Genomic DNA, 136,035 nt, shown 5'->3' on the forward strand with positions numbered 1-136,035 from the left:
TGAGTGAATAAGTGAATAGTTAAAGTTAATTCCCAGTGAACTGTATCGAATGCCCGTGAATTGACTCGTTGTTCGTGATGACGTAAAAATTCTGTATCTTGACGACCGGGTTCGTTTGAGATGCCTAGCTTAAGTCTGACTTGTCTCATGCGGTCTTGTATGTTCTTTGGACTGTTGCACCACCATTGCAAGTACTGTGTAGGAATGCATTGCTTGGGTGTACCCTCTGTACCCTGTACAATAAAGTGTGCATATAGCATCAATGCTTACCTCCTGCATAAAAAAAATTTTAAGGCGGCGCGATTGGAACAGGTTCTCTTACAAATGTTCAAGTCATTCTCCTTTATAGCTATAGCATATTTTGTTGCCTCTGCTTGCAAGGTCATGGCTTGTGATTTGAAGCTGTTCAAGGTTAGGTTACTGTGTTGCATTTTTACAAGTTTGAAATTTAAAAACGTTGCTTTTTCTTTGAAATTGTTTCTTTTTCTACGACTTTTTAACTCGCAATGATAGTTTTAGTTTATTATAACGATCAATAATTTTTTTGCGTAGTTGGAGGCCAGTTTTGTAGATTTATAGTTTCTCCTGTTGTAATATTCAATTTATTTAGCCTGCTGCGTTTTTTATACGATCTATAGATCTAACCAGTTATAATCAGCATTATTTAATTGGCTGATTCAATTGACATTGAATCAGCTCCTGTTGAATAGGGTTGCTGGCTCTTGCATCATTACACCTTGCAGGATCGTTGTCAAAGTGTGACGCTTCACTTATGTGTCTTTAAGTAAACACTCTCCTGTGCCTGACACTGCTAACATGCTAATGCAAGAATTCAATGATTATGTGGTCATGCGCATGCAAGATCTTTTAGTATTTATGAATATGATTACGCTATCGGTATGATATTATGAGTGTTGTTTTTTTCTAGTTTCTTTTTGTCCTGCTTCTTTTATTAATTTGTTGTAATATTTTCGGTTTAAAGTTCAAATATATTGTTACAATAACAATTCCGTTATTAATTTGACAATCACTGACAAATAATTCCAGAATTAACCTCATAGAAGAGAGTTCAGGTAGTTCTCATAGTTTTATCGATCGTGTCTAGAGGATTATCGACGATTAACGCAGATTTAGCTTAAAAACCTGAGTTTCGTTCATTGCTCACCTGGTTTTATAATAGGATTACATGTAGTTAGTCATTCGGCACTCAAGCGCGCTCCGTGACTGATAAGATATCACGACACTAAACTCATGAACAGATAATAGAGATGCGCACATACCATTCAGCTTTTGTTTTCCTTCTTGTTTCCCCAATTGTCTTGGGAGCTTTCCGATTATGAAGAAACGTTCTATCAATGATGGCTACTATACTTCGTGTTGCTTCGGATCAGTATAGATTCCTTCATATAGCGCAAAATTTTTGTATTTTTTTAGGGATGGGGGTGGGGGAATTTGAATCATTTTTGAACTTTCTTGTTTGGGAGAACTCTACTCTCGTATAAAAGCTTCCGTTAAATATATCACTTCTTAAATTCAAAGTTCTTTTTCCAAAAACAAAGAACGCATTACTTCTTGATGTGCATTGATCAATTATTTTAATTTATTAATGTGTTATTTGATGTAATTGACATATCAAAATTTATTTTCCTTCAAGGCTCATACTTCGGTGAACGTCAACATTATCTAGTCATAAATTAGTTGCAAATGCCGCTATTGTCAGAACATTTACTTGGTACGTTTCAGCTTCTAGACGCGCCTGAGCCCGAGTGTGCAATCAAGTTCGTTATTTTTTTAGGATTTAGGTTAGGATCTCACTGTACTATTTGTGTGATTGTGTTATGCAAGAAAAAACGTTGTATTTGCTCACATCATTATTTTGCTCTGCGCGCTGTCACGTGAGGTTAAATGCAGACGCAGATCTCTAGCTGCTGGCTACACTTCAAGAACAAGAAAAAAAACGGCTCTTATTTTCCCTTTGAAAACTGCTGTTGAGGAATCTAGAAATTGTATTAAAGATCTTCAGGTCAGGAACACTGTAATTTGAGGACATTTATTGTTATGAAGTATTACATGAAATTATGTATAACTTCAGGCAATAATATTGATTGATGGAATGGAATTTATCCTCAGCAGAAAAGTATAAATATGTTTATTGAGCTCAATCGTCTCGTTATCCTCATTTGACGTTGATAGGTAGTTTGATGTCTGCAAGTTGTAGAGAAGTGCGAGTTAACCGGCTTCGGAAAGAATCGGTAACCCTGTAAACTATTTTTTATGGTTATTGAAGTTCAAAGTCTAACAGTGCCTCCAACAGTGATGGAAATTCCATATATCTTGCAAAAATTTTGTGTTTGTTTGAATCCGCCCTAATAGCGTATCATGTGATTCATCATGTGTGATAGTGCAGAAACAATACAGTAGAGAGAACATAGAGGCTTTTATTAACGATAAGGCTTAACGCTGTATCGAACATTAGGTACTTTTGATATCATTCCGTTTTATTTGGATGCTTCATGGTCCTAAATTTACTTGGTTCAGTAGCTGCCGAAGTATTTTCGTTCATTTTGTGTCCCCAAGCTAAATGAGAACTATTGGGTAGACCACAAAAATAGTAGAACATCTTGGTTACACTTTCTTTCTGTTAAATTTGTGTCTGATGCTGTGTGATCTTGGAACGTTCTCATTACAATCATGCAACGCAGTCATTGAAATATTGAGCGTTCAGTTTCTATATAATGCAATACAATCATCACAAATGTGTAATGTTACTCTTTGACGTAATTTTCCAGATATTTGTTGTTACCTGATTATTTTTGTATGTGTCATCAATATTTAAAGTCTGGAGTGAAAGTTGACCTTCAGTTAATAGGTCGCGTTTAGGTTCGTCGATCAAAATACTAATTAGTGTACCCGACATCGCGTCTACAGGGGCGCGTGATGATCCTACTGATAGTTTATGCAACTCACACACCTAGGATTTTCTCACAGATATGCACGGCAGTCGCTCTCGTGACGCACATGGTTATTATTTTGTAATCTCCGAACTCGTACAATTCTTTTGTACCAGTGAATAATTACTTACTTTTAAGTTACTGCACACGCGCATGTTTAAGCATGCGTTCGGTTACGGTGCGGATTACGCATGTTTACGAATGGGTTGTGAATGCCAACGAATGATGCCACATGACGTTGAATGGTCGAGTATCAGGAATACTGTTACTTGAAGTGAGATTTGGTTTGGTTTTACCGCAAGCATTGAAAATTCGGTTGTTACTTCTATAATTATTTATTTTCATTTTGAATTGGAACACGAAATGGTTCCTGAACAGTCGCTTACCGCGACATGTTTATCCCTGTTGGTCAACCAGGATCTTTCGGAAATTCTGCATTAATATTATTTATATTATTTTTTAAATTCATTTCGAATAATGTATAACTTGTAAACATTTTCTCATTTTTAATATAAACGATTTTATGTCATTCTAGCTCGTCAACAGTTATAATGAGACTTTTGAGTAGTAATTTTTTAATTCATGAGTAGTACAATTTCGCTGAGTATGATTTCTTTTTTTTTTTTGGCAAAAAAAATCTAATTATGAAGTATAGGGCAGATTTGCTTTGGCAATTATTCCTTTCCTTTGCGGCACAATTCGTTGTATTATGTAATACTTAATAGTTAATACTTATTCAACAAACATCTTTCATCGTGTATTTACTAACTATTTTGTTAATGTTAGCAAACATTGCATGGTGCGCACTGCATTGATTGTCAATTTTTAAATGTCAGTCTAAGTAATTTGACCTGGATTTTCAAGTTACACTAATCTTCAGCTTGCTGTCGATTCAGCTTATTGCCTTCTGTTCAGTACGCTTGCTTTTTGCCGATGTCCAATTGTAATGGACGCTTTGTATTCCTTCACTAACATTTGGGCGAACATTTATCTCAGTTATTTTTTTCTGTAAATGTATTGATATACATTCATTTCATTTTCATATTTATGCCATTTCTTCCATATTCTAACATCCATATGGAATTTTTTCGCGTATGCTCTTTTCCTGTTCAATTCAATAACTTGTAAGTATGGAATTGATTTGCCACCGATATTTCATCCTAATATGATGCACAATTATCGCTGCTGTCTCGACTAGTGTTTCACTTTTGTGGTTGAAATTCGTTTTCTGCGCAGAAGTTTGTCTTCAACGACACAGTTCTTGATCACAAGCCAATTGTAAAAATAGCTCTGCATAGCTACTGCCTGAGCGCAGCCTAGTGGATGGGCTTAAATCTGCAGCCGCCGTCTCCTGTCTGATATAATTTAAGTCTCTGTATTGTTGCAGTTATTGTAAGAGATGGCAATAGGACCAATGGGCCCCAACATTATGACTAGACTCTTAATAAAGCACAAGACTCTTCATAGCAATTGCAGTGGCACTCGTTAAATTGTTGTGTTTTGTATTGTTTGTTAAATTTATTGTTTAATTATCGACATTATATTGTTTAATTATCGGATTAATTATCGTTTAACTATCGACTCCGTATTTTTTAATTTATCAACGGAGACTGTGGTTCTTTTCCAGGAGTTTATGTGTACACACGATCTTTAAAAGTTGTGTTATTTTTTTTTTTTTGCTCATGACGCACAACGTGTTGCTCAAGTCCGGAATTATGACACTTGTGGGAGGTTTGTTTTGTATGGCTGGTGCGACCGGTGTTGGTCAATTCGTTGTAAGGAGCGATGCTAGATCAACAGGTTACAAAGATATTAGGCTACCTGAAAAAATTATGTTATTTTGTGTTAACGTCCTCAGTCGTAGGGTCAAGTTTCTGCTTTTGTGATTGCGTTTTCAATTTATTTGATTTATTAGAATTGACGTTTTTGGGCTATGCCGGTGCGATAGCATTACAGGTTTTGGTCTTAGCAAATATATACATTATATATGTTGAATTGAAATACGCTAAGGAATAATTTATTTTTAACATTAAAACGCGATACTGTACCATGTGATAACATTTTTTGAAGTAAGTTATGCTTGGAATGAATGTAATTAAATGAGGTTGAGAAACTTATGAATTCAGTGAGATAAAATATAAATTAAAGTTGTAGCTGAATGAATCCAATCAAAATCTCACAGATTCTTTCAACTGCCGTAACAAATTACAACGAGACTCGCATAATTTTTCAACTGCGTAACACAGAATTTTTTTTAACTGCCGTAACAAATACAATTTTAGACTCTTGGAGATTGAATGCAGGCTACCGAAATGTTGCCGTTGTATCTAGGTAATCAGTATAAATAAATCTAACAGAAGTGGTTAATGGAATGTCGGAGCTCGAAGTATAACAGAATTTTCGCTAGGTTAGCAGGTTATTAGTCCAACGTGACATCGCTTCGGTGAATTTGCCGTTCGGTTACTGAAAGACTCGAGTGGTCGGATATTTAATGTACTTTGGATACTCGTCATGTCATCTATGGCAACTAGTGTATGAGCATTGCTAATGTTAGACCACCGTTCATGCTGTTTCGAATAGTTTTTAGCGAAACAGGTGTTGTAGAGAAAGTTTGGATCTACTACTAATAATGCTCAGAAGTTGTTTGCCTAATGCCTAATGATCATTTATTCGGCCGTCAAAAATATAATGGTAACGAGACGCATAATAACCATGCCTGCACTGCTAAATAATTTTTGCTACATCTCCTGATGCAGCAAAAATTTCACTCCTGAATCCAGTTTGAGATATTCACCATGTTAATTTAAATTTGCAATATATGTTGAATATTAATTATTGTCACAATGTTGAATATTAATAATTGTCAGAGTAAGTTTATTAACAGACGCTGCTAACACGCGGTTATTTTACAGTCATGGGACACGTTCTTCCGGTCGACGACAGCGGGCGCTAGTCCCGGATCTGCGTACTCGTCGCCTCCGACGCTGGCGCCGCCACACCCCAACCACGCTCCGCTGTCCGCGCTGGCGCCCGCGCTCGCCTCCCAGGGGCCCGTGTCTGTGTCTGAGAAACTCATAGACGACCATCTCGCTGTCCAGGGCATCATACGCGCTTACCAGGTCTTTTAATACATATGCCTCACCCTATTGTTTGTGATGTTGTCGATAATTCTTAGCAATCCTTCAAAGTTGAGAGAGTAATTTACGTGCCTATGAGGCCTTTTTATAACCATGCTTTACCCTATTCTTTCTGATATCGTCAATAATTTTTCGCAATTTTTCTTTTCTCTCTACCCTATTGTTTATGGTATTATCTATACTTCATTGCATATATTCAAACTTGAGTAAGAGTTATTTACAAATTTTGACACAATTAATTAAAGTTAGTAAAATAACGATTTTTCTTGAATTTTTGAAAAGTTTTCAATTTTAGGATCCTAAAATTTATTTTGGTGCATGTGTGCATTTAGTCTAGCTTATAATTGATGAAAACATTAGCAGATTTTCTGTGTCGACTTTTTCAAGTAAATCTGAGAATCGGTGGATTTCACCTACGCACAAATGGCTTCCTGAAAATAGGTCACAATTTAGATCTCGTTGTGCGTAGCTAGTTTATAAGGTGAACCTTGATATCATGATCATAACTTGCATTTCTTTCATGCAAATTATTTGCTCTAGTTTCTGGAACTTAAAATTTTCTTTATTTGATATTGCATTTGCTTGACAGTTTTTTCATTTTGCGTTACAGTTTTTTCATTTTGCGTTACAGTTTTTTCATTTTGCGTTACAGTTTTTTTAATTACGTGTCAATATTCCTACATACCGTATTCCATGTGTTGGAAGTTCAAATGTTTACCATGACCATTTTTCACTTATATAACATTTGCGATTCTAGTTGTGTCAGAAGTGTTCCCGAAATTTCGGATCTAATTGATGTTGAGCAAATTTCCCAACTTCGATACTTGCCATTTATAGGACTCGTTATTACCTCAGTTTTATATATACCCCATCAGTTCATCCAGGTTTTATCAGTTTATCCAGGTTTTAATAATTGACTGTTAAGTTGGTACGGTATCCGAATTTAAATTGAATTATGTTTTCATTCATCCATAAAAGGACAGTCTATTTTCTTCTTTCTTCTCTTGCCTTCCTTCTCTTCCTCATCTCTTATCATCACGAGTTATCACTAACACATTACATCTCCACGAGTCTGATGTTTTTGGTTGTTGTTCTCTGAAAGAAAGAAGTCGATTTGAAGTTGTTTAAACTGTGCTGGAAACGTTAACATTTTTATTTACAGTCATTAAGTCCGCATCATATCATTAATCAATTGCATGGTTGATAGATCCAGGTCTTAAATTTGACGTTGATACAACCAATGTAACGGAACTTTGTCTTAAAAATCCGATGTTATTTTGTTTTGTTTTTCTGGCTAAGGAGCTATTTGAAAAATTTCAAATATATTTTCTTCAGCAGTGTCGATTTTCCATGGAAGAACCATGGCAAATTATTGTTTTTAATCACATAATTACATCTACGGTATTACATTGTCTACGGTATTAGATTTGTGGGATTTTCTTCAGGATATATAATTTCATTCTCGGGTCGACTATTTATCGGCTCCGCTGGACATGAGTTTGTACGGTCGCAATTTACTTCATTTTGAGGGAGATGATTTAACTGTGTTCAACTCTTAGCTGCAAGATTTTCTGATGAAAACCCTTCAATTATATTCACGTGGTTGAAAAGGACTGCATCGTCATCGTAAGAGAATAACCCCAAATACATTGCAGGGTAGTATGTGTTTACGTCTTCGATGTAGCAACACTGACCGAGTTTTTGCTGGTCTCGCCGATGTCTTTGTGGCTAGTGACCTTAGTCTTTGTGGCTAGTGCCCTTAGTGTTTGTGGCTAGTGACCATAGTGTATTTTATTTCTCTCGAGTTGTTCAAATTTTGTCAATTTTTGGTTTTATGTTTGGAATCTGCATGATTGCTTTCAGTTACGCTATTGCTTCCATTTTGATTCCCACCATACAAAAGTTTTTAATAAGAGATATTGGCTTGGATTAATTTGATTGGATTTAGAGCTTTTTTTAGTTCAATTCATGGGTTATTATTGTTTCTTTTCTGTACGCTACGTCAGTCGTCTGGTCCCTCTTTGTTTTTGGGTATCATGAACCGTGATGAATAAGAACTGTCTTGTCAACTGCTTCATTAAGACCAGAGTTCGCATAGACCTTACTCAGTCAGCTGATATTGAATAGGTACTGATATTAATTAAGCAGTTAGCTTTATTCAAATCAGTAATCAATAAATACCGTCAACTAATTCAATGGGCTCATACCCTGCTTTTTATAAGGCTTTGTTTACGATAAAGGGATTTAACGAACTCCAAGATAACTATTGATGTTGTTCTTGATTTGAACGTATCTTCTATATGCTTGGTTGAGTTATTCCATCCCGTATTTTACTGAGCAAATAATGTTGTAGCTAGTGAGGCCGAAGTAACACGCATGACATTGACTTACAGAATTGGTTAAAAAAATAATAATAATGTCGCATGCTATTTACAATAAATATAGTCTATTCGTCGTACATTTGTAAATAACTTGAAATTTGTAGAACACATTTTTGAACTCTGTGCATTTAAGCATTCATGCGTTCAACTTGAAACTGCTGCGACCTTTTTTTTTTTGTGCTCATCAGTCCATTCAAAAGTAATATCGATGAGGCTCGTACTTCCAAATGTCCAATTTACCTATATACTTCAGAATAGAATTCAACTGCTTTCATGTTAGTCTGAATTCACTCGCCTTTCAAATTTCTTCACCGAAAGTGGAGTCTTCAAAATTTCCGTGCCTGGTCTTTTTAGCGCATTTTCTCATTTATGGAAAAAATGCACTATTGTGCTCGCCATGTCCGTCCGTCCGTCCGTCTGTCTGTCTGTCTGTCCGTCCGTCTTTCCGTCCGTCCGTCCGTGACCTCTAGTTTTCGTCGACGAGAAAATGCGCTCTCTGTCACTCACTGCAGTGAGTACTGAGTTATATTTTTTCAAGCTTATTTTCTTGAACATTCTGTTTCGTTCTTTGCACTTCCTATATCTAATCAAAATTTCGCTCCATGCTTTCCTTTGAAGTTACAAAGATTTTTGTTAACAGTGAGTCCAATTTAATCATGCTTAATCGTAAGGGATAAAACGTCACTGGGCTTTCCCGAATTAATTTTAATTCCTGAGCAATCATTCGTTATACATTTAAATCCCTTGATGTGCTGAATCATTCAATATGAAATGTATCAAGCATCCTTCTGTCACGCAACCTTTGCTTATCAAATAATCGTGGGAATCAATAAAGATTTTAAATGATCATTATCATCTTACATCGTGGCGGAATAGTGTCTGAATGATAAGCTTATCAATCCATTGCTATGAAAATGCATGTCAAAATTTATCCCTATTTTTGTATCGCAATTTAATTTAACGGCATTACTATGCAAATGTTTGTTAGCAAGGTTAGCTTTTGATAAAACATGTATTATATTTATAAATATTTAGTTTCAGTTGGAAAATTGCGCTACTCAGAATTTCATTTGAAATTCGCAGGCTTAAGCTGTTTTGTAACGATTGAATTTTGATTGTTCATCTATAATATCTATTTGAATTCTTATCGTATATAATGTTTTCATAAATAATTCCGAATTCAGTAGATTCTTGTAAAGTCGAAGTAGTAACAAAGTTTTTGCGAATTTCCGTTTTGAATTGCATGATTAAATATGATTATATTAAACTCAAATCAATTTTTAACTGAAGTCATTTTTTATTGTTCGCTTAATGAAATATTTTACGCATACTAGTCACCCTGTATGCAATTTTTGGCGCAGTCGATTAGATAGGCACTCTGTTTAGTATTGTATCGTCCGTGTTGCCTTGCCTCAACCGCCACCCGAAACTACGTCCGGCATATGTTTCTTCATATTAGTACCACCAAGTTATATACTTCACTGGTCTAATAAACCAATCAAATATCGCTAGTACCCCGATGCACCTAGTCTCCGTGTATCGCCATTGGTATGTTGTGGAGTGGACTAACCAGCCGTGTTTTTTGCATGCCGTATTTGTGGTGAGGTAGGCTCGTGGTCATCTTGCAGCATCTCTGGACCCTCTGGGCATCTACAGACCGCATCCTGCTGAAAAAACAGTGGCGTCCCGTGCTGTAGTTAGGGCTCACCTCGATAAAATTGGTATGTTCATATTCGAAACCTTGAACACATACTCCCGTGAGTCTGTTTGATCTAACTTTTCCTGGAGCTTGTACTAACATACCTGTTTTTTTTTGTGTGCTTCACTTGGGAGTATCGTGGTGGACACGCTTGTGTGTAGTTTGTGTAATACGAGCACCTGGCTCGTGCCATCAGGGTTAAACACATGTTTTTCATGTATTTTCCATTTCATTAACCTTCACTGTACATGTTTTTAGTTTGCTACGTATCTTCATTTCGCTACCACTACTAATGGCACATTCTATGTGATGTTATGCTATAAATGTTGGGAACTTGGGTGGTCTGTCGTTCTCTCTCCTGAGCTTCTACTAATGTTGAAAGTTGATGTGCTGCCTCTAGAATACGTGCTCAGACCGATGCAGGAACCCGAGTGCTATTTTTTACAATTCTCATCCTCAAAACTGCTGATTTCTTAGGTTATAAATGTTTCTATTCTTTTTCCTCACTCAATACTTCATATTATCCTGAACTTTGCATCGAGAATCGCTTTCTACGCTTCTTTGTTTACGCTTTTCATGCTAGAGCTTATGTTTAAAAAAATGATTAACAGAACTTAATAAATAGCTACTTTTTGTTCCTTCAAACATTTTATTAATTGCTACTAAAGTTCAGATTTTGCTTTAGTGTTATTTTTTATCGCTTTTGGCGAAAGTTTCTGATCCTGATATTATGTACTCGTTTCGTTGCATATAATGCCACTTGAATAGATAGATAATCATCTATTCCTTAGCTGCGTTTGCAGATAATGAGTAATAAATTCGAGCGATTTTGACCGTAACTATTTACAGAAATTTTATGAATCCCGAAACGGTCCGTAACTATAAGGTATAAAGAAGCTCGCTGTCTCGGTACCGTTTTTAAATCTTGTGATGTTCATGAAGTTCATGATGAGATTTTATTTTCACAATTTAGTATGTAGATATAGCCATTTAAAAGATAAAAGTTTGATTTGTGCACGTTAAACTCCTGTGCATTGAAGATCTCTTTAGAAGTTCCTGATATTGTCCTACTTGAAAATCGATTAATTTATTATCTATTTGATGTACTTAATTTTTTTTCTTGTGTAGTTCTTGCCTTGGAGGTTAAAAGTGAAATTTACATCAGCATTTCACTGTTTTCAAGATAATAATATGCGATAGAATTTGTTGCACTTCTGTAGAATTTTCGGTTGTTCAAACGACCTTAACTTCTTTATTCTATGGCAGAAGCGCTAGTAAACATTTGGCCATTAAACTATTTCCCGAGTCAGGGTAAGAATATAAATTCGTTTTGATCAGTTTAAGAATAAAGGCTAAAACCAAAAAAGTTGCATAAAACATTTTACTGAATAAAAGTCCTAGATAAATAAAACAGAACGTCTCGGGCTATGCCCATCATCAGCTAGTAGAATACATCTGGAAATACATGGAAATCAATTTTAGTACATAAATTTAGAAAATGATAAGGAAAGAAAGGAAAAAAACAACTATTGACCTAGAATCGAAAGAGGAAAAGAGCTGGATTGGTTATTCAATTCAACTTCATTCAATTCAAATTATTCAATTCATTCAACCAATCCAGCTCTTTTCCTCTTTCGATTCTAGGTCAATAGTTGTTTTTTTTCCTTTCTTTCCTTATCATTTTCTAAATTTATTTACTAAAATTGATTTCCATGTATTTCCAGATGTATTCTACTAGCTGATGATGGGCATAGCCCGAAACGTTCTGTTTCATTTATCTAGGACTTTTATTCAGTAAAATGTTTTATGCAACTTTTTTGGTTTTAGCCTTTATTCGTTTTGATCAGCGTCGTGAATCGGCAACTTTCACTTTCCTGATTTTTATCGTGGGCTTCTTTATGGGTTTACACTTCGATAATTCCCTTGATTCTTCATTTCCACCAATCTTTCTTAGAATTATATTGTAACTCTGTATTGACGCATGATTTTTTGTTAAGGTGTCAATGGAAGTGAATTTTATTTCAATTGAGGATCCCTAATTTCGGTGCACTCTTTTCATCGAACCCCTGTCATTGTTGTGCACTTCACAATTTAGAGAAACATTCAGGTGTGTCTTTCCAATGACTTGTATCGGTGTCTGCTGTCTCACTCTACACTCTCATATTCCTCATATTCCTACTTTCTTTCTTTCTCTGTGTATTCTTCTGTCATTAAGAGAAAAAAATTGCTGTTTCTTGTCTGAAACTGTCAAGGAGAATCGCTCTGGTGTTTTCTTCTGTCATTAAGAGAAAAAAATGGCTGTCTCTTGTTTGATACTGTCAAGGAGAATCGCTCTGCGTGCAAACACTTGAAATAACCCATTTTGCATCTTCTCTCTTGAGCGCATTATTTTAACTGACATTGCGTTCTACCTCGCAGGTTTTCGCACAATTTATCTCTTTCATTCTGGGTTTAGTCAGTAATGCTATTTTATTTCGAGGGCAATTTTAGTTTGCAGCTTGCAAACATCGAGTCTAGAAGTGCATCTCTAATACAGGTACTCAATCAAATAATGGATTTTTTTAAATTTTGGTATCGATTGCATGAATATAGTTTAAGTTAATCACGCAGTCTTCATCGGATTATGCAACACCGGCCAATTACTTGGTTTATTCCGTTAAATGGACGATTTTTATCCTATACTGGCCCGATGTTCGTGATTTACACGGGTTGTGATCGTCTTCATTCTCTACGCATTTACTTGGCTTATTGCCTACTACTTCAAATGGCTTATTTCCTACTACTACTATTGCCGCGCTCATTGTTTTCATCGGTCTTAGTAATTACGAGACTGAAGTGGTGTTTTACTGATAATGGGACCACGGCAGATTCGCGGTCACAGCATAGCCACTCTAGATCCTCTGGACATCAGCAACAAGGATAAGAAGGAGCACCAGCACACTGTGGTCAGAGGATACATGAATCAATTCAGTAAGTGCCTGGTCCTATACTTTCAAAAAAAGTTAAGAGATCGTAAGTTCATCAGCCATTCATTGACGGCCTTTCAAGCAAAATCCATCAATCATAGACAAGAAAATAGAGCGTAAGTACTTACGTTCACTTAGCAAGTTTTGAAAGTATGGCCCCTGGTCTAGGGATGCGTTCTCAAAGTTCTTGCGGTTATTGAAAGTTGTGTTATGACTGCAATTTGCAGAATAACGTGTATTGAACTTACGAAGTCGTGATTATTTTTTAGCACCCTTTTCTTTAGCTTGAGAAAAGCGCTCCGCCGTGATCGCTTTGTACAACTGTAGAGAAAGCGTGAGTTAATTTTTGTAGTCCAGGCATTTCTGTTGAGTCTAAATAAAAAAAATTTGAGCTTTATTCTGTCGTTTCTACATTCAGCTTGCGGATTGTATTGATTTCTCTCATACATTCAACCACTATCTGCTTTGATAATCGTTTTTCGTTTGGAATGAATTTGCACGCAATAACCTTAACCGAAAATCATCCATTAATTTTCGTCTCTCTGTTGCTCAACGCTGAGTCTCTTCAGCAGATTAAAATTGTTATGAAGAGCTGATTTTCATCTTTCATTATCGAAGTAGTTGATTTCCAGTGTAATTCCTTGTGGATGTCATGCAGCGGAAACTGCAACGAGAGATATTATCTTCGTATCATCGTCAAATGTTTCGTGTAATCAATTAAGTCGGTACCTTGGCTTGACTTTCCAAAGTTTATTTCATACTAAAAGGTTTCATTTCACCGCCATTCTAAAAAAAAACTTTCGGCAGACTTTCATGCCATGCTGTGCCTCGCTCGTTTTTACTGCTTCTGATGAGCATTTAGTTCTTACGTTTTGCATGATTTTTTTTATTACTAGCGGGCTCTGCATGTTGTATCTTGTATGTATTTTTTCTAAAGTAGTCATCTCTTTATTAGCTGCATGACGAATTTCTTTTTAAAATTGTCCGAAATACATTTTTTTGTTGGGTTTGGAAGCTAGAAAAACTTAGTAGATTTGATTCTAAAAATTGTAGTGGTCAAATATCTTTATTGTAGATTGCTCTTTTTTTAATTAGTGTTAAATCCATTTAATCGATGACTTAATGAGAAAAGGTATAAGATGATGTGTTGATCGTTAGAAGGGTGCTAAGTATTTCAATGTTCTTGAATCCCTTCATTCAGAGATCTATTTTTGAATATTCAATCTTCATCATGAAGAATTTTAACTCAAACATATTGTTCAACTCTAATAATATCCATTGAATGGATCATTTTAATATTGTTCAACTCTAATTATGTCTCTTTAATGGATCATGTTGAAGATAATTGTTCTACTTTGAATGTGTGCTGCAAATTGTTGTTTTATCGCCCAGATGAAGGAGACATGACGCGGTCCTACAAACTGCCCATGTCGACGTACATCGGCGGCAAAGAGAAGTCCTTGCCTCTCAGTGAGATCATCTCCAGACTCGAGAACGCTTACTGCGGATCTATCGGTGAGCTCAAGCGGAACCATTCGGGTGTCGAAGAAAAAGCTCAAATTTTGTTCTTTGTTATGTCTCGTGGTTGTTTATAGTCTATTCAACTTTGTTATGTCTCGTGGCTGTTTATAGTCTATTCAACTTTGTTTTGTCTCGTGGTTGTTTATAGTCTATTCAACTTTGTTATGTCTCGTGGTTGTTTATAGGCTATTCAACTTTGTTATGTCTCGTGGTTGTTTATAGTCTANTGTTTATAGTCTATTTAAATGCGAGTTTCAATTATATTAAGGAAGATAGAAAAGACTCGAGAACGCTTACTGCGGATCTATCGGTGAGCTCAAGCCTAATACTTTGAGTGGCGAAGAAAAAGTTGAATTTTTCCCCTTATAATGTCTCGTGGTTGTTTGAAGTCTATTCAAATTCAAGTTGTATTATGGACGATTGAACTTAAATTATTAAAGTAGTTTTTTTATTCTCCGTGCACTACATCGATTTGACATTTTGGATTGTATTTATTTTGTTTCTTTTGATTTTGAATGGAATTTTTTTTTGTGATTTCCTTTTTTTTATGATCTTGCTATCGCATTGTAACATTTAACATGTTTGGCTTCTGCAATAGAAATCACCGCTCATTTACTATTGTTCCAACTTTTTTTTTACGATTTAGTTACACGCGATTCGAGAGCCCCGGCATCATGCGGATGAGTAAAGACGAGAAGCGTCTACTCCTGGCCCGCCTAACGCGCTCGCACGGCTTTGAGGCTTTCCTGGCTAAGAAATTCAGCTCTGAGAAACGCTTCGGGCTCGAGGGATGCGAAATTCTTATCCCTGCTATGAAGAAGGTATTGTGAAATTCCGATCAAATACATTATGTAGAGAATGAATCTTTCTTAGCTGATGAATTTAGGAGGAAATTTGTATGTCTGAGCTTGTTAGAGATTATCAAAGATTTTAAAAGCATTTTTTGCTCATATTTCTTTAAGATTTCGATCGTGTAACGGTCAACCCCTGAGGCTTTGTGAGACGAGAACCCTACTACGCTTTCGCATTTTTGATTTAAGCGATCACTACTGATCTGAAATCTACATCCTAAACGCTGGCGAAAATGCAAATACTGAGCTAATTCCATGGATAGGTTCAAAAGTTAACAGATTTCTTTGGATACTGAACTAATTTTCACGGATAGGTTCGAAAGTTAACAAGTTTTTGGGTGACAGGTGATCGACCGTAGCACGTCGCTGGGTGTGGAGTCGTTCGTGATGGGCATGCCACACCGCGGTCGTCTCAATGTGCTGGCGAACGTGTGCAGGAAGCCGCTGGAGCACATCTTCACGCAGTTCGCTGGACTTGAGAGCGCTGATGAGGTGCGTAGCAACATACACTGTTAGAAAAAAAGGTAAAAAACTGTCCCACTGGCGTTCTAGTGGCCGGTCGCCCCGTGAAAATAAACTGTTTCGCCGTTTTTATCAAATGTTTAATAATGGTAATAATACAATAATGTACAACAATGTTTAATGCTGAGAAGTACAATATTTTTAACTCATGTGATGACTTTGGCATTTGTGCATATACTCACCTAGCTCAGATGGACTGTGTTTGTGGATATAGTGCGTATTATGTGTTGGACTAATCACTATGCTTTAGGTTTTCCCTTCGCCTTAATCAAAATCATAGGAAACATACGTGATCTTTCAAACAGTGTTCAACTGATACTGCAAACGGCGTTCAACTGATAGTGCACGCATTTATTGTAAAAATACATACGCCGATGATTAATGAGCGATGATCGTCATCCGACCATGCGTTGAGGCTATAAATCGTCAGGATCGCTTCACGTCAGGAAAATTACTGCAATAACACTGACGAACGGCGTGGTTTATGTTTTGTAGTGACAAACGAATTTCATTTCGCAGGAATAATACAAAATTGATGATTTACTGTCTTCTCGTGTGAAAAAATACTGTTGTACACTAATTCATCAGATGTTGGGGCAATCGAGCGAATCATTTGTTCATTAAATATTCTTCGTGTTCAAGTAATATGATGGACCGTATAAGGAAGGTTAGGAGACGTAAATAATGACGTACAATTTATTGCTGTATAGGTTCTTGTGTAGTATTCTCGCGTAATATTTGATATTATACAAATAGCATCTAGAGTCTTTTGTATCGTCCTACTGACAAACGAATTACTTGAAGTGGCCAAAATTCAACCTTCTATAATAACCAAATAATTACTTTAACTGGCGAAAATTCATCATGTAATGACGAAATAATTTCTTGAATAAAGTTCTATAATAACAAATAATGAAGAGTATTCAATGTTGACAGGGTTCTGGGGACGTGAAGTACCACTTAGGCACGTACCAGGAGCGCCTCAACCGCATCACCAACAAGAACATCAGACTTGCCATCGTGGCCAACCCGTCACATCTGGAGGCCTGCGACCCCGTCGTGCAGGGCAAGACGCGCGCCGAGCAGTTCTATCACGGAGACTCCGAGGGCAATCGAGTAAGCCTACAGAACTAGCGAAATTTTCTTCCTAGCAAACTTTGTTGCTAAAGTAAGTTGCACAAACGATGTTGGTTACGAGTTGATTTGACTGCGAAATTTTCTTCTAGGCACGTTTTGTTGCAGAGGTAAGTTTGATGAAATGACGTTGAAGCGACGTTCATTACGAGTTGATTTTGGAAGGCCTCTTCCGAGCAGTTCTATCACGGAGACTCCGAGGGCAATCGAGTAAGCCTACTCATCTCGAGAATTTTTACTTTAAGACTACTTTTTTTGCCGATTTAAGTTTAAAGAAGTAAGCCTACTCCTACATATCTGGAGAATTTTCACCTTGGGGTTAAATTTTTTGCCAAGGTAAGTATGAAGAAATGACGTTGAAATGACGTTCGTTACGAGTTGATTTGTTTGGAAGCCCTCTTCGGAGCAGTTCTATCACGGAGACTCCGAGGGCAATCGAGTAAGCCTACTCCTACATATCTGGAGAATTTTTACCTTGGGGTTAAATTTTGTTGCCAAGGTAAGTATAAAGAAATGACGTTGAAACGACGTTCATTACGAGTTGATTTGTTTGGAAGCCTTCTTCCGAGCAGTTCTATTATGAAAAGTCCGAGAGCAATTGAGACTGCACGGCGACGCTGCGTTCGCCGGGCAAGGTATCGTGTACGAGACCTTCCACTTGTCTGACTTGCCGGACTACACCACCCACGGCACCGTGCACATCGTGTGCAACAACCAGATTGGCTTCACTACTGATCCTCGACACTCACGATCATCTCCATACTGCACTGGTGAGACCCTTGAATATTTGCTTAACTTTACCCTTTTATTTGCAGCGCCTTGGTATTTTCAGCATTGAGATCTTTCTAAAGCAACATTGAGACAGCTGTAACGTATTTGTCTGGTGAACTTTTATTAACTTCACTGGAGGTTTTTATTAAATTGTCATGAATCTTTAGTGCCTAATTTATGAAAGAATACGAAATTTAGTAAAAAAAAATCGTAAAGCTCCTCTATAGCGCTACAAAATATTGTCGATTAAATAGATTAGTTTTTTTACGCAAATTATGAGTTAGAATGAAAAATTCGGTTTGTCTATTGATTAAATACTTTATAATAAGAGACTGCAAAATTTTGTTCCATTGTGTGCAGAAATATGAGAATAATTTCTAAATTATGAAATAAAAAAACGTTAACAAAATTTTTAGGTAGGAGAAAGTCACAAATCATCAAATGGTTTATGAAGACCTCATAAACCGACAAGAATAATCACATCGTGTTATTAAGGGCGCTCAATTGTTGTATGCAATTAACCAATAAATAAAGCAAGAGCACTCGTGTGCAGATGTGGCCCGTGTGGTGAACGCTCCCATCTTCCACGTGAACGCCGACGACCCTGAAGCGGTGATGTATGTCTGCGACGTCGCAGCTGAATGGCGTCACCAGTTCCACAAGGTCCGTGTTTCATCTCACTAAATGCCAGCTATTCCATAAACTAGCTTGCTATCATTACAGAAGACATTGTTGAATGATCAAATTGTTAATCTACTCGATCGCATTATGTTATATTTCTAATAGATCCAATTAGATTCACAAGTATCTTGGAACATAGACATTGCTTGCTATAATGAGCAAATTAAAAGTCTGTTATATGCTACGGCCTTTCTTTATAGTCTTATTCTGATGATTAATGTAGATATTGTCTTTTGCTTATTGACAAAGTAGATTGTACGTTGTTTACATTGCACTCATGAGTGCATTTTTGCCCTACTATATTTTTTATCGTTTTTATTATAATTATCAAGCATCATGCCTAAGTAGCATGAATAACAAATATAAATATCATAAAGATGAGAAACCACACAGGACACATCGTATATGCACGAAAATCCTGCTAAATGCTTAGATAATGTGAAACTCTAAACGAATTTTTCTGTATTCATCGAATACTAGATTATCCTCTTCATTCTTTTAAGATTCAAGAAATAGGCGTTAATGTATCTAAACAATTATTGTTTTGATTTTACAGCTCAAAACATTTTCTACATAACCTTATTTAAATTGAATCACATGAATTTATGAAAGTAATTTTGTCTGAACTTACTGATATTTTATGCATGCTCGGATCCGGATCCACTTCATGTTGAAGCTCATTTTTTTCAGAGCTTGATGTCGTTAATTCTCTGTTCCTCCCTTGTGGTGCTATTTCTACATTTATTTAAAGATCAGTGTATTTCAGTAGAAAAAAAATTTTCTTTTTACCAGAACAGGAACGGATTATTGCTGCGAACTGCAGCTGACATTGGCTTACAGATCCAACAGAATTTATTCAGTAGTCCGTCATTCATAGACTTGGTTGTATAATCCATTTTATTATAAACTCAACAGGACGTGGTCATTGACTTGGTTTGCTATCGTCGCAATGGGCACAACGAGATCGACGAGCCCATGTTTACACAGCCGCTCATGTATTCAAAAATTCGCAACCTCAAGCCAGTGTTGGACAAGTACGCAAAGCAGCTCATCGACGAAGGAGTAGTCACTGATGCTGAAGTCAAGGTATTATAACTGTCCTGCGTTGGTGCAAAATAAAATGACTCGGTTGACGTCAGTAGTTTCTTTTATCATATGACTTTCTTGTATATAATTGATCATTATAATTTTTGATCCATATTTCTTCGCTGCATTGGTTTCTTTTCACAATGGTGCCAATCCATTCGTGATACTTGAAGTTTGCAAGATACTGGCGATGTTAAGCGTGATCCAATTTTTGATATGGCTGCTAAATTTTTTATGTTTTCAATGCAAATGCCGTAGATGGAGTCTCATAAAAGATATTTAGCTTTTTCGTCCAGAACTTGGATCTTCATTGGCATGTACCTCTTTGAAAAGCATGGGGTGCGGTTGAGTCTTGAATTATTTATATATTCAAATAGTTTCTGTAATGGTTTGGGCTCGCTGGAGTCACCTTGCTCATTTTATAATGTACCGAGGAAATTGTCATTTAATTGATGTTAGCAAAAATGTAATATTTTTCTATTAATCAGGACGTGAAAGACAAGTACGATCGTATCCTGGAAGAGGCTATGAACAACGCTAAGCAGGAGACGCAGGTCTACAACAAGCACTGGCTCGACTCCCCCTGGTCCGGCTTCTTCGAGGGCAAGGACCCCCTCAAGCTGCCCCCTACTGGTAATTGAAAACTCTCGCCTTTGAGTTTGCTTTGACCGTCAATTTATTTATGCCTAAGGTTTCTAGAAAATGCGATCTAGATGAATCGCAGTGAAGGTTGTTGTCGAAGAGAACAGATTATATCATATGTGTTAAATGCCTAACGATTTTGATCAATTATTTGGAAGGAGCTTCCATACGATTGTTGCGTATATTAATATCCTTTCCATGAAATCTGTCGACGCAATCAGACAAATGGATGAATATCTAATTTCCCGGTGTAAAGTTGATGTATAACTACTGTATGCAGGTTAATTTGATTATTGAAATTACAAAAAAAATTTCGACATTTAATCATGGTTAGTTTATAACATGAATTAATGCATGGTTGTCTGGAATACAATGGAACTGCTATTAAAAAGTCTACTGCTGAAAAATATCTTGACTATACTAATTTACAACATGAATTCATGCATGGTTTCCTGGAATACAATGGAACTTCTATTAGAAAGTCTGCTGCTGAAAAATATCTTGACTACTAATTTACACTTGAATGCAAATTATACGAGTAGATGTTCACAACTTACACTTCGCAGGAGTTCACGAAGACACACTGAAGCACGTGGGTAAGCGCTTCTCGCAGCCTCCTCCCAACGCCAGCGACTTCCAGATCCACCGCGGCCTGCAGCGTATCCTTAGCAGTGAGTTATCTCAACTGCTACATGCATGCCATTCTAATATGCTTCGCATATTATTTGTTTAGTTCAAAGCATTAGCTACATGCATGCCATTCTAATATGCTTCGCATATTATTTGTTAGTTCAAAGCAGTAAATTTTGCTGTTGGTTGTTGCCTTTTACTTTGAGCCACTTGGAGGGGTTGGACTATGGGAAACACCTGGCATTTTGATATCGTATTTTTGAACATGTTAGAAACTATGAAAACATGACCTATTTCTATGTTTTATTTTTGCTGCTAATTGATATTTTATCCTTGCACAGACATTTTTAGTGAATTTTTGTGTCTATAACCTAACCTATAAATGGTAAACTTCTGTGACTTTCAAAGAGGCCAAATTGTTGGTGCCCGTATGGCAGGTGCTAGTGTGATAGCAACTTTCCGAAAGCTTGATGTTTCTAAAGGTACTGTCTCAAAAGTAACCACTGCTTTTGAAAGAGAAGGAAAAACGTCCTCAGTAAAGCACAGGTCTGGCCAAAAGTCGAAGTTGTCGGAGAGAGACCGTCGGTACCTAAATCTAATTGTGAGGGACAATCGAATGACCACGGCTGTTTAAAATTGGTCTCTCGAGCAGTAGAAAAATGGGATTTTCTCTGACGAATCATCGTTTTCCTTATTTATAACCTCTGGTCAAGTTTACGTTTGGGGACGTCAAAAACGTCATTTAATCCCGATTTCCTCCTCTCAACCGTAAAACATGGCGGGAAAACTGTGATAATCTGGGGTGCTATTTCTTGGAAATCCGGCGGACCAATGATTTCTCTTCATGGAAGAATAAAACAGCCGTGACTATCTAGGAATTTTGGAGGACCTAGATCGTCCTATGGTTCAAGCATTGTTTCCGTAAGGGAACGCCATCTTTTGAGATGATAATTCCCCGATCCATGCAGCTGGAATTGTTAAAAAATGACACAAGGAAAATTTTAATGAAGTTGAGCATCTCATTTGGCCACCACAATCACCGTACCTAAATATTATCGAGCATTTTATCGAGCATTTACGGTCGATTTTAGAGATGCAAGTCAGAAGTCGATTCCCGCCGCCATCGTCTTTAAAAGAGCTGGATGGAGTTTTAACTGAAGAATAGGTTAAAATTCCTTTGCAGTCAATTATCAATTTGTGCAAATCAATATTTAGGAGAATTGAGGCTGTAATTGCCGTAAAAGGTGGACCTACACCATACTATACCGTAATATATTTTGTGGATTTCTCAGGTCAGTTTTCCTTTTATTTTGTCAAACCACTATACAAGGAATCATAGCATAGCATAGTGAAGTCGGCGCTGAAGAATAAGCCTGACGTAGCCTATCGCCGATTCTTGTACTTTTCGTGACTTGTCCATACGAGATCTAAAAACAGGTCCTTCTACCGGATCTTTTCCAAACTGTCGATAACAGATAGTTTTAACAGAAGAATGGGTTAAAATTCTTTTGGAAACTATTCACCATTTGTATGAATCAATATCTCGGAGAAGTGAAGTTGTAATTGCCGCAAAAGGAGGACCTACGCCATCCTAAAATATATTTTGTGGATTTCTCAGTTGTTTCCCTAATTGTTAGACTTAACCCATGTATATGCCTTGTGTTCGAGTTAGTTTGGGCCTTGTGTTATATATAACTGAGTCATCACCTTGTATACGCTGTTATTTCATAGTACCTTGCATGATATCTTTATTGATGCAACTCCGGGCATAACTGAAAATCTTGTGTCTAAGGTCGAATGGAAATGGTTGAAGACCGCACGGCTGACTGGGCTCTGGCGGAGGCTATGGCATTCGGATCTCTTTTGAAGCAAGGAACCCACGTGAGGTTGTCAGGCCAAGACGTAGAGAGAGGCACCTTCTCTCATCGGCATCACATCCTTCATCATCAGAAGGTACGCGATTGCCAGGATGAGAATAACGTCGCTAGCGCTTACGACCACAAATCGCCTCGTTGTTGTGGTAACAGTGCAGCACTGGATTCCGGAGGTCGTTGGAACTCCGTTGATAATCTCAGTGTGCCATTTACCAGCGACATTAATGCGTGTACGTCCAAAGATGCTTTGCATTTCATCGCTCGTTCTGATGCTGAGCACATCTTCCGGGAGGTCGCCTCTCACAAGCTCGTCACCATTGACCCTGCTGAGCCAAGTCTTGGTGGCCTCAGACGAGCGTTGAACGTTAATCACGTTGCAGGGGGTTCAGTGAAGGCCAGAAAAACGGAGGTGAACACGTATTTCACTCTTTTTTCTATTTAACTTTTTACCAAACCTCTCACCAATTGAAAAAGTTTGAGAAAAATCACTCCTATTGACTCACTGTTTTCCGAAAACCAAACACTGTAACAAATGCCTATCGTTTGCTGTTGATCACATAAACTTTTTATGTTTTTTTTTTGTCGGCTGTCATTTAATATTTTGTCGAGTGACGGTTTTCAACTCGAAATTACTACATTTGTTGAAATCGTCATGAATTTAAGCGTGTTTTTATACGCAGTTTTTGTTTAATTTTGTTATCCCACTTCTCGGCTGAGATTTTCATCTTTTTTCACTCGTACGTTTGACTGTACACCTTCACTGAATCAACTGCACTACGTGGAGTGTCTTCCGTCTCCTGATGGTGTATTTAATCTCAAAGTGTTCGTGACCTCCTATAATAAGTTTTGATACATCATTGTCGGATACTTATTTGTTAGATGGTAAACTTTGTAAATGTTTTGAAAGTTTCTCCCTTTTTCAGAAGTTATCTCCTTGTCATAATTTTTTCAAGTAAATCTTTGTTTTCCTTGAAATACTGAACTTTTGGGTTGCATCGTTCAGTATAAATATCCATATTAACGGATTTTAAAAAGGTTGCTTCAATTCTCGTTACGTAGTAGTATCAATGGTATAAATTCTCCTGCCGATAATGTTATTTTCTCCAGCTACTTTCCTTTACTTACATCGTTAAGTAGGAAACTTCTTTTTTATTGTAGTAGAGATTCATAGTGCCAAACTTACGCCATAAAAACATGCTTATATTGGATACAGAGTCATTCTGTAATCAAATGGCTGACAGGTTTACTTTCTTCCATAGGTGGACAAGTCCAAGTATAATGTCCTTGCCAACCTGTACCCCGACCAAGCGCCATACACGGTGTGCAACTCCTCGCTCTCAGAGTACGCGGTGCTCGGGTTTGAGCTCGGCTTCTCTATGACCAATCCTAACGCTTTGGTTTGCTGGGAAGCTCAGTTTGGTGACTTCAACAACACCGCTCAATGTATCATCGATCAGTTCATCTCTTCGGGACAAAGCAAATGGATCCGGCAGAGCGGTCTTGTCATGCTATTGCCTCATGGCATGGAAGGAATGGCGAGTTAATCATAGTTGTAGGCAAAATAAAAGAAAGCCTTGACTTTAAATTAGGAAAATTTATGTAAGGGAAAAATTAATACTTTCAATTTGTGTGTTAGGAAATTAAAAATAATATAATAATCATAAAAATTTGTCATTTGAAATGTTATTCTTTTTACAATGTCAGTTTTGTAATTTTCAGTAATTTTTCATATTTAGTGTCTCACAGCGTCCTGTTTTCATCTTCCTATGATTCTATCTATAAGTCATCTTTCCGCGCTTGGCAATGTCTTCCTACTAATTTTTTATCGTGTCTGAAGGGCCGCGAATACTCGTTGTACCTTATTTAATTCTTATTTGTGTTATGTGAATGAAGGATTCAGAACACCAATAGTGTATTCCTATTTAATTATATTTATTTTGTTCACGAAGGGCCCCGAACACTCGAGCGCTCGCCTTGAACGTTTCCTCCAGATGACTTCTGATGATCCTGATGTGCTGCCGGCCTTCTCGGATCTTAATATCAGACAGCTCACGGATATCAACTGGATCGTGAGTAACATTCCGTTGTGTACTTGAGTTTCCTGACCGTGATATTACGCGATCCTAATCCTAACATATAAACTACCATGAAATGGCAGGGACTCCGGACAGCAGCTTTTGAAATGCAATACACTAACTCTCCACACTTAGGCACAAAGAAGTGCGATTGACGCAATGTTTATTTATTCAATACGTTCGCGCAAATTGATTGCGATAATGCCATATTACTAAACGGAAATTCATTATATTCCTAATGTAATTTTATGTAAGTCTATTAATATTTGTAATTGATATTATCATAAAATGAACACCTTGGAATCGTTCAAAGCATCGAGTTGATGCCCACTACCCTAGTCCGAAATTTTAATTATTATTGTAATTCGTAACATATGGAAACCTTTGATACATCTCTGTATTGCAGGTTGCCAACTGCAGCACTCCTGCCAACTACTTCCACATTCTGCGCCGTCAAATTCTGTTGCCTTTCCGTAAGCAGTTCAAAGCATCGAGTTGATGCCCACTACCCTAGTTCGAAATTTTAATCATTATTGTAATTCGTAACATATGGAAACCATTGATACATCTCTGTATTGCAGGTTGCCAACTGCAGCACTCCTGCCAACTACTTCCACATTCTGCGCCGTCAAATTCTGTTGCCTTTCCGTAAGCCTCTCATCCTGATGACACCCAAGAGCCTCCTGAGGCATCCTGAAGCCAAGAGCAGCTTTGACCTCATGACTGAGGGAACAGAGTTCCTCAGGTAATCTTAACAACATTCAAATTTATTTTCGCAAGGAATATTCCCTTCCTGTTATTCTAATGTGTCTTAGAGTGCGATAACTTAACATCTTTAACCCATGAAATTGTTCATCTGTTATTTGTTTGTTCCACAATATCCAATGGAAAATAGGTCCTGTAAACCAGGTTGATTTTGCTATGTACCGGTATTCAAAAAGCTGCTTGTGAACTCATAAGAATTATTTTAAGTCTTTCTACGTGTTTTCATTTTTCTCACCTAGAAGCAAAGGTGAATTGTTGGTATTTGTGAAGTTCTTGAAATGTCTGAAGACTTAATTGTAATTTTTTTTAAGAATGCTCACGCTGTAACTTGAATTCAGTTAAATTATATGAATTTATGTGTGAGAATACTATTAATTTATATGTAGAACTATTCTGAATCCCAAGCTCGTGTTCTTGCAACTTCGAAGCACATTTTGCATACCATAATACTAATATATGTTTGGCAATGCTGTACTTCTGTAAGCAGTATTGGCATTACCAAGCAGTCGCTGCAAGAAATGATAACGAATTCCATTATATCCTTATCTTCAAGTCACAGAGAATCGGCCAAGCTTAGTATGGACCTTAATAACTTTGATGACCTAAACATAATAATTACGTGTGTATACAGTATCTTGAGCAAAGCTAAACACGAAAAGCTAAGTTCACATCCAGCTTCGTAGTGATAAACTTATGCAAGCTAGACGTATTACCATGTCAACGCTTAATAACTGTTAATATGACCTCCAGATTGATCCCCGATGAAGGCCCTGCAGCTGCAAACGCTTCGAACGTCAAGCGCCTGATTTTCTGCACGGGCAGAGTCTACTATGACCTCACGGCCGCCAGAAAAGAAGCTGGTCTCGAGGACAGCATTGCTATTGTCAGGGTCGAGCAGGTGTGAACTCGGACTAATATAAATGCAGACATCTCAGTTTAAAATCTTGCTTGCTTGTCACTCATAGCAATGTACTTTGAACTCATTCCCTTTGTGGGTGATAAGTGTTTTTTTTTACCAACGAAACCTTCCTTGTTGGTGATTACTTTCATTTAACGTCTGATGGAGTATGATTTCATTGATGCGCTGGAAAACTTGTTCACTACTCTTATGCTATACTGGTAATATCCCTCACACTCGATATTTTCTATTATGTTTTTATGTTAGACAAAAATTTATCTTTTCAATTTTCTTCTCGTATTGCAGTTGCATACACGAAATGGTTCTTCAAACGTTTGCTTCATGCTTATTTTTTTAGCATATTCTATGTTCATATTTCTGTAATCAGATGCAAAACAGTTATATTATCTACATTCACATGCATAATAGAACAACACCATTTTTATAATCAATTCGATTGTTCTCAGATCGCTTCTGAGCATATTCTATGTTCATGTTTCTGTAATCAGATGCAAAACAGTTATATTATCTACATTCACATACATAATAGAACAACACCATTTTATAATCTATTCTATTGTTCTCAGATCGCTCCGTTCCCTTATGACCTCGTGAAGGCTGAGTGCGAGAAGTACGGTGGAGCTGAGCTGCTGTGGGCGCAGGAGGAGCATAAGAACAGCGGCGCCTGGAGTTATGTGCAGCCTCGCTTCAACACGCTTCTCGCTCACTCCAGACCCGTTTCGTGAGTATCACGTCTTCTTGTGATGATGGACATACGTTATGGGATCTGGGGCCATACTTTCAAAACTCGCTAAGTGAACGTAAGTACTTACGCTCTATTTTTTCATCTATGGTTGGTGGATTTTGCTTGAAAGGCCGTCAATGATTGGCTGATGAACTTACGATCTCTTAACTTTTTGAAAGTATAGGCCCAGATGTGTAACTCAGAGGCAACGTTTTGAGAGGAAAACGGATGAGAGCAGTCTAGCCTTGATATCATTTCAGCTCACCTAAAAGTCAATTTATTTGTTCGTCGTACTTACTGGCATTTCGCGTTAGGATTTCGTGGACCTAAACGGTGAAAATATACTACAGGAACGTGTTAACGTCGAGTTCTCTAGGAGAACAATCAGCAAGACAATTATCGAGCACTTCAGTAGTTGGTGAGATGCACATACGGCTTTTTTCAATTGGAGCAATATGGTATCATAGGAAATTTAAGTAAAAAAAACTAAACGCAGTGTTCATATCTTTGGCAAAACCAAGAAATCTCTTCAATTTACCTCATGAAATTATGAGATTACTTTATAGAATGACACAAATCTTCATCCCGGGTACCATAAAATTGGCTCATGAAATCCTGAGATTAAACATAAATCCTTTTTGTAAGAAAAAACACAAATGTCTGATGGTCCTGCAATGTATTTCGATGCAACTTCGCAATTTTATGCAGAGTTCTTGGAATATCCTGAGCAAATTTGCATTACCGATTTAAGCCGTTGCCTCTATGAGTTTTGCAGCGCCGCCTCGTATCATGGAGCTGCTGCTGGGGTTGGGTTTTAGAGGTTACGATTGTAACCTTTCACGGGTCCGGGCTCTGTCTGGATATATTCTCGATATACTACAGTAAAAAATTAGATAAATCATTCACTTCATTTTCATCGTTCAGGAAATGTGTGTGTGCTTTGTTGTAATGAGGATTTATCGAGTTGTTGATGCTGAAAGTTTTGACTACCTTATAAAACTGATTTATTTTTAGACTTGATTAGGTCGTCTTGTGTTTTCCGGCTAATAGTTGCTGTCTTTTCTTTTCATGCACTCATTTGCTGTTGCTGATGGCGTTTACTCAACCTTGACGCTATCAATGAGTGACTCCTCCTTTTGGGGTGCTGACAAAATCTTTCTCTTTTCATTTTTCTTTGACTTGATCATTTGGTTTCAAACTTCCTGCACTCGCTATCTTCCTTATTGACCATCACACGATTTAAAACTTCATTTTAGCACGACATTGAAATCGCGCAAGCAAATCTTAAAACAGTTCCTCTATTTCCACAATTAGCTCGCTTAATTCTCAACCGCGGGCTGACGATAGAAAACCCGCTTCTCTCGACAAGCAGTCGTGGTATGAAACCTGGCTTGCTTACCTCTTCCCAAGTTCGAAATCAGAAACTGAGGAGGCAAACACATCTTCCTCCTTGAAACATGTCGACTTTGATGAAAGCCGTACATTGAGTTCCTCTTTGGCCCCTAATGTTGACGCTGTGGCTAAGAACGCTCAAATATCAGGAGTGATCAGGTTAGGAATGTTGCAGCACTCAAGTTGGTTATTTGTTTGATTTATTACAGTCTGTTGGTTTCTTGGTCTGTTGCCAGAACTGCAATGACGGCATGTGTGGTAGTGGAATCTGAGAAACAATCTTGAAAAATTTAGTTTTAATTTCAAGTTTATGTCCAATTATGGAAGTATTGATTATATTTTTGTTAACCTCTGGTTGTCTCTTTCTTCATAATCAATTTAGAATTTTTGAGCCTGGCATATATATACCTTTTTTTCGGAAGTGTCGAATATTAGTAAGCAAAAATTTTATTCTGTGCTGTAATTCCCTTCAGATTTGCGGAATTTTTAAGAAACTCTTCTAAACATCCTTAAAGTTTTCAAAGTGTATATATTTTGTTAAACTATAAACTTGATGGTTAACGTGAGAGATATATGTGGTATTATATTCACAACTTTTTCAGGTCTCGCTTTAACTTGTTTTTTGTGCATAATATATTCACTTAGCAACGGTGTTCTCGCATTATTATCACAGTGATTATAAAATCTCATATGCTGTATTTCCCTCCTTCAGATACGCTGGACGTCCCGTTTCTCCCTCGACTGCAACGGGCAACAAGAAGACTCATATGAGAGAAGTGAAGAACCTGCTCGCTGATGCCCTTGGTACTCGCTAACTTCTTGAAGCCACCAATGTTTCACATCGATGGTCTGGCTACAGTCATAGGACTTTTCGGTTCATACTTTTTTCCAACTATTGATGGATGTTGATGTTCCCAAATTGAAAATCAAACCGTGATATTACTCAGAACTATATCCACGTAGGATTGATGCATCTGTTCGCACGCCACGACTTCGATATAGATTTGTTTGTTCGAAATCATTTGTGATAGCTTAGGCATTCTACATACATATAGATTATCATAAAACCAACCTAGAACTAGCACGTCTCTGGCTTGCTGGTCATCTTAGTTTAGTGCTTTGGTGCATTTCATTCAGTATTGCGGCGCAAAGTTGGGGATATTATTAGATGCCAAGCATCAAATTACGATAAAAATCTTGCCATCAGACATAATTCAGGTAAGCTCATGAAAAATATGCCTATAATTATTAAGCTTGTTCTCCTTGCCTATGAAATTAGTTTAGATGGGAAGGATAGTTGCTGAAGTTGATTGATTAGAATACATGCTAAACGCGGGTACATTTTTTTTCGCGATGGTTCTTCTATTTTATTTCACCTTAATGTTTTTTAGTGAAAATTAAAGCCAAAGGGTTCTTAATTTCTTAGTAGATTCGCAAGTATTTGGTCATGATAATCATATTAATAAAATTGGAACAGTACCACTGTTATTATCATGCCTGATGAAATATTGACTGAAATATTAATAAAAATGTGTAGGTCATTTAATTTTATCTCACATAATGTGCACAAACTAATTTGCATTATTTGCTTGGGATAATAGGCTCGAACTAATTACCGTCATCGAAGAAGAACCACAGCTAGCAGCATCATAGTAATAAGCAAGATTTTTTCTGGTCGTACAGTTTTCCTGATCTTTGGTTTTAGTTCTATTAATTCGAAGAGGAGAATATTATTTAATACATGAATTGGAGCGACTCGTCGAACTACCTAATACTGTAGAAACTTACAGATGTCGTTGGCGATGATGGATATTTTTGCATCTATGATAACGGTTGTTTCATGAAACTCTGCCTAGTGGAAGATCAGTGGAGATATGACATAATATTTACGGCATTGCTTGTCAAGGATGCCAGTCTTTTCATACGAGATGCTGATGTTGAAATGTACAGTTGTTCGCCTTACCTTTTTCTGTAGATATTTCTGTGTCAAATTATTTATTGTTCCGCGTTCATGATCATTTTCTGTTGTGTTATGAGTATCTGGTACAGAATATTAATTACGAGACAGGGAAAGGTGTAGTCAGTTATTCAATTTTGCTTTGTACATGTAGATAGCTAGAAGTGATAATATTCTTTAAGTTCCTATATGTAACTAGGTATCAGTACTTCGTTCTTTATTGCGATCTGTATCAAGGCTTGCTTGCTATTTACTTCAGCATAAATATTCATAGCAAAACTTGGCATTTCAAGGTAGTACAAAATTATCCTCTTCTCTCTTGCCCGCACTATTTGGTTACGTGACGAGAAAAAATTTCATATAGTTGTCTTGGCTGCAAAAGTTTCTTAATTCGCAATTTCATGATTTAACTTGCTTCTAATCACTATGCTAGGGAAACCTTATATTTATTAGGGCCTTTCATAACCTAGTTACTTATAATTTTGCTATTTGTGGAACCATTTGCCGGATTTTCCACCATTCAATTGGCCGTTTGCTAATGTTGGCAGTGTGCACTCATTATATGAAGTGATCATAGAAATATATTCTGCTGTAAATCGTTCTATTCTCCTTTTTGCACCTGGTTAGATACATGTCCAGCGACTTGCTGCAAGTCAAGTTTCGAAAACTACCTACTGTTTTATCTCCAAGGCTAATTTTAAACAAATAAATGTTAGAATTTGTGTGTTTGAATGAAAATTGTAAATTTTAATTTCAATTTATTTACGCAGCAACTATATGACGACGGATAATTTCTGAAATGGTAACTTCTTATGCATAATAATGACGGTGGGACTCAAGCTTGTGCAGCGGGGCCGAAGCGTATAAATTGACCTATAATTGCAGAACTTTCTTCATTCGCAATTTCATGATTTAACTTGCTTCTAATCACTATGCTAGGGAAACCTTCAAAATGCTTCAAAATGAAATTCAATGCAATTTTTATGATTTCTACTTGAATTATTAACTAATTACATTGATAAGGGAAGAACATGAGAGAAAGCTATATACACACTACAATCGATAGAGGGATTGGGGTAACTGCAGCGTTGGGGACTAACAGAATTTTTATTTTATTGTCGAAGAATAAAAAAAGTCAACTGATACTGCGAGTACTACGTATATACTCAAACAACTGAAGGGCCGAAGTAAATTTGGCGCCGTAAAACGTAAAAGGTTCTACTACGCTAAAACAGACGAAAAAAAAATTTATAATTAGAAGCCTAAAACCAAAATTCAAATAGAGCAGCTAGTTGAGAGATGAAAGTAAGTACGAAAACTTCGGTCGAAATCGGCAATGCGGCCAAATCGGTAACAGACCAACATGGTCTAATAAAATCTAAAATGATTATGTTATATAATACCATGAATAAAACTCATTGTGCATGGGGAGTGAACTGCAAGAGCATAGCTGTGGCGACCGTTGCATAAACGCTGGTTTTGCATAATAAGGCGCCACATTCGATTCCAAGGTTCCTAACTTTGAGATAGTGAATATCAAATGAAAGAAAACTAAATTGTTCTGAAAAGTCTTGAATAGATGAACGTAACATATGCTCTGCTCACTAACTTTCAAAACCTATGACTTAGTTTTCGAAATCGAAACGCAACTAGCTTCCATCAGTATTCAAGATAACGCAGGATTGAATCATGCGCATGATTCTATGTACCTGCAAATTTGATGGAATTAGCAACCGATATCTGAAGTGTGGTATACGAAAAAGATATCAAGACCCTCGATATATATCATATTTATACTCTCAATATTCAAAGATACTTCCAAATTACGAGAAATATTTCTTTGTAACGCATGGGTTACAGTTTTATAGAATAGAAGCGTGACTCAAGTGTCGCCACTGAAGAAATAGGCCCATGGCCTGTTGCCGGTTCTTGTACTTTTCGTGACTTGATTCACAAGGGATGGCCTTTGGAACCCGATCTTTCCATAACTGACGATTGATTGAGATAGCTGCTGGACTTATTGCCTGGTCCGTAAATTGCTAGGCATTTTAAGACTATAGCGTCGTTGACGTTAAGCGATCCCAGCTTGCACAATTTACAAATTTCTCCTCGCTCATTTTGCAATTTGATCTTCGAATTCGGTTTAACAGGACTGGAGGCCTTCTCATTTAATTTTTTTCCTCGCTGACCAGCCATCATGAAATGCAAGAACCAAAGAAAAAACACAATTTTAAAACTGAAACAAGTTAAGTAAAAATTGTAAAGTTTCAAAGGGCTGTAAAAACTCGGTTACAGACTTGAGAATAAGCGGCTGTAAAAGGTGTCAGGGTAGAGGAGGTAGCTTGGCCACAGAAACAAGGGCTCTATTGTTCTACGCTGGCGGGGCAGTGCTGCACGTTGCCCTCGCCTGGCCTGTTTGCGTCCCTCGTTGACTCTTGATCGCGTTATTTCAGATGGAAACACTTTTACTATAGGCTTTTTTTCTATTTGCACTCTATTTTACTGACTTCACTGAAAATTCAGTCATTCACTGACACGGATCATAAAAAAATGCAAAAAGAGTTCCGAAAACGGCACAGTTAAAGTTAAAAGTTGAAAATCTGGGACCGCAAAACACGAGCGTCCGCTCTCGACCACGGCTGAAACTTGACTCTCATGTCGCTGACTCGAAGCGAGAAGAAATGTTGTCGCATGGATGTGTTACAACGCAATTTTTTTAGTTTATAGCCGTGGCCCCTGGTGTTGGTTCTTGTTTCAAATTCTAGTAATCCTTCTGGGACCTTGTATAAGCCATGAGTATACTTGTACCATGCTTCAATGAGTTCCCTACGCAGGCGTCGATAACTGAGGCTTGGAAGCTTCATAATCTTTAATCTTTCCTCATAGGACTTGCCTTTCAAGGCCGGAGTTATCCTTGTTGCGAGTCTTTGAACACTCTCGATTTAATTTTTGTCTTTTTCAAGTTTCGGTGACCACACGACGTTTCCAAACTCTAGGTTCGGGCGCACGACAGCAACAAACAACTGCTTCATCTCTTCTGCCTCTAGGAACTCGAAAGAGCGTCTGATCAATCCAAGTCGTTTATTGGCTTTATTAACTTGACCTTCAATATGCTTAGAAAATTTCAACTCATTGTCGATATTAACTCTTAAATCTTTTTCCATTGTCAACTTCGACATCATCACTCTGTCGTTGCAACCGTGTCTTATCGTACTGTAATCTTGCTGCTAATTATTCATGCCAAGGTAGATTACTTTAGATTTGTCAAAACAACTCCGTCGTGATCGGCTGAGCCGCGTAGGATTTTTTGGGTTGCGTGCTTGACTTCAACAACTCCCAACTCGACACTTCACTTCCCAACTCTTTCCGAGGATCAGCATGCCATAGCACTTGAAATTATGTGGTTAAAGCCATATAAGCCGTATATATATGGTTAATCCATAAACCTGGGCTCACTTCAAAAAATGTAGGCCAAGCATGCGATACCTTACCACAGCTCCACCTAAACCTAGCCAACGAGGACCTGATCTCGCGTCCGCCGTCGTTCGCTCCGACAAGGTACGTAGCATGGGATGTCAGAAGGTACGTACCAGTACGGGATATGAGAGTAGGTAGGGTCAATATGGTTTATATTGGTAAAGTGGTACATGAAGCAAGCCCATTCGTAGGACGATTTTGTGCTTCTTACAGGCGGCTCCAGACCAGGCTCATGGCTCTAAGGTTGAGTAGCGTACAAGCTTTTGTGTGGGAGTGAAATTTGACGCTAAGCCAGCGTACTGATTAAGCGAAAAATTTGTGGCTCAAGCTGCACCTCGATGATCGATCTTCTAACTAAAACTATCTTCACCTGGAATTTAATTCTGAAACGCGATGGAGGTAATTAGTAACGAGACGTAATCGAATCATTGCGCTGAGCTAGCCTATACCCCCTCCTCTAGTAATCATAGGGTCACTAAACTAACTAGACCCCCTCCAGCCAATTAGTTCATCGCATCCAACTTATGCAAATCGCGAAGTAGTATGTCGGGCATTTAATATTATATAGCAAGCGAAAACAGAATACGCAACTTGAAACATAATCCAATTGGGACTAAGAGGTTAAAAATATTAAATTTCTCATCAGTTGTAGGCGTCGAAAATGAGCCATGAGGACCGGTTGGGTTCATGAAAATCTTCACTGTATAATAAGTTTTTGGCTGACGTGAAAAGCATGAGGTCGAGAATTTCCCATACCTGTAAAGACAGTCGTCCAGGTGATGTTGAATCAGCGTTCGCAACTGGCTCGTAGTTGACTCAGGTAGAGTATCAAGCACAAACCCTTGCAGAAACGCACCGTCCAGGCAGAACACAGTAGCAGACATAAAATACATGTGCCTAGTACGGAGTGAGAAGAGAGTCAGCATCAGAAACTTCGTCTTGGAAACCCCAGAAGCTTTGAAGACGCCTACGTCAAACTCCACAACTGTAATCTGGGAAACTAAGCGAATTAGAGAAGACCAGCAGGTCATACGTTCTTCTTCTGAAGAAGAAATTTGCAGAAAACGGGAATGAATTGGCGGTATCGATTTCAAATCTAAGTGAATGCAGACTAATATGCCCATGGTAATATCAAATAATAAATTATAAAATTATTACTGTCTTATCTTCTTATAGGTAGAGCATAACGTAAAAATTGAAGAGATGTTCTTTGCAAGATAACTGACTACATGATCAATATATTATTAGTTTTATGTATTCATAAATTTTATATATAGCATGCAGAGTTTTTCAGCAGCATAGTGAAATGTAAACGTGGCAAAACAAAAATGACAAACCACGAATCAATGAACAATAGAACGTCTATAAATTTCAATATATGAAAACCACGAATCAATGAACAATAGAACGTCTATAAATTTCAATATATGATTTATATATTCAGCTGATACCATAGTTGTCACACGTGTATTATACAAAGAATACACGCGTGTTTCCAATAAATACGATCTCTTACATGACCACGAAGACAGAAAGGCAACAAACAAGCTTCTAAGCGCTCTTTCAAGTACATATATACACTGTTAGAAAAAACGGTGAAAAAACGGTCCCACCGGCATCATAGTGACCGGTCGCCTCGTGAAAATAAACTGTTTCGCCGTTTTTATCAGATGTTTTACGTATTTCTGGTGTTAAATTGGAATAATAACGGTAAAACGGTGTTTCTTTTCACGTGCCGACCGGCCACTGAAACGCCGGTATTACCGTTAACGGTCATTTTTCTAACAGTGTAAAGCTTTTATATTCTCCAAGTGGCCCAAGAATCCATAGTAAAGAAATAAATCCTACATCACTCAAGCGCAAATTTCAGGCACATATTTGATCCTCGCTGCTTGTGCTAAATGCCCGACTATGGACGAGATAAGACTTGATTTGTGTTTACTTTACATGACATGATTGATACAGCGTAATGATAGATATACTGTATACATATGCTTTATACTCCGGTTTTACATGGTAATATCTCATACCTACGTGTAAAATTACACAGTCTTACGGAACGTAAAATGGAATTATCAGGAAGGTGTCAAAAAGTACCCCAGTCGCGAAAAAGTAGTATAGGAAACACGATCGCGGGGCTTAAATTCTTGCATTAATAGTTTAGCTGAAAAAAATAGGATTTACAATTGAATCGTGGCAAATTTTGGCAGTTGATGATTTGGTGTTGTTGAGTTGTTAAAAAATAAAAAAAGAGTAAAAAGAAAGAATCCACGAAAGAGTAGTAGGAAACACGATTGCGGGGCTTAAATTCTTGCGTTAATAGTTTAGCTAAAAAAATTTGGATTTACAATTGAATTCTGGCAAATTTTGGCAGTTGACGATTTGGGGTTGTTGAGTTGTTTATTATTGAGACATGTGACGAATAGCCGTCGTAAATTTGATGCTCTTAACCGTCTTAAACTTCAATCTCAATACTTCTGTTGAATACGCTCGTGTGCCCGTCATTGAGACAAATAACGTTCTGACATCTCTTATAAGGTATTTATTGTTCTTGATGAAACAGGGCAGCTAGTCCGCCTTTTGCAGACAGAAAAATTAAGAGCTTATATAAATTGACAAACTTGACCAGCATATATGGCTTTTATTCACTAGCACCATTCGCTATAATAAATATCAATCTTGCCAATACTTATAATTAAATATAATCATCTTTATTATGGTGAAAAGCACTATTAAGCTACACCGAGTCAGATTCATTAAAAAATCTTCCCTAAGACCGTTTTCTCCACTTTACACTGAACTCATATCATCATCCAAGTTGAATTCTTCGTCAAAGATTTCCAGAGAACTTGCGTATGAGCCTCTGCGATGAGTGTGGGAGTCGCGCACAACCATCCACCGCCGTCTGCTCTCGAGCACTGACTCGTATGGCTCGCTTGCTTCAGGAAACAACTCCGCAACAAGCCTGAAAAAATATTACAATTCATACAGGAGGCCACGTCAAAATATTCTACAAAGTGCAACCTATGCTAAGTCGTACGAAAAAGAATAGCGCCTCAGTAGCGCCGGTGCGCTGAAGCAGGCAGGAGTTGCAACTCGAGTCAAAAACAAAGCATTTATTTTGGAGCAACTTTTTGGTTAAGTGTGGCTATCTTAAGTATTTTTGTACCTAAGAAATGAATCGTACAAATAAAGTAAATTATTGCGAGATGCGAAACATTTCATGGTTACTAAGTGGAACAAATTTGTTTGTGTCATTTATAAACAATAAATATAATTATACTTATGAATAAATATACAAGTACACAAAAAATGTGGAAGAAAGGAAAGGCATAGATTAATTCACAAGCTGATACAGGGAAGAGGAACGCCCGCGTATGTAGGCATTAAAAATTTGGGAATTTAAATAAAAAGAACTCACAGGTATACAGGCACGGAAAACTCGGCGGAACACAGGCTAGAAATTCATGGGTATTCGGAAAATGAATCACGGTTATACAGGCGACTCGTGCTCACTAGACAACAGGCGGGGCAATGCTGAAAGTAAATCCAACATATGGTTTTATTTACTGGTAAACACAACCTGCAAGCAGTCAAAACTGCTTAGTATACAGACGGGTAATAGTGGAAGTAAACCCAACAGGTAGTCGCAGGGAGACAAAACCTGCACTCGAAAACCTGACTCCCCGGTAAACAGGTAAGGCAAAACCTGCACTCAAGACCCAGACTCACTGGTATACAGGTAAGGCAAAACCTGCACACAAAACCTGCACTCAAGACCCAGACTCACTGGTATACAGGTGAGGCAAAACCTGCACTCAAGACCCAGACGCACTGGTATACAGGTAAGGAAAACCTGACTCACTGGTATACAGGTAAGGCAATACTTGCACTCAAGACCCAGACTCACTGGTATACAGGTAAGGCAATGTTGTCAAGGAAGCTCAGCTGCAGCTCGGGAATGAAAGCCTTCTCCCGGTCCATCATTACGAGCGGGTTGTTGCCCATGGCTTTTTCGAGGTCTCCTTGTGTGAAGAACTCCTTGTATATTAGCTTAGCCACGCTTCTAGACGACTGCCAATCCTGTTAAATAGAAACTTTGGTTATTACTTAATTTAAAGTATCAACAAATATCCATACACATTAACGCTGCATTCATTAAATAAAAGTGTGGACAAGATAGGTAAACGATAGATGTTCAGTTCTCTTAAGCTCGGTAATCGTTAGCAAGAAATTTCATGCATTTGTATATATCACACATAGCAATTTTTATTATTGATGTCGATCGTCTATTTGATTAATTCGCTTATTATAATCTTTCACTTTTTTCACTTTTCAATCGCTTCGATCAACTGTCTTACTCGTTACTCCTATTTTCACTAGAACATTTTCTCTTAATTTTTTGTCCAACAGAAGCAAAAACCAATTACTGAAATTTGAGCTCGACCACAAATTTCTAATCTCTTTTCATGTTTAGTTGTAATAAATGATCAAAATGTCGTCTTTCAATACTCTGAATTAAATAAAACTTGGATACTATATTCTGAATTAGGAAAGGAAGTACGACCTATCCCTAGTAGTCCTGGTTCTCGATGAGAAAAAAAAAATGTAATGGTATCAAGATGATTTTCTAGAATTACATTCCAACCAAAATGTCGGTAATTATTTACCCCTCAAAATTTTAATTGCATTGATCATTGAATGGCATCTGGTGCTATTTCAAACAATACAAAAACTAGTTATGATGATTAAATTTGATTGGCCTATGTAATACGTCCAGCAGTAGATACTGAAGAACTGATGTCATTATTTACCTTCAGGAGGAACTTCGATAGTAAGAAACTCCGAAATCCGAGTTTACACACATTGTATGTACCCGAAAAACAAATGTATCAGCTCATGTATATACAATGTTATTTTCCCTTATAATTTTTTAACTGAATAATAGTAAACACTTGATAATAACCTTGGTCTGGTCGGACAGATCGGCCGACGTCATAAGCAAGCAGATTACCATGTATTTTACCCTTATAAAGGCATAATAAGATGAGGCAATACAAAAAATAATGAGGGACCGAAAATAGTGCAAGTATTACCTTGGTTGGTTAGTAATTAAATTAAAATCTATTATGATTTATTCAACCATTGTTCGTAGCGGAAAAATAGTAGCGTCGCAAATAGTTTAAGCGACGTAGTTCATGGAGTGATGAAGATATGAAACAAAAATGATTTTTTATGAACGATTTTTAATGAAAAATATCATTTAAGGGAAAAAATAATTACAAGATTATTTAAAATAAATATAACTCGAACAAATTTGTTTAACTATAAAAATTCAGTGTCATGTAACCGAAGCTAACTAAATGAAGATTATAATCGATCGGTTTATTATTTCGTAGTGGCACGTTTATTATTATTTATTATTACATTATATTATTATTTCGTAGTGGCACGTTTATTAATATTTATTATTACATTAAATTATTATTTCGTAGTGGCAATTAATTTTACTCAGATAACTTGACTCGTATTATTCGGACTCACATAAATTACATCAAGCACATGAATACACGAGTTTCAAAAATTTTAATCTTGAATTCAGGATGCCATATTGAATGGAACTTGCAGTCATTTTTTTCACAATATTTTTTGGTAAATGTTGATAAAAGTGTTTGCCAGCAGCAATATTGCGTTATTGGAGTGATTGTGAAATAATACCGAGAAGAAAACGTCATTTTCAAAGGGGCTCGCGGTATTGGGTGCTACGCAATAAATTCTGCACACAGGCGTTTTTGTCGCAGTTCGTCTGCAGTGTTTTACTCATGATTCGCCAGCGATAAATTCTTTTTTTAACGCGACAGGAAGCAGAAATATTTTGAAGAGAGCGTCGCACAGAGCCATAAGGAGGAAAGCACGCTGAAATTGCGTTTCTTTTGCAGGACTACTTTTTATAAGAATAATGAAAGATATAGATGAAATTTTGTTGGATTCTGTGTTCGTGCAATAGTGTAAAATTGTGCGAAATTTCTTTAGATTCAGTGAGCTCCTAGACCAAAGTTACGATCTTGCTCGATGACCTTAGAGTCACTTGACCGGGCGTAGTGCATGTGCAATAGTGTAAAATTATTTTAAATAGTGTAAAATTTTGTTGGATTCTGTGCATGCGCAATGGTGTGAAATTCTGTGAAATTCTGTGAAATTTGTTCGATTCTGTGCATGCCCTGAGATTTGAGAAAATAAATCATGTATATATTATCGATTTTTCGTTGGTTAGTTTGTTGAGTTTGAAGCCTTCTGCTGTAAATAAATTTGCGCTCTACGAGTGCATATTCCCAATGCCTATCGTATCGGGATATTACCTGTGATCAGAAATGAAAAATTGGCTTTTAATTTTTCGTCTAATTTCTTTTAAATTTTTAACGTTTTAAAGCCTAAGAGCTTTAATAAAACTTTAAAAATAAACTTAAGGTAAGGTTTAACATTATAAGTGACTTATACAGAGTTCTTCATTCAATTTATTTTGCTTTAATTTGAATAATTGTGACGGAAATAATGAAAACGCGATTAGGGAGTACTGGATTCTGTTAATGGTATATTGGGTCTAATTTCCGTAGATTTTAAATTGAAGATTTTTTCAAGGAAGGACAGGGCAAGAACAGAATATTATTTCAACGGATTTGGTACGTGATCGTTAATTTTTAGACTTTTAATACTGTTTAGTGGTCATATAATAAACCAATGGTAAACATTTATTTTGGACAAACATGATCTAATTTCCCCGAGCGGGTCCGGCAATTGCTTCGTTGGTTGGGGTCACGCGCCCATATTACTGGCGCAGGAAATTACTTAGCCAACTTAGACTATAAGGTGCACAACCCTTTGATAATAAACATATAATAAAAGCTGATGTATTATTCTTCATATACAACTTCATCACTTTTTTCACTACCCACATTATTATTATAACCATTATCATTTTCACTATCAAAAAGCTTATAATTTCAAACGAACAACAGCATTAAAAAGAAAATATCAATTTCAATATCAAACTAATGATATTGTTTCGATCGTCTGCATTCACAGTTACATCTCAACATTTAAAATAAAATGCATCCTAAATATTTCATTGTTATAATCAAATCGTGCAATTCAAATCATAAATTTTTCACACAAAAGTTCACAACTTCAAAATGAGATAAAGCCTTCTATTTTGACTTGTATCCGGCGGATTAATAGAATATTATTTTAAATATATATTTTAGGATTTAAATAGATAACGTATGGTTTTTATTCATTGGCACAAACGATTATTCACCGTTGTTATAAAGATTCATGCTTTTAAATTATTTTATTTTGACAGGACACGAATCAAGGCAAAAAAGTTAGCAATAATATTTTTTACGTCTCACCAAGTATGATGTCCCTCATAAGGTCAAGACACTGCGTGTACTCTTCTTTGGAAAGATTCTCGAAGATGTTGCAGCTTTCTGTGTTGAGAATACACATTGTTTGTGCAAGGTGGTGACGCTCCATCACCGAGCCTTCGGAGGAGTAGAGTGACGCCAGCACTGAGTTGGAATCAACCTGAAATCAAGTAAATAAATTTAAGCATATAGGCTAACAAGCGATGTCACGAGCTTTCATTCACCAAAAAGATGTCTCTAGCTCATGTAGGAATAGTAGTAGTGCTAATTTCTAGTAGAAGACTAAAGAAATTAGACTAGTAGTCTAATTTCTTAGACTAGTAGTCTAATTAGACTACTTAGACTAGTAGTCTAATTAGACTACTAATTAGACTACTAGTCTAATTAATCTAAGTCTATATAATTAGACTACTAGATAAGAATAAGTCTATCTAATTAGACTACTAAATCTAGTTAGACTACTAGTCTAATCTAAGTAGTCTAATTAGACTAGTAGTCTAATTTCTGTGCACGGCACTGTATCTCTGACCTGGAAGGAGTTTGTGGTGCCCCGATGGTCGAGGTCGTGGCAGAGACATGACACCATGAGTGCAAGGGCCTCCATGTGGCTGATGACGCCGTTCTCGCAGAGCTTCAGGTTGTTGATGAGGAGGAAGGCGAAGTGGGTGACAGAAAACGCGTGCACCCAATTGTGGTAAGGGGGGTCGCGGTACCCCTTGCGAACCATCAGTACGAACCTGTACCGATAACATAAAACCGATATATATAACCTGTGCGAACCGAAATCACCTCCGAGAATATGATAATAATCTTAACCGTGTGAAAATCTACATAGGAATCATGCAACGAAGCGAGAACAGGCATTTTTGTTGAACGAAGACGACGTTATTAGAGTGAATACATACCAAATAAAAACATATAAAATATTAAATAATAAATACTGGTATAGTATCAAATTGTTATAACGGAATAATACACATCAGCATGAATAAGAGAGCAAGTGGTATAAAAAAACGTACACTACTCATTCTTGATCGAAGAAAATAAGAAAGTTCTAAGTCAAAATATCATCAGTACCTATTACTAGAATAGCACATGGATTATGGATAGTCGCCGAATTAGAAGGTTGCAAGTACCTCGATCAGTACTTGGCTGATACCTTAATGAAGCTTTATTTCCAAACAATATTTGTTCTAGAGGCTATCGAGAAATGCATTATTCTTAACAATTTATTTCACTTATGAGAAAGATTTAAATGAGTTACTATCGTACCACTGCATGATGATAATAGCTGAGAGACTAATTAAAATCGGACCAGAAAATGAGATATCGATATTTACATAACAAACAATGTGCTTATCAATGCATAAAAGCACATCAAAAGCACATTAATTCATGTTGCGCAACGATGGCGCGCTTGTGACTCTGAATTCGAGGTATTTTTAACTCATTAATTAATTAAATCAGTTATTTGGTTAATTTAATCAGCAACATCTAGAAATAATTTCTTGATAAAATGACCAGAGATGGTCATTTTATCAAGAATATTCTTGATAAAATGAGCATGTGGGATCATTAGATTTTTGACCCTGGATTTTAGGTAATATTTTTAATAATAATATTATATTTTGACCCGGGCGATGATAAACATCTACGGTTGAATGGAAATATTGCTGATAAGCATCATCATATATAAAAATTTTCTATAGTTCTACTCCGAAGAACATATTCGGAGTAGAACAATTCGGAGTAGAACAATTTTCTACTCCGAAGAACATATTCCGAGTAGAAAATCATAATTTTCACCCAAACGATAATTCGAGTTTTGCCACACAAGTTAAGTGACGTTGATGGATGGAGAAGTTATAATGGCTTTGGAGCGCTGCTAACTTCACCGGCCACAACTTCTTATTGCATTTTGGGGCGAACAAAGACATCAGTTTCTCATGGCCAAGCTGTGGCTATGGATATCACAAAATGGAAAATCTGAATTAACGACTTTAATGAGGACCGAAATTTGTGTAAACTCGAAAGAATTTGTGTAAAATTTAACACAAACTCTCAATAAATGACTTTAATGACGGCTGAAATTTGTGTAAACCCAAAAGAATTTGTGTAAAATTTAATTTGTTATGATTTATGCCGACCTCTTCGCGTATTTGGAATTTATAAGCGTCAAAAACTGCCAGCAGTTTTATTAAAGAGATTTTGGTCCTGCGTCGTGAATTAAATTTCAACTCCGAGTGATAAAACTGAAATGGGTTCACATTTCAAACTACAATAAAATAACCATATAGAGTGCTTGGATATCAGTATCTTGGAATGGTTCATGGTTACCGTAATGAAGAATATAAATGAAGGAGTTATATTTCAGAAAATCAAGACAAACAAATCAGCGTCAAGACAGGAAAACTTTTGGATATGTTTTGACCTCACGGAAGCTATGTCTTGCGCTTTGACTCGGTGGCATTGAGTACATAAAGAAACGTTACGTTGGCTGTGAAAATATCCCCTGTCAATATCCTAGAAGCTCTAAGTCGAATTTGGATAAGAAAAAGAAACCAAATTTAGTTGAGGAGCTCAAGGTCAGGTATGCTGAGAAGAAATTCTGGTTGACGATCCAAAACACGACAGCAAATTCAATGCCAGCATGTATGTTGAAACCATTCTCACAATGCATAAATGAAGGTGTACTTCGTAGATGGTGTTAACTTTTTTCCATGCATAGAATTGAAAAAGTATGGCATTAAATCTTTCGAAGTCGATTTCGTTTATCTAAATAATACAATATTTTAGAATAAAAAAATTGTCTTAGCGTTAACTCCTTGTTGAAAATAAAAAAGAGAGGAATCTTCAATTAAAATTAAAATAAAAAAACGATTTTTCAATTTATGAGAAAGAAACTTTCGCAAGCCATAATCAGGAATGATGTTACAAGAAACTAATAAGCTTTGTCTCGCAAGTCGGATTTGGCTTCAATTTTTGATGGCCTTGAGACTTGACTGGACAATTAATATTTTCCGTTCACACATTGAAACAGACGGCATTTCAATTCAGACAAATGTAATTGAATTTTCAATATACAACCTACAAGTTTAGCCAATTGTATAGAACAAGAGATTCCTTTGGACACAATTGTTATTTTGATCTAATTTGACACACGGCGATTGGCAAATGTCTTTAAAAAAGCGACGTCTGTCATTAAAAAACAAAAGCCCAGGCTATTGAACCATAATTATCACTGAAAAAAAAAATCCAACACCTGGTGACGCGAGACTGACACAACTGAAGCCTCATCATCATTCCTCTCTCGTGTGACAAGTCAGCGAGAAAATCAAGAAAAATGAGGATATTGCCGTGTCGCGGATATCAGGTTATCTTGCTACAGTAACGAAGTTAGTTCACGGCTTCGTTGCCTGCAATTTCCTATTTGCAAGAAGAAAATACTTTCTGCAATACAAGCGCCAGCACTTACGCCCGTCACGACAGCTTCATCGCAAAAATGCGCATGCAAGCGAAACATCATGAACATTTCGCCGAGACGCACAGCATGAATTTCGTTTGAGCGCGACATGCAAGGTGTCGTACGTAATGCGCTAGAATTTCGAGTACGTTTCGGAATTCGTGTTAAAAAATTTTTAGATTCAAACTTATATCAAATAACCTAATAAATAGTTTTTTCTTTAATTCAAATTATCAAGTCTCTATTTAATGCCGGAATGATTTGAGTATTCAGGTGGCTGACGTGTGCTTTATTATTATTGTCCACCAGAAGAAGAAATAATTATAATAAAGGAGATCTAACACATCGACAATTAAGGAGATTGAGGTCTCAGGACTTGACCTAGTCTTACCTGATAGAATATACACAAAAAAGTTAAGAAAAAAAAGTTAAGTGTAAGATTAGATGTTGCAGTGCTGATATAGTAAAAGTTAATACGTACTATAATTCGAGAACGGTTATACTCGTTACTTGTTTCTCTAATCCCTCTCTAAAGTTCGGAGCGTCAAGGATATTACTCTATATTCTCAGGCTATCGTCCACACAAGTGCCTCAGTGGCACAGTTTTATTTTCTGGCATCAGGAGTGTTTCCTGCATGTAAAATAAGAATTTAAAGACTTCCAAAATCTGAGAGCAAATACAAAACAGTTTCGAACTTCTTTCGTTATGAAAATTGTTTAGAGAGTAGCTAATTTTTTATCCGATCGAGTGACCCCTAGGCTAACTTTTATAGCCCCAGCGAGTCTAGGGCAAGCTTCTGCTTGCGATCAACTTAAATTTGGATATAATTTAAAATTCCAATAGGAATAACTGGAAGCTCCAGAAATAGCTTATGCTGGAAGTGAATAACCTTAACGTTAAAAAAAATTAGGTTAAAGAACGCATAGACGGATGAACGTGACAAATAACGCCCACGATTGAAAACTTTGGCTCTAGAGACCGTTTTACTGAGGTTAGGTCCAGCCAGGTCAAGTTTTTTTTATATATTTTTTGCAATTTAGAAAAAAAATTAATTAAAGTCCGGTATTAATTTTAGATAACTATAGATAAAAAATCTACGGAAATATGCTCCGATTTTTCAAGAGACCATATTTATGAGAACTGCCCCCTGCAGCGCATGCTTAACACGACTGCGGAAGGAATTGAACTCGTATCTATATTACAGAGTTCATCCACTCCAAACATGAATGCCACAGAGACTAAAAAATGGCTGATATACGACCGCAACAACACCCAGATGCGATGTAAATATAGTTTTCCACCAACTTGTTTTTCTATAAAAAATTCATTTCACTTGAACTGAGAGGTTCATTCTAAGAATTTAATCCATAATAAGTATTATGAGATTAGAGTATTTTTCCGTGTAATTTAATGTATTTTCGAACGGATAAAAAAGCAATAAATATTCGATGTAGAAATTTCTAACATGACGTCTGAGGTGAAAGGTCGATGGAATGCAAAGCCTCTTTTTAGGCATGCACGGTTTAATTTCTGACTATCAAAATTATTCGTATTATCAAGTTATTGTTCATCAGACAGCGTTGCCTCACCAACACTGTCCTTCACCAATAAAAATAACACGCAGAGATCGTCATTTCTAGTTCATTTGCAGAATTTCGGTGTAAACAATGACACAGGCCGTCGAGTCTATGCGTTGTGTGGACAGAGCGAGACACGGACCACAGACCAAGTAAACACTCCACCTTGTGGTCTGTGATGAGACCGCATCCAATATGCCGAGGCTATTTTTGACTTGTTAGCGCATTTTCTCATTTATGGAAAAAATGCACTATTGTGCTCGCCATGTCTGTCTGTCTGTCCGTCCGTCTGTCCGTCCGTCCGTCCGTGACCTCAAGTAGATGTGTATAAGAGACAGATTGTAATAACTTGAGACATGATCTGGTTTCGAGCTTGTCTCAGGTGGCAGGAAGAACGGCTGCTCAATGTCATTGAAGTCAATCCAATTAGTCCAATGTAATCCCAAAGATGAAGAAGTCTACAACCTTCTTTGTGTCTCTTATACACATCTAGATGTGTATAAGAGACAGGACTAGTTGTTTTGANCATCCAATGCCGAGGCTATTTTTGACTTGGTTTTTATTGCATGGAAACTCCGGCATGTCCGGCCAAGACAGCTGATTATATGCACTTAGTTCAGCAAAATGGCGCAAGATCATTCATAATGGAAAATTATTGTGTCATATTGTACAACAATAACATGTGAGTCACTTCCTGTGACCAAAAAAAAAAAGGCCAACGCACACTGATATCATTGTGACAAAGAAGCTTATGATGGGAAATTAAACTTTAATAACATTTTTCACTTGAAAAAGCTAGGCGAACAGCATCATCATTAATTTTAGATCGAAGCATTTTCATAGAATGTGATTACATTCTAATTCATCAGATTATATTTATGAGCTCCTATCGAACTCGTGATCAAATTAATTAAGAATACGAAAATGTGTTCACTTCTGTCGATAAGAGTAAGGGGCACATACCTGGCTAAGGTGCTGGGGGTGATGGACCAGCGCTGGGGGATGCCCAGGTGAGTCATCATCGAGATGACGGCGAGGGGGGATGAAGGCTCCGGCAATACGCGCGGGAAGAAACTGCAAACGATAATACGCTAATTATGTGTAAATTAATATATAACAATAATAGTTATAAATTATTAATACTACTATACGCTATACTAATACTATACTAATATTGATACTACTATACTACTATACTATACTAGTACTTATATTATTAGTCTGCTTATATCGCAAGTTCACAAGGAATTTAAAAGCAAAGAAAACGCCAAGAAAAATTCCAAGAAAATTCGACATACTATACTAATACTATAAATTATTAATACTTTCAAGCTAAACTGTTCACATCATAACGCAGCCATTAACGTAATATTTATTTTGAGATGACGAGATGACAAAATAAATCAAATTTGCATGCTGTCTTGAAGCAAACTTATGAGAAAAATGTAAGGCTTCTATTGATCCTAAAGTTTGTAAAACAAACCAGGATAAAGCAATCATACATTTTTGAGGAATATCTGAAAATACTGTTCTGAAAATAATAATCTGAAAGCTAAAAATTAGAAACTTTATCCCAGTGTAAACTTTATCACAGAAGTGCAATTTGATTTTTGTTAAAATGCCACAAATGAAGAAAATCGAATAAAATTTATAAGAAAGCTCAATGCAGATCAAGGTGTTAAAAAAATTTGGTGAACTGGCGTGATCGGTTGATAAAATGCTTAAATTACACCTATTCGAAATCAATAGATTAATAGCTAAGGTTCAAAGTGTCTGACCTCCTACCTGCAAACAGTAGCAACCCACTTCTAACAATGATTGCAGTAGCAATCAACATCACTATTGTACTGTACTGCCGCAATCAACGGCCTCTGGAATCATGGCGGACTCAATGACATCGGCCAAAATTGATCGTGGCTTTAGACAAAGAAGTCGTCAAGCCTCTATTATGTTGACATTATGGGCACAATAGGCGAATAATTGCAGGAGATGGTGAATAGGCGAATAATTGCTGGTTTAGCATAGGTGTTGTTTGTTCTAGCATAGACGTCGTCAGTCTTGGCATATGTCCTTTGTTTTAGCATAGACGTCATCTGTTTTTATTCTTCTCTCGTGTCTTTTTTAGCCACTTGTAACGTGCCCTCGAAGTTCGATCCGAACGAGACGCCACGACAATCTCTTCGTGGAATAATAATAATAATAATGGCGTTGAAATGCCCTTGTATAAACCCGCCCTCGTCCCATATATGAATTAAACCTGACAGCCCTTACAACCCCTCAGTCAGAGAGGGGAAATACAATCATTTCCAGAGAACACATAGTTTTAGAAGACTTTTCGACAGGCCTAGATCTTAAATAAGTCGATTAGATATAACTGCAACCAATATTATCTGGGGATAGAGAATCAATCATGTTTTAAACGTATTTTAGAGACCAGTCTAGAAAAATGGGATTCATGAAGATCATAATTTTAATAAAAACGCCTCTCTTGCCTCTAATTGGAAGGTAATTATTAAGGAGTAAAATAATCAAAAAAAATTTTCGCATATGAATATTTGAAATATTTCGCAAAAATTTCCAGTATATTTCCATAATCAAGAAAATATTATCTATCGCTCAAGAAACTTTCAATGCACATTTCCTCCGAAAATACGACCCAAGTTTACCTCCGCCATCATCTAGTTACCTGTAGTTCATTAGGCGCTTTTACCGAGCCTACTGAGCCTATGATTGCCTTAAGCCCAAAAGTGCACAACTGGAACTTTTTGTAAAGAACGGAGCAAAATTTCCAAAAGTCTCTAAAGTTAGATAGCTTCTAGTTCCGCGAGACCGACCTAGTTGGACGAGAGTTTAAAAATTTCAAGTAAAATTGCGAGCCCCGGCGCATCTGAAAATGCATTGGAACCGGATACAGAACATCAGTTTTATATGCAAATCTAAATTGGCAGCTCGGGGACAGCAACGGTCGTTTCTTCCACGTTTGGGCAAAATAACAGATGTCAAAACGTGAATAATAGCTTTTGAATGTATTATTTTTAGGATGAATATATATCCTGACACTAGTTGTCGGAAAAAGTAATGTTTTAAATTCGAAGTAATTAAATGAAAATTTACTGCACTCGGTCGAAGAATATGCATTATGATTGGCTTCAAATCGGTATTTGCATAGGACAATGACCGAGCCGAGTAATTTACGTCAGGGCATGAAAGTTTTTATAGCCTCAGATGTTCTAGAAATAATTTATAACCCTCTCGTTGAAAAAAAAAACAGAAAATAATATGTTCTTCATATCAAGCTATTATTTCCAGAGTCTCGTCAAAATATAAAATGGGCTTCAGAACTTCCTTGAAGATGAGACAGCCTTTAATATTGACCGAGTATACAAATATTTCAAGAATTGAGCTGTAGACGATCGAGACTAATTTCCGTTTGGTAAACGTTGAAGGAAAAATCAGAAAAACGAAAATGACGTAGCGGATATTATAGTAAAAAATATTATTTCCCCCTGAACTAATTAGTTGACTTGGAAAAGTAGGCGTAATGAGGGCTTGTAACGCAATATAAGAGAGACGCGGGTATATCAAGAGCTTACACGGGCAGACTAATTTATATAGAGAAGGAAATGAAAGTATACTAGGTAAAAAAGGAAAACTACAAGTGATCAGTAAGCATGCATGCATAATGAAAATTTTTAAATGAAATGAGCGAGTTTCAAAATCATTTTCACATACATAAGAAAAGCTCAAATTCAAGTGTACTCTTTTGCGTAAAAAACAAGCATTCATGAAGAAATAAGCTTCAATTAACACGTTGACAACGATTGCTTCATCTTGTACTATTATTTCATTTTTTTGTACTTTTTTTTAAACCTGCAGGGTTGCCAGACGGTCATTTTTTCCGGACAAATTCCATGATTTAGTTTTTTTCGATTGCGTTGGCCGGCTAAAATTTATGATAGTGGTACTTCCTAAATAAATTTAAAATAGTGCTAAAATGAAATAAATGGAATTTTTATAGCAGAACCAAGGACTTGAGCAGAACCTACTAATAAACTAGTAGTATATTTTGAGTTATCGGCCTTTTTTGGCCTTTTTTATTCTCGGATTTGGCCAATTTTAGGCAACCTGGATTATGTACCACTACGTCCTGGAGAAATACATTTCGTGGTACGCATATGTACCACTTTGTAGTCAACGTGTTAAGCGAATGGTATACCAGCAAATTGCTCTTGATGAATATCAAATGAATTACCTGAATGAGAAGAAGTCGGGGTGCAGTTGGGCAGGTTCAGGAACAGCCGTGCGCGTCAACTTGTCTACTTCTTCTTTGGTCACCTGAGGACGAGAAATGAAAACAATCAGTAGATGATTATATTTTCTTCTTATATCAATTTTATTAAGTACTTATATTATCAGTCTGCATATATCGCAAGTTCACAAGGAATTTAAAAGCAAAGAAAACGCCAAGCAAATTCACCATATCGATATTGAAAGCGTTTCAGAGTCGAACATTTTTAGATTGTAGAACTGATGGAGCTGGAATCCGAAACGTTTTCTATAATGATACAGTTTTATTAAAGATTAGTTTATCAGGATGTTTTTACTCTGGTAACTTTCTATTCCCTATTGACTTATCCCATCATCGTTATATGTTATTGTTCTATTGATTGTAATACCATCTATGTCGCCTGTGAAGCTTTTTAGCTTATATATGGGTCATTCACAAGGAAGCATTTTCTGTTTTTTTTTCTCAAAATTTTTAGATATTCTCTTGTTATGAATTTTTGTGTGCTCCTGTGTGAAGAAAGAATAAATAATATTTTGCGTCATAAACGTAATTTCCCCCTTGACTCATGTTTTAAGTTTCGACGAAAAATCCGGTTGATTAACGTTCATAAATAGAAAAAAATATTTAAATAAAACAAATACAAAATAATTAATTATCATTATGTCTAATACAAATGTTACAATTGCACAGAAAAAGAATTGTCGCCAACACTCCCCGTTCTTTCAATAATCCAGCAGCGAACGGTGCTTTGAAAAATTCATCTACAATCGGTAATTATTCTCACCAAGGTTTACTGAACACAAAAAGATCGTCCTTGGAATGACCAACAACAAGGCTGCGTATGTAAATTATATGAAGGCCATGACAATAAATAGCGATGCAGATACCAACTCTGTATGAAAATAAATAGCGATGCAGATACCAACGCTATACATCGGTAAGGATACCCATAGAGTCAGAAGCTGTTGACGCGAAACGAGTGAAGAAATTCTGATCGTATTGCACTTTTGAAAGTCTGAATAATTTCGTTTTTAATATCCGAATAATATTTGACATATATTCGCTAATTGGGACCGTTTCATTCATTCATTTAGTGATCATGCGAAAGCGAAGCAATTAATTAATTATTAAAATAAATATTAAATTATTAAAATATTTATTAATTAAAATAAAAACATTAAACAATTAATGTTCAAAAATAGGTGGATAGTAATTGAAATTATCTTGCGCTTACTATTCTAATTAATAACTAATAACCTTAATTGGAGCGACCAATGCATGTGTTTGGTCCTAACATAGGAGGATTCAAATAGAATCATTCGCTTCACATGTGGCACCGTAGGTCTAGAAATTTTATTTTCTAGGCCCCAATCACTCACGCCAAAACATGGACGAATTTTTGAAAGGCTGAGGTGAAAAATATTGCTGGCCTCTCCCGAAATAGCAGCTTAATGACCCATAGAAGAGCATTAGAAATTCGGCGACACTTTTACCGACGTCGAAGTCCCAAAATAATCTTCTAAAGAGAATGCCCAACAGGCATACAAGTTTAAAAACAAGTGTTATCTTTCGAATAAATGATATTCTAAATGTTCTGTAATAGATGTGACTATTTAAGTAATAGCGTGCATTTATATCCGCTACTCGAGCAACTTAAAACGCACTCAATGTTCCCGACAAGTCCCTTTATTCAAACACAACTCTTATTAATTACCAGACGCTGCCTTGAGAATAAATGAAGATGAGGGAGCCATTACAATCCTTTTATGTCATCTTATAACACCATAAGCAAGAGTGCGCAATAGACATCATATCACACACAACGTGATAACCAGACTCGGCTTCATGTTACACACAAGATGATAACAGGACACAGTATCATGTCGCATTCAAGATGATAATATAATAGATCACTATCTGAAACGCTAGTAAACCTTCTGGACGTAGTGACAGCGCGTTGGTCTGTCAAGGCAAGACCAATATTCACCACCGCCGCTGTAATCCACCACTTATTTTTTTTTGTGTCGCCAACCATAGCTGGATTCGTCAACCATGTGACGGGCCTAGAAAACTAGCCTTGATTATCGTGCTGCCACCGGCTCTGCCTTCCGCCTGAACTTTGTCCTCGCAAGTTGAATTATGTACCAATAAGTGTTGACCAGCGTAGCAGGAGGCTTCAACTGGGCGGCGACCGATTGGTTGGAAGTCCCGGCGTATTCACCACCAGCACAGCGCTACTCAGTTTAATTTTTTTGGATTTGACTTCTTGAGTCGCCTGAGTCTAGCGTGGAATAACAATAGGTTTCCATATCGATCAAGAACCGATGATGTTATATGGTTGGACTCAGCCGAAACATATTTTCTCATCATTTTAAATAAGGGTTTTATCTTATACCTAGCCGCATTTTTTGCATTATTCCTGATTTTGTGTTCATTGCAATATTTTTCATTACATATGGTGCACATGTATTTCATCCTTAACTTGAAGTAACGTTTTACAAATTGAACTTTCAAGGATAATTAAGATTTCGATAGGGAACGAGTTAGTTCTCTTCAAACAACAGCACCACGCCTCACGCAAGATGATAACAGGCCACAGCATCATGCCTCTTATAAGATGATAACAGGCCGCAGCATCATGCCTCTTATAAGATGATAACAGGCCACAGCAGCATGTAACACACAAGATAATAACATGACACAGCAGCATGTAACACACAAGATAATAACATGACACAGCATCATGTCACACACAAATGATACATGACTCGGAATCATGTCGTATAACAAGGAAACGTGCAAAAATTGCTCATACTATTTTTTTTACTTCTCTAGCCCAGATCCAATAACTCCTCTGGCCTAAACTCTATGTACTATTTTGCTCTGAGGCGCAGTTGAACGTGAGACTAATCGCCTAGCTTACATAAGTGAAGCTGATCTTGTCTGTGGGATCAAAGTCGTCTTTAACAACCTCGCTGCAAGGAGGTCGTGGAGGAGGCCTGGCCCAGATTTCGGGGTCGAATAGAATCCTACGTTGATGCTAAAGTCGGGTTCAGAAATAGCTGAAGAAAGTACTGATCCTGATAAATATTCATTATTCGAATAGTTATTATTTTTGTGCAAATCTATTTCGTNAGATGTGTATAAGAGACAGACTTAAACGCACTCAATGTTCCCGACAAGTCCCTTTATTCAAACACAACTCTTATTAATTACCAGACGCTGCCTTGAGAATAAATGAAGATGAGGGAGCCATTACAATCCTTTTATGTCATCTTATAGCCGCCATGGTTTCCGGGAACCAGACGGTACACTTTACGGTACAGACAGAGTTAATAATTATTTTAAAAGGTTCCAGTTTATTGTATTTATATGTTATTTAATATAAAATTATATAGTTCCTTGTATCCTAGCATATAATAATATGCGTTTAAAAATTATATTTTTAAAGACACTTCTAAAGAGGCGCAGTATCTCCGATGTTACACATGTACACTGAATTTTTAATTTTATTTTTAATAAAAAAAATTATTTGTCAGTTTTTAATTAAAAATGTACATTTTTTTTAATTATTTATTTTGTCAAGTGATCCAAGCATTGTCTCCGACTTTACGCAAGTGTGAAAATTTCAGATCTTTTGGACAATTAGAGGTGTGCTAAATATTGATAATACGATTTGATTCATGGCAGAAAACAACAGGAAGTGAAGTTAAAGAGAAGTGTAGTAAAAATGACTTAAAACTAGTTAATAACATTCATAAAAATAGATAAGCAAACAACTGAGATCTCGAAAGAAAAAGAGAAAGCTAACGACAAAACCCGAAAATTTGTGGTCACAACACTCATTTAAATTAAAATTTAAGACGACTTTTACTCCTTTGCAGTTGCTTACATACTGCAGCATTGCAAAGGTTGGCCATAAACTGTCATTTCAATATAAGAAAAATTTGACTTTTGTTAAGTATATCCTAACTGTCACTCGATTAATTATTATTGAAAAATAATAATTGGAAGAAAGTTTTGTAAGAAACGATTAACAGATTAAGAAATCATATGTTTCATTATAAACGGATTTAGGAGATTAGAGGAAACGGAGAAAAAAATAGATATGTTTTACAAATAAGATTTATGTTATGTGCGGGGACTTGAGAGCAGCAAGAGTATCGGTCAAACATGAATGTGATCATTAAGCGAATTGAATATCAGTAATCCCACAAAAATAATGCATTTTAGTGTGACGGTTTTCATAAATAAATTTGAACTTGGGCTGCTAAGGATATTTGAATATGATTATAATAATTCAAGTTCAATATCTGTTAAATTGCAACAATTACAAATTAATGATCTAAAATCAAACTGAATTAAATATCTCATTACATCACAATAAACTAATGCAAATAAGTAAATAAAAATACAGAAGTAAGGAATAAATTTCTCAAGACGAAGTAATTCAAGAGTGGAGAAGTACAGTACATTGAGTACGGAGAATAACATACAAATTAACTTGCTATTCACGAAAATCAAAGTTTTTAACCTACATTCTAAAGTTAACGGGCTATTCGCAGGCAAGATGTATCACTCTGAACTACAGTTATAAAATTATCCCAGTCCGTTTATGATCTAATTTTACGGGTCAAGTCCCTGCCAAGTCTTCAATTCTCACAAATTCTCATTAATTACATGAACGAGAACACACTAACATTGAGAAATTTGTCAGTGCTCGGCCCGATGAATAAATTTTAAAGTTCTATGAGACGAAGGCTGCGGACCAAATCTTGCGTAGAAACGAAGCGACTGTTCGATGACCGTGTCCGAAAATAAGGAAAAAAATGAATGGATCATATTTTCCAGTGACAAGAATTTACCTACAGTACTAATACCCCATTTCTCCGGGCCAAACTGGTGAAGGATTACTGACACAAGAGCGAAAAATTATCAATATATGGACAAAGCCTCACTCATTTCTTTAAGTGAAGAATTTCATTTAATAAGTGACCAAAAAGGCCATAAAATGTATTGAGAACGCGTCTAAAACAAACGGGCTTCCGCATACATTTTGAAAATTAGGTCAACATCATTACTAGCTCTAGAAAGACTTGTCGTATGCAGACACTTTAATTTTTAAAGCATGGTTTCGTTAATTTCCGCTGTAAATGGGATCATTTAGAATTTTGCCATCAAATCCTTTATCCAGTACAGTTTCTATTTCCTTGAATATTGCAAGGGGCAATGTGCGCCGGACTTATGGAAGCGGTGATATAATAGTGCCTGTTGATTTTATAAGCATGATTAAGGTGCTGAATATTCAACTGCTGTAGCTGAAAATTTTTTAATTAAAGCGAAATCAGGCCACGTTTAATTATGCCACCATTTCCGGAGAAAAGTGAATAGCGCAGAAACTGTATTCAGGTCATCAAACATTCAGCATTAAAATTGCTTAATATTTAATGGCGAAAATAATTATATTAAATGGTCCATCTGGATTTTAATTCAGGAATCATGGATACGATAAAAAATTCGTTAATGTTATAGACAAATGAAACATCATATATTTTAATTTCGTATTGAAGTGTCTTCTTAATAGTTAATGGCGAAAATAATTATATTAAATGGTCCATCTGGATTTTAATTCAGGAATCATGGATACAATAAAAAATTCGTTGATGATATAGACAAATGAAAGATCATATATTTTAATTTCGTAGGCAAGTGTCTTCTTAATAGTTAATGGCGAAAATAATTATATTAAATGCTCCATCTAGATTTTAATTCAGGAATCATGGATGCGATAAAAATTTTGTTGATGTTATAGACAAATGAAACATCATTTATTTAAATTTCGTAGGCAAGTGTCTTCATCAGGATTTCCTGGATAACATGCGGTACTTTGTGCGAAATAGTAGACTCTTATTAAAACACGGAAAACGAATGTGCCAAAATGAAAGTAGTGAATTATTGAAAATTTCGACTCTGCATGAACTCGTGAAACTTCAGTTGGCATCGGAAAACATGGTTAAAAATGAAATGAAGTTCTAAATATTTCTCATATAATTCGTGTGATATTAATACATTACAGGAATACATTACAGGAATACATACATTATTAATATCAATGTCACTAAACAAATTTTTTGCGACGTGAAAACACCATCGTTTCTTCACTATATTTGAAATACCAGTGAAATTACCATTGCCTTTTATAATGTAAGCTCAAACAAATTCGAAGTAGCAATGAAGCCAAATTTGGCACATGACCATCTGCTGACATGTCACATACTACATATCGGCAGCTGCTCTTAACATCAAATCAAAACATCAAGTCAAAAAGATAAAATAAAAATACTCTGCCTCTGAAAATACAAACAAGGGATCGTTTTTGAGTCTCGAGCACGTAAAACTACACAACTAGGCTGAATTAATTAAAATTGAGAATAACTTGTTCAAAAAGAAAGTTACCATTTGAAAAAGACCTAAAGATTATTAATTGACAAACAGCAGGTTCATAAACGAAACCCCGGTGCGAAACAAAACGAACAAAACGACACTCCACAGACGAAAATACGGCGCGTAAAGGAGACAAGGGATGAAGAGAGATGAAAATACGGTGCGTAAAGGAGACAAGGGATGAAGAGAGATGAAAAATACGGTGCGTAAAGGAGACAAGGGATGAAGAGATATGAAAAATACGGTGCGTTAAGGCTGTCTCTTATACACATCNTGAAAAATACGGTGCGTTAAGGAGACAAGGGATGAAGAGAGATGAAAAATACGGTGCGTAAAGGAGACAAGGGAAGAAGAGAGGACGGCGCAAGAATCACCAAAACTAAGGGCCCGCTGCTCGAGAATCAATTTAGGAATTTCTGGAAGAGAGGGAGCGCTTGAATGGCTACTAGGAACGAAAGATTCTATGGGTTTTTAGTGCAAAATTTCGACGAATTAGAAAATAACTTGACGGAAATAACAAACTTCCACAAAAATAGGGAGAGTGTGATGTCCCTTGCTGAAAATTTCAAATGAATGCTCGGAAAGGAAAGTTTTTGTAATGTCATCCATGTCTAAGATACATTTCAGTCCATCTGACAGATGTTTAAATAAGTTGAACCTCGAGGAAAAAGAATTAACTAATTGGAGAATTAACAAATCGACAGTTTCAACGGGTGCATGCAATTCTTCTTACTAATATTTAATTATAAAACATAATATATAAAAAAAAATTATATTTTTGAGCTACTCAGCAAGGCAGACTAAGGCAAGTGCTTTAATATTGATGACAAAAATGTGTGATTGGTGTTAATATTGCATTATAAAGATGTGCATATAATGATTCTATAAATATCGCTTGAAAATTATATGCGTATCCGGTAAGTAATTTTGCTTGAAAAGGGGCGAATGTACAGACACCGTCAATCTTGCTTGCAAAGGATATATTTGTGGACACACGGTATTGCTTTGCCTGACAACATTATGCATGCACTGCCTGCCGCTGTTTACATTATTTAAATAAGATTTATGTGTGCCCGTGGACAGACAGAAGAGGTCGTCGGCCTGGCAGCCATTATTCAGGGAACATTTTACGCCTGCGAGACGCGAGTGTCTGCGTCACTGCGCCTGCTGGGTGTAGGGAGGCTCGTAATGGGGCGTCGGAGTGCAGTCTGCTTTGCAGAAATAATATACCTGAATTTATAATATACGTGGATATAAAATATGCGGGGATATATAATATAAGTGGATAAATAATGTACGTCGTTATATAATATACGTAGATATAAAATATACGTGGATATGTAATATACCTACGTGGATATATAATATATGTGGATATATAAAATAAACGTGGATATAAAATATACGGAGATCTAAAACATACCTGTATGTGGATATAAATATACGGAGATATAAAATATACGGAGTAATAAAACATACCTGGATTTATAATATATGTGGATGTTAATGTACGGGTATATAATATTTACCTGTGCCTCCACGCAGTGTTAATATCAACAATACGCTTGCGCTGCCTCGACAAGTCGAGTCGAAATAATTTATCCTATCAATTTGCTTGAAAAATTTCCATATAGATTGTAATCAATGAAAATAAAAAACACAGAACAATAGGTTTAATTCAAAATATACTTGGAGCGGAATGCTCAGTTTTAGTAAAAATGAAAATCTCCTGAGTGAACGCTTAATAGAAAAATTGTAAAAATTGCAGTGTGGAGCTGAGCTACTGTGACACATTTTTGTAATTTTGTTTCGAAAAATATCAAGAATAATTATCATTATTAAAAAAAACATAACTAATCTGAGACTACCAGGAATTTTCTGTTTTTGTTAGAAACTAAATTAAATTTTATGTTTTCAATTTAAAGAAATTAATTTCATTAAGTAAGGCGACTTGAAATTACTGCTATTATTTTTACCGCAATTATTTGTCATTACTCGTGAACAATCCAGGCAACAGATTAAAAATTCTCATAGGGGTATAATTTTCACACAAAATTGGAAGTGGAATTTTTCAGATACCAAGTCACGGACTGACTGAGATGGTTCGAGCAGAATAAAATTTCAAGCAGAAATGTAACAGTTGATTTGTTCACTCTAAAGCAAACAACTTCACCGAAAAGCGTTACGTCAACACACGCAACATCAAAAAGAATTGAATTCATTGCATCGCTTTGATCATCGGAATAAAATGAAGGTAAGCTTTGGATACGCTTGATCTTAACGACTAGTTTTAACGCAAAAGAGTTATTTTGAAAACAGTTGCATAGGACAAGACAGAAAGACACAAACGCACAGCAATCGCAGATAAAAGTAAATAAAAGATACACATTACCAATAAACGTAGCGTAGAAACTATAATTTTAACGAAGTCTTTTAGATCAATACGTTTTTGACTCGATCAATATTAGTTCAATGAAAACTGTGCCTGGATAATATATATTTACAAATGACAATTACATACAAGCAAGTTTTCCAGTCCAGCCAATTTGTGACTCATTGGCTATATCCTTTATTTTTAGGTGCGAGCTTCAGTCATTTTTTCAAGCTCTTACCCAAATCCTATTTGCACGTCAATCCTATTTGCACGTAGTCAAATCCTATTTGCGACTACGTGTAAATCCTATTTGCACGTAGTCGCAATTTGGTCATAATAAAGAGTGCCTTTCATATTTGACTTTCCTGTAGTATACTTGAAGTTTCCAGTTGGCGCAATGAACTCTTTGATTCAATAGCGCTTTTGAACTATTTCTGGTAGTAATATTATAGGAACATTTCAAATAGCGAACTATAGACGACTGAGTTTTTTAGGATAGAATACTCAGTTACTTATTCAGTCCTTTAGAATAGCGACTGAGTTCTTTAAAAATCTGTAAACGTATCAAGGCAGTCATGTGCATTTCATGCAGTGTTCCTGAAGTAATTTTCCTGGCGATCTCGAGGCCCTTTCTAGCTGGAACAGCGAAGTCAAATTTTAAGCAGACTAACTGTGAATTTCAGGCAGCGCTTTTACCGCATTCCTCACAGTCTAGGATTCATTCCAAACATTCTTGGCTTGAGAAAGATGTTTGGCGTGCGGTAGACAGTATTTTAAACGTCTTATGTTTCATGTTAAATATCGTAAATATATTAGAGGGATATCGTAATTTTCGGGACATAGCGTTTGCATTTACAAGTAGCTACATCCCCTGAAATTAACTAATTTCCGACCCGACAACGCCCTGTGTCAATGAAGAGCTTTCAATTTCCGCTTAATTTCAATTTCAATCAGTTCCGGGTTACGGGTTGCACGAGTTTAACAGGAAGCAAAAAGATCGCAAGGTGACTAAACAGCTCATCATGCAGGATCGTCAGAAGGATTCCAGTTAAATTTTTGAGATGACACCGGCGCGGGGCTTAGCCGAGCCTGCGCGCTTTAGCCTGACGGTGTGTGTGGTTAATTGGTTAACCTCATGATTGAACTATATAAGGTTGACACACGAGAAGTTCTGCCTTTTAGTTCAGTTTTCCTGTTACGTCACTGAGAACGAGAAATGTAAACAAACCTTTATTTCAATGACGGATTGGTTGACTGGTTTGATGGCATTTCGGTGATTGGTTAATGCCAGTGACGTCACTGAGATCAGTGACGTCACAGGCAAAGAACACGCTCCATCCACGAAAATGAGCTTCTCATAGGTCAACCTTATACTAGTTCAACCATGGGTCAACGTAGCTGGTAAGGTGTAGGTGTAGCATATATAAGGTCAACCTGACTAAGGCAGGGACTTAATTTCCTGCGCTCGAAACTCGGAGCTGACGTCGACGTTTATCCGGTGGGAGCACTTAGCGATAGTCTATTTGAATCTTCTACATTTTTGATAGTTAAATTCGTTAGAAAGTAATCGATATCGCAAATGAAAATACGATGTGCATGTTTGAAAACTACAGCTATCTAGCCTGCCATTGTTTTTAGTGAGGTGTCGGTGATCTCAGCGGGAGACGAAAAATAATATAATTTCACATTTTTGTGGCGATGTCGACGAACGGTCAAACACAGCTGACGCGCGCTCTGCCACAGCCGGCCTAGAGCAGGCGTTGAGCAGGTTCTGGGCGGGGAAGCTCGCTGAGAGATCTGAGTCCGCAGGACAGAGCCCGCCAGGGGAGTTGCTTGGAGGTTAATTAGCGCTGCTCCTCGGCTCGTGATATCGTCTCTAATGCGACATTGCTGCTCTATTGCGGCTTTGTGGCGTCTCTACATCGGCTCTATTCCCTGCTCCAAATTTTAACTGGAATGGAGGTGATGTTTTCTGAATTTTTTTTACTTCTCTAGCCCAGATCCAATAACTCCTCTGGCCTAAACTCTATGTACTATTTTGCTCTGAGGCGCAGTTGAACGTGAGACTAATCGCCTAGCTTACATAAGTGAAGCTGATCTTGTCTGTGGGATCAAAGTCGTCTTTAACAACCTCGCTGCAAGGAGGTCGTGGAGGAGGCCTGGCCCAGATTTCGGGGTCGAATAGAATCCTACGTTGATGCTAAAGTCGGGTTCAGAAATAGCTGAAGAAAGTACTGATCCTGATAAATATTCATTATTCGAATAGTTATTATTTTTGTGCAAATCTATTTCGTGAAGGCATAGAAACGAGGAATTTGCCGCATGTTTTCTAAGCTGTCACACGAAGGTATATTTCTGAAGCGTACCATGGTGGGTTCAGTGATACACATATTTATCATTGCACAAGGATTCTACCCCATATGGTCCCTTGCAACTCCATTTCCTAGGCTACAAAAGTGAACATAAATTCGGTCAAAAAAACGTTTGATGAGGTCCCAAGCACACAAAATATTCAGCGTAGCAAGCAGGTGTCAAGGTTAAGACTGTAAACTCTGCTGTTTATTTCGCATGTGTTCATCAGGGCGGTAAACTTGCACGAACTTCATTATATACACCGCGAGTTATCTCACTCGCCTAGCGCAAACAAGCTCGTAAATTTTAGATGAACTTGAAACATTAATTGTGCATGAAATTCTCTGCCTCGTGTGAAATACAAAATCGTGAGGCCTACGTTGCATATTGTTTAACATAATAATTATTTTTTGGGGGGGTATTTTATCAGCTTATAGTTTGAATCACACTCGCTGCGATGATTTAACGCATGGATTTCAATATAAATAATTTCTTGACTGTATTTTCTTGAGATATATTGTATTGGTTGATTTGTATTCTGATTCTACAGTCAAAAATCATAATGTAGTCAATGCTTAACAAGAATTGTTTTGAAACTGTTTACAAATGTTCATTTTTCGGTACATGCATCAATTATTCCTACCTAATACAAAAATTATAAAAGCAAATGATGCTAATATATCCTTCGCATTCAAAAATTACATTGTCTCTTGCTTAGTAAATTTATTTTATAGTAAATGTTATTGGTGCAAAGAAGTCGTGAGCGTAGTTTTTGTAAGTTATTCGCCAGCAGATTTTATAATATTCAGTAATACAGATGTATAATATTCAGTAATATAGATGTATAATATTCGTTAATACAGATGTGCGTAATAGTTCGAAATCATTGATGCATCAATCCATTGAGGTGAAGCGAAACTAATTTCGTAAATAAGACACTGTTCTCAATTTTTTTCAATTGCCAATGCAAATAATATATCTTTGACAATTTCTCACTCAAAGTGTTTGTAGAATACTTTTTTCATTCACATAACAGAAGCAAGAACGAATGTTCGTTCACCAAGTTGATACGAAAAAAAACCAAGAATTTTGGCTGGCCGAATCACGCAGTGGTTGAATGTAGAACTTGACACTAATATTGAAAAACACAAGCTTCCGGCAGAAGATACGAAACTAGGATTATCACGTGTATTGAATCAAAATTGTAACATTGCTGGGGCCATACTTTCAAAACTGGCTAAGTGAACGTAATTATTTACGCTCTCTTTTCTTGTCTTTGATTTGTGGATTTTGTTTGAAAGGCCGTCAATGATTGGCTGATTAACTTACGATCTCTTAACTTTTTTTGAAAGTATGGGTCCAGAACTCTTACAACGAAAATAAACAACTGTTCAAAGTGAGCTGTATACGATAGAACGGTCTTCCAATGACCTAAGCTCAGGCCGAGGCTGAGAAGGCGCATAGCAACTGTTGCAACGTAATTGAAATAATTTTCTGAACACGAGCAGGCATCCAACATCTCTATTAATGACCACCTTAATTGAAGCTCTTCAAATAGCATCTCTTGATCCACAGTTTAATCTGCCGAGAACACCACTTTGCTTCACAATTAATTGCGACTGCACGGAATTTTAATGAAGAAAATGTTGAATCCTCACGTTTCCCCATCGTAGTTCAGGAACACCGCTTAATGACATCGAATATTTCCTCGGTTATGAAGAGCTCATTTAATAAGAATTTATAGTAATAACCATGCTTTAAATTGCGAGTGAAACCGTCTCATTAGCGAGTCCACGAACGATTCTAATAAAGACAATTGAAATAATGTGAAGAAATTTCCAATAATTCAAAAGCCTTTGTAACATCGAGGAATATCCAAATTAGAACAAATATTTGTAGAATATTCATGCAAGTTGAAGTCTTTTGTCTTAAAAATACGAATAATGATTGTGACATGCATAAAACCGTCACTATATAATGGCAAAAAAGTCTTACAAACACACTACAACTTCACAAATTTGGATACCGTACTCTTAGTTTCCCATTTCAATATAATTTTTCAATCGCCAAAAGCTAGGAAATATCTATCACAAAAGAATTAGAAAATAATCACGCTTAGTGCAACATGTCATGTAGTGCATCCGTACATATACGAGCTATTTCCATGCTTGTGTGCAGATAGCCATAGTTATTTATGGAACAAGCCATCTGAAAGAGGTTAGGGTAATAGACGAATAATTATTTAATTTTTTTTTTGCAGGAGCATTATGCGTGGTTCTACAGAAGTACCAGACTTAATTTAATTAAGCCTCCCGCTACATACAAAATAAATATCGTTACGTAAAATCGAACAGAAATGCATCATGTGCAATGAGCAGATACAGTAACATTATTAGAGTATATATTACCACTTGAAATGAGTAAGACAACAGAAAATTAGTTATGTGAACCACGGTATAAGAACCTTGCATGGTGTTGGTATCAGGTATCCGCAGACCCAAGGCTATCCGGACATCGCCTGTATAGGAACGCAAACATAATTTCCGCTAAAGCAAACTCTGCGTGACGTCAAACGTCAACTCCATCAGCTCATCATTCTATATGCGTATAAAACAAGCAGCTTCACAAGACGAAGCAGATTGCATGAGCCAGGATATTTCGCGAGCTGAGGTCCACATGCAGAAGCTATTGCCTCAGGGGGCTACAGCATGTAATGTTGCTAGCAAGCGGCCTAGCATCATGGAATGCTTTCAGCTGGCAGTAACTCCGCATATCGCTGGGCATTTTGGAGAATTTGCTGCTGCTGAGATGGTGCCTAAATTATTATGATGCAAGTAATCTGGAGAGTTCAGTTTTAGCTTCACATTTAATTATTGATGGCGGTTTGATTAGTTGTTTCAGCTTTAAGAACAGGAAAATAGTTTTTTAGTAGGTGTTGTTATTACAGATCATTGTGCAAAAACTGGACGTGGACTTCTAACTAAAAATGAAATTTAGAAGATTTATATTACAGTTATAGTTGAGATATTGGTTTCATATTCTTCTTCACATGCCATATTGACAACAAAGTTTCAAGAGATACTGACCAAAATAAAATTATATATAGATTAAGTCAGCGTTGAAACGTTGAAAATGAAACATTCATTCATAAATATAATGTGAAGAAACGCAAAGAAAAAGACATGTTAATGAAACTTGATAGAACATGCAGGAAAAAAAACTTAAAAAGACATTAATACATCCCTACATTTTAGAGCAAAAGATTTTAAGAATACCTATGCATTCATAATGGAATCAAGATAAATTAATGGTAGAAAATTGCATCGAACACGAAATAAATTCGCATATATGCTTCTTTATTAGACGAAAAAAATTGTACTGCCGGGGATGCAGGGCAACCTTTATTATTTTTTGCTGAAGTCTTGTTATTTAAATTTACCGTTACATTCATTCATTTGCCGTTTCATTCTTTCATTTACCGTTTCATTCATTCATTTACCGTTTTATTCATTCATTTACATTACAGTTTCATTCATTCATTTCCGGTTTTATTTATTAATTTATTTTTTCGTTCATTCATTTACCGTTTATTCACATATTGAGCCACGTACGTGTAACGTAGACGAACGTTACACCTAAATTTTCGATTTCTTTTCATGACTTTAAAGCACACTATTCTCGCTCTCCCTTGTCGGCCTGTTAGTTGGGAGAAATATAAGCTGTTCTATGTAAACTTGTGCACATTTGTAAGTATCACTGGTGATCTTCCCGATCATTTTTTCCACTCGGGCGTCTCGGCCTGAGCAACGTAGTGGCCTTGACTTTCCCACTGAAGCAAATAAACTGCAATTGCACTTCAAACAATGTGAATAACTGCATGAGAGAACCTACAGCTGCACTGCACACTGCACAGAATTTTAAACGTAGGAACGTAGAACGTCATCGTTACTTTGAAAAATTATTGGGTAAGAATATTCAAATATTGACACACTTTATCACCCGTAACACGGGAAGGGAGCTGATAGACTTTTTTCGAACCAAATCAGCGGAATGAGAACCTAAATCAGCTTTACAGAACGGCAAAAATGCTTTGCTTGCTCAGTTCTAGGAGTGTATATATGCTCGCGCAGACCCAGGTAATATGAACAAAATTTCAGAAAGTTGTTAAAATGTTTTTTTTTCGAGTTTCACGTCGGCAGAAAAATAATTTGTGAATGTTCACGAACTGAAATGTTCGTGAACATATTGTGAACACAATAATTTGTGAACCAGTGCAATGTTTCAGAAACACCACCCGCAAATGTATTTTTCCCAAACACTCTCATGGAGAGACTCAGAGCAGTAAATGTTTGCTGCTTCTTGGAAACAAGTGCGAAGAAACGTTCAACATAAATTTATCTCGGTATCAGCTCTGTCAAAAATAATGTCTTGAACTCGAGGCTCACCAGAGAAACCTTAATTTATTAAACGACTGTTCGTGCATTGATTATAGCTGGGTTACGTTATTCTCTAGCAGTGATTTAACACTATTCGACATCGGAAAACCAAGCTAAGTATAAACATTTCTGAGCAGCTTCGAAGTAGTTTTCTTCCGGTAGGTATAACAACTATGTTTCAGAACGCCAGTTTTGATTGCATGAAGGATTTTTAGAAGACATTCTTTATCATCAGGTATCACTGATACCACTACTTCGTTCACTTCTAAAGTTCTAACCTAAATAAATCGTCAACGGACAAAAGATTTAAATAACCCATGTATAGCCGCAGGCTCAAAGAATGCAATCTTTATTACAACATTTACAGAGACATCAGAAGTTACATTGAGGTTTGAGTCAATATTAAAGAAGCTTCCGTATCGTCCACATAGTAACTTTATAGATCTTTCACTGATCTTCTTGAAGTAAAACGGATATACACAATCTTTTCGGCATTTATAAGATCGAAAATCGGTAAGCCGGTAGGTACACTTGGGGTTTCCTACTTTTACCAGAAAATCACACATAATGCGAGAATTTACGATCTTCACCAACCCCAAGTTGATCATAAGGTTCTTGGGGACGTGGCCCTAGAATTTTGTTGAGTGAATAACCAAGTTGAAGGTCAAGGCCAAGTGAAATAAGATCGTGTATAGGCCCTGAAGTTGCTCCGTAGTGACAAGAACGGCTGGTCCGGGAACAGGTAAACTGGGCACCTTACGGCGACCTCCGGGAGGTGTCTGTTGCCTAAAGCGTAAAGCGGTGAAATAAATTGAATGGCGATGCTTTTTAGCGCATTTTCTCATTTATGGAAAAAATGCACTATTGTGCTCGCCATGTCCGTCTGTCTGTCTGACCGTCTGTCCGTCCGTCCGTGACCTCAAGTTTTCGTCGACGAGAAAATGCGCCCTGTCAATCACTGCAGTGAGTACTTAGTTATATTTTTTTTGAGGGATAAATGTCGTCGTAGATATTAGGTTTGAATTTAATTTTAAAATTTTAGAATTTGATGGAATTGTTTTATAGGTTTTAATTTAATTTTAGAATTTAATAAATTGTTTTAGAAAAACAGTTAAAAGTATGGAATGTCATGGATAATTTGGGACCATTTTTTAATCCAAACATAGCTAAAATTTTGCAGATTTCTTTGTTTGGGTAAATCCTTCAAGTTAAATACCTCTGCACTTGGCATAAAATTTAAAATGAAAATTTCGCGTGGCAGTATTTATGCTTAAAATTGAAAAGAATGCGAATATTTCAGCTCTACTAACGGCGTTAAAAACTTTGCTGAGAGAAAGCGAAAAACTTGAAATTAAACTTGCCGTATTAATCTTTCAAAAATTCAAATATTCATCCAAAACTTCAACATTCATTTCAAGAACATGCTGCTATCGAAATGGTAACGAATGTAATTATAAAATGCTTACAATTATCAAAGCACATGTTAAATATTTTACGACGCAATTCTTAATTTAACCAATTATTTTTTTTATCTAATTTAACGCTCCTACGAAAGCTGAATATAAAATGAAAACGAATAACTGAGGTCGTTTTCAAAACTATTTCACGACATGATGTGTTGTGAAACGAATGCAAAGAATACCAAGATATTTTTTGAACGGCTTCAAAATTTCAAGTCATATACGTATATCGTTTGAAATTGAAATATTTTAAAACATGCTCCGTGAATTTTCGCGCTCGGAATAAACAATAGATAGAAGCTCATTTAATTGGGCCCACAAGTAATCTTACGTTGAAGAAACGTAGACGAAACTGTATTTAAACAGTTTCGTTTGAAAAACCGTTTCGGTTAAAATACCAAATACCTCATAATCAATGTTGTTTCAACGTTATTTGCCTAGGGGGATGAAATAAATTAATTTTAACCAATTTTAAATTATAAAATCAATTGATAGGCTACAACTATGCATATACACAGCTATACATAAATATAGCTATGTAAAAATATATAAACGCGGTTTTAGCACAAATAAGTGCGAGACGCTCGAGGGTGAGACTGCATTTGACGATTGTGAAGAGGAATATTCCATGACTCTTACTTACAAAGAAAAATATTGGAAAACCAAGAACAAATAAAAATCTAACACTGCCAAATAAAAATCAAAGTCAAAAGCGAAACAACGAAACAATTTTTTTTAAATATAACAAGGGATTCTCAGAAGCTCGTAATATTTTATACCAGCGCATGGCTCCAAATGAATGCAGTGACCCAACCTGAATTGAAATGAACTTTGCCTTATTTTTGCTCTGCAACTGATCAATTTCAGGAGCTTGAAAACAAAACTTGAAAAATTATAGACTGAAGTATCTAGGTAGAGTATTTTTCAAGTTGGCGAAAATGCAGTTTCTCAAGAAACTGTATAAACGAAAAAAAAGCTTTATAAAAATTATGCCCATTACCCGGCCGAAATTACATGATTTAAGCCTCTAGCTAGGAAGCCATAGAGTATTTGTTATTCTTGGCCTTGAAAGAAGCATCAAATAATAATACGATATTGCTCAATATAAAAATAAATGTCTAGTTACAACGGTTGAATGCATCACATTGCTGACTAACCTTGATGCAGTTTGGCATTGTTTTGCTTAAGATAATTTACAGTTTAGAGATTTTATGTCAATTCAGTAACACATCGGCATCAATTGAGGACATATGTTTTTGATTTAATATTTAATTTAACGCTCATGTGAAAGCTGAATATAAAATAAAAATAAATAACTAACGTCGTTTTCAAAACTATTTACGACACGATGCAGTAGTCAAAAACTGACGAGTCGCTTAGCGATGTGACAGCGTCGAGCACGCGGATGCTCCAGCTTTACGAGAAAAACCAACAGATTCGTAATTTCCGTCACTAATACGTGAGCTGTCACTGCATTTGACGGCACTTTGGCAAAGTATGAAGAAATTCATCAACTGTTGAATTTTCATCGAGCAAGTCATCAACCGCTGTTGAATTTTTCTTATAAATAGTAGTTGGCAACTTCAGAACGGTGCTGGGAAAACATTTTCTCACAAATATTGCTGAAAAATTCATAACTTTTCTGCTCATACTAACTAGATATTCAAAGAAAATTACTGAGTAGTGAAACTTAACTATTATGTTATGAAATCACGCATCCTAATTGCAATGGAAATTATATTTATTAAAGTATTTTCGATTATATTTGAAATTAGTACGTATAGAATTGCGAGTAAAACTACCAAGTGGTATTATTTTCCTTTTAACAACACGAGACTCAATTACACGACATCCCAATTTGCTCTGAACTAACAAGCATTTCAATTTATTGGCTCTAGAATCAAAATAGAAATATCAACGGAAAAGGCACGCTTTTGAAGTTTGCATCCACTTTCGGTCCAATTTACTGGCACGCAAAAAGACAAGCCAATGGAAATGATTTTATAATTGCATCAGGTGGTGATATCCTCCCGGCGTTTCCATTTAAGTCAACGAAAGTAGAATAGAAGGGGATTGTTCCTACGAATTTCGGATGGCAGTAGTTTATGATGGACAGGATTGAAAGCGGTAATTTGGAGAAGTGTAGTATTTTAACAGTATTTTAAAAACTTTTATATACAAGAGGTTCTAGTGGTTAAATAATGACATATATGTATATGCATATTATACAAATCCTTCTTGAATTTGCTCAACATTCAATTTTAATGCCCATTCGGCATGTATCTTAGATAGCATATTTCATTCCACGGAAGGTTTCGATTGTTTTGTTTGAGAATTTCTACGAGCGTAAAAAATTGTTTACAACGAAAAAGTTATTTATTTTGGCCATAAGATGATCAGAATAAATCTTAACCCAGTTCAATTTCAAACAAAGAGGGTTTTCTTAATTTTCGAGATGCTGGATATTAGAAGTAAACAGTAGGTTTGGGACGAGTTACGTTTCCAAAATTAACGATTTGCTCGGGACGGTTATAAGGCTTGAGATGGTTTCAAATTTCACAACAGGCATCAGGTGAGTGGTGGTTTCCAATTCAAATGCATGGGCTTGTCTCACAAAAAATGTTTCACATATTTTTCACAGCGGTAATTGGTGTTACTATCATTGTCCAATTTCTAACAACTCATTGTTCTGATAACGACTCGGCAAAAATTTGCAAATTTTCAATTATTTTAAAATCGAGAGAAGCGTCGATCAAAACTTAATGTAAAATTTGACTATTTCATCAGTTTAGTGAACCGACGATTGAAACTTGGTAGCAGACTACCTGAACCCTCTTGTTGGGCTTATTCTTCGAAATACTTCCTAAAAATAAATTCAAATTTCAAAATTTTATCTAGCTCATAATTGCAGGTATAAAATGCTAAAAAATTACATCTCATCAGATGCAACTATTAACAAAAGAAGTGAGAAATTAGATTCAATCAATACCATCGAAAATCACCAAATGCTCCCGATGACTCATGCAATCATGAGATCAAGTCAAAGAAGCAATTCCCAACATCATCACAGAATTCGAGCGTCGGAAGTCGAAGTAAACAAGTTCGACACGCTTTCAATTTCCAGAGAGAAAAGGAGACCTCCTATAGGGCTGGTGTGGATCAAAGGTACAATTAAGGGGATTGCAGTGGAGGCTCTCGCAAACAGCGTCAGGTGAGTGTCGCTGGGCGTCATTCTTGCTTTTTAATAAAAATTATAGAGCGAGACAAGCGTGCAATGGATTCGGAACACTTTTTAAATTAGTATTTTTTGTGAAAAAATATATAACTCAGTACTCACTAGCTGCAGTGAGTGACAGAGAGCGCATTTTCTCGCCGACAAAAACGTGAAGTCACGGACGGACTGACGGACAGACGGACGGACGGACAAGGCGAGCACAATAGTGCATTTTTCCATAAATGAGAAAATGCGCTAAAAAGAAAAATATTGGTATAAATGGTTGCACTGGTAGAAGAGATTTCTCGCTCATAATAGAAGATTGTTTATAGTAACTAAGTGCGGATAACAATACTTTAACTATAGTTACGTTATAATTACTTGAATATATACGAATACATTAAATTTGGTCCATTGTTTAAAATAAACCTTTAATTCTATTCAGTAATCAAGGGAAGCTGTTGACCAATAGGATTTGATTGAATAATTAACGCTTTATGTTGAACATTTTCTTAGTCTTCGGAGAAATGTAAAAATTTTAATGATGTTTCACGTGAAAATTCTCCATTTACTTACGCACTTTGGGTCTCGAGAAATATGTTCATTTGAAAACAATGCCAGTAATTGTGACCGACGACTTACTAGAAACAGTAAGTCTTTCTTTTCGCGAAAGACAAGGGGAAAATCGCAAATAGTTAAATGACATCTTAATTGCACTGTTAATTTTGGTCATGAAATGCTTGCTTTATCATCAAATGTGTAAGTAAAGCTTTAATTAACTCTGACCGTTTTGCCATACCTGCACAGCGGTTTTTTGTTAATATTTCAGCGGTGTATGAACATTTAAACTTTAAAAATACAAGAGAATCTGTCAATAATTAAGGAAGACTGGCGACGCTGCTCTGTTTGGAATATCGTTTAAGTTATCCGGAGATCAACTTCAGGAAGGGTATTGATTTAACTAACATATAATCCGGGAGAGACTCAAACCAACATATTAGTGCGAAACTGAATCTTCAATTTGGCGAAAAATATAGTCACGTAATATAATAATTTTGTTTGTTATTATCAATTGTCCGTTTCACTAACTTCATTTAGATTTCGGAAATACTTTCCTATTGCGGTCTGCATATTAGATGACAACAATCAAAGCTAATACTACGATTTGTTTTATTCTTCTGCGAACCTATCGTACCATCACTCATTCTAATCATTATTCCAATACTCGTATACAAGCACGAAGTACAAAACAAACCTGAAATTTGATTTCATTCACAAAATAAACGAGTGCCAAAAACGTAACTACATAGATTTCAATTTAGAAGTAACAAATATCAATTATGTTTTCAATTTTATGTTCCTGGAAAAAAATCCTAAGCGACGTAATGACTTCATACTTAGGCAAATCGAACTCTGGCTCAGTCAGTATTTGACTATAACCTGAAATTGAATTTTCAACTCCAGCACTAAACAATTGAACAATATAAGTAGCGCATGCATCAATTACTTACCAAGTTGGTCCAATAAACGGTGGGTAAAACATCAGTAGAAGCCGCTAAATAATTAAACAACATAAGTAGCACATGCAATCAATTACTTACCAAGTTGGTCCAATAAACGGTGGGTAAAACATCAGTAAAAGCGTGGCGAGTGACGATAACAAAATCAAGCAGTGAGTGACGCCTAACGGGCACGTCTTTTCTCTTCCTCTCACTCGACGAGTCGCCATCAGTTGAACCCCTCGAGCTATTCGTTCCCGACTTAAGCGATTTAATGCTGAGGTTTTTGTTGCGCGAGTTTTTGCGAGAGTCATTAGCATTTCGAGATGACTGCAGCCAAAATAAATTACCAGATTTTGTAATGTGGGATTTTGATGGCTTACCGCGAGCGTTCATTAGTCGCGATACGGGATTACAAGTTAAATTAGAACTTGAGCGACGTCGTTTCAGAACTGGACCAAAACTTCCGTTGGTGCTCACAGAACTGTCGTGACCTGTTGAGCCGGGTACGACTATTTCTTCAGGGGCGTTGCACTGCAACTTTTGTATGAAATTTAGCTCTGCTAAATTAGAGAAGAGCGAACAAGCTCTAGATTTAAATAGAATGCGACGGCAATTTGTGTCCAGCGATATATCAGGGTCTGATGAAGTTGCGACCTCGGTCTGGATACAGGCATCCGTATTTACCAAGCCAGTTGCTTGGTTAGAATTATCATCATTGTAGCTTCCTTCTCCTTGATCATCTGATATAAGTTCACACGAAATATCGTCGTTCATATCTTCACAATTTCCTTGATCAAGTGAAGTATTTCCGCTAGCTTCACCTACAACACTGCTAGTGTGCATTTCTGTATTGTCCTTACGGTGTATTGTGCTCTCCTGAGCTGTGGTATTTTGTTCATTCAAGGAACAGCTGCACCTGTCGTTCTTATCGAAGGCTGTAGAACAATTACATTCACTGGGTCGACAAGCCCGACGTGTCGAATCACCAATTCTGTTCCTCACAGCTCCCCGCTTCCACCTGATAACAGCTTTAACCCAGACCCAGCGACAGCCGTGGCAGCTGTAAGTCTTGACAACATCCATAGAATTCTTGTCCGATGTTGCAGATTTCCCAGGAGTTTCTCCGGTATCACTTATTCCATCGATGCTCATAGCTTCCTCTCCCGAGAGCGCACAAACTTTTATCCGTTCCGGGGCTTTGTTCGTGAAAGCTTCACAGGGTTTCCCGTCAAAACAATCACTCGAGCGTACAGATTCTTCGACGTCTGGGAGATCATTGTAGCAGTTCCGTTTAGGATTCAGAGATGAACGATGCGAGTCTAAAATCGGCACAGAAGATTCGCAAATCATGTTTTTTTCCCTTCGTTCAATCTCTAAAAGAAGTCCAATGTATTTTTAATACATATGCATATTTTTATCTATATAAATTTTCCACTCAATAATCAGGTTTTATACGGGAATTGCCCACACTTTTGAGGGTGGATGTCGCCCTTAAATTCTATTGCTTGTCATCGATCAAATGAAATTTGTATCCTAAAGAGATTATTTGGAGATATATCTAGGAATTTATTTACCACTTTCAAAATTTATCCTGAAAACATCAAAATGTCAATAATTGGACGAGGAGAATAAACTATAACTCCAACTCAAGCTGAAACGGCAATGCTGAAATGGCGATGAAAAACTTCATTTTGTAAAATAAAGAAACAGAGATGAGGTAAAATAAATAAAACCTAAGTCATTCTATTATTAGGTTGATAAAATGTTCTCAGGCCTTAATGTCATTTCATATCATTTGAAATTATTGAGACAGATTTAGTCACGACCCTACGAAATGACATTTATCGAGATATCTGGTAATCGAATTCTTCATTAATTTCGTATTTAATCAGCCTCATCATTGATAAAAACTATTAAGAGGTTCCAAAGAATTCATCTAAAACTCAGCTGATGTTCAGCGCTGCTCTGTAAAATATCCAATCCATTAAACCTCGATTCTATTTTAGAAAAGTTAAGTGCAATTTAAAGCCTCGACGAATTCAATGAAAAAAGACACAAAGCCGAGCAAGTCTTGCTATATTTGCGGGTTGGGTGGGAGCGGCACAAAAGTTTTACGGTGATGAGGAGGAAAATTTGACCTTGTCACGAGCGTTTAGATTCGAACAATCAGGACTGTGACCCAAATAATTCGGGCTAGAAGCCAACTGTTGCGTCTGCCGCCATGATTTTATTACCGGAACACTCAAGAAAACAAGCTGAAAATGGAGAACTTTGTTCAAATATCGATGCACCTTTTACTCTTGGCTATCATGACCACCATTACCCGGCATAATTAAGCGAGTATCAGAGCTACGAGTAGAAAGTGTGTTGCTTTTTAGACAACACGACCCAATAATTTTTTGAGTGAAGTGGCGAGAAGAATGACCGTCGAAGACCAAGCGACGTCGTAGCGAATCAAGAGTACGATTGAAATAAGAAGGTTGACTTAATCACGGCAATTTCAATTTATTCCAGCATTTTTTTTGATTGATTCATTGATTGTTGATTGATTGATTCATTCGTATGAATCAAGTGGTGAGTTAATGTGACCATTGAAATATACCTAATTAAATATAAACACAACCTCACTAAAACTGTTGCCATTGTGATTTCTGAAAAAAACACTACGGTATAGTAATCAAACATTGAAAAAAGGAAAGCATCATATCATTTTTTTATTACAAAACTTCGAGCTAAGGTTTAAATTTCACCAAACGCAAATTTATCGCTCCATTAACACAATAGCTGAATCCTAAGCAGCGCCGAATGAAAACGCTAATGAAATGACCTTAATTGAATTCAACATTTTATGTATACGCAATTAAATAGTATAAATCTAATCCAGCGTCGTATACGCTAATTAACCTAAATGAATCCAGCATTTCACGAATACGCTAATTTGCATATATCGAGTCCAGGTTAGAACAGAAACACTAGCTGCAACAAACAACATTCCTGTTCTCATTCTTAACTTGCAACGAATGCATTATAAAAGCTGCTATAAAGCAGCGGCACACGTCAAGATTAAGTAGGAATCATTGCCATTTGTCGTGCACCGAGGCAGTGGTCCAACATTGTTGAACACAAGACAGCCCATTGACCTACTTCGATTCCAACTTTTTTTTTAATTTTGCAGCACAACAAAATTCAACTCAACTGCAAAATTCAACTTTTGCAGCAACTCACTGTAGCCTGACGCAACAATGTCGAGGATATAAGTATTAAAATCACTTGTTTGCTTAAATCGCAAGTTAACTAGGAATTTAAAAGCAAAAACGGAACGTTTTCTCTTATAAAGATATGGTGAATTTTTGTGGTATTGTTTTTGCTTTTAAATTCCTAATGTCGAGGATGTCAAACTCTCTTCCCAACATAACTTATTCGCCGCGCAACACAAAGAAAAAGTTTCTAACAAAATGGGATTTTCAGTGTCAGGATTTAACAAAAAAAAAAGTAAATGATTTATCATGGAAATGCTATCTCTAAGCAGGATGGCGATGTGACCCAGTTTCCAGAATATTTTACAATACGTTTATCTGGAGTACTTTTTAACAAGGAATTCGGTCTATATTTAAATTAGTTTCCCTATACAATAAACGTGGAGACTGGAGACTCAGTGGAGACTCAGAAAATAGACTCAGAAAAGTGGAGACTGAAGAGACTTGAAAATATCGATGCACTCCTTACCCTGCTGAGGAAGTGTGTCACTATTTGGACATTAAAACCCTATCAATTGTTTGAGTGTAACCCTAAAAAATATATTTGTTTGTCCCCCGAATCAATCTAATACGATTCATAACTTTCGCATCTCCACTGAAGCCTATCATTAACATCATCGAATACTGATCATGCACCTTATCTGCAGTAATGTAGTGAGCATAGAATTTAGTCTTTTTTCGTTTAATCTCTAAAGATGAATGAAAAAATATAGATAGAGTACCCGCGGTTTGCAGGAAGATGACCGATTACAAATTTATTTGAAACTGAAAGAAGTTGAAAATTTCAACGATTCTTTGCATAGTAAATATGAAACGTTCATTATAATGTTTATCTCTATGAGAGAGAATGGCCAAAAATTAGGTAAGATAGCCAATATATTGTTATTAAAAACCCCCTCGATATCGTAAAATGTAGATGTTAAAAAATCTTCGTTAACAGTAAACAGCGATTTTGAATCGCATCATTTGTATGCTACATTCGAACAAGAAAGTCAAAAGCTTAAAATGAGATACAATATTAGACATAGGTAAGGAAAATTACTTGGCAAAAAATCGAAAAAGCGATAGAAAATATTATTCTGATGCTTAAAGGAGATTACAAATTTACAAAGAGCTCAAATTCAAGCCCTCAAAAAACCCTGACCTAACACTTATGAAACTAATTTTCTTTTACCTAAATCTACATCGATATGCGGCCTATGTGCTAGATTATTAAAATATTCAGAGAAGACTGTATTTTAATCTTGGAAATAACAATCCATATGCTCAATTCATTAGTCAATTAATATATCAACAGTTCAAATTAGTCTTGGTTATTCAACTATACTTTTATTTAACATTCGCCTCATATCCTGACAAACTAAAATAGTCAAAGTTCTTTATCAGCGTCATTTGTATCAACGGAAGGTGGAATGCTGAAAGCTGATTCAATATCTAAAAATGGCATTCAATTTCCAGCCATGATGATGTTTCCACCAAAGACGAGTCTTCGGCCAATGGAGTTAGAAGAGTGATGGATTGGAAAACTGGAAATAGCGCTCCAAAAATTGAATTATATTTCGTCGGCTCTGTAAAATTTTCGGCATAGGAAAATCATTCTAATTCTATTGTTCACAATTGGCGATTTATTTTATGAAATTGATGACTCTTTCGTTCATAATTGGTGACTCTTTGTTCATAATAAGAGGTTCTATTGTTCATTTTTATTCTCTGTTTTTCATTGGTAATTTTATTGTCTAAAATTGGTGGTTCTGTTATACCTAATTGTTGCTTCTATCGTTCATTATAAGCAATTCTATCGTTCAAAACTGATGATTCTATTATTCCTAATTTCATTGAAGTAGGTTATAGTACTATAAAACAACTAAAGATTAAACGGTCTAAGTAATCCTTTGTCTGAAAATCAATAGAAAACAAAACGTTCGTGTTCCAGTCCCTCCTAATCCGTTCTCTCGTGTACGTCATGAAATTGCACACATTCACTCTAAATATCATAATAACTTCTGGTCAAGCTCATGGCAAAGAACACCTTCAGTCAACCCCATCACCTACCGCCAACTTTACATCTACCGCCAACTCTAACACCTACAGCAAACTCTAACACCTTCAGCCAACTCTATATAACACCTTCAGCCAACTCTAACACCTTCAGCAAACTCTAACACCTTCAGCCAACTCTATACAACACCTTCAGCCAACTCTAACACATTCAGCCAACTCTAACACCTTCAGCCAACTCTAACACATTCAGCCAACTCTAACACCTTCAGCCAACTCTAACACCTTCAGCCAACTCTAACACCTTCAGCCAACTCTAGCACTTCAGCCAACTCTAGCGCCTTCAGTCAACTCTAACACCTTCAGCCAACTCTAACACCTTCAGCCAACTCTAACACCTCCAGCCAACTCTAACTGTCCGAGCGTATTTTCAATGACACTCTAGATTAGAGTGTTACCATTCTAATAATGACTAACTAGAGTGGTAACTCTAATTAGTAATTATGTAAGATGGGCACACGGTGAGGTTTTACTACAGAAATAGATCAAGTTTATTGGTTTAAAAAAGTTATCAATAACAACAAAAATATAACTGCGCTTGTGATTCCTAATGAAGAAGAAACAATTGCTTGAAGCTTAAAATCAACTGAAAATTCATGAAAATTATTCACCTATTAATTTACAACGCCAATGTGAAATGATATTAAGTACTTGCACGATTGCGTGCCGAATCATAATGCTAATGATTAAATATTAAGTAAATAAATAAGTAATAAATGTTAAGTAGTAACCTATTAGCTTACTCTTCCATTGAGGCTATTGAGCTGATAGTTAATTTTTTTATTCGGTTACGTTTTTACATGCATGTTTTTATCAACTTTTCAACTCGCTGGTCCAAACTTCTACATTAAATGCACTTTCTCCCTTCTGGACAGTCAGTTGCAGTAAAGCATATCGCACAGACATCGCCCCAATACAAGTCAATCGATGGATTATGAATTATTTCCTATAGCTCCCGTAACCGGCCAAAGGATTGAGTTCCGTATGATCTTAAAATACGATGAAGAAACAAAAACCTGAAGCAGGAGTAACGGCAAAATCCAATGAAAAAGACACGACCAAGGTTCTTCACAAGCACGAATCGATAGTACAAAGCGTGCAAATGTCCTTCACTACTGGCAAGGCCAATGTCATTTACTATGATGACGCAAGGCACAAGCCGACGCTGATAGCGAGGGTGAACACCGCCAGGTTTGAGTCAGCGCACCGGAGCAGCGCATGACTCTCCCTTGTGACGTCTGGGATGGCACTGAGCCGGCCCAGCCGTAGCGTAACTAGCGTCCGAGATGCACGCGTTCATAGCAGAAACGCCTTAGCAAAACGACTCCGAAAATGCCTACTAAAAATCCAAGTGTGATGAAACTATCAATCAAGTTCTTATATCATCAGTCTGCTTATATCGCAAGTTCACAAGGAATTAAGGAATTTAATAGCAAAGAAAACGCCAAGAAAATTCACCATATCGATATTGAAATCAAATTCAATATCGATTTGGTGAATTTTCTTGGCCTTATCAATCAAGTTGTAGTTTCGAAGACCCCAATTATTCACGGATTTATTATTATTTTTTATTGTTTATTATTATCATTTTCATGGTCTATAAATTTTTATTTAGCATTAATAAGACTTTATAGTGGTTGGTCTTGTTTTGAGAAGGTTTCCGAGATATTTTATATAATTAAAAAAGTGATATAATGATCGTAGATAAGTAATATCAGGGCTTGCTATGGCTTAAATAAGGATAAAAAATAAATCAAAGCAAGGTTTGAAGTTGATTGCTTTGAATGCAAGAGTTTATTGATGTCGGGGCAGTTCAGACGTCTGGGATGGCACTGAGCCGGCCCAGCCGTAGGCCGTAGCGTAACTAGGGTCCCAGACGCACGCGTTCATAGCAGAAACGCCTTAGCAAAACGACCACGAAAATGCCTACTAAAAATTTAAGTGTTATGAAAATATCAATCTAGTTGTAGTTTCGAAGACCCAGGGAAACATTATCGTTTCCTTGATATTCAATTAATTTTTATTTAGCGTTAATAAGACTTTGTTGTGGTAGGTATTGTTTCAAGAAGGTTTCCAAGATATTTTATATCATTAAATAAGTGATTTTATGATCGTAGATATTTAGTATCAGGCCTGGCAATGGCTTAAATATGGATAAAAAAAATAAATCAGAGCAAGGTTGGACGTTGATGGCTTTGAATGCACGAGTTTATTGAGATCAGTGCAGTTCTAAATTCTTTTGAATCAAGTATTAACAAACAATTCTGCTAGTGTACACCCGTACACTCTTAGGAGAAACGAAAGAAACCTAACGCAATAAACTTAATCACATCTAATAAAAATTAAATACATTCATAATTAGTGCTGCAACGGAGGAAAATATTTTTTTCAACGATGAAATGTACAAATCTTATACGCAACGCATATACCTACTTCTTATAAGATGAAACCTGAAATATATATAACTGGTGCTCAACATTTCATTTCAATAAACAGGGTTTCCTATGTTCAAATAAGGTAATATGAACAGAACTTGAGCTATTTGCGTTTGAGCTAAATTGGAGATTTCATTTAAGTTCTTTTGGCGTCGACAAATACAGATTTTAACGTGTAATTTAACCAGGCATTTGCCGCGAACGTCTTTAATAATTCACTGGCTAGAAATTTGATGCACGCTCCAGTTACCGCTAGAAGAGCCCTCAATTTCTAAGTCTATAGTCGTTTTTTTTTTCATTAACCGCGCGACAAAGAAAGCCGAAATGAGTTTCCTGCCTAAGTGGTCCTAGAATTCCTAAAATTGGAAAAATGATTCTCTCAAGTCCTACGGTAATAACGAAATGTGATTGAAAGATGGCAAATTAAGTAACTTTTTTCCCTTCTAACGCAAGGATTATTTTGTGATTATGGATTATTAGTTCCAGTATTTTTATTAACGATGTTTACTAAAAGATTTATGTGAGTTTAGGACAGCAAATGTTTGACCAATAGATTAATAACACAATTTCTCATATCATTTCATTACAAAAGAGCAAATAGTGTGCCTCTAAAAATAAAAGAAAATAAAAACTTAAATAAGAAAAATCAATCATCTTTTATTAAACTCGCCTCTGAGATGCAACTATCGGCAAAGTCAAGTCGTCTGAGGACATTGAGTAAAGTACATTATTATCAAAACTTCATAGAATAATATTATAAATTGCCAAGATTTTCACAAGAAATTAGACGTAAATCTCATCATAATAAATTCGAATTCCCCAGCCTCGTCAATAAAATATAAAGTTGAGTTAATAAAATATAATTTGTTTAGACTTATAAATGATATCTTGATTGCTATAAGGATATCGTAGGCCGTCTATTACCGCTTGTCAACAATCGTGAATGTCGCGAATTGTTGTCAATTCGCGTGCCGCGACGCTATAACGAAACATTGATTGTCGACCCCCAGAGCCAATAAGACTTATAAAATATAATTTGTTTAGACTTATAAATGAAATCTTGATTACTATAAGGATATCGTAGGCCGTTTATTACCGCTTGTCAACAATCGTGAATGTCGCGAATTGTTGTCAATTCGCGTGCCGCGATGCTATAACGAAACATTGATTGTCGACCCCCAGAGCCAATAAGACTTAATGAAGATCAATGCGACTATGATAGCAAATTAAGGAAGACGAGCTCATATTGCTGATGCATGGCAGGATGTCGTGCGCGAGTTAATGAAATCTCAAGATTAAAAACCGTATAGTTATTGGATAACGTTGCCGACCTTGGCTAGATTTGAAGACCCAGGAATGGTTTTAAATTGGGGTTTATGAAAGTAAAGGCTATTAAAAATATTCGAATATTCAAAATATACAATTGATAGAAAAGAGAAATGTCATCTAAAGATAAATGTATAGTAATTGTCATATATAACGAAATTTATTGTGATTGAACGAAATGCGATAAAACTAAACGAAATTTATTGTGATTGAACGAAATGCGATAAAACTAAACGAAATTTATTGTGATTGAACGAAATGCGATGAAATTAAACGAAATTTATTGTGACTGAACGAAATGCGATGAAACTAAACGAAACTTATAGTGACTGAGCGAAATGCAATAATACTGATCGAAATGCGCTCCGACTGAACAAAATGCGCGACGACTGAACGAAATGCGCTACAGCAGAACAAAATATCTCAAGACATAACGCAATTTGAACATGAGGCTTAGATTACATTGCGTACCCTAAGAGAGGTCATGTAAGGATATACGACGCAGTTTGTTTATGGCCCATACGTCAATATTTAATCAGTGTGGCTTTCAAGCTGCCAATAGCCGATATTCAGAAGCAGTCATCGGTGGGAGTAGTCGCTGGGTACGATGACTAATGAAAGACTAGACGACTTGGAACTGTATAGCTTCCATTAGAGTTGTACGAGTTTCCATTAATTTCTGTTGGGTAACTAACTGAGCCATCCTGTGAATGATGTTTGTTTCACATGCTAACATCCGTACGCCATTTCCTATGCTTGAAGTCATATATTCTATTTTATTGATTTGTTTTATGAACCTCATCAAGCCTGCTATTCTAAATTTATTTTGCAGGCTTTAGTAGTGAAATAAAATACAAACATTTGTATTTTATATTCCGATCTGTTCTACTCAATCGACGATTTGATTAATTTCATCTATCATATGGCTGTGAATCTATTCATACCATCAATTCATTTGCATCCCATACATGTTTTTACTTAAAAATTATTATTCAATGCAAAAACACTCGTCAACAGATAGTTCGTGTCCACTTATATCGAGCGATTGCGTTTCTATTGACCAGTTCTCTCAATACACACATAATTACAGTTGGAAATAAAAATGTCACTTTTCACATGTATTGCTGTATTTTTAACGATATATTCAGAACGTGAAGTAGTTGCTATGATGAACAAATTTTGATGTATTTCAATAAACAGTGGAAACGACCTAAGAGTACGCACACAGTGAAAGCAGGTTGCCAGCGTGCTGGTTACCTGCTCAGGCTGGCGCCTGAAACCATAGAATACAGAAGCCTATTCGTACAGGTTTTCACTGTGAACACTTACATTATTATCCCATGTTCATTCTTGTGGCCGGTTGGAGCAGGTTGCCCGCGCGGGCACACCGGCTTTCACTGTGTACGTACCCTAAGGATAGACAAGTTTCATGCGCTGTTATTGATTTGCAGAGCTGCAAGCAAAGCATGAGTTCTGGATAGCTGCAGCTCATTCCCATGGGCCAGTGGGCATCTCATTAATATTTACGAGGAATTATGAACCTCATCAAGCTATCTGACGGCAAAGTTTTATGTCTCTTTATCGGATTCCTGCTGTGGCATCAACAATTGCAACGCTATTTGGCACGAAAACATCTTTTGCTCAAGTGAAGGCAAAAGTCATTTACTATACGTGAATAACCAATCTTCCTTAAAATAGTCGGATGTCATAAAGTGTGTCAATTAATATCTATTTATATGTAAACGCTTGCAGATAATTACCGTTGTATCTCAGTATTTTATTCGGAAAATTTATTATTCATATAACAACTGGCGGTTTGAGCAGGGGATGCCAAAATAGTAAAAGATTTAATTCAAGATATAATGTGTTCACAACAATTTTATAAAATAAAGTCTAGATGGGTGAAATAAACTAATATAATCTAACTAAAATGAATAAAACTAAAACAAATATAATACTGAAATAAATAAATTAAATGTAATCACATACATTCAGACACATTCATTTATTTCAAAGAAATAGAAAAAATTGCTTAATTGCTTGTACGAAGTTAAATAAGGGTAAATATTTTACCCTTAACTTCGTGCAAGCAATAGGGGTAAATATTTAACCCCCTAACTTCGTACAACCAATAGGGGTAAATATTTTACCCCTAACTTCGTGCAAGCAATTAAGTCATATTTTCTATTTCTTTGAAATAAATAAATATGTGCAAATGTATGTGATTACATGACAAAATACTACTCTATCAATTATCAGATGGGTGGCCTGGACATGCATGGCCATCTTCCAAGCGGCTTTAGTTTAATACCTCGACGACTTCAAAGGCCCCACCAAATATGGATCTGAAAGTTCGATTCCTGCACCAGCATTTCCTAATATTCCTGAGCTGAGATTCTCTGGAGCTTATAGGACTGAATTTCCACGTGTAATATCATAGGATAATATGGATAGTTTCATCACTCATTCATCACACTGAGTTACATTGGGTATCCTTGCATACATTTACAGGCTTCAGCGTTCCAGATTGCGTCTTGTAGGTCTTGAGTTAAGAGGTCTTCAATTATGTTCGAGTTACAACTTCTGAGACTCAGTTAAGACACGATATGCGACTAAATTATTACTTCCATTACGATGAGCTAAATACTGTTATTATGCACCGAAATTCGATTCAACGTACCCTTTGAACTATCTCCCACTCTTCAGAACGAATTTCAAGGGTTGGTTTAATAAATTTTAATGACAAGTTATCAAATAAAATTGCCATTAAATAATCAAACACAACAATAATGATACATTTCCATGCTCAAAATATGCATTAACTGAGCGATTTGATAAAGAATTTCATAGCAATCGAGTGAACATGAATTTCATGCCAGGCAGAGCAGCAATTCAATTTGTTTATCCTCAGTATGATTTTCGAGAAAATGTTTCACAAATTCATGCAACTTTGAATTAAAACAATTCATTGAGGCGAGGCCTTCAATTCATCGACTTCCTGTACTGTTTATTACTCGAGGTCAACAAACATGATACTAATAACTCCGATAAAAAAAAACGGCCGTTATCAATGCAGCAGAAACAATTGACGCTTTCAATAGAAGCAGCTACCCTAACAAAATTTAGAGTCGCCCCAGCTTCTGATTTGGATTACCAGAAGCTGGGGCGACTCTAAATTTTGTTAGGGAAGATCAAGGGAATTATATCGAGGTTTGAGCTTGATTAAAAAGAGGTTTTACGGTTGTATTCAACGCTGTATTTTGCAGTTATAGACAAAAGATGTGTAGTTCTGTTGCTACGTACACTATGAACATCAAGGCTATCTATTGAGTTCATCGCAATATATGATGAACTAAGGCCTTCATTTGAACTAGATTCTCGATATATTTTATCACGTCAAATAACATTCGTGAACGTGAAGTATTAGATCATCCAAGGGAAAACCTTAAAATTGACTGAACCTAAGTTCACATCAATGATGTTGACATTATATTGGCAAAGTTGAAGAAAATATATAACTCAGTACTCTCTGCAGTGAGTGACAGAGAGCGCATTTTCTCAAAATCGACGAAAACGTGAAGTCACGGACGGACGGACATGGCGAGCACAATAGCGCCTTTTTTCCATAAATGAGAAAATGCGCTAAAAATGGAAAGGTAAATATTTTGCAAGCTACATTCCACTGAACTCTAATTAAATTATTGTATGGTGAATGCGTTAAAATTGATGTAACGTCATGTCGTGCCACGTTAATTCATTTATGGTTCAAAAATACTTTTGACGTTAATTCAGACTCACGATTGACGAGTTTAAGGTAGCAAAGAACCACTGAATGAACAATAGCACTAACAATAATTATAGTATATAAAGATAAATATCAACCTAGCATTTAAGGCCGTATCATATTCCGTCACATGCCTTCATCATTTTCCATTCAGAATTGCAAACTAAATTGTTTTTTTACATTTCGTATCGTTTTATAATCCTTTATTGAAATTACGAATTTAATCGAGGCCATGCATGATATGAGGAATAGTTTCAATTTGAGATTAAGAATAGAATTCAATCTGACAGCGAGGCACGTTGCATATATAGAGAGGCCATGGTTCTATTAACCGGAAGATCGAGGTTACGTTGTTGATGGCAATCAATGCCATCACGAGAGCGTGATTGGCTTCAATCGAAATGGAGTCGAAGTTTGAGAAAGAGATTCATGGTACAAATCAATTCCATTGAATTGCTAGGAATTACCGGATCCTCCGATTGATATCCGAGGATGTCAATCGGATACATCCCGGATATCCTACAGAGCTTATGATTTCATTTATATTGTGTCGCGGTTTTTTCTTCTGACTATTTTCTTACAAATATACACTCACTCTTAGAACTATTATAAAATAAAATTTTTATAATTGACAGTATAAATCAAGTTAACAGCGCACCATCATAGAAGCAAAACTATCCTTTGCCTTTCTCGCAATGAAGTCTGAAATGCGAACCGGACAAATTAATACTGTGTTTTACATGCTGGATGTAAGACCAAGCTAAAACATTGTCAATAAATAAGCAACGTTTTCATCATTTAGAGCAAGATCAAGCGCTCATATTGAACTTAACACTTGACTTCAAATCACAAGGCTTCATACTAACAAGAGATAACATGAATAAAAAAACTGAAAATGACTGACACTGGCCAGGCTTCTGCATAATTGTATCGTATTGAGAATAGTGGTTATGAAAAAAAGTTACTCCCACATTAAATTTCCACTGAAATTTGAAAAGAGTTAGCCTTGCAATAGTCGACCATCGCATGGCCAACTGAGCATGAAGTTTTAATTTGAAAAATGTTTTATGGCTTCGCCCAGACAAGGTCAATGACCCTAAACATTTTGTGAAATGCAGGATAAAAAAAAAGCTTCGTTATCCAGCCACACGCACTCAAGCCCATCAAGTTTCAGTTGAAAATTCAATCTTCATATTCATTAATCTAGTAAAAAAAATCAGCTGGCGCACAGTTTTAACTGACGGCGGAAGCAGAAAAAGACGGAAATTTCCGAAACTGATTGCTGAATTGAAACTTTCTGTGGATTTAGACAAATGTTTTTTTATGTGAACATAGGTTTTCGTGGCTACGAAAGCACTTTTTGTGGTTGTTAACATGGGTTTTTCTGGTTATTAACATTAGTTGTTAGTGACGTGATATATATTTTTAGTTGATATGAACAAAGGTTTATGTGTGTAACCTTGTGTAGTGTATCGGTGATTATTTGGCATTATGCGCATATTTGATTTTTTGGGCTGTGCTTAAATTTTAAGCGTGTCCTTTCAATCCACCGTACTTGAAACTTCAGCCGTCTACATTAGCCATCTACATTACATTATTACACGCATGTGGAAAACTGGCAAGCTTGGCGCACAGTACAATTCGCGAAAATTTTTGCTTTCACTCATGGCATGGTAAAGGCGGTATCGTACTTGAATGAAGTGAAAGCACAACTCAAAGCACATAATTTGCAATGGGCGGTTGTCAAGATCCCAATAGCTTGCTATATTCTGCGCGCAAATGTAGGAGTCAGGCACAGGCTTGGGGCAGCTTTGATAACTTTTGACTCTTCCTGTCTTCGTGAATTGTTTGTTATATGCATCATGCATGTTATATATAACTGAGCGCATGTTTATAAACGTCCGTTGTAAATAATAACATAGCGGTTTCAGCGTTTATTAGGCCGTAGGCCTGTCGTCGATTATGATAGCTCTGGCTTGGAATTTGGCAGTAATATTACTCTTGACTTTGATTCGCAGACACGGTACCACACAGACTTCGGAATCAATAAACATAACTTTAAAAAATATTTCGCATAAAATAACCGTAAGATAATAATTTAAAAAATAGATGTTACCAAAATTATTCATCCCTTTTCATTCTATTCATACGCAGTGAACCCCCATGGAAAAAAATAATTATTTAAACAAAAAGTGTTACAATTAATAAAAAATGCTGTAGAGTGTAGACGCATTAGACATTAATTTGAAAGAGTCACTGCTCAAATGAATTTTCTTTGCATGAACAGAAGAAAATTATTTCGATCAGTAACTGCGTTATTGATGCAATAATTTTTAGTTCTCGATATAAAATTTATGAGTCATTAAATTATTATTAGATGAATTTAGTTTAATTCAGACAATGCTTAGATAATTGGTCAAAAGAAGATAAGAAACAAAAGCGAATCGTATTTACCCGAACTAAGTGAAGTAAGAAAAGCTCAAAGATTCAAATTAATAAATTGACCCTCAATTTTTAGAATCTTAGTTTAAAAGATATGTTCAAGCAACAAATGCATTTGCAAATCATGCATGTGGATAGCAAGTTAGCAAGCATATCAGCTTCTTTTCTAATTTAAATTTTGAAAATGAAATATATTCACTTTAATCAAATAAATATGCATAGATAGACTTAATCGCCATTCATAAAGCACCTATATTAATATTAGACTGAAATACATTCGAAGCTCCGCATCCTAAATGAATACTATATAGAAGCTCAAGTCCGGGACCAATAGCACAGTACATACTAGTAGCGTTTGTAATTTATACGCATCTTTCACTGCATGAAAATGTCGAGCCTTCCCTCTGTGTGTCCCACTTAGACAAAGGTTATGAAAAAATTTTGTTTTCTCAGAGACTTGCTGAGAAAATTAAATGCACACTTAGTAATCGAAAAAAACTAAAAAAGGCGAAGGTTTTCACATACACTCGAAAAAAATCGTGATGCGTGAAAATCACTCACATTCATTTCAAGCACCATGAGCTCCAGAAACAAACAAGTAAAAAATATAACTCAGTACTCACTGATAAACATTTAGCGAAACGCAGGATAAAAAAAGCCTCGTTATCCAGCCACACGCACTTAAGCCAATGAAGCATCAGTTGAATGTTCCATCTTCATATTCATTAATCTAGTAAAAAAGAAGTTGTAGACCGATTCAGGACTTGAGACCGATGCTGGAGCGGCGAACAGCACAGTGTTAACTGACGACGGAAGCAGAAAAATACGGAAATTGCTGAAGGGAAATTTTCTGCGGATTTGAACACGTTTTTTGACGTGAACATAGGATTTCGTGGCTACGAAAGCATTTTTTGTGGTTGTTAACATGGGTTTTTCAAGTTGTTAACATCAGTTGTTAGTGACGTGAAATATATTTTTAGTTGATATGAATGTAGTTTTTGGTATGAGACTTTGTGTAGCGTTTCAGTGATTATTTGGCATTATGGGCATATTCGATTTTTTTGGGCTGTGCCTGAGATTTAAAAGTGTGTTATCAATCCAGCGTACTTGAAACTCCAGCTACCAACATTAGCGTACATTATAACACGCACGTGGGAAAACTGGTGAACTTGGCGCACAGAACAATTCGTGAAAATTTAGCGTTCACTTTTTAGCGTTTATTTAGCGTTTAGCGTTCACACATTTAGCATGGTAAAGGCGGAATCGTATTTGAATGAAATGGAATTACAATGCCAAGCGAATAATTCGCAATGGGCGGCTGTCAAGATTTCAATGTATTTTGCGCGCAAAATTAGTTCTCAGGGAAGCTTTCATTGCTTTTGACTCTTCACTGTCCTCATGAATTGTTATCTGCATGTTATATATAACTGAGCGCGAGGATTTATAATAATAATAATGATAGCGGTTTCAGCATTTAGTAGGCCGTAGGACTGTCGCCGATTCCTAACGCCGCAGAACATTCACAGCATTTTGAGGTCTCGAACTCGCAACTCACTGCTACAATTCTGCTGTGCTTAACCGCCCGGCCTCCTCGCCGATTCTGGCCAGAAACTGGCGCACAGAGCTGGGATCGAACCCGTACCTCTCTGCTCCACTCTCGGTACTCTGAACTTGAACCACTGGACCAGTGGACCACCCTTCAACGTTTAACCAAAGGGCCACCCTTCGACGTTCAACTACAGTACAGGGCCACCCTTCGACTAAACGTTTATTCTACGGCTTATTACAGCTAATGAGCATTGCTGCATCTGCACTCAAATACCTCATGGCCTGGAATTTAGCAGAAATATTGTTTTTTATTTTGATTCGTAGACACGGTATCCACGGACTTCGGAATAATTAAACATAACTTTTAAAAATATTTAGCGTACAATAACCGTAAGGAAATAATATTTAAAGAAATATATGTCATCAAACTTATTCATCCCTATATATTCTATTCACCCTTGCTTCACTCCTCATTGACGCAGTGAACTCCCATGGAGAAAAATCATTAAAAAAAGAGAGAATTGTTACAATTAAATAATGATGTAGAAGAGTCACGCATTAATTTGAAAGAGTTTCTCCTTCAATAAACTTTCTTCGCTTGAACGGAAAATTTTTTGTTTTCTGTGCAATATTATTTCTATCTATAACTGCATTATTGACGCAATATATAATAGTTTTCAGGATAAATTAATTATTGTCATTGAATTGTTAGACGAATTTAGTTTATTCAGATAACGCTTAGATAATTCGGAAGAAGAAGAAAAGAAATGGAAGTGAATTGTATCTGGCCTAACTAAGTGAAGGAAGAAAATTACCAAGATTCAAATTAATAAAATGGCCCTCAATTTATAAAATCCTAGTTTACAAGAAAAGTTAAAGCAACGAATGCATATGCATGTCAGCTTCGTTTCTGCTTAAAAATTTGCAAATGGAATTTTACTTACTTTAATCAAATAAATATACGTAGAAAGACTTAACCGCCATTCATAAAGCACCTAATAGACTAAAATATATTCCAAGCTCCGCATCCTAAATGAAAGACACACTTTGTTACCTACAACACGAGCAGAGACACACTTTATTACCTAAATCACGAGCAGAGACACACTTTGTTACCTACAACATGAGCAGAGACACACTTTATTACCTAAATCACGAGCAGAGACACACTTTGTTACCTACAACACGAGTAAAGACACACTTTGTTGCCTAAATCACGAGCAGAGAGCGGACGTATCACTGATACGACTTTCTCTGCAAGACAAAAATTCGTCAGAAAGACCCACACAGACACCAACAGTGCATCATTATTTGGAAAATGACCCTCTTACTTCAATGAGTGTGTGCAACCGTTAGAACTGTTCGAGTAACAAAGTGAGTGTAATTAAAGTTCAGTTATTTTCGGTTTCCATGACTGAACGACATAAAAGCAACGGCGTTGATGTAATTGTTTGAGACGGCCTGGTGAGAGGAAAGCGAGATACTCAGAAGAAGGCACCAGAAAAATTATTACGTTAGTAATCCTCCCGATCGACTGTGTCGTCTGTGCCACTCGCCTGGTACGGAAGCCACCCTCTCGCCTGCACAACTCGCCTGGTGCCGAAGCCACCCTCTCGCCTGCACAACTCGCCTGGTGCGGAAGCCACCCTCTCGCCTGCACAACTCGCCTGGTACGGAAGCCACCCTCTCGCCAGCACNTCATACAATAGATCATATACAATACAGTCCACTAACCGTGTTATCTACGTATGCATTTATGAGTGAACCATCAATCAAATACAATCACAGACTGCAGTCCAAAGTGAGAAAATTGTATAAAAAATATTTCAAACAGTGTAGGTGCAATGGCGGAATTCATTGAATCTTGAAGAAACTAATTGTTAACTAACTAATAAACTTGAAAACTAATTTAAGGACGAGGTATGTATAGCTGCTAAATTGAGCGCCAATTTGAGATCTTGGAGCACCGACATGCATTCGTTGAGATTAGATGAACGATAAACTTGAAGAATCTATATACATTATCTAGACTTACTCTTGATGGAATCACCAAACGACTGATTCGCATCTAAGTCACATATAATATTTTTAGACCATCTAAATTAAAACGTTCTACTTTACAGTAGATTTCCCTATTTCTTTAATATTACTCAAATAAGTAAATTAGTATGGAAAGAATACGTGTTAACAAATCTGAAGAGAACATCCGAAGCCCACTAACCAGAAGCTGGTGAAAGCAGAAAAGCGATAGAATAAAGTATATGTATAGATATATCATAAAGTATAAAGAATAAAGAAAAGCGATAGAATAATGAAGATGCAATCACGCATAATATGAAAATCAGTGAAACGGCAACTTCAAGTTTCGTGAAAATCAGTGAAACGGCAACTTCAAGTTTCGTACTGCAATAAGACCGAGAAGTCCGTCAGTTTGACGACGATGTCTTCGCACGACTCGCTTATAATCATCGATATTAGTGATTATCAGCTCCTCGACTCGCTTATAATCATCGATATTAGTGATTATCAGCTCCTGTGCGAGTAGATTTAGGTAGAAATTAGTGGTTATCAGCTACAGTGCGAGTAGATTTAAGTCAATGTTAGTGTCGCACAATTGTCGGATCATTTACAACAAAAATCATACAATTGAACAAAGTAATTTCTAAATTTGTTTGTATGATAGTGAGAACTAGGATTAATTACGTTCGCGCCTCTGTTGTCTCGTAGTGGTAGAAATATATTACAGTGCAGCCTAATTTATCGCGCTGAATAGTACAGTGTGATTCACGGAAAATTCTTGATCTGAAAACTCCTTAAAAAAGCATTGTAAAGATATCATTACAATATAAATTTTATTGAAATAGACAGTACCCTGGTTTTTGTATTAATAAATTTTAAAGATGACATCTGACAAATGACAGCCCTCATTGTCAATGCATTCAGTTAGTCGATTTTTTAAGTTCCGTTCAACTCTCTGAAGCATATATTGACGGGTATGTTGGCGATGACTTGGCTCATGTTGTACTTCAAATGAGGTAGGGTGCTTGGACAGTCATTGTATACAATTGATTTAAGATTGCCCCATAAAAAATCAAACGGAGCAAAATTGGGCACCAGGCCTGCCAGAGAAGATCACATCTCAAGGAGATGAGTCGCTCTGCAACAGATTGTCTCAGACGGACACGACTCTGCAAAACGGCCATTAGAAAATTACACAACGACAGCAAACGCATGCTGCTCACTTGTCCAGTGCATAATATCAACTGACAAAACGTGAAATAAAATTCCGTGACATTGCCTTTCAAATGAGAGACTGTTTGCTTTTTTCCTACAACATCTGGATGTTTGGCGTGAAATACAAAACAGGAACTTTCCGTGAATCACATGTATAAGATAAATAGTAAAATAGAGTTAACGTCGCACTACAAAAGAACCATGGTAAGAATACATCTAGTTTGTGTTAATCGTGATAGGAATGCGAATAAAAACCTCAAATTAAATTTTATCAGCAAAACGTATATGGGGAAGAATAAAACACAGACATACAATGGTGTGCAAAAAATTACGATGTGACGTAAAACTTGTTACACATTTTTCCGATTCTATGAGAAGTAAGGAGAGCATGCATCATAAGAACCAATGCCCAGCGGCATAGAAACTTGTTTTGGCATCATCGGGTAATTAAGGAAGATCAAAATAATTAGAAAAGATGGACGGGGTTATTAGGTTAGACAAGCAGCAAGATTCGGAAAATTCGATCGATAGATTCAAGATTACACTGCCGCACGAACCATATAAGCTAAAACCGCAGGTGGGCAAAGTCATAAAAAAATTCAGTTGTGCCAGCCAAATTTTTATACAAGTGCATTATTCGTAGCATGTAACCTTCTTAAATGCTTATTCTATCTTATAACGTTAATAAATAAGCGTACAGCTACCAAATGAAAAAAATGTTTAGTATACTTGAATGAGAACTTAGTTTTAGGTTAGATTAAATTATATAGTTTCTGCTAATGTTTCGCTTTGTTCAGCTTTTCACTGCATTAAAAACAGCCACGGAAAAAGATTCTTGCCTTTTCCCACCAATTGTAATTCTTGCAGTCGCGAAGTTTAAAATAAAATGTGCATCATGTACTAAGCCGCTTGGCGTTCAATAATTTGCCTGGCTAAACTAAAATTTTTAATAACTTAACCCATGCATTTAGTCTAAATATTTTCCGGGCTGAAAAAGGCTTGCCTAGCAAGGAAAAATATTGCCTTCTAGCAATGATAAGGTCTGTCCTAAATCAGGGGTAGGTGCATTTATATTTCAGCTTGTACAACAAACAAAAATCCCATCTAGTTAAATGGAAGAAGTATATCGAATCAGAAACCTATTTGCCGTTTATATGGTACTCCTGAAGAACTGATTCGATGTAGGCTTGATTTGCAGAGTTTAGACTTACGGCTATTCCGTGAGCAAAAAATTAGGGAAGTATTTTAAAAAATGTAATTAATGTAAGGTAAAATTTTGGCGTCTATAGTTTCTTAATTTAAAAAAACTCATCCATTTCCGCAATCCCACTTATATCTCGATCAATCCCACTAAACAGTCCTCCAAAATAAATATGAAAGCAAAACAAGTAGAGCTGAAATATGTTCTTCCTAAATAGAAGAAGGTAGCAATAGTTTACCCCNCTGAAGAACTGATTCGATGTAGGCTTGATTTGCAGAGTTTAGGCTTACGGCTATTCCGTGAGAAAAAATTAGGTAAGTATTAAAAAAATTAATTAATGTAAGGTCAAATTTTGGCGTCTCTAGTTTCTTAATTAAAAATACTCAACCATTTCTGCAATCCCACTTATATATCGATCAATCCCACTAAACAATCCTCCGAAATAGATATGAAAGCAAAACAAGTGGACCTGAAATATGTTCTTCCTAAATAGAAGAAGGTAGTAATAGTTTCCCTCCTCGTAGACCTGAAATATTTTCTGCCTAAATAGAAGAAGGCAGCAGTAGTTTACCCCGTCGTTGGTCTGGCCATCGAAGACCTAGCGACGCAAAACAAGTAGAGCAGAAATATGAAGCAGAAGATAGCAATAGTTTACCCCTTCGTAGAGCTGAAATATGTTCAGCCTAAATAGAATAGAAGAAGGCAGCAATAGTTTACCCCGTCGTTGGTCTGGCCATCGAAGACTTTAGCGACGAGTTGCTTCTTGTCCTGGTCGAGGAGGAAGAGCGAGCAGCGCTCGGCGTCGGTCAGAGAACGCGCCTCCGACATGATCTCCTGCAGCAGTGACGTCACATCCTCTGCACGACAGGGAACATACTGTCAACATTTGCTTGAATATATGGATCGTTCTAAGTACATGTAGCGTTCTATGTACACGTAGCAGCTTAATTATACGTAGCAGCCAAGTACATGTAGCAGCCTAAGTACATGTAGCGGCTAAGAACACGTCGCAGCCTAAGTAATTGTAGCGACCTAACTATATAGAGATACATGTAGAGGCCTAAGTACATGTAGGAGCCTTAGAACACGTCGCAGCCTAAGTAATTGTAGCGACCTAACTATAGGCTGTCTCTTATACACATCTAGATGTGTATAAGAGACAGCTGGAGTGTAACTTGAGACTGGAAATCAACTTTACCAGCACATGACCTCCAACCACACGACGACACGATCGTGAAAACTTTCGAGATTAATAAATGTTCATTTAGGTCTTCATTGCAAACTTGGGCGACCAACATGTGATTTTCGTAAACTTCTACATTGAGGAAGAGAAAGGATTATCTTTATCGGATCCTCGTTAATTAGAGGATTCCATGCGCAATTTTTACCATTCTGAGGATGCACACTTTTTATCGTAACTTTTTATTCTATAATTTAGGAAAAGAAGTTCAAAATCATAAAAGTAATCGAACGAATTAGTTTGGGATGATTTTTTCAGTGTGAACTTAACTTTTAATCGATACAAGTATTTTTTTTAATTATTCAAAAAGAAAAATCTATTAGCCACAGCAGGGATAATTAAAATTTTCCGATAAAGAAAAAGACAATTAAAATTTTTCGCATTCGAAAGAATAACCAGCCTCTAATAAATGCACATATCACTAGAACGTTATTCATTTTGATTTTGTTTCAGTTTATGCTTCCTTCGCGTGATCAAAACTCCATTGAACTAGCAACGAGCTTCAGTTATTCTTAACAAACTTTGAAGTTTGTTAAGAATTGTAAGTTTGTTAAGAGTTGTTAAGAAACTTTCAGTTATTCTTAATAACTCGATTTCTTAACAAACATTGAAGTTCACGAAAAGTTTGCTGCAGCCGTGAATGAGAATAGACCGTACCATGATGCAAGAAAGCTACGATTACAAACTTGGCGTAGAAGACCGTCGACAACCTCATGGCGTCGTTCGCACGCTTTCTTATAGCATCTCTAAACTTAAACTCGGAAGTTCATGAGCATTAATGAGGCATTTCGGCTAAAGGTCGAAAGGCCATGAGCCATATTGGGTAACTTCGGAACTTTCAGGAGATGGTAACGAGGTATCGCGAAAGAATACCAGTTTCTAAAGAATTAATTTCTTTTAAAGTCAAAGTTTGAGGATGAAATTTCAATTTGCGTGCCAATTTTTACTGATAAAGGCGTTCAGATGAATCCCTTTGGTAATAATGACCAAGCATTTAAAAAGATAATTTGAAGGAGATATCGGTATTTGTAAACATGTTTCCTTTATCTTAGTTGTTGCCCTCATTTTCGGTCGTAGCGTAAGTATAATATAGTAATATACTGTAGTTTTAGTTTAAGACGCAGTCGCTGTACATAAGCATAGGGCTGATAAGCATAAATTACGCACTATTGTAAAAAAAGTCTGTCTTCAATTCGGACTAAAGCTTCAACAAGGTGATAAATTAATGGCAAACCTAGCAGCGTATTTTCAATCACCGATTTAATCTGTATTCTGTATACAGAAACTGTATTCTGTAAACTGTATAGAACATAGTGGCGGAGAATTTATATAATAATGAGGAACATTTACATTTTCGGTCATCAGGCCCATAGCTATTCCAGTGTTGATCTGTTACTTACCTTCCAGACCACGAAACCGTTGAAGAGAAAAGCATTAAAAGAAATCGTTAGCCGACATACATACTTACATTGGAAGAAATTGCTAGCCCACAGAGATACTTGCGTAGCAGAAATCGTTAACCAATATAGGTACTTACGTAAAAAGAAAACGTTACTCATATATATCTACCTATCTACATTAAATCTTTAACCTAAATCTAAATAATTACATTAAAAGAAATCGTTAACCACACATATTCTTGCATTAAGAGAACTCATTCCCGTTATTGATGCTTACGTATGTGTTAATTTTCGCCTGCAGGACGGTCGAGTCTCTTTCAGTTAGAGAAGACAAAAATTCGAGCAGAGCAGCAGGCTGCGTGTGGTAGTTAAGGGAGGACATCTTCAAGACTGGACGTCAAATTTGATTTTCTGCGACTGCTTGTAACGTTCACCAGGCGACATACGTAGGTATGCTTCTTGAGATGTCTTGTATACCTAATTTAGCCAATCGCTGGAAAATCTAGAAGAAACTGAACTACGCTATATTTTGCACAGTTTTAACACGATCACGGAGAAGAGGCAGGTGAATAATCATTTTGCAAGACTAAGCAATTGTAAGAATTGAAATGTCTTGTATAATTTAGCCAATCGCTGGAAAACCAAGAAGAAACTGAACTACGCTATATTTTGCAGAGTGTTAACACTATCACGGAGAAAAGGCAGACGGCGTAATCATTTTGCGAGACTAAGCAGTTGTAAGACGCATTTTTTATAGATCTTCTAAGATGGACGAAAAGGTAGTGGATTCCTCGTTGGATCTCGTTCAATCTCGGAGACTCGGTATACCACATCCGAAAATTCTATCTAAACTTTTTATTACAGATTGACGCCTCGCAAAAGTTCGCAGACTTATTTACAAGTTCATTCAGGGACCCTCGGATAATCCGGCCTTGGAATGGAAGTTAGATGGAATGCTTGGGGACACTGTGATTCCAAGCTTCATTTGTACGCTTCCTTGGATTCACTTTATAGCAAAAATCGGTCATTTTCATCGAAATATTTCAATGCACTTACATCAAGAGACACTGGCATTAAACTAAATGGTATAAATCGAAATTTACAACACTTCATTGCTGTAACACTAACACAGCACACATCTGTCCACGGTGCAGCTCAAAGCTTGACTAATTTTCTCTGATCTGTAGTTCTCAGGACTTTTTCTGCTCTACACCGAGTCCATGATTAAGAATAATATTTTAGATAACATTATATAATATGGCACATGAGGAATTGAACTTTATTGTGCACATAGCTGGTAGAATATTGTTTGGCACAGTTATTGGTCGCCAGGAGAAACCTGCAAGAAAAGGCTTATAATGTATATTAATAAGACAAAAATTTTAGTAGTTAATAGTAATTTAGTAATTTAAAAGTTAATATTTTTAATGAAAATTTCCAATTTATTATGGAACATCTATTATATGAATGACAAAAAAAGCTTGGTGTGTACAGTGAGAAGAAAAAGTTGTAAATAGACTCCACATAAAATCAAGAACACTAAGCTATTTTATTCAGAATTGTGATAAAAGTAGTGAAAATTATTCATTATAAGATATCCCGTTCTATTCATAAACCTAAGCATACAGCTACGGTTGAGAAACATGTGAAAATAATATTCGAATAAACCAGAATTTGCTCAGAACAATTTGCATCTTTCAAAGAAGGTAAAATTAAAATTTTGACTGCATTTTTCTAAGCACAACTTTCACAATGCAGCAACTTTCCTCCCAGCAATTCACAACTTATTATTGCTGGGAGGTTGGTAGTTTGAATCTCTAGAAACCAAATTCAAACGACCAAATTCTGATCTATTCACGGACAATGCTATGTAGGCAGACAGGAATCTATTTAACATCTATAAGAGACAAACCCAAAACCGTAATAGTATTAGATATTTAGTCTGCAACGAAAATGAATGCACTTTCATATGTGGCGGGTCAAATCTATCAATGGTTTTTCAAGCGAAATATTTTCGAATTCATTTCTTCATATTCCCGTACGTGCAATTGAGCATCGCCTCTGCCGTATGCTAAGACACGGTGTAAAATTCGTGAAGCAGATGAAAACATTAACGTTTCTGATTAATTGCGAACAATAATTTTTCCAAAACTGAACTAATATATAGGTAAGATAAAGTAAAAATTCAAGTCGCAATAAAAAATGGGACAGTTAATTCACTGGTTAGTTATAAACGAGAAGTACTGCATCGTAAGGCCAGATGAATTTGCTGAATACAACTGGTTCGCGTCAGGTGAACAGGAAACAAAAATAAATATATATAACTCAGTACTCAGTGCAGTGAGTGAAAGAAAGCGCATTTTCTGAAAATCGACTAAAACGTCGACAGACAGACACCACACGCAGACAGACAGACGGACAGACATGACGAGCACAATAGCGCCTTTTTTCCATAAATGAGAAAATGCGCTAAAAAACCGCAAGCAGATGAAATGCTCGCCCACAAGTCCTCTCAAGGGAGATGATTATCTTGGAATTGAGGGAGTATACGATCTTTTATACGATATACGATACGATACGATTTTATACGATATACGATACGATACGATTTTATACTATATACGATACGATACGATTTTATACGATATACGATACGATACGATTTTATACGATATACGATACGATTTTATACGATATACGATACGATATAATTGAGGGGTATACGATCTTTTATTGTTTGACGATGGTGGCTCAGAGCGAGGAATGTTGGCTCTCTCTCTCAACTGAAATCCGACGCTTCAAAATGCCGACCCCGGCCGCTGAGAATTTTAGCCTCGAAAATTTGTCCTCAATTTCACGTAAATTTCATGCTTGTTTTGTATTAAAATCTAGACGACTCCAGAGTTCATCTATGCACAGAAATTAAACTCACAAAAATTAAAGGATTTATATAACGATTTGCGATATTTCATAACACAAGTAAATTTTCGATCAATGTAAAATGTATTTGATCAATAATTTAAAACAACCAACAAAAGTTTTGTGAATGAATTGATTCATTGAAAAAATAAAATTTCATTCATAGAGTACATTTGAAATAAATAATAATTTCTGCATGAAGCAAGAACTTTATTTCCGTTGATACTTGTGACACACATTATTGTTTACTGTAGAAGTTAACTTGTGCCTCGCATTTAAAATTCACGTTTTTTTCCCGTTCCCACAGCGTTTCTTGTTGTTGTACTCTGAGTGGTCCGAATGTTGATGGAATTCAGGCTTTTGCCGCGTCCAAATGAGCCATCAGAGAGCGATAATGGCTGCTATAAGAGAGGGAAATTCTCTAAGTTCAGTCGCCGTGACTTTGGGTATTGGCTAACATTTATGAAGCTGAACTGCAATGTGGCTCGGCTGTCTAATTACATATTATAAAACACGAATAAATAATTTTTAAATTTTTGTTTCAAACATGACATGAATAGAATTTCATTATCAGCTCAGTGAAATGAGGTTAAATAAATTATCCCATCATCTATGCAGTAATTACAATACATTTTTCTTGCAATATGACGTAGGCAGTAAGAAACGAATTATATCTTTTCGAAGTTTGCAGAGACATCATGTAGTAATCTGCTAGATATCGAAAACAGTGATAGCTTACATACTGAAGACACAAATTAAGTATGCAATGGATAATTTTCCTCTGGGATCAAGTTTATTTATCATCCGCAGGATCATTGTGGTTTGCTGCAAGTTAAAGCGTTGAGTTTGTTAGTAATTTCCTCGATACTGGTTCACAACATAAACTTTCAAGTTTCATATTTCATCCACACATGCAATCATAGCAGTTCACGTATCATCGTGTCTGACCAATGAGTTCTCGATAGACTTCCACTCTACACGATGGTTCTCGATAGGCTTCCACTCTACACGATGGTTCTCGATAGACTTCCACTCTACACGACGGTTCTCGATAGACTTCCACTCTACACGATGGTTCTCGATAGGCTTCCACTCCACACGATGGTTCTCGATAGACTTCCACTTTACACGACGGTTCTCGATAGACTTCCACTCTACACGACGATTCTCGATAGACTTTCACTCTACACGATGGTTCTCGATAGACGTCCACTCTACACGATTTTTCTCGATAGGCTTCCACTCTACACGATGGGTCTCGATAGACGTCCACTCTACACGACGATTCTCGATAGACTTTCACTCTACACGATGGTTCTCGATAGACTTTCACTCTACACGACGGTTCTCGATAGACTTCCACTCTACACGACGGTTCTCGATAGACTTCCACTCTACACGATGGTTCTCGATAGACTTCCACTCTACACGACGGTTCTCGATAGACTTCCACTCTACACGATGGGTCTCGATAGACGTCCACTCTACACGATCTTTCTGGATAGTCTTCCACTTTACACGACGGTTCTCGATAGACTTCCACTCTACACGATGGTTCTCGATAGACTTCCACTCTACACGATGGTTCTCGATGGACTTCCACTCTACACGATGGGTCTCGATAGACGTCCACTCTACACGACGGGTCTCGATAGACGTCCACTCTTCACGATCTTTCTCGATAGACTTCCACTCTACACGATGGTTCTCGATAGACTTCCACTCTACACGATGGTACTCGATAGGCTTCCACTCCACACGACGGTTCTCGATAGACTTCCACTCTACACGATGGTTCTCGATAGACGTCCACTCTACACGATTTTTCTCGATAGGCTTCCACTTTACACGATGTTTCTCGATAGACTTCCACTCTACACGATGTTTCTCGATAGACTTCCACTCTACACGATGGTTCTTGATAGACTTCCACTCTACACGACGGTTCTCGATAGAGCCTTCCGGGCATTTGTTCTTTACTTGTTTTCGAAAAAGGATCGCTCGCCGTGAGATTGACCTGCGCCATTCTTAGGCAAGCAAACATGTCGGGAGCTGGAAGTTTTAGCGCAATTTCCAGGCAATTTACAGCCCGTGAAATTAAAACCTTTTTTGGATACACGAAAATTAAAATAATTTAAACTACAGGTTGGCGAAGACACGGGCGATCAAATGAACAATGTACTGGCAAGCATCATCGGGTAAAAAATATATTATTTCTACTAGCAGATTACAGTAGTCCTTGAAATGATGATTTTAGAGCTAAGTACTTGATCGACATTTTTTAAGTATTGATCGACTATTTTTAATTTTTCCGTATATGCGACTTATGCAAGCATTTCTCGATTTCTAATTACAAAAATAAAAGAAAGGCTATCTATGTAAAGCCAGAAAGCTATTGAGGCATCGTTAGATATGACGCATGTTTAAAATATACTCTTTAGTATGCACCATCTAATCACCTGCGAATAAACAAGGAAGAACGTACCACAGAAAAAGCGTGCCCAAAAATTTCGAGTAAGATTTTTAGGTCGTTCTTGATTTCGATTATAAAGCATAATTATCTTTCATGTTCACAGCCGCGCAAGTCTGTACAATAGGAATCGAGTATGCCAGAAATAGATTTTAGCGTCATTTTTCAGATGCGTATGAGGAAGATCGGGAGATCCAAAAATTATTTGGCTTCGTTCCAAGTGACAAAAAATAAGAAAAAGCATTATCAAAATGCGGAAAATTTTTTTTTTTACTTGGGCTGATTTGCGGTAGAATCTCGTATCCATTTCTATGGGATCTGCACTTCGTACCAATAAATGAATTATTAAATAATCTAATTAAGCGTGAGTAAACCAAAATTTTGTGAGCATAGAAACTGCCATGTAATTTGAACATATCCATATTGAGTATTGAATATTGATAATATATATTTAGGAGAATAACTCTACGGAACGGTTCCGTGAAGTGAAGGTTAATTTGCTTCGCGTCTCCTGGTCTTTCAAATTTTGTGTTGATTTAAGATTTAGTCGAACTTCTTATTTATATGTTAAACGCGAGTATTTCTTGATTAAGTTCATTATGAAATTGCAAATAGTAATGAGGAGTGATAATTTTCATTAAGAACCAAATATTTATGGTATAAACTTTTAGGAAACGAAAACGAAAAAAAAATGAGAGATACTATAGAGCGCAGAAAGCCAGAAAATATTATTTTAGGTGAACAATAAAATTCGCAATGTGAGTTCAAGTTAATGGATTAACTTTCATCGGAAATTCCTTTACGCAAACAAAAAAGCAGACGCAAGATAGAAAATTTCTCATTTTTAATGGAATTTAAAATTCTAATTTTTACTCGTAATTTTAATCCAGAATCAAAGATTTTGAAGTATTAAAAGGCAGACACACATTATAAAACTTAGTACCGTGCTCTTCTAGTAATAAAAAAGACGTATTTTTACTTCTATATCAATTTATTAGTTCCAGTAAAACCCAACTGAACACACAGCTACTTCAAACCAAAGTGCCAGGCCTCCAATATAATATTTTACTTCCGCGAACACATTAAACTGAGCTGAATTCTTTGACCACGCCGGTCGCCATTCTCTGCACACTCAGGCGTGATCCCGTCGAAATTAAACAAACTGTAAAAATTTATCTCAAAATTCAACTTCATTCCAAAAATGTTATCTCAAAATTCAACTTCAGTCGAAAAATGATTTCTCAAAATTCAACTTAAATCCAAAGTTCGTAAATTTTAGATATATATTTTAAAAATTCAAAACATGAAGTAATGATATTAGAAATCAAGAGGCTTTTCATGTACGCATGCAGTAGTTTGAATGGGGTGACAGATACTGGAAGAACATTCTTCTAAAAAGCTGGAAAAATATCCTATATAAATTGCATTTTCAATAAGTAGCAATGAGAATCATTACGCAAATAATGCATGCTAATAACTGCCTCATTAATAGCTTTTATACGCAACCACAAATTCTTACGACAAATTATGAAGAAAAATTCATTATCGTTGCCAGACAGCGGTCATTTACCGGCCACCGATGTTACGCCTAACATTTTCATGGAGCCCATGCACACTCCTCGGTAACAACTGTCACAATCATAGCTTTTCCATGCATTCACAAAGTGCGGAGAAAAATTTCATTATCGTCCACCAGATGTACAGGCCAATGAAGCTACGTCTAACATTTTTATGAAGCCCATACTTCTCGGTAATAAACTGTTTCAATAATATCTTTTACACGCATTCAAAAATTCTTACAACAAATTGTGAAGAAAAATTTCATTATCGTCCACCAAACATACAGGCCACCGGTATTACGCCTAACATTTTTATGAAGCCCACACTTCTCGGTAATAAACTGTTTCAATGCTAACTTTTACACGCATTCAAAAATTCTTACGGCAAATTGTAAAGAAAAATTTCATTATCGTCCACCAGACGTACAGGCCATCGATGTTCCGCCAATGATGGGGCACACTCGGCCCCTATAGGTCCCATGCATCGCTCCGGGGCTACATATATACGTGAGGGCGCTGTGATAGCCTGGCTAATTTTGACGGCATCTCCTGATTTACTATCGGAGCAGCACGATAAAACGGCAACGATATTTCCCTAAGGCACAATATTAAAAAGATCGTAGTCCCTCCTGGAACTTTATAGCTTCTATTAATTAACTAGCAGCTCCAATGTGAAGCCTTGCTTGTCTTTCATGTCTTTCCGGCTCAAGTTCAAGGCACCAGTGAAAACATATACATTGACATAAAATTAAACCAATAATTTAAAACAAAAAATTGGGAAATTATTTTCTAGAATTGAAATAATTGAATTCAGATGGGCGATTATTTTTTTGTTTCTGTATTCAGACAATACTGGATAGTTAAGAGGTCTAATTTTCTAATCCTTACCAAGAAAACGGTTCGGCTCAGGGCGTTCAATTTTCAACACTTCAACTTGGACGAAATAAAGCCTTGGAATGTTCCAGCAATGTCTTGCAACTAGGACCTTCTTTATATGTCCGAGGCGTTCGTTCAAGTTGCGAACAAAATTATTGGAAGAATGATGAAAAATGGGTGCCGATTTATTTTTAGAAGTTCGATATTCAAGCGTAACGAAGAAAACAATATCTTAAACACAACTGGAATTGGAAAAGCGACCGCTCCCCTGTAGTGAATGCGAAATATACGTAGATAAACGTGAACGATTGTCNAATAATATCTACGAAGCTTATTTGAAAGTTATATTTTTAAATCGGGCTTATAATTGAATTATTCTTGATACTTCATCATCATTGTTAAGAAAATTCCTGCACTCGATCAAAATCAAGTGCAGAGCTGTCATGAATTTTCTTTCTTACGTTATTATCGTTATTATAAACAGGATCCAAAAAGAAACTAACTCAAGTTGGTCTTATCAAAGTTTGTAGAGTGAAACGAAATGATAAGGAAAACCAAAAATTATACCGTATGTGCGAGTAAAATATAAATAAATTACAAAATTTCAAACTATCACATACAAAATTTGTCGAAAAATTTGCACTGCATAATTAATTTCATTAAATATATTCCTCCAATGGGCCGTATTTTGTATATGCTACAAAAATAACTAAGCAATCAGTTTTTTTCAATTTTTTACAAAGATTTTTCACGCAACACAACAGAACTCTCACTATTTCCTCTAACTCCAGTATAAAACAAACTGATAAGAACAGAGCATTCAATATTTTCTCGAGCGCCAGTATAAAAACAATCGCAAACACCGAGTTTTTCTCTAATAGTTCTAAAAGTAACAATGTTTTCGCTCATTCACTTTACCCACTGAGCTTAAGGCGTTTCCGTTCTCTCCACAATATCGTTCGGATCCCCAATATCGTTCTAATCCACAATATCGTTCGGGGACCATACTTTCAAAACTCGCTAAGTGAACGTAAGTACTTACGCTCTATTTTCTTGTCCATGATTGGTGGATTTTGCTCGAAAGGCCGTCAATGATTGGCTGATGAACTTACGAGCTCTTAACTTTTTTTTAANATGGCGCCCACGTGTCATGGCGTCCACGTGTCATGGCGCCCACGTGTCATGGCGTCCACGTGTCATGGCGCCCACGTGTCATGGCGTCCACGTGTCATGGCGCCCACGTGTCATGGCGTCCACGTGTCATGGCGCCCACGTGTCATGGCGTCCACGTGTCATGGCGCCCACGTGTCATGGCGTCCACGTGTCATGGCGCCCACGTGTCATGGCGTCCACGTGTCATGGCGCCCACGTGTCATGGCGTCCACGTGTCATGGCGCCCACGTGTCATGGCGTCCACGTGTCATGGCGCCCACGTGTCATGGCGTCCACGTGTCATGGCGCCCACGTGTCATGGCGTCCACGTGTCATGGCGCCCACGTGTCATGGCGTCCACGTGTCATGGCGCCCACGTGTCATGGCGTCCACGTGTCATGGCGCCCACGTGTCATGGCGTCCACGTGTCATGGCGCCCACGTGTCATGGCGTCCACGTGTCATGGCGCCCACGTGTCATGGCGTCCACGTGTCATGGCGCCCACGTGTCATGGCGTCCACGTGTCATGGCGCCCACGTGTCATGGCGTCCACGTGTCATGGCGCCCACGTGTCATGGCGTCCACGTGTCATGGCGCCCACGTGTCATGGCGTCCACGTGTCATGGCGCCCACGTGTCATGGCGTCCACGTGTCATGGCGCCCACGTGTCATGGCGTCCACGTGTCATGGCGCCCACGTGTCATGGCGTCCACGTGTCATGGCGCCCACGTGTCATGGCGTCCACGTGTCATGGCGCCCACGTGTCATGGCGTCCACGTGTCATGGCGCCCACGTGTCATGGCGTCCACGTGTCATGGCGCCCACGTGTCATGGCGTCCACGTGTCATGGCGCCCACGTGTCATGGCGTCCACGTGTCATGGCGCCCACGTGTCATGGCGTCCACGTGTCATGGCGCCCACGTGTCATGGCATCCACGTGTCATGTATAAATCATGGCGATTTATTTTTTAGAACTAAAAATACAAGTAAACACAGATAATACTGAAATACAGGCTTTTTCAAAGACATATCGGTTATCACATTAATTTACGCAACGTTGGTTAATGTTCGATGCCCGCTGGTTTCAATTAGTGAATAATGTTGCATTTAATTACTGTAAGTGAATGTGTATGTATTATACTCGAACCCGCAGCCTTAATTGCGCGACTCCATACGTCTACATCCGAATTACTTACTTCCTATAAAACCTATTAAATTGAATGAAAATCCTTAAATCACATTGTATAATGTGCACTATAAAATTACAATGAATAAATTCTGGATAATGTAAAGTATTGAGATGCCAGCAGAGTTCGCAGCCGGGAAAGGTTTTCTATTTCCCCCTGGATAACTCACTATGCAGTACGAAATTATCTATTACAAACATTGTATAAAAATAGGAAATTTGGTATGAAATTAGGACAAATATGTTAAAAAATTAACTCACATTATGCGCGTTATTTACATTCTAATTCTATTGTTTTTTATTTCATCTTTTACTTAAATGCAACTGTAAATGATGAATTTTAAAAAACACTTTTCACTGATATTTTCAATATAGGAATAAAAAATAAAATTAACGTTAGTAAAGAAATAGAATGGCTAGATTTACATTTATCATTAGAATAAAATGAACAAAATTAACGCTAGTAAAGAAATTGAAAGGCAAATTTATATCATTAGAATAAAAAAATTAAAGTTAGTAAAGAAATTGAAAGGATAGATTTACATATTTAATTAGAATAAAATGAACAAAATTAACGCTAGTAAAGAAATTGAAAGGTAAATTTATATTATTAGAATAAAAAAATAAAATTAGAGTTAGTAAAGAAATTGAAAGACCGAGCAGCATGTCAGGATGGCCGAGTGGTCTAAGGCGCCAGACTCAAGGTAACTTGTCTCTGTAGAAGAGATGTTGGGCGTTCTGGTCCTCATCTGAGGGCGTGGGTTCGAATCCCACTTCTGACATTACCTTTTTACTCAATCAGAATGTGGATCAAAACTCCGTGGATTGTTCAGACATATCAGATGAACAGATAAATTCTTTAGTTAACTTCAAGTTAAACGTCGATGATTCAGTGGGTTCGAATCCCACTTCTGACAAAACCTTTTTACTCAATCAGAATGTGGATCAAAACTCCGTGGATTGTTCACGTGTATCAGCTGAACGGCTAACTTCTTTAGTTAACTTCAAGTTAAATGTTGAATATAAAACATACTTTTATAACCAAATCCGTCCGTTGATTATATTATTTTATACAAAGTTTGTGTGAGTTATTGAAAAACTATTTGAATTAGAATCAAAATTTGATCTGATTAAAGTAATAATATTATATATAAGCGTACAAATAATAATCGCAACAAATGTCGTGCAGTTATAACACTCTCACTAAATTTCAGGCTTATTAAAAATTGACTGGAATTTTCCTGAAAAGGCTAGGGTAAAAAGCTGCTAGCACAAAGAAAATGATTTAGAAATTTCCCCATTTCGAAGCAGAAAATGAAATTTTTCCTAAAAAATTTGGTTTAAAAAGCCGCCTTCACAAGGAAAGTCATTAACAAATTTCCCCATTCTGAAGCAGAAAATGTAATTTTTATTAAAAATCCGGTTTAAATTAAAAGCTGCCTTCACATGGAAAATCATCAACAAAATTTCCCCATTCCGAAGCAGGAAATCGAAAAGAAAGCACAGCCTTGAAAAAAGCAGGAGTACAGCTGGTGCCTCTGAAATATGACGGCGTTTGAGGCATGTTTAAAATTTTTTCTTCCACAAAGAGGAATTTCGTAGGGAAATTAATAATTCCTAATGGCGTTCATGACAGGCACATAATTTATAACAGCCGGGAGAATAACTTAATTAGAGCGTAAAGTTATATTATTGAAGAGTTATTTGAAAAAGTTTTTTATTATTAAAGTTTCCTGAATAGGCATCATTTGATTCCAGGTTTGTAGGCTCCTGGAAAATACCATACGGAATTTTCGTTCATTTTCTTTCATAAAGATGAATGTATTACGAATGCATTTATCAAACAATGATAAATGCAAGTTCACTGCATTTTATTACTAATTTCACTTCAGACTATCCATTTAAATTTATTAAAAAAATAATCACGAGGAAACTAAATGTATTCTTAACATCGCAAATCTTCATTGCCATTTATTATTGAATCTTTATTGCTATTAATATTGTTTAATCTTCATTGTTTTTTTTCGTTTAAGAAACAATTTTCTGTCCTAGGATAATAGCACGGTTAAGGAAACGGTTAAGGTTTCAATAATAACCAGTGAAGTGATCGAGGAAAGAATTCTTAAGCATCAATTAAGCGTCAGAAAATATTTAAACTATAGATTGTTTCAACTTCTAGCCTTAAAAATAATTAAGAGAGCATGTGTAAAAAATGGCATCGCAGGAGAAAAAGTAAAAAATATAACTCAGTACTCACTGCAGTGAGTGACGGAGAGCGCATTTTCTCGTCGACGAAAACGTGAAGTCTCGGACGGACGGACAGACAGACAGACAGGCTGACGGACAGACAGACGTACGGACATGACGAGCACAATAGCGTCTTTTTTCCATAAATGAGAAAATGCGTTAAAAATGTCATGGTATAAGCGATAATGTAAAAAAAAAAAGATTCCATAATTTTCCAAATTAAATATGGAACCTGACACAACAAGGCACACAATTAATAATAAAATATTATAATCTGGACCTTCAACCTGTAAACTACGACGTAAAATTTGGTGAAACTCCATATATATAAAAAATTTCAATCAACTTCCGCTATTTATAAGTGCTTAAGATCCTTCCGATTGAAAAAAAATACTCGGAATATTTTTAACCGCAATCGATTTTTGCAATTATTTCATAATTTTTCGTAATGAATTTGCATAAAGCGAAGAATGCAATTTTTCCTCAACGTAAGAGGCTTTCCTTTTCGATTCCTCATCGACATCGCAAGCTGCCGACCTCCGCAATATGTGAATAATGGCGCCCGGAGCGTGCTTTTCATTCCGCTGCTTTCTTGCTTTGATCCGCGGTATTCGGCCGTCGTTCGGAATTGGGCAAGAAAATCCGGATTACGAAGAAAAATTTAAAAACATTATTCATATAGGAGGATCAATATTCGTGGTATTGACTCTGAATCTGTCAAATGAATGACTCTGAAGTAAAATTTATAAATTGAATGAAGCTTCGACAGGATGTCATTGAATATAGAAATACCAAGTGTCGATGATAGCTCACTGTCAGAAAATATATAAATTAATTTATTAATTACTAAATTTAATTGCTACTTACATAACTTTAAGAAATGCTCAAAGCATCTATTAATAGTTAAAAAAATAATCAAAAAAATTCATTACCCATACCTATTAAATTTCCTAACAAAGCGAGCTCATATTTAAGTTTCAAGATGGAATTAAGCGCAAATAATATGTTTCGATGAACCAAAATCAGCGAAATGTTAACAAATGTGTTGGTTTTATTAAACAAAAGTGAGAAGCGTTCATCATTTAAGGTTCTCACTTCCTAAATCAAAATCTAACCAATCAGTCAATTAACTCATGCGAATGAATCTAACACGACTTTAAAAAGAAAAAAATACACGTGATCGTCATACGAAATCGAATCATTTCGACCTCTGATGAATCGGCCATGAATTTCGTGAGTGTGTATATATATAAGTCGCGTTCATCTCAATTTGAGTGGCCTCGTTAGACAGTCTAATTAGCGAAGTGACATATAAGAGCACTTCTGCTTCATTGCCGTGCGCAGACAGCGACGTTGGTTTCAATTATCCTCATTCCAGATGGTCGTTCATGGGGAAAAAAGTTCATTAATTGTCTAATATAAGACGAACAAAAATCAAATTGAAAGTATTCTGATTAGTATATAATAGACGTCTATAATAGACGTCATATGGGGGTCATTTGATTCCTTTTGGGGGTCATTTGATTTTAATAGACGTCTATAATAGACGTCTAATCAGTCTAACTCACTTTAGAAATAGGATGTTTACTATGTACAAGCAAGTTACTAACTTAAAAGCTAACAAAAAGTAGTCAAATATGTTAAGGAACGTAAGATTTTCTTTTATTTATGTCGAGAGATTTTTCGGCTTCAACTTTCAGCGAAAATTAGCACAATTTATAAACTTCTTTTTATAATTATTTTATATCGCCGTTGTTTTTACGAGTATAATAATATGTTAACTTGATCAAGTTTAATGCAAAATTACCCCATATAACATCGTAGGCTAGTAAATAAGCCCCATATATTATATGCAACTATATATATATATATATAATAGTATTATTATTATACATATAATATATTATTATATATATGCAACTATATATAATAATATATAATAGTTGCATATATTATATGCAACTATTATATGGAAATAGAAAAAAAGCAATGCACAGCGTTTAAATAAAATGCCTGATATAAATAACGCCATATTAGAAAACATTTCAAACACACAAAAATATTTTAAATGATGCAGCATTATCCAAGCTTCGCATTTATTGGGAAATAAATGTAAGTGATAGTGTCTATTGTAAAAAATGCAATAGAATGGATTCTGCCATTGGTTTTCAGTAGGTAAAAATGATGATGCTTCAGTAAATTAGTTGACATAATAGTGTTGTCGTGAGATTAAATTTTTTTATTCATTAAAAATATGAATTTTGAATACTCTGAGCAAAGCGCTAACAACTATCCATCAAACATAGTTTCTTATATAGTCTAGAATAAATCACACAACAAGTTAAAATTTGCATCAGTTTATTTCGTTTTGCTGTCATTTAAAATACCAACAACTAAAAATTAAATGAACCAATAATTTTGCTATTAGATATACTAAAATCTAAGTAAACAAAACTTTAAAAATAAACTTTTCCTAAAAAAAAACTTTCCACAAAACATAAAATCTTTCGTGCGGAATCTAGTCAGACGGACGCGTGTCGAATTCCCAAATGACGCGAAGTGTCAATGAACGTCGTCAATACAAACGACATTATCGGTGTTCCTGCAACGAAGGATATTGGCATCGCATGACAAGACTAGAACTTCGTAATTTATAGATAAGAGACGAGCTATGTCTGACGGAAAAATTATACTAGGATGAAATGTCACGTTATTCTCTTCTCTATTTCAGAATAACGTGTCACGTAATTTTAATTTTTTAAATCTGATGTTATTTTTATTAGATCATGTGTCACGTTATAAGGCTACTTTTATCAGAATAACTGCCATGGTCACATAGCTGTTACTTTAATCAGGATAACGTCTCACGTTATTCTGTTATTCTAATCAGGATAACGTGACGCTATTCTGTTATTCTAATCAGAATTACGCATCACGTGTTCTAGCACGCAACAAAATTCATCACAGAAATTAGCAGAGGTTGTTGCTCGTACACGCAGCGACTGATGGTTACAGTATCATAAAAAATTAATTAGTTAATTAATCTGATCTCGGATATCAAATAAATAATTTGTATGCGTCTGTTCTCCGTAATAAAGCAAACAATTTCTACGCATCTTTTCTCCGTAATCATTAAATAATTTGTACGCAGCCTCGCTCAGCTGCGTACAAATTGATGCTCGGGGACGGCATTAGGAAGCTGCGGGACGCCCGAGGCTGCGACATTCTGCGTCACTGACACACTCAATGAAACTAGTGTCACTTTGTCAGAATAACGATGCACTTTTTTAGCGTATTTTCTCATTTATGGAAAAAAGGGGGCTATTGTGCTCGACATGTCCGTCTGTCTGTCTGTACGTCCGTGACTTCACGTTCTCGTCGACGAGAAAATGCGCTCACTGTCACTCACTGCAGTGAGTACTGAGTTATATTTTTTTTGCTCTTGAGTGGGTCAATCTGACCCATTATGGCCCAGGAAAGAACATATCTGGGCTACGCAAAGAAAGTGTGTCATTATTTGGAGAATATGACACATTTATTTTGCGCGTGATCTAATAACGCGCTTTAGTTCTATGAGTAAATCCATTCGAAATAAGAACGACGATACAAGTTTATTGCTTTCTATGCCAATATCAGCATTTCCAACAAAGAAATATTATTAATGTTTAATTTCTAAAACGGTTCTATGTCAATATGTGTGAAAATTTTCAATTATGTGAAAAATTAAATACGCAAATGTTAGTCACAGAAAAAAAAACGTAATCATGAATAATAAATAAGGCCTGGAACCCAGGTAGCCTTACAACCTTATAACCCCGGCACACCAGAACTCTGGAAACCATGGAATCTTATAACCTTATAACCATATGTACCCAGAGTAACCTTGGAAATCCATAATTTTAAAATATTGGAATACCGGAATCCCGAAAACCTGAAACTCTTGAACTTTGGAGCCTCCGCCGAACAACGTATACAACTTATTATTTTGGCGAGATTCGAAAATGACAATTTCTGCATTTTGCTCAAGCCGGATCCANTGAGCTGCATTAGGAGTTTCATCCGGAATTTCAACCTTCATGAAAATGTTGATAATAAATTTGGTCCTCGATTGCGATACTTAATTTTTGTTCAACCTTTATTCTAAATCAATTCAGTCGCTATTCTAATTGATAGCGACTGAATTATTCATAAATCATAAATCATCGACTGAATCATAACCTTTCACGAATTATTTTAATTTCTCGAGGGATTTCATCACGTTTTAAAAAAACGAATTAAATTCCTTGGATTTTTTGTGGCATTATTTTTTACGGGGAATTTTGCATCAAGTTGGAACTTACTACGACCTCAGTAGCTCATAAAATAGTCAGGTTTTTAATTAAGAAAAGAAAGTCCATGCAGCGGCCCATTCCTGTACGATGTCACAAACAGACGATCACTGGCGGGTTGATCAATAAAACGGAGTCGTCAGGGCAACAGGGACAGTTGGGTTCACATCATATATGTTAGTAACAGATTATTGTGAGCGTTGCAGGCCTGGAAATGATGGAAATATTTGTATTATGAATAAAAAAGCAGTAGTTGATAAAGATGATAGCGATATTTAGCGAGGTTCGTGGATTATGGAAAATAATAAAATGGTTGATCCCACGCAATACATGTCGCAGATATTGGTACTCCTCAGCATTAGCACTCTAAACACAGCAAACTTAATCCAATATCCATTTAGTATCGCTCGTGGTCTACGTGGTTCTCTACAAGACGATTGTTCGGTAATACGAATTAATCTGTAATGAATTCGTGCTATAAAATATTGTCAACATTAATTTTAATAGTTCGAATAGTTTACGCATGGCCATCAATTTGAACATTATATTTTTCTTCAAGAAGTTGTGCATTTTTTCATCGTATTAATAAATACCACAACTTTTTGGACAACTATCGACACAGTGTTTGCTTAAAAAACTTGAACCTATGAATTCACCCGACATTTTTTAACGTTTTCAAGCCGGATTCAAGAACGAATTTTTCAGGGGTACGAGCAAGCTACGTAATAACCGTTCTCTGTCGTCACTTTTACGTCTCTGTAGGCTCTGTAACGTCTCTGTCGTCTGTCATTTCTGTTACGTCTCTGTCGTCTTTGTAACGTCTCTGTCGTCTGTCATTTCAGTTACGTCTCTGTCGTATTTGTAACGTCTCTGTCGTCTCTGTTACTAAGAACAGTCAGACAATCTGAGCTTTTTTGTCAGGGTGTGGAGAAGACCTGAACGAAATCCTAGCATCTCGGTGGCGACTTTTGTTGTCGTCCGAATGATATTGTTTGGTAAATCTCTTCATTGTGGGGCTCGTGCTCATCGGTCTTTCTACGTAGGAAGTCAGCGAGAAAAAATACCCAGATATTGTTATTTGAAATTGTTAATTATGTATTGTATATGTTTACTCTATTGCTCTTCACCTAGTTTCTTCTTTTGATCATGAGCCATCGCGAAATGGTCGGACTAAAAAAGCTTCAAAATGAGTCAAAACCAAGTTCGACTAACGAAAAACCCTGGACCGATAGACATTAAATTTTCATTAAATGGTAATTTTTTTTCAAGCGGTCTTGCTGGATAATAAAGATTGTTGTAAAAATCTCGAAGTTGCGTGAGAAAGTCTCGTGCCAAATTTAATAACACTCTGAGACGCCGAATTTAATAAATTCAATAAATGCATTTAATTAATTAATTTATTTATTAATTTTATAAAGGCTGCGTCTCAGAGCACAACGCAACTCGCACATAAACGCAAAGTTTCAAAAAGTAATTTATTTATCGCAGCGAACATTATTTTTTAGGCACAGATAAGGTAATAAAAAAAGATAACAAGAGTTAAAGATAGATAGAGATAAAGTACCTCCATCGACTCCTTAAAACTGAAAGTGAGATAGAAAAATACGAGCTTCAAGATTGCGAGTGCATTTTCCTGTTCAATTTGGGAATTTGAAGCATGAAACGAGAATAAAATTAAAAAGACTCGACCGTAGAAAGAAGACTAGATTTAGAAGACAACGAATCGTAGAAGACTAGACTATAAAGCAAGGGCGTATAATCGTAGAAGACTAGACTATAAAGCAAAGGGCGTATAATCGTAGAAGATTAGACTATAAAGCAAAAGCGTATAATCGTAGAAGACTAGACTATAAAGCAAGGGCGTATAATCGTAGAAGACTCGACTATATAAAGCAAGGGCGTATAATCGTAGAAGACTATAGACTATAAAGCAAGGTCGCATAATCTTAGAAGACTAGCCTATACAGCTAAGGCGTATAATCGTAGACTATAGAGCAAGGGCGTGTAACCTTAAAAGAAGCTGGGGCGGTTAGCATCCTTCTTTTATCCAAATTTAATGCGAGTTTGTGTGGCATTAATCATTTGTACTTCATTCCAGCCCAGGAAATTTAGTTTAGTTCTTTTTAAGAGCACAATGCGCGTAAAATTTGATCAAAAAGCCTAAAAGAGCAATTATCTACTTATATTCTAGCGTCTCCGAGCACGATATCAAATTACAAATAAATAATTAGTCCAAGGAGACAATAGTTTGCTTCAAATTCAAAGATTAATATTCTAGCGTCTCCGAGCGCGATATCAAATTACAAATAAATTATTAGTCCAAGGAGACAATAGTTTGCTTCAAATTTAAAGATTAACTTTGAGCTTGCAGCTTATTCTTCAATACAATCAAAGCCGAATCTATAATTGCGTATTTTGGTTAATTCTAGACTTCCTACCGGTTATAAGACTATACATACAATAAACGTTAAGAATACCTTACCTGGAATATACAGTCTTTTCCCGATAGTTTTTAATAATGTAATTTTATATGCATTCACTGATATGTGCTAGGTAGTATCGGTCTCTTGATCGTAGGTGTGAAGCGCCCGCGGGGTCTCCAATATTCGGCCCAGTCAGAATAATCAATGGATCATATTGTATAAATTGTGACACACTTTCTCAACCTCAGCAGGAGCAAATTAAACTATATTATTAATTAAACTATATTCGGCCCAGTCAGAATAATCAATGATTCTAATTTGACGTTTAATCAACACACGACAACACCGGTACATGTACCAATATAATCTGTTAAAATCGCCGCCTAGGTTCACCAAGATTTTAAAATAACAGAACGCTAAGTAAATCAACTGAATTCTCATCAAAGAAGTTTCGGTTACATTAAGCTCTATCGCCAGTTCAAACGTTAGAGAATAAAAGTTCAATCACCAGAGAAAAACTAAGTTTACACGAAGGCCATACATACCTCAATACCGAAAAGCCGATCATGCAATATGGTTGAAATGGTTGAAAACTAATGTTTCACAATATACTAGTGTCCAATTGAAGACATTACTGCATTGTCGTTGTTTGTTTAATTCTCAAATTACAAATAAAATTTTGTGACCTGTGAACTAACAAGATAATAAACATGCTGAAAATATGTCAGGTATATGTGAAGGTCTTCCTTAAGTAGACTTTCGAAATTTAGCGTCGCTTGCCTACGAACGCACTGTTAGAAAAATTACCGTTAACGGTACTACCGGCGTTTCAGTGGCCGGTCGGCGCGTGAAAAGAAACACCGTGTCGCCGTTTTTATTCTAATTTAACACTACAAATCCGTAAAACATCTGATAAAAACGGCGAAAAAGTTTATTTTCACGGGGCGACCTGCCACTAGAATGCCAGTGGGACCGTTTTTTCACCGTTTTTTCTAACAGTGCGGAAATGCTCTCTTGAGAAATATAATCTAAAAAATGAGCCGGTGTGTCTCGAGATAAGGCTTCATGACATGCATCTTGAGGGCCTTGATAATGCTCTCAAAACCTCCAATAAAGTGTGCATATAATTTTCAGTAAATAGCCTGAAAAATACTGATAATAGGAAATTATTTTTACAAATTTTTGCATCATCTCGATAACAGAAACTGAGAAATCGATCCGAAGAAATAAGCTAAATGAGCTACACTCCTTGAATCATGAAAAAAAATTAATGAGATATGATCAACCTATCATGAACAAACTAACTAAAAATTTAATCAGCAAATTCATCATAAATTTTGACAATACAACACATCTGTAGTTTTTGATGAAGAAATTGCAATAAAATCTTTGATCGATATATTCTAAGCGTAAAAGATCCCCATGCATTGAAAAACATGAATCAAATCGCTTAAAGACATTACAAACTTCAAAATGCGTAATTTTTACGTCGAAAATTAGAGACTATAGCATCGTAGTCCAAACTAAATAATATATAATCCTATTATATAAAACCTATATAAAATATATAATATATGGTAATAGAGAAAATACAGATATTCAAATTAGGCATTTCTGGAGCGGTAGGAATAATTTCTAAATGAAGGCGAGTTCCCGACATGGTAAAACAACGAGATATTCAAGCAAGCGCTGCAGTGGCAAAATTTTCGATCCCAACTAAAATTATATAAGCGAAAAATTGTTACTTATAATGTGAAAAAATTTATAATAGCTTGAATGGAACAAAATGCGGCTAATTTTTCTACCATTCGACGTAAAGCATTGTAGAAAATAGGAATTTCTTAACTTGAAATTGTGTGAAATCCATCTGACAAGTACTTCACTCAAATTTTTTTATTGCATCTATATTTTCGAATTAAACAAAAATTCACAATCTGTTATACCTTATCCCTCTGAGCATATCTCTATGAGCATGAGTCGCCAATATTAAAAAATGATTTTAAAAAATTATCCTGTTTTCCTAGTCATGAAGTTTCGAGCACTAAAAATTGAATTTTCAACCCTGTTGGGTATGTTCAACTTCACGTAGACTTCACGGAAACCCGGTCGCCTGCACTCCAGAAAGTGACGGACTGAGACCGGCTCGATCAGGCGGAAATTTTCTTAGAGGACGGCGGACAAAAGCCGCGCGGTCGGAAAATTTTCACCGGAAAAGATTTCTTTTTAGCGCATTTTCTCATTTATGGAAAAAATGCACTATTGTGCTCGCCATGTCCGTCTGTCTGTCCGTCCGTGACCTCAAGTTTTCGTCGACGAGAAAATGCGCTCTCTGTCACTCACTGCAGTGAGTACTGAGTTATATTTTATTTCTTTTGCGATGAGCACTTCTTTGGTGTCACCAACACAACAGATATTTTTGGATTACGTGGTAAATATTGTCAACATGTCGGGAATGTTGTCTACATGCAGAATGCATATTTTACATGTTTGTCTAGAATGCGCAGAAAATTATTTGAATTTCTTATTCATGTTATTATAATGATTCCAATATTTCGTAACAAGTCAGTAATTTTTCCAGTGTTTTGTTTATTATTCATTATGTTATATGTTTTCAATACCCTTCAAAACAAGTCATGTTAATTTATAAACATTTGCATCCAGCCGGGCATATTTATTTACCTTTATACATGCAAAACTTATAGTCAATGTTTCCAAAACATAACTGATATGTCAGTGAAGTTTTCTATTAACGCTGGGCGTCAAATTGCTGGAAAAATAAATAAATGAAATTACCATATGAAATAAATATGGTAAACGATGCGTTCGAATATGGAGTTTGACGCTACTTACGTTATTATTCACAAGACGGAACAGGCGTAAAATGCGTTCATATACGTCAAAAATCCCTTGAATTATATAATGTTAAGTTTCACACGAATAAAAAACAGAAATTAGTACGAAAAAAGATCCCAAAAAATGAGAAGGAAGTAAAGCGATGATAAAAGTCAACAAACTAAAATTTATACGAGTTTTTCTGCCATAACTTTAATCCAAAATAATTTCAAATTCTAACGTTCACATGAAGAAACTTAAGTGAATTGCGCTTTAATAAGCTTTACTAATGACAAAACAGCATTTTAGGGATGGTGAGACTTTTTTTGTATATAGATATATATAATATTGTTTAGTTGTGAGAATAAGGGAATCATTGATGCAACAAAATTTTGAATCGTTTTGCGAAATATTCTACTTTAGGTGTGAGTTATTATTCGAGTTTAAAAATTCGATAAAATGTCATCACTGACAGCAGTGATTCGGACATCAAAAAGCTCGCGAGGTTCAACCAGAATGTGGAAACCAGAGAATCATCTTTCGAAATTTGCACAAACTTCAAGAAATTTCGTAAGTTTAGCAAGCAAATATAGATAAAATAATAAAGATCATGCAAGTTTCCAGATGAAAGCTTTCTGAGCGTTTACGTCGACATTGCCTGGCGAGAAGCCAAGCCTGAGTGCTGTAGTGCTGCAGAGCATGGAGTGCTGTAGTGCTGCAGAGCATGGAGTGCTGTAGTGCTGCAGAGCATGGAGTGCTGTAGTGCTGCAGAGCATGGAGTGCTGTAGTACTGCAGAGCATGGAGTGCTGTAGTGCTGCAGAGCATGGAGTGCTGTAGTACTGCAGATCTTATCTCCTATCTTTCCTCATCAATATTCTGTATTGATTTGATGCTTCAATTGTGCTCTCAATAATGGTAATTATTTTGATTCATATTAAGTCATCTCAGAGTTCTTCGCTGTAGTCACAGTTTCCAGAATAAATGACCGCGGCATCAAATAGATTCTTCTTCTTAGTAGAGTTGTCATTGCGCTTCACGAGCTCCACGATAGGATCCATCCCTACAATTGATGGCTTTTGTGATGAGAAAACATTATTGTGATGAGGGAATTGACTTCGGATAAAGCCGTAAAAAATAAGTATTATAATATAATACAATTTTTTTATATATTAATATCAACACTTTACTCACTCGTGACAAAAATTTTTTAGTTTAACCCATGAGGTTGGTATGAAAAAACCATGAAATTTTCCTGTATGTCGGTTTTATCGAAAGAATGTTGGCTTAAGAATTTTCATTATGGTCATGCTGCAGTACTATAACAAGCATAATTTGTCTTTCTAACTGTTACCCACAATTTTAATCAATATATTTGTCATAAGAATTTTGTTCGATTATATTTAACAGGAACAAGTCATGATGAAAAACTCAAAGAATGACGATGGCTAAATTATTATTGGTGCATTTAATCCAATTTTACAACGAGCGTCCTTATATGAATTATAATCTTCATTTTGGTCACATAATCTAATATGGACATATTTGATAGCAAAGTAAATGAAACGTGGAACTTTATTTTCCAAATAAATTAGTCTGAAAATCAAGATAATGGGACTATTTCACTCTCGGAGTTACGATCTTCTCACAATTAATCCTTTTAATAAATAAATTAATTAATTAATTAAATTGATCAATTTGATTCTTAAATCCGAGAAGCAAAAGATAGGCCTTTTCCCTATGGATATTATATAAATGTGCAAATCTTAAGCTGCATATTAGCAAAAAAAAATTTTTTACAGCGTGTTTTTCGCGAACGTACTCGTACTGCCTTTGAATTCATATCCAATGAAAACAATTTATTAGAATTAATAAACTGGCATTCAAATTTCAGAAATTTAAGAATGTTTACATATATTTGATGCGTTTCTTACCTGTGCCATAAATGGGATTACCTGAAATTTATGTTTCAGCAATGCGTCAGTAGTGCCTTACATTTAATTTTCGGAATATGGTGCGGAATGAAATTTAATTACGAGTCCGTTTAATTCTCTCTGCCGAATTCTATTCAGCGAATACTACGTAGAATCCTCCTGAGAATAATTCAGTTAGAATGCATAGGGCATTCCAACAAGAACAACTCGGTTCGAAATGGACTTGTATAAACGAGAAAGATAAACGAACAACAAAGCAATTTCGGATAAAAATATTCATGGGAAAGGAAAACAAGTAAAGCCACCCACGCAGAAGACGTCAATCCTGTCGTGGTCACGTGTCAAGGCCACACCGTTTTATCAGACTGTAAACTGTTAGAGTGTACAGACTGTAAACTGTTAGAGTGTACAGCCTGTAAACTGTTTTTGTACAGACTGTAAACTGTTAGAGTGTACAGCCTGTAAACTGTTTTGTACAGACTGTAAACTGTTAGAGTGTACAAACTGTAAACTGTTTCTCTGCAGTACAGTGTACAGCTGAAGTCTGCAATCAAGTCATCAGTGCTTATGAAATAAGGAAATAATTTGGAACCTAAATAAGTTATTAAAGATTCCTGGTTCGCACTAAATTAAATCCATCTGTTTACCATTGTAAACATTACAATTTTAAAGTTTTGTACTATAAGCCGTTAACCGCAAGAAATGCCTGAGCTAGCCAGAAATAATGTCACGACCGAAACTTGACGAACAATTCTTTTTACGAGAGGTGAAGTTAACTAACGGCAAATAAAATATTAGTTACACGATATTTCCATTTACTTACTTATAGATAAAGTATTAATTTTCATGCAGCGCACTTTAGTTAAACTTAATGCGCTTTGAAGCATTCAAAACGACAAGTAATAATAGAGACCACAATATTCCAAAATATGATAAAAAGTTGAATAAATAACGAATAAAATGTAAAAGATATTATATTCTATCCCTTATTATCCATCTACATTACAATTTTCTTTATAAATGGAAAAATGTTTACACAGTTTGAACTTTTACCGAAAAAATTGCTCATAGAAATTATCATTATTTTTATCTAACTGTAGAATAGAACAAGCAAGTGTAAGCAGTACGATACGAATGATATACGAATATTTCATAAAAGGTAAATTAACTAAGCTCATTGTAATAGGTTCAATGGCCTAGTGACATAATATATACATACACACAAAAAGACAATCTATTTAATTTTTCACATTCTAAAGTGAAAAGAAGATTTTATACGCCAATAATTTCACAGTAAAGGCCGAGACGCTAAAAGCACATTCGTGTTGAAAAGCAGCTTTTATTTAACACCTAAACAAGGGAAATGAACATCAGCGGTAGCACGAACTGAGCTGCATGCGCGTTGCAAGCATCTGACCAACGCCTAACGTTCACACCGTCAAGCAACTGTCACAATTCTTGACGTTAGTCCTCGTTACATAAAAAGTTTATAGTAAAATAGATTATTCCGACGTGAGGAGCAGGTGAAATTGCGCTGAGATTTCTTTGCCATGGTTTCGTCTTCAGCTCATCCTTTATCGAAATTCTTGTCGTAAAATAGCAATTAATTTTTAAAAGGGTTATACGAATGTTAAGCAGAATAATCCAACATGAAATCTACGGGAGTAGATAGCCAAAGTTCAATTAAAAATTTTCATTAGAAAATGATGAGCGTTTTTGTCACCGATTCATGAGTCTCTGTGAACCACAATTGTTCGACACAACCTCACCCGCTGGCTGCCCGAGGCTAACTGGATGAATTCTAAATGATCCGAGGGCTAGCAACTGCAGACTGTGCCCTTCCATTGAATTTCAATCGAAATTGGAAGATACAACTGGAAGTGTACCTCTTACCGGCTGACCCTTAAAAGGGTAAGGTATTAGAATACTTTAAAATAATTTTAGGATTTAATAAAATATATAAATTCTGAATTACAATGAAAATTGTTGATATTTTTACACGGACTAAAGTTCAGAACAATAGGATGACAAACATTATACGACGTTCTTGAACAATGTATGGGATTTTCAGACCTTCTGCTGTCAAAGTTTAGGTAAGCAGAACTTAGCTTAGAAAAACATGACCAGTGACCATCGATCTATAACTTTTTCGGGAGTTTTGAAGTAATGCTTGAACGGCCCACTCGCAAAAATATTAAGGTGGGGTACTGTTTATAATATGTCATATCGTCATATATTATAAACAGATATGATATAATATATCATATATCATATTTGTTTATAATATATCATATCAATTTATTAAGGGTTTAATATAGAGGACATTTTAAGCACGTTCTTGAAGGACATGAGTCACGTTCATTCTTTTGAGTGTTGCACAATTTTCTTTGAAAATATCAATTTCAACGCACTGAATGCCATAATTTTATAATATTTTATTTTATAATTATAGAATGCCATAATTTCATAAATTTTAGTTCAATTCAGAGAACTATTGATTCAAATTACCAAATTTGCAGAATTTTATTAATTATTATTACCTATGTCGACATGCTTGAACTTGAAAGTCCAAACATTTTCAGGTCTCTTAGATGTACTTCTTATTGTAAGCATTACCAAAAAGTAATCAACGTTCAACGAATTCTCATGTTTTTAATGATGAACGACTGGAGCTACGTAGAGGCAATCAGGCCTTCATTAGCGGACGGATATTAAACGGTTCCGGAGCCCAGACTTCTCTCAAAATATCATCACTAAAAGTAAGACTTTCCATTGGTTTCCGAAGAGAACCTTAATTGCTTTCAGTCAACGAGTCGTGAATTTTTTAAATATAATAATAAGCAGTTGAATTTTTATTCAAAACTAACAATATTGTCAACACTTTATCGATAATGATATATCACTTTATTAAACTTTATTGCTAAAGATATATCAATAAAGACATAAGAAAATAATGGGTACGAGCAGTTTGAATTTTTGAAAAAAATTACCGTAAAGTTTTTTTAAATGTTAAGATATTTTTTATCACTCAAAGACATTACAGACGCAAAAATTCACATATCAAACTGAACTCGTACAGACGAGCGCCTGCCGAGAAAATTGAGGAAATTAGATTGCCAAGAGGAAATTGGTTACGATGCTTGATGTTCCTTATACACACTAATATTTCAGCGCACTAGTCGCAGCATCTCATACGTGCTTCAAATTTGGTATTCCTTTACTTCCTTTAATGTAAATTTAATTAATTAATTATTAATTAATTAATTTTTAATACCGTTAATTCACAGGTATTTTGTTGAAAAAACTGCCTCAGTGTATATTGGAAAATTTTTTGCAATCGTTGATTTTAGTGATAAGTAAAAATATTTCCAAGCTTGCCCATACACTTAGATGCAATCGTTCAACTCTTAATTGAAAAACGAATGCAGTTGTGTTGAAGATATCCGCCGTATATCATTTGTTGGCTCAGAATGACGATAGCTGATGGTAAATATGCGCGTAAAAATATAGCATAGTAGTTATTTGAAATAAACGTAATGTGTCATTGAAAAAAGATATAAAAATGGAGCTCAAGGTTTAGAAACAAACTCACCACATTGATTGGATAAGAATAGCAGATGATTTTATAGGTAGACAATTGCAGAGACAGCGACTCTCGCAACACCTATGATGCGGTACGAGCCATGTGTCCCCATACATGTTGTTAACAATATAAATATATATATATATAATCGAACGACAGTCCAGCGCGTTTTCTAATATTTTTAACCAAGCTGACTTGTAGGCCTTAATCAGTTTTATGCTCGAGTTGAAAGTTCGAGACCTGCAACTAGTTGTGAAAATTATGGTTGAAACCGGCAAGAAGGGCGGTATAGTCAGTATTCGGATACTTTTAAAAATGGTCGCATTAAAATCTGACACTACGCCTTGAGATCACAGACGCGGAGAGAATACAAGCAATCTAATAACAAATTTTCAAAAATGAGACAGTTTTTTCCAAAAAGACATCTTTTTACCTAAATGAGATCGTTTTCTTGAAAATTAGGCAATTTTTTTCAAAACTAAACCGTTTTTCGCCGCACGAAATTTTGTGTGCAGTGATCTGCGGCAAAGTCCGTCATCAGCAAAACACATCTGCTGGCATCGATTATTTGAACGTCGATTATACCGCAACGATAATTTCTTAAACGTTAATAGTCATAAAAAAATTACTGTAAATGAAAAATCATTATGCCACTGATTCCTCAAAACTCATCCCGATTGCCTTGATCTTGATAATTTTTTTTTATCATCTGCAGAAATGTCATATATACACTATAGATTGCTCTAATAAAATCAATGATTTTTTCAAATATTAAATGAAGCTGAAATGAATTTTTTTCTTACAAGAATGCAAACTTTTTATGAGAAACAAATTACCTAAATGAACGCAACCAAGTTTTAAAGAAATACATATGGTTAATTTAAGGCTATTTGTCCGGGCAATAAATTTTCCAAATAAAAGAATATTAGGAAACATTCTCTTTCGAAATCGAAAATGAGTAAATATACCTTTATGGAAATTATTGATTTGTAAAAACGTCAGCGTGAAGTTGATGCCGACAACACCAGGGATTATTGATGCATTTAAAGTCGGATACAAACTGGCTTACATTAATCATTTTATCAATGGCTAGCTAATGCATGACTAGGCAAGGATTTAAATTCAACGAGTAACTTAGCGTTTAAAGTATCAATTTATTATTTCCAATACAAGATAGCAGACGAAAATTTCGTGTGTTGAGACATTCAACATACAAAGGTGCAATCTTTGAAAACTGCCTTTTTCCAAGAAATTACGTAATTTGATTAGTTACGAGGAAATTTATTTTTTCTTTGGGTTCTTGATCACATTTTTTTGATAGAAACTAGTTACATTACTTTGTGAGCCAGAAACTTCATTACTTAGTGAGCCAGAAAATCAGCCGAAAATTCGCGCATCCGAGCATCTGTTCTTCATCGTCTCTGAAATTCAGTTATCATAAATTTCCACACAGTATAATTTATACCTGATAAAGTGCGGTCTTGAACACCTGCACAATCTACATCCATGTCGAGAATTACGTAATATAAATGAATTAATTTATTTTCTTGTACGATGACGATTTTAGTTTCAGACAGCGGCCTTGAGAGCAGAGATTATGAGTGTTATCGACCTCTTACGTCAACCATAAATTTTCAACACTTGGCTAATTATCTCATTAATTGTCGCAGAAATAAGTGAGATAAAGATATGGACTGCTTTTCAGATGTTCAATAACTACAGTGACAAATTAATATTTTCTAATAAAGTGCGAAATATGTTATGGCAGATTTAAAAATAACTTACGGCAAATAGAATCTTGTTCGAAATAACAATCAGTGGTTTGTGAAAATACACAAATTCAATTGTCAGAATACTAAACTTAACAAAGAATTGGAGTAGCATATAATTCCGCTTTTAATCAAACGCAACCGCAACATCTATAGCCCTAATTAGTATTTTTTGGCATTATTTGCAGGAAGCAACCTGTGGAAACTAATTAATTATTCCATATTTTGAATGCATAGTTAAGAAAGTGATTGCGTGTATTTTTCTTGCCATTTCAAGATATTGTTTAGAAATTGCAATAAACAGACTTGTATGGAACGAAGTTGTCTGGCTGCCATTAAGAAATATGGGCTATCAATAATCAAAAGATCGTTAAATAATTATCAAGATATCATTGAGACAAGAGTCTTGAAAGACAGGCGACTATGTGCTTCCGTCAAATCCCCAGAAATCGTATAAACCAAAGAGTTGCGGACATATTAGTTTTAGGGGAGCTTCAAGACGCGAAAAAAAACCTGCACGCTTAAACAATTTATGATACAGCCTCAACGGTTTACCTGTAACCAGGAAGCATACCAAATTTTTCTGACGCTATCATTACACTGTAAAGCAACAACAGCAGGTGCATTTACTGTCACACGGCTGGTGGCGAGGCTTGCCATATGTGGCGAAATGGGGCGCAATGTGGCATGTTGAATGAAGGTTGAAGAGAGCATGATGGGTACGTGTGTGGCATGATAGGGTAAAGTGCAAAAAATATAACTCAGTACTCATTGCAGTGAGTGACAGAGAGCGCATTATCTCGTCGACGAAAACTTGAGGTCACGGACAGACGGACGGACAGACAGACGGACCTGGCGAGCACAATAGTGCATTTTTTTCATAAATGAGAAAATGCGCTAAAAATGAGGCACTGAGTGACATGAACGTTCAGTCATGCCACTCGTGATTACAAAGTGTGAGTGTGTGTGCGATTGTGCGAGATTGCCACCACACATCAGACCAGTCACTTGAGATTGCTTGACCTCGAGCTGAGATTCAGATACTTACTGATGATTAACTGTTCTGCAGTCGTGACTGGCTACTCCTCCATAGAGCTTAATTCGTTTATATCATACTTACATGCTTCTGAGTAGCATTCCAATTTTAACGAAATAAATCGTTTGAAGAATCGAATCTCATGCAAAACTGAGCTCAAATCAGGTGACTTTTTTGGGGTTCATCAACAAGAACTCTCCTAATACGTTGTAGATATAGAATGAAAATTATTGTTCTTTGATGTAAAAAATTTCAAGATGCACTTCGCGATATTTTTGTTGTTATTTCGAGCTAGCACGTTCAATTACGAAGTAATAATATCAATTAGATAGCACGTTCAATAACGCGATGATCACACATGCACAAGTATTTCGGAACCCAACAGTTCAGTCGAAATTCGGCAAGGAAAAGTTCTGCTCAAACATGGAAATGCAAACTTTATCTGACATCTTTACAATAATTTTAGGAATTTTTACAATTTAACTACGTTTAGCTTCCCAAAAATTTTTTATCACAATTAAAACATGAAATAAACCTAGGCGACAAACTTTTTTACACAGAAAACTACCATCCATAATACAGACTCCTGTAGAACGTTTTATTTTTAGCGTACCAAGCCATGGCCTTGCGGATGATGAATAGCGTTGCAGTTTTGACAAAATCCCGAGTTTATTCCAGGCAAGACCGAACCCAGCGGAGCCAATCGAGGCGAACTTTAGGGACGCAACCTGGCCCCGCCAATGCATCTTGCGGGAGCCCTGCATTCCAGACATGACGGTCAGTGAGGTCAAGTGTGAGCCACCGTGGCCGAGACAAAACGAGCGATATGATGCATCACTGAAACAAATCGGTGCGTAGAAACTACGCACCAAAGTGACTATCCCGGCTAGTCCCAAAACGAGTTGCCGAAGGCGTCTAAAACGCCTCTCAGCCAGCCAGGAGCGCGTAATTAAAAGCTACTTTTAGCGCTTAAAAAGAGAAAGCCTCAGTGAACTTACCGCCGACGCTTCTATGCATGCAGTATTGTGAAGAACACCAAATATAATATGGAAGGAACCCACCCGGCAAATGACGTTGGAACAACGTTTCATAAACATTTTTTTTAATAAAAAAACATTTAATTCAACGTTGATTCAAAATCGGATGTGTATTTGGAAGGCTAGCTAACCGCATCGGTAAGAAAGCCGTGGATGAAGCGTTTTCCGAAACAGTTCGTTCAATCAGCTGCACTAAAGCGTCTAAGTTTTTGGTATAATAACTCAATAATATATAATATTATTGATATAATAACTAATAACGTCGTAAATAAAACTTTTGGGCACTTTTCTTCTACATGTGTCGGCTGTCTTGCAAGCACATGCATGAGCGGTATACCATATGATTCCTTTCAGCATTGATAAATAATGACATTTTTTGTTCCTTCAAATTATGCAGTACGAAAGTTTATAATATTACTGTGAGACAAATACCACACAGATATTTACCAACAAGATGAATTAAGTAAGCAATGTTTAAATGTATTTAAATTGGAGGAGCATATGCTAGCGCCTGATGATTCATGCAAGTTTTTAAACAATGTCTAATTTCATCGGTATACATTATATTGCATTCAGATTCATAAGGATTCAGAAATGACCAAACTTTGAATTTAAGTTTAAGCACAAGAAATGAAAAAAATCTCCGTGTTACTTTAACAATGATGACGCCAGGATGCTTTAATTTTTTTTTGTCGCCATATTTAATGGAACAAGAAGCATTTCCTAAGCACTAAATTCAAAGTGTATGAACTTTCCCTGGCTACAGAAACGAGGAAGCGAGGGATATTACCAGGAGAAATCGAGCCTGCATCAGCGATGGAACGTCGTCTCATTTTTAGAAAGTTTGCTTGAAATAACAACGTAAGCACAATCAAATTCCAAATGAGCACAACATTATAATAAAAAACGAAACGATTAATTCAAGCTTATAATGACAGCCTATCGACAATTTTTGCGAAATGATTTCCCTTTATTCGCCTTGCAAAAATTCTCTATAGCTGATCGAAAAAACGCATGTTATCTTAATTAAACGATTAAAATAAAAGCTTTCCTGGAGTTGAATTTTTAGTAGCGGTGTTGCGGACGTAGAGCTTCAACTTATGATAATTGGGCTCTGTTCAAAATAATTACTTACTGCAAGTCACGCGAGAACCAAGTGATGCAAAACTAAAAGCGAAATTTATTCAAAGTTGTGAAATTGCTCTCAGAATATATTCAGACTACATGACGCCCGCCGGCCTTGCTTTGTTTAGGAACATTTTTTCCGGGGCTGTCATAAGCAGTAAGAGATTTAAGTGCAAACGAAGCTCAAAATTTACAGCTAAATCCAAACGAAACGATGAATGAATTTTGCGCTTAATTAAGTGATATTAGAATGGAGAACTGGGTAGGAAAATTCCACTAGTATGATACTATTAACCAATTTTCAAGATTATAAGTTTTGAATTATATCATTTCAAGTCGCTTATTTGGACAAATTAATTGCAAATTTATCTCGATGAGCATAACAAATACGCTTTTTTTATAAATGTACATAAATTATATAAGAAAAGGAGAAATAAGGGCAGTTAAAGCAAAAATGTAGATATATCAAGGCCAGGACTGAAACATGACGAATGGTAGCGGTTGCCAGTGGGCGTGGAGTGAGAGATATAAAGCCAGGATCATTATCATGACAGGGAGAGATGACCTGTAGCGTTCCTTGCATTATCTTACCATACGTAAACGGGATGTGGTTAGCTCTGCAGTTACCGTACGTAAACAAGAACAGGATGTTCGGTATGCGTAGCGCTCTGTAGTTATAATACAGAAACACGAACGGGGAGCGCGGTATGCGTAGCGCTCTGTAGTTAACAGTCGTATTTTACAATTTTACCAATGGCTTAAGTTATAGCTAGAATTTTACCTTTAATAACCTTTCGGTATTTTACCGTGAAATCTACTAATTTAAAGTACTTATTAACTTAAGTACTTATATATAGTTACCTATTGTGTACGGTATTCATCAGCTACAAGTTTAACTACTACAACATGACATGCAAGTAAAAGCAAAAAACGTATTCATTTTCACTTCAACCAAAATCGGTAATTGTTTTTTGCGCAATCACTCACTTCGCATCAGGGGACATTTTTCAGTCTCGCCTGACCTCATGGCACAAATACTAATATTGGCAAATAAAATTTCAACTACACTCGGCCAATTTAGAGTTTCCCGAAATGCTATAATGAAAAATAAAAATCCTATTGGACTATCACATGACTTGCACTAAAAACGCAAGTAAAACAATAAACAAATAATTAAAAATTGTTTCATCCAAAATCCATGAGGAAATCAAATATTTTAGTGGTTCTTATTAACATTTTTGAACTGCACAAATATTCGATACATGCTCGCTATCTCGAAACTATCACTCTTAAATCAAATAAAAAAGGTTTATATTCTCAGCCCAATCCAATCCATAATATATCCTATAGAATTAATGAGCAGAACTTTTCATGCTCACAGAGTGGGTTAAATTTAATTTATGCAAATTGGTACTTTTAGTGTAAAAGAAATCAGCAGGTACTGCATATATGAAAAATATGATTACTTCCATTCGCTTAGATTATCGCGGCGATTATCAAATCGCAAACCATTTGATTTTTCATGATTATTCAGTATGATAGTGAACAAAATAGCTTCGGAAACAGACTAAAAAATATAACTCAGTACTCACTGCAGTGAGTGACAGAGAGCGCATTTTCTCGTCGACGAAAACTTGAGGTCACGGACGGACGGACAGACGGACGGACGGACAGACGGACATGGCGAGCACAATAGTGCATTTTTTTCCATAAATGAGAAAATGCGCTAAAAATATACAGCATATTACCAGAAGCAGCCACACATGCACCGTTCGATGAAGTCTTCGTACAAATCTGATCACAATGAACATATATCAGATCAGTGATCGTTGTGTGTTCTGTAAAGGTTGTGCTGTAGAAAGTAAGAGGAACATATAAGTTTTTGTAATCCGATACCATTTAGCCAGAACACGAATGGCCACAAATCAAATTTGAATAAGGCTCCAAGGCCACATGTGACTCGTGATGCGCATGCATTGAACGAAAAACTACACTCACATGTAACTAACTTCATGTAAATCATTACTGAAAGAAAATTCTGAGGCCTGGCAGATTCTAATTCTGGCAATCAGAAGCTGAAGCGGCTCTAAATTTTGATCGAGTGGAGGAAGCTGTAGACGTTAGCCATAGACAACCAGGTTGACAGTGAGCTTCTTAATTCTTGAGAATATATCGACTTAACCTGATAGTATACCATACTGAACAGCCATCAGACTGAGCCCTACCACAGCAGTGATCGTCACAGTGCCTTTGACCACTTTCAGCCATTTTTAGCGCATTTTCTCATTTATGGAAAAAATGCACTATTGTGCTCGCCATGTTCGTCTGTCTGTCTGTCCGTCTGTCCGTCCGTCCGTGACCTCAAGTTTTCGTCGACGAGAAAATGCGCTCTCTGTCACTCACTGCAGTGAGTACTGAGTTATATTTTTTAGCGCATTTTCTCATTTATGGAAGAAAATGCAATTGTTTTAGATTGCAGTCATATTTAATTCGTAATTGCGACAGACCTATGTAAATTTTGATTTTCACGCATCATTTATGAGTCTGTTTGTAACTTTGTATTCAAAATAGGCAGTTACGCAACTCATACATGTTCAATAATGAAGAGAACGAGGTCAATGCCCAGCTCATTTATTCGGTATACGCTTATCACGCTGCCTGTCTATGTCCACTATGAGCTGCCAAGATATATGGGCTATGTGCAGTGACCGCACATCCGCAGGCTCACGCCTAAAATATTTGAAATGTTTTCATTTGAAATATTTTATATTTGGCTCACACCTTAGCTTAGACCTGAACATGAGTAACAATTCACTGTTAGAAAAATGACCGTTAACGGTATTACCGGCGTTTCAGTGGCCGGTCGGCATGTGAAAAGACCGTTTCACCGTTTTTATTCCAATTTAACACCAGAAATCCGTAAAAAATCTGATAAAAACGGCGAAACAGTTCATTTTCACGGGGCGACCGGCCACTAGGATGCCGGTGGGACCGTTTTTTCACCGTTTTTTTTTTCTAACAGTGAAGCGACAATGTCTGAATAACGATATGAGTGTAAATGACAGTTTGTTCATTTGATGTTGGTACAATTTAGTAGCTACATTTTGACTGATCTTACACATATTGCGGTGAAGGTTCATTTAGGCAGACTGGCAGAATTATGAAGGCAGGCTGATGAATTTTACGGCAATAATCATACAAGTTCCTGATCGTTCATATATTTATCACAAGAAAAGTAGCTGAGCACCAAAGTTGCCTGCCGATATGTTAATCCCAAATTTAGATATTTTTCTGACTGATGTACACGGGATGGACAAAACTACATGGGGTCGTTACCTGGATACCATATCAGACGTAGTATGTAATTCTGTCCAACAAAATTTCACTATTCAATGCTTCTCTTAACTTGAAAAGTGAATGTTGCTACATTCGAAATTTCGTTAATATATTAATTATTATTTGCTATATCTGCCATTTGATCTACCAACGTCATCTGAAGAATTGTTCGACTCCTTGAAAATTATAATGCATTCTTTGGTCATTAATTGTACGTATATAAACAAGAAAATTTTGCCATCTTATAGTAATTAATGCAGCAAATGAGATGCCTCGTACCTATTTACCAAGAAGTTACGTCATGGGGTTACGTTACCAGGAGTCGTCCGATTACACGAGCTTGGTTTCCGGCAAATGAATGGAGTCTTGTTCGAGAGGAACAATCAGCTTCAGTTTTCAACGAAATAGTAATATTATATTAGCGCGAATCTTCATTGTAAATCCAGCATATACGATAAACATGACATGTAATTCGCGGCTTTGGGAATTTAACGCCATCACGAAGCGAGTAAGAAAAATAATTTTACAATAATTCGTGCGATAACGTCAGCATATAGACTGAAAACCTTGAATTGCGTGGAATTGAAATATGAAACAATAACAATGAGAACAGCAGAATGTATCCATCAACGTACGGAGTGGGGGGAGCTGAACAAATTTACTGTATCGTCACAAGTGTTCACAACATTCGGGCGCTCTTCTGAACTTCACTGTCCTGTGTCCAAGGGGGAAGTTTGTCCACTAAGTGGTAGGATTTTTAATCTTGAGTTTTTGAGCAATGGAGAAGTACTAGTACGAAATATACTGTCCTGTGTCCAAGGGAAGTTTGTCTACTAAGTGGTAGGATTTTTAATCTTGAGTTTTTAAGCAATGGAGAAGTAATAGTACGAAATATAATTAAACTTTACGTTAAATATTGCCTTTACTATTCAACCAGATCAGAAGCTTGATTAAAGCTCTGTGCTACGCTTGTTTCAATTCATAATTATAGGCGAAAACATGTTTTCGTTCAATTATTCGTCTATTCACTACAGCTATATACTTCTGTTGGAGCATCTTCGTCTTTCTTAGAATCTAGGCTAATCATCGAAGTGAGTGACACAGACAAGCTGTCCTAGAAGCAACAAGAACCTGGAACGACTTTTCACAAGAATCCGATCACATTAAGTATTATAAACGCTTTTCTACTAGGTCACCAAACACCACATCACGAAAAGAAGCTACCGTAACACGTTGCAGCGCAACTCTGCCTCACTTTGATCGCGATCACAATCGTTCGTTGGCACCGAGAACACAATTCTACCACGCAAGTGTCAGCGTGATACTGATAATAATGCTAAAGCCCAGGGGCTCTCAAGGCACTATGAACAGTGTACGTGCGTACATATACACTGCGCACAGGGTGCACATGTGCGTGTACATGCATGATTCTCTTGCATTTGCAGTGCTATCTTGACGTCGACACGCGTAGAAACGCGGTGTGTGGTGGCAACTGATACTCGTTCAACAGAGAAACCATTTCAGCGGGTACTTCAGCAAAATGCCAAGCTGCCTCCCAATAGAAACGCTCATCAAATTATTACAACCTAATAGGCTTTCGAGTTGAAGTTGGACAAAATAGTAACCGATGCACGAGAGGTTGATTTGTTGCATTGCTCTATTTGTTCATTCCACCGCACAACTTTGACATTAAAACGCAAAATAACTTAAGCGCGAACACGTAATAACTTGGGAGAAACTTTTCTAGCTTTGGTTTGGTTTTACTTCCCACGAACCATTTTTTCCTGGTACGTTCATTTGATCGTAAGGCCTCTCAAGTATGGCCTCTCTCACACACACTTTGCTTGCTTCAAGTGGTAAGATAACCTGATGAAAGGGGTGTTCATATCCACGGAAGAATGAACTGGAGTAATAACGAAAAAAATATGTTATGACTCACCTTTAAATTAGATCCTGAAAATAAAGCAACAGTACGGTCAGTTATCGGTCCTGTCCGTTTGTTTATTATTTGCAGAGGATGAGAAGGTAAACAAGCAGAGAGGCCCACCCTTGTGGCGTGCTAATCGACCTACAGCGCAACGACAGAAAAAAGTACAAACAATTCCTGCCAGATCAGACCGGCACGTACCTAGATCACCTTGAGACCCACATGGGCAGCTATGTCTTATGAATTCTAGCGTTCATCTCTTGTATTTAGGAATACCACAACATGCCGGTTAAGATAGCAGAATATACTAATGATGAATTTCTAAGTTTCAGAACGTTTCGTCACGTTTGCTGAAAAAAAGAAGAAGAGAAATAAATGCTTTCTTGAAATCAACACAAACGTTAATTATATTTGCGGTGACATTTTTGTGTTGACGAGCGTATTTATTATGGCTAAGTTATTCCGAACGAATACGCCGCCTTACTTCGTAATAAATAATTCCATCTTAATGGGAAGAGTTTTTTTATTTTCTTATCCTGCCCATAGATGGCGCTGGAAGGAAAGAAAAATCTTCAATGAGTAACTAATTTAAAAAAATTGTCGCGAATGTGTAATAAGCATATAAAATCATGTATTCAATTTCATAATTAATGGTTATGAATTAGGAAAATATAACATTCTAAAGTAGTTAGAATTAACTATTCCATTCAGCGCAGATTTAAAGCATGTGTAGCGCAGGTTCAGGGCCGGGCTGGCACAGACAGTAATCTAACGTTCATGCGTTTTTGTCTACTGTGCCTCAAAATCAGTCTTCATAAGAATTAATAATACGCATGATTTCGTGCTAAAGAAACTTCTTTTTATTAAAATTCATTCGGCTTTTTATGACTAGCTTTTATAGCGTGTGAAATTATTTACATATGAGATCTCACGGCTTCGCTTTTACCCTTCTTGTACATGGATATTAGTTATTCACTTCCAAATATTCCGCAACTCCTGAATACAGTTTTCTAGGCAAATAAACAACAATTTTTATGGTAATTTGGCAACCACGGAGCAGAGAGCCACTTATTAGGTGGCTAACGAATTTTTTTCAATTATATTTTTCTCTAATAAATTTGTCAAATCGTAACCGATCTTGACTTAAGTAATAATAAATCACTTTATTGCCATTACGTGTGAGAGTCGTATGATTTTTTATGTAAATATACACTTATTTAGTTATTTTTCGGAGCGGTCACAGTGAGTTAGCCAACTGACTCCAAAAGAATTATGGACCACTTATCATTGTTAACAATCTGCCTCAGTATCACTATCATTGGCTACACTTACGTCGGCGAACCAAACAAAATCATTGGATGGTTTTATGCAAAATTTAGACTTGAATTATTATATTTAATCAGATATTAGTTCTGGACCAGGATACCTTTCGGCTTTCGTAATTGTATTTATTGTGTTTTGTCAACTTTTGTGCAATCATGAAGGTATTTCTGTGTTGCCAAAATGCAATAAAAATATATAATTGGATCATAACTAGTGTATTCAATAATAAAAAACGTATATGTTTGACAAAGTAACATCGTATGTTGTATGATCGGCCGAATAGCATAAGTTGCGTGAAAATTAAAGTCGTCATTATTTTAATACAGTATCCCACAAAATGCCCACAGAAGCTTCGTTTTC

General features: G+C 36.3%; 2 protein-coding genes and 1 non-coding gene across 3 annotated transcripts; 2 read left to right on the forward strand and 1 right to left on the reverse strand.

Annotated features, from left to right (window-relative positions):
- Positions 1–5,863: 5,863 nt before the first annotated feature.
- LOC108680390 (2-oxoglutarate dehydrogenase-like, mitochondrial) lies at positions 5,864–31,278 on the forward strand (the record flags this gene model as incomplete). The annotated part of the gene is given in 19 exon segments (XM_047885600.1): positions 5,864–6,070; positions 10,079–10,190; positions 14,527–14,758; positions 15,302–15,476; positions 15,852–15,998; positions 16,965–17,148; positions 17,756–17,932; positions 18,487–18,596; positions 19,530–19,700; positions 20,189–20,333; positions 20,909–21,013; positions 22,765–22,925; positions 24,106–24,381; positions 24,796–24,915; positions 25,503–25,666; positions 26,437–26,584; positions 27,172–27,326; positions 28,644–28,880; positions 29,434–31,278. Coding segments are annotated over 19 exon segments (3,129 nt in total), but the record flags the coding sequence as incomplete, so codon positions are not given.
- A 4,617-nt stretch (positions 31,279–35,895) lies between these two features.
- LOC108680391 (probable 3',5'-cyclic phosphodiesterase pde-4) lies at positions 35,896–74,040 on the reverse strand. Its single transcript, XM_018169201.1, has 9 exons — positions 73,071–74,040; positions 72,700–72,743; positions 50,873–50,955; positions 47,584–47,694; positions 42,109–42,316; positions 41,558–41,739; positions 39,122–39,182; positions 38,066–38,238; positions 35,896–37,120 (listed from the first exon to the last, which is right to left on the reverse strand). The coding sequence occupies exons 1-9, from the start codon at positions 74,038–74,040 to the stop codon at positions 36,946–36,948; spliced, it is 2,007 nt and encodes a 668-aa protein (XP_018024690.1). The 3' UTR covers positions 35,896–36,945.
- A 33,403-nt stretch (positions 74,041–107,443) lies between these two features.
- Trnal-caa lies at positions 107,444–107,559 on the forward strand. The gene is made up of 2 exons: positions 107,444–107,481; positions 107,514–107,559. It is a non-coding gene; the product is annotated as a tRNA-Leu (tRNA).
- Positions 107,560–136,035: the final 28,476 nt, after the last annotated feature.

The sequence above is a fragment of the Hyalella azteca genome, unplaced genomic scaffold (assembly GCF_000764305.2).
Source record: "Hyalella azteca isolate HAZT.00-mixed unplaced genomic scaffold, Hazt_2.0.2 contig2499, whole genome shotgun sequence".
In the NCBI taxonomy this organism is placed as follows: Eukaryota; Metazoa; Arthropoda; class Malacostraca; order Amphipoda; family Hyalellidae; genus Hyalella; species Hyalella azteca.

Excerpts from the sequence above, each read along its gene's own strand:
- LOC108680391 (XM_018169201.1), bottom strand. The coding sequence starts at position 74,040 with ATGATTTGCGAATCTTCTGTGCCGATTTTAGACTCGCATCGTTCATCT. Across the intron at positions 50,956-72,699 it reads CCGTTTATTGGACCAACTTG|GTGACCAAAGAAGAAGTAGA; the intron begins GTAAGTAATTGA and ends TCTCGTCCTCAG. Across the intron at positions 37,121-38,065 it reads ATTGCCTTACCTGTATACCA|GCTTGTTGCGGAGTTGTTTC; the intron begins GTGAGTCTGGGT and ends ATATTTTTTCAG.